This window comes from Pelecanus crispus, chromosome 2 (assembly GCF_030463565.1).
Source record: "Pelecanus crispus isolate bPelCri1 chromosome 2, bPelCri1.pri, whole genome shotgun sequence".
In the NCBI taxonomy this organism is placed as follows: domain Eukaryota; kingdom Metazoa; phylum Chordata; class Aves; order Pelecaniformes; family Pelecanidae; genus Pelecanus; species Pelecanus crispus.
In genome coordinates, this window is record NC_134644.1 from 159243107 (window position 1) to 159387285 (window position 144179).

A 144179-nucleotide genomic window follows, 5' to 3' on the forward strand; every position below is an offset into this window, starting at 1 on the left:
CCCACCTAGAGTTTCTCTCCGAGCACAGACATGCTGGAAAAATCTCTTTGCCATACAGCTTGGAAATAATTATAATAACTATGTAATAGTAGAAACCACTTCTGTTTAATTCACTGATATTATTTACATCGGCCCAGAGAGTTTACAGCGCTGGAAAGCAACTGTACGAGAAAGACACCTTCCTGGGTAGCAAATCTTCTCCCTGCCTGCATCTACAGCAGCTATTCTCCTGCTTGCTTTGAAAGCACGGCTATGTTTGTCGCTGCAGTTTATTCTTCCTCCCAGGGGTTCACTCCCTGCAAGGGGCCTGGGGCGGCGCACCGGGGACGGGAGCCCACTGCTGCCGGGGTAGGGCAACCAGGTCTGCAATGAGGCACCTCTTCAGCTTGGGTTGGCATACCCAATGCCATCCAGGATTTTTTTTTTCACCCTACTCCAGACCAGGCCTGCTATGGCAAGTTTGTCAGTAAAACGGTTGCAGAGGATTAACAGGTGTCTCTACGCAGCTGATACAATTTTAGCTTCTGGTGATAATGAACGGAAGCAATCTTCTGTGCATTGGGTGCAGTTGTAAGCTTGGCAACAGGGCAGGAGGGAGAGAGCTGTCATTGAAGCCCATGAGCCCAGAGTCACAAACTTCAGTTGCTAAAGTTACTACATTCTTCATCTATTCATATATTTAGCAAAATTAGATTATCTTTTTTAACAGGCTGCAGCATGTATTGGAGTTAGTGCATCATTCTTGCTGAATTAGATATATTGTCTCCAGGGTAACTTACAGATCACCAAAAGCCTGGAGGCAGGAATTATTTCACTTTCGAGAATAAGAAACAATGATATTAAAAGGTGTTGCAGACAAAAAGCTAACATGATTTCATGCAAATCAAGTTGTTTTAAGTGTAAACTAGTATTTGTTAAGATCATTTTCTCATAGATTAGGTTGTGAACTCCAAAAGAAAAACGTGATGGCTTCACCTCTCATGCGAGATGCCTAGCCTTTTAGAGCTATAAAATGTAAAATGAAACAACAGCAATTAGATCTGATGACACTTGCTCTAACTCCAGATATTAATCACCAGGTGTCCATAGGCAAGTAGATAGCAAAAAAAAGTGAGAAAGCACTAGGAAACCAATAAGACCAACTGACTTCCTAAGCAGCACAGAACTTAAACCTAGAAGTTTCTGCCCATAGCTCCTGCATGCCTGGCTTTCAAAATATCTTTCTGTAGCTGCACCTAAGTGAGGGCAAGTCATGCTTACATCTACAGTCATGCTTGTAGAAGAGTTGCTCCCACAGTTAATGGTTAATAGACGTATGTAATGAAGGTGGCCTTCCTTACAGATGTGATCCATGCAATGAAGAGTCTAGATTCTGCTTATGACACTTGCTCCTAAAGTCTGAAGGTATTTCTGAAAATGGGAGTCAGACACAAAGATTTACACTTTTTTTTGGATTTTTGCCTTGGATGGCTATTAACATGTAGCAATGAACTCGGCCACATTCTCGCTGCTGCTGGCTATCCCCAGCGAGCGTTACTGGGTCTCACAGTTTGCACTCATCGCTGCATTCCTCAGCTGTACCGGATGTCAGTCCCTTCCTTTTGGAAGGGCTGAAAGCTCATTCCAAGAGAGAGAAAGTCCACAGCCCTTTTTAACCTCCCCATGTCTGTCTTGGGGATTTTTCCTTCTCTTGTCGTGAAAGGACAGAGCACTGAGGCGCTTAACCCAATACAAAGTAATTCAAGTTATCTGCTTGCCATTAGGTATCACTGCGCAGCACTGAACTATTTATTCCAGCTTCCTAGGCAGGTGTGTGGCAAATTTCCATATAGCTTTAATGGGAATCAGATTGCCAGCTTCAAACCCAAATTATTCATCTGCACCACAGCATGACTGTGAAGTGTTGCTGAGCAAGGGCGGGGTGAACAGCTATGTAGGAACAGACCGCACGGTCACAGCTGGAAGAAGTATGTGGGTCTCACTTAATAAAACTTGATAGAAAATATTTGTAGCTATACAAAAATATCGACAAAGCCGGCAACATGATACACTTCACATAACCAACACAATTCTCTTCTTAGGACGGGCATGTACCGTATTTCGACACTTGATTATCAGTGGGGACTTGATTTTCAGAGCACGGAAGAGTACACAAGCAAAGCACCTGCTGGTAGATGCAGCTGAGGGTGGCACAGCTCAGTGAGGACACTCCTCACATGCGGAATTGCTCTTTTCCCCTTTTCCAGGTGGAAATTCAGAGTAGTACATGCCCAGGATGAGATGGATCTCATCTACACATAAAGGGCACACATGAAAGATATGGGTGAGCCAGGACAAACCAGGTGGGACCCTCAACCCTGACACGATCTTGTTGGAGGTACCGATGTCTATATGCATTTGACAGAAGGTCTGTCTGCACCTGAGCAGGTAACCCTGTGCCTCCTCTGTAGTCAGCAGAGCTCAGGGCACAAACATCGCATTTGAAAGTAGGTGCTGATGTCTGGTCCCCTGACCATCGCTCACTTCACTGAGAGGCGCCCAGACGATCAGGTCCAAAACAGGCAGCAGAAGCCAGCTGAGATGAATCACGCCTTGGGCAAGTGATACATAAGAGCCCTTTGCAGGTGGTAGCCTCTAGATGAAAGCCAGCTTGTGTGGCCTCATCAAAGGGCTTGCCCAGGCCAGCAACCAGCAACCCAGGTGGCATGGCAGCCAGGATCACAGTGGTAGTGGTACTGCTGGATCCGGTCGAGGAGTAGGTGGTGGAGTGCTCCCTGGGTGGTGGCTCCCGGCAACACTTCTCCTGCCAAGTTGATTGCTAAACATTTATCCTATCTGGCCCACAATTAGGAAAGTTTTGTGAGGAACTATGGGATGCACTTTCTGCAGAGCACAGTACACACCTAAAGGCCCAGGAAAAAAAAAAAAAAAAAAAAAAATTTCACAAGGAAACAACAGAATGCTTTTATTTATTCCCTGCCAATGTCAAACATGATTCAAAGCCAGATATTAAAATAAAATGGCCTGATTTTTACTGTCACTACTACTTTGTGCTGATTTGGTCAAAAATAAAAACCCCTTAAAAGCAACAAAAAACTGCATACCTCTAGAACAACAAACCAGATCAGTGTGGAAGAACAAGAAGTTGGTACAAATTGACAGTGTCTGAATTTGTTTCTTTTAATAGATAAATGTCTGTGATTATCACAAAAGGGGTAGAGCCAGCAGTTTCACTGAAGAGTCCTTGACTGAAGGGTCCTCACTGTCTCCCTAGGCTTGCACAAATTGAATGATTGCAAGGCCTTGCCAGTGGGGCACCGAGGGATGGCTGAGAAGTGATGGTCTCGGTTATGGATGGGGAGAGGGAGAGCTGTGCCTGGACACTAGCTGAGTTTGTGATGCTGTAGCTTGAACATGTGCCAATGGCAGGTATACTTTTATCACAGTGGAGCAGACAAAAACATGCAGTACAACTGAAATCTCAGAGCTGTCTCAAATAACCAAGTCTTTAAATGAACTTAAAACACCTCTAAGGTGGCTTCTTTGGGTCCAGTTGCCCAGGGTACCATGCACCCTCAGGTGAATCAGGTACTTGGGGGCAACCTGCATCTTAATTACACGCTTAAATGAATAAGAAAATAAAATGGAAATGGAAAGAACAAGGTAAAGTTCCATGTTGGTTATTATGTAGATGCACAACACGGAATTCAATACCTGCTGCTGCCTAATGTGGATCCATCTCCAAATGAGGTACTTCAAACCATAACTACCCTTGCGAAATAACTCAGTGAGTGGCATATTGAAAATCGAGTGCAAAAGTGAAGCGGAAGCTCTGCAGTGTCATTAAAGCTTATTCAGAAAGAGGCTTGCACACACGAACAGAAACAGGAATCACTGGACAACACAGGATGGTGCCAGGGGATGAGATGAAAACGGGGGCCTTGGTAAATGGGTTGGGCTCTGGTTTTGCAGGCCTAACTGGTAAGGACACACTCTGATTCTCCAGAAGAAAGTGTCATCTGTGAACTAAATAACTACTACCTGGGAAAAAGTTTCCTATTCCACCAATTTCACTTCCATGTAGCATTGCCTCTGCTCAAATCTCTACTTTCTATTCCCAGCTCACCAACATTGTCCAACTGCTTGCAGCGGACTGCTCATCACTGGCTCCAGTCTGTTCACATTTGTGATTTTTCTACCTAGTTTCAGCTTCCTCCATGCATCACTCCTCCCACTCAACAATATGAAAATCCACATTTGCATCTGCCTTTAATGTCTTCCTCACATATGGGCATTTCCTCAAGTCAGCTAATTTGCTAGGGTAAGTAAATAGCTCTGTGCCTTTCTCATTCCTCCCCTTTCCTCTCTCCCAACAAAAGACTGTCCTAAATGATCCACCCTTTGCTTATCCTTTAAATGATCACCTTCCTACCTGTGCTTTTGAAACATAACCTGTTTCCCAGCTGGCCCCTGTACCCCGATCTCCGCTGCCCTCCAGCATACCGGGCTGGCCAAAGCGCAGGCACTCACTTCCCCCCCAGTCGTCCCTGTAACCTCTGTGTCCCCCTCCCAAAAACACAACATTCACGAAAATCCAAATCCAGAAACATGGATCTAAAGCATGCTTTTCAATCCTTCCATGCTAGAAAAGACCAATATTCTCAAATAACCATTAACCTTGCTATATCCCCTTTATAGAGTTCAGACTTCACTTCATCTCTTTAGCAAACCAGACTTTCTAAGACAATCTGTGATGGGCACTGTAGAAAGTCTTGGCTCAGAGGTGGCAAGCTTTTCATGACCAGTGTGGACAAAATCACCCTTGCTGAAAAAAGAAAAAAAAAAAAAGAAAAAAAAGTAGTTCAAAACAAAGGCCATTAGAATAAAACATCCTCTTTTTTTTGTCATCTGCTATTTGTGGTGGATTAGAAAAGGCCCCATTACTCCTGTATATATTGCCCTTCAGAGACAAACAGGATTCAGGGCTGAAAAGACCACAAGACAGCAGAAGACCAAGGTAGCCATCTTCATAAGATGGATAGAAGAGACGAGGACCTACTTGTCAGAGGTTTCTTTTGCCATGGCACCTGAGCAGACATCTCTGCCCAGTGCCCCTCGTAAGCTGCTTGCCATCAGCACACTCCATCCCTTCAAAAACCGCACTCCTTTATAGACTGCCTGACCTGAGCCCACTTTTGACACTTGGGGAAACCCATCGTTTTATCCCATCTGTTGTTGGCATTTGTTCTTCAGCAAAGGGAGCTCTCTTCGGTTCTGCTGGCCCTAGTCCTCTCCCGGCTTTCCCTTCTTCACTCGTGCATATTTAAGAGCCTTTTCCCCACGTGCCACAGCAGCTCATTCCCCGATACGCACGTGCACCTTCTCCAGCACGAGCCCAGCTGCTGCTGCACCCTGCTTTCCACCACACTCGCTGCCCGTAGGGAAGTGCTGAGTACAGCTGAATTTGCAAAAGCAATGGTAAATTGTGCTAAGAAACAGCATAGCCTAGAAGCAGTTTCCAGCACCTATAATGAAAAACAATACAGAAATTGGTGAGGCCTAAAAGATTAAAAAAAAAAAAAAATTCTCTGTATCAGGCTCCCAATAACTCTCAGGAGATGGATCCTGGCATTTTTTGCCATGCTGTGCAATAGAGACGGAGAAAAGTATGAGTGGTCATCTCAGGGCACGGCACAAAAGAGGCAGTTATGATCTTGAGATGAGGAGACTTCATTCAAAGGGACAAATAAATTAATGAATTAAGGTATCCTGATGGCAAAAGGGCTATTACACATGAAATAAACAACGTTAATGAGGTTGTAACCCTAGATTTATAGTCTCATCTCTATGCACAGGACTTCAGGTGCGTAACTCCATTAGCACTAATGGGACGTGCACAATTAAAGCCCCGCACTCCAAGATGAGACTGCTGCTATTAAAATCAGCCACGAACAAGCTTCAGAGACGTTCTCCTGTTTAGCTCAGCAGAGCGCTCGAAAAAAGAGATGCTCATTTGTAGCTGATCTGATCACTTTGCGGGGTGGTCAAGTATGAGCACTGCCTGTGAATTCTTTGGATGATGGATATTGGTGTATGGATAGTCTGTCTTTTTTGGGTTAGATGTTACTCCTGTCCCTGCACATTTCCTGGGACATCAGCTCTCCTCTGCCAGGAAGAGGCTCCTACTCTCCAGGCATGGTCAGTAAAACCCTTCACTTCAGTCACTGCCACCTCCCGTTTTCAAATTGGGGAGGAGGAGGCACAGACTTCCCACCCAGATGTACCAAAACCTCCTGCCTCCCTCTCTACTCCCTGGCACATTGCAGGGAAGGAAGCACAGGCTGAGCAGAGTGGCTCAACTCACAGACACAGCCTATTTTGCCTGCAGGGATCTCAGACTGAACACTGTCTATACTATGCATGGTAGAGCAGCATGAAAATACTCCAGCTAGCTGGAATATCACAGCAGTCCAGGGAGGTGAGGTATCTCATGTAAAGATTCATCCCACTGAACTCTTTGCTCCCAAAGACAGCTCTGGTCTGGCCCATGCCCTTGCACGGCAGGATTTAGCTCTGAAATAAACCTCCAGGAACTCAAAACCAACATGAAATAGCATTGAAGATACTCTAGACTTTCATGGGGACAAAAAAATTGCCTAGCACATACAAAATACAGCACTAAATAGCTCAGTATTTTAAATCTGTAAATGCCTCACCTGTATTTAGGAGTACAGCACATGCTACTACGCCTGAGTGGCAATACGCCCGCTGAGACCCTGGGATGCTGCTTGTTTACCTGCGACTTAATAGTGGCACCAGGCAATGATCACCAGTTGAAAAGGGCAGCAGCTTACATTATCAGGTTTTTTAGCAAGCAATGCAGACAATATTCTTGGAATGGCTTTCTTGCCAGGGAGTGGTAAAAGCTATTAACATCTGAATAATGCCACAGCAACATCTGAGGGTGATGGAGGAAGATGCAGAGGCTGCAAGCAGAACTACAATGATAAAACATTAAATACCAATACGACTTTAGATATTATATTATGCTCTCTCGAGAGCTGCAATTCTTCAGCTATATGAAGCATTCAGAAAAATGGAATTGAACCCTTCATCACACAATTTTTTTCCTACAATATCAAAAATGTAATTTTACCAGAAGCCATGGGGACTCCTATGTTCTTAATATACTTAAAGATTTTTACAAGGTAACATTAAAACTGACTGAAATGCAGTACACATTCTTGTCCACACTTAAGTCTGGTCTGAAAGCTATTCACTTTAGTTTTGCATTGTAATGTCTATATTCTTGTCTTCTTAATACTCACAGATTTCAACACACCAAATTCTGACATCGTTCCTGAAAAGTTCATGTTCACACAGAATCCAACAGTGTTACCATCAGCTTTAGTGGCAGCAAGCTTAAGCCCAGAAGTCTTAAATCTGATAGACATTAAAGATGGAGAAAATTTCCTGGTTAATCTAATTTAGCTAGCACAAGAACATTCTCTACAAGGCCAAGGTTATTAATGGCAGCACAAGTAGCCGCATTTATGCGGAGGCTACTTAACATTTTCCATTGTAATACTCCGCTTCGGGATAACTTTGAACAATTCAGGCTAAACATTCCTGATGTTAGCTGTCTGACTAATGGGATCTTTTTTGGGAAGCTTTTGCTCAAGGGATTCAGCTATTTCCAAGACTGAGGTTACAGAAAAGAAAAAAAGAAAAAAAAGAGAAAAACTACAGTTTCACATGAAAAGCTCTGGTGCTTCCATAAAGTAAAACAAGAGTTTTGATCATCACCCTGCTCAAAATTCAAAGAATGACCAAGGAGGAAGGCTGAAAAAGAGCACAGAATATGGCTGAAAATAAATAATGTGATGAGCTAATTACAGAATTAAGAGACATAAGAAATTAAAAGCAGGCGCTAAGAAGAGGCTAGGCAGAACAACCTTGTCTGGCTGGTAGGGTTACAAGGCTAGGAGTGTTCATCACATCTACGCATTTTGGCCTCAACACTGCTTTGCTGTTTGGCAAGTGGCAAAGAAACTCATTAACACCTCCCTCTGTCAGGTACATCTAGCAGGTAATTGCATTGTGCTGCTGCTTTCCACTCTCTTAGCTCTGAGAGAGAATAACTGTGCTTCCTATACAGCCTCAAACTACAGCCAGCATGGCAGTCTATGCAGATTCAAATGATAAAATCTGCTTTACAAAACTTTGGAAATTTGAGCCCTCAAGAGACAGGAAAAACTTGAATTGTCAGTGCAATCTTCATCCAGTTACTCAGCACACAACCTTTTAATGGCCTAATCATGTACTATTTTCTCCATAAGATGTAATAATCAGGCAATTATACTTAGATACTCCAAATGATATCAAGGGCCTGCTGAGCACGGGCTGGATTGAGCACATGAAGTACTTTAAATGCATATGACAGGCATGGCATCTGTCTTAAGGAGCTTACACTCTGAAAATACAAAAGAGACAGAATGGCTGCTTATTGCATTGGAGGAGTGAAATGCAGGGACTCAAGGACCTGCTCAGGGCATTTATCCAGATCTACTGAATCCAGGTTTAGACGCAGGGTTTCCCTCCAGGCTCATGTCTACATTGCCAGGCTGTTGTGAATGACAAAGCAGCTCATGTTTCCTGTCAAGAAGGAAACATTTACATAAGGAAATTATTCACCTATGTCTACCAACATCACTACTTATACCCTAGTAAACTCTAGTAACAGGAGTGGCAAGTTCACAGCTACTGCCTGGGTGGCAGAGATGGGGACAAGGAGAGCTTGTGGCTAGTGGGACACAAGACAGGGACAAGCTGCTTTGCTCCAGGCGTGGTGATTTCCTCCTTTGGGACTGCTCAGCCTACAGCCCAAGTCCCCTTTTGCCTCCTTCAATAAGGAAAGTCCTCCTATGTTACATAGGAGAAAAGCAAAGCTTCAGTTGTCCCAAGAGAGGAAGCAGCAGCCGCCTACGAAGGGGATGAGAAATTTCAGATAGATGTCTGATTTGTACCACTTTAGTCATTTATTTGAAGATAGCTGAAAAATACTATAAATATACAAAAGAAGTTTCTTCTAATAATGTTGTGACCTAATGAAAATTCTTATGACTTAAGAAATATTCACACCAACAAATGCTATAGGATTTTACTTTTATGCCCGCACATGTAATTTGCAGACAGCCACAATCCAGTCACTTTGTGACCATGTAACTGGTTTAGTGCTCAGCTCAGAAGCCTCTTTTCTTCTCATAGCTCACCTTGTTTCCCTTCTACAGATACATACAATTAAAATGTCCGGGTACCATTCTGAAGTAGAAATTTTCCTTTCAGAGTGGGTATTCATTAAAGATTCATTGAAGTTTTATGAAAATCAATTAGCAAATGGGAGATTTTTTCATTTCCAAGTAGCTTGTTCAACTGCAATCTGTGTTACCCACCTCAGGACGGATGCTGGTGGTCCATGCAAATCCCCAGATCTGCGCAGCTTCCTTTTCACACACACACCATGCTATGCACAGCTGTTGATACCAGCGTAAGTAAAGGGTTATGTTGAGCTTTTCTAAGGAAACAGGGCTTATGCAGTTACACTGTTGCTTAAACTCTACTCTGGTAACTTCTAAACTCATTGGCCAAGTTCAACAGGATGATAGATTGGTGGGCTGGGCGGCTGAGATCCCAGAGCAGACCTGCACAACGCACAGCCCAAGAGGGGCTGGAAGGAGGCAGCGATGGAGAGCCACTCACACGGCCTGCCAGGAGCCAGGCAGCCGAGGTAGAGCACTGGGGCAGTACACGCTCAGAAGAGGGAGAGTAAGAAACTCCTGGAGGGAGCTAAAGATGTAATGTGGCAGTTGTGTGTAGGAGTCATTGTAAACAGCTATTTGTGGTTGAACTAAAAAGACCAAAAAGCCACAAGAAGCTAAGTTCATGACTGCTTGTGCTCACATATATAACTGTAGAAAGTGCCCTTCTATTAACTGAAAGTGTTTGAGTTTTATCCCTGATTAAAAGCCTAATTGTAATAGAAAACTAGATAATGCTAGACCGTGACTTCAGGAGTTACGTTAAAAATGATTAAATTGAATATGACCTTGTAGTCCATGTAAACAAGTTGTTAACGTTGTTGAAGCTTGTAATTGCTAATCCTTTTGGAACTAGTTTTTCCATAGCTAGTAACAACGGATTTGCTTGACTACTGGGTTATGCTAAATGTTACAGCAATTAATGTCACCATGCTTTTTGCTTAAGGTAAGCTAAAAACAAACAAAAAACCCAAAACAAAAAAAATCAGTGTGGAAGTCACATATTTGCTCCAAAGCAGAAACTCAAGTGTTACAATCTGTTGTGAGACTGACCAGCCTTGATCATCATATTGTTTACTTCTTCTCCTAAAATATATAAATTTGTCATTATTAGACTTCACTTTCAGGCATATTTATTACCACAGCTTGAAACAGGCAAGCCTGATGCCACTGTTGCATTCCAGTTATGTTTTCCTGCCTCAGATGCAATCCGCAAGTTAATAATTACATTACTAATGTTAAAGAAACCAAGTGAAAGATTTGGGAACCAATTCCCAATTCTTTGTGACAGACAAAACCTACTTTAAATCCTTCAGTGATTTGTTTTCAAATGTCAGGATATGCAAGCAAGCAAATACTGCACGTGGGATGAGACCCTTGAATCTTTCAATCGGCTTTCAACTTTCTAGCCTGTTGGATATGACTGTCCATCAGTTTTACTGAGATATAAAAGATGAAACCACACACTGAATGATGAAAATAGGACATATTTTTGCATATAAGACTAAATTTGTATTGCTCAAATCCAGAAGAAGAAAAAAAAAAGATCAAAAGTTTGATGTGTCATACAATATTTAAGGAACGCCACCCTCAGTAATACCGACAGATTAATAAATTGATCATTTAAACCAGAATGGAAATCCTCGTTGCACACGTTCTTTTCATCTGATAAAGCTTTTGAAGTCTTTTAGCTGTGTTTCTGCTGGATAAATACACTGCTACCCTTCCTTGTTTATTTTACTGACACCCTAATGCCTTTTAATATCATTGTAAAATGGATCTGGCCATTTTTCCTCACACATAAATGTTTGCTTTAATTGAAATAAGACATTAACTTTTCTCTCACTAAGGAGCCTTTTGCTGAAGCTGTTGTTTCAAAAAACATCCTCTACAGCTCTGTGCAATTTGCTACTGCTCAGCATATGATGAGTTGTGTTAACAGCAATCTGGTCTGTCAATTAAAAGATCAAACAATAAAACGCAGGCCCAACTTTGTGTAAACCTCTTTCCAGTTGCAAAGTTGGTATGAAAAGCTTTTGAATCACTCCCTCTGGACTAGTCCCAAGCAGCAGCAGTACCATCTCCCGAGCGGTGCCCACGCATTCAGTCCCCTGCAGCTGAAGACCAGGGGCATGAGAAAGTTGAACTCAGGGCGATACCTGACACCTGAGCAACCGAAACTTCCACCATGAATTTGATGTTCAGCTCACAAAATTTAAAGCATCTTTCCAGTTGCAGACAAAGTTTTCCAGAGGAATTCATAGAAAAGTAAAGCACATAATGACAGAAGGCATTGGATTTAGAGCAGCATGCTCTTTTTGCTTAACAATCAACAAGCTGTGGGCAAAACCTGAAGAAAATTAAAAGGAAGTATAAAATCCAGGGGAAGAAAATGCACAGGCATGGAAAATCATGAGGGATGCATCTTCCACCCCAGGGCTGGCAAACTGGATGAGAAGCAGTTCTACAGAGAGCAATTCAATTTCTCTTACTGCACACATTGCACATATTTCGGCTGCTGATACTATTTGCATCACCAACTCCTAACGATTTCTTAAAAGAGTACCAGGAGTCCTTTGACTATCAAGTGAGAGCCATTAAATACTGCTTGCTTCTTAAAGATTTCTCAGATTGTCACCAGTGATTTGTCATATCAGAGATTCATCAGAAGGCAAAAAACCCAGGCAATACTGACCGATAAGAAGATTAAAGGAATGACTCTGTGCTCAGAAATTTGCGAAGCATTAAGAGCACAAACACAAAGACATCAGGTGTTCTTTACAAGTGTTACTAGTTGCCACTGCCAATCTCATCTGTCATCTTTGTTAGCACCAAACAGGACATCTGCAACCTCACCCAGACCTTCTCTCCTCTGTACTCTGCACAGCTGTTTACATCTGCACAAACACTACCTATCAATGACATAGACAGTGAGATTGAGTGCACCCTCAACAAGTTTGCAGATGACACCAAGCTGAGTGGTGCAGTTGATGCACCAGAAGGACAAGATGTCATCCAAAGACACCTGGACAAGCTGGAGAGGTGGGCCTGTGTGAACCTCATGAGGTTCAACAAGGCCAAGTGCAAGGTCCTGCACCTGGGACGGGGCAACCCCCGGTATCAATAGAGGCTGGGGGAGGAAGGGATTGAGAGCAGCTCTGCGGAGAAGGACTTGGGGGTACTGGTAGATGAAAAGCTGGACATGAGCCAACAATGTGCACTTGCAGCCCAGAAAGCCAACCGTATCCTGGGCTGCATCAAAAGAAGCTTGGCCAGCAGGTCAAGGGAGGGGATATATTGATATCATCTTTCAACAGGCAAGTGCAGGTCAACCAGGGGATCAGGCCCAGCCAGCATGGGCTCATGAAAGGCAGGTCCTGCTTGACCAACCTGATCTCCTTCTATGACCTGGTGACCCGTCTGGTGGATGATGGAAAGGCTGTGGATGTCATCTACCCAGACTTCAGGAAAGCCTTTGACACCGATTCCCACAGCATTCTCCTTGGGAAGCTGGCAGCTCATGGCTTGGACAGGCGTACTCTTTGCTGGGTAAAAAACTGGTTGGGTGGCTGAGCCCAGAGAGTAGTGGTGACTGGAGTTAAGTCCAGTTGGTGACCAGTCACGAGCGGTGTTCCCCAGGGCTCTGTTTTGGTGCCAGCCTTGTTTAATATCTTTATCAATGATCTGGATGAGGGGATTGAGTGCACCCTCAGTAAGCTTGCAGATGACACCAAGTTGGGTGGGAGTGTTGATCTGCTGGAGGGTAGGATGTCCCTGCAGAGGGACCTGGACAGGCTGGACCGATGGGCCGTGGCCAACTGTATGAGGTTTAACAAGGCCAAGTGTCAGGTCCTACACTTGGTCACACCAACCCCATGCAACGCTACAGGCTTGGGGAGGAGTGGCTGGAAAGCTGCCTGGCCAAAAAGGACCTGGGGGTGTTGGTAGACAGCTGGCTGAACATGAGCCAGCAGTGTGCCCAGGTGGCCAAGAAGGCCAACAGCATCATGGCTTGTATCAGGAATAGTGTGGCCAGCAGGAGCAGGGAGGTGATTGTCCGCCTGTACTCGGCGCTGGTGAGGCTGCACCTGGAATACTGTGTCCAGTTTTGGGCCCCACAGTACAAGAAAGACATTGAGGTGCTAGAGTGTGTCCAGAGAAGGGCAGTGAAGCTGGTGAAGGGTCTGGAGCACAGGCCTTATGAGGAGCGGCTGAGGGAACTGGGACTGTTTAACCTGGAGAAGAGGAGGCTGAGAGGAGGCCTTATTGCTCTCTACAACTACCTGAAAGGAGGTTGTAGTGAGGTGGGTGTTGGTCTCTTCTCCCAAGTAGTTAGCAATAGGACAAGAGGAAATGGGCTCAAGCTGCACCAGGGGAGGTTTAGATTGGATATTAGGAAAACTTTTTTCACGGAAAGTGTGGTCAAGCATTGGAACAGGCTGCCCAGAGAGGTGGTGGAGTCACCATTCCTGGAAGCATTCAAAAAACGGGTAGATGTGGCACTCTGGGACATGGTTTAGTCTTGTCTACCCTTGATTGGTTTAGTATGGACTTGGTAACGTTAGGGTAATGGTTGGACTGGATGATCTTAAAGGTCTTCTCCAACCTAAACGTTTCTATGATTCTATATGATTCTATGATTCTCTACTCTGCTCTGGTGAGACCTCACCTGGAGCACTGCGTCCAGCTCTGGAGCCCTCAGCACAAGAAGAACATAGACCTGTTGGAGCAGGTCCAGAAGATGGCCACAAAAATGATCCGAGGGCTGGAGCACCTCTCCTATGAGGCCAGGCTGAGAGAGTTGGGGTTGTTCAGCCTGGAGAAGAGAAGGCTCCAGGGACACCTTATTGCGGCCTTTCAGTATTTAAAGGGGGCCTGTAGGAAGGAGGGAGACAATCTTTGCAGCAAGGCCTGTTGTGACAGGACAATGGATTTAAACTAAGGAAGAATAGATTTAGACTGGATATAAGAAAGAAATTTTTTACAATGAGGCTGGTGAAGCACTGGCACAGGTTGCCCAGAGAGGTGGTAGAGGCCCCATCCCTGGCAACATTCAAGGTCAGGTTGGACGGGGCTCTGAGCAACCTGATCTGGTTAAAGCTGTCCCTGCTCACTGCAGGGGGGTTGGGCTAGATGACCTCTAAAGGTCCCTTCCAACCCAAACGATTCTAGGATTCTATGATTTGACCTGGCTGTATTGGGTTTGCATGGCAATGTTTTGGGAGCCAGGGGGCTACAGGGGTGGCTTCTGTGAGAAGCTGCTAGAAGCTTCCCCTATGTCCAGTAGAGCCAATGCCAGCCAGCTCCAAGACAGACCCACCGCTGGCCAAGGCCGGGTCAATTAACAATGGTGGTAATACTTCTGCAATAACATATTTAAGGTCAGGGGCGGGGTGGGGGGGGAAGAACCCACGCAAACTGCAGCTGGAGTGAGGAGTGAGAATATGTGAGGAACGACTCTGCAGACACCAAGGTCAGTGAAGAAGGAGGGGCAGGAGGTGCTCCAGGCACCGGAGCAGATTCCCCTGCAGCCCGTGGGGAAGACCATGGTGAGGCAGGCTGTCCCCTGCAGTCCATGGAGGTCCACGGTGGAGCAGATATCCACCTGCAGCCCGGGGAGGACCCCACGCCGGAGCAGGGGGATGTGCCCGAAGGAGGCTGTGACCCTGTGGGAAGCCTGCACTGGAGCAGGCTCCTGGCAGGACCTGTGGACCCATGGAGAGAGAAGCCCATGCTGGAGCAGGTTTGCCGGCAGGAGTTGTGACCCCATGGGGGACCCACGCTGGAGCAGTCTGCTCCTGAAGGACTGCACCCGGTGGAAGGGACCCACGCTGGAGCAGTTCATGAAGAACTGTAGCCCGTGGGAAGGACCCACGTTGGAGAAGTTTGTGGAGAACTGTCTCCCGTAGGTGGGACCCCACACTGGAGCCGGAGATATGTGAGGAGTCCTCCCCCTGAGGAGGAAGGAGCAGCAGAGACAACATGTGATGAACTGACCACAATCCCCATTCCCCGTCCCCCTGCACTGCTCAGGGGGAGGAGGTAGAGAAAATCAGGAGTGAAGTTGAGCCTGGGAAGAAGGGAGGGGTGGGGGGAAGGTGTTTTAAGATTTAGTTTTCTCATTACCCTACTCTGATTTGATTGGTAATAAATTAAACTGATTTCCCCAAGTTGAGTCTGTTTTGCCCGTGACAGTAATTGCTGGGTGATCTCCCTGTCCTTATCGTGACCCATGAGCTTTTTGTTCTAATTTTTTTTTTTCTCTCCCCTGTCCAGCGGAGGAGGGGAGTGATAGAGCGGCTTTGGTGGGCACCTGCTGTCCAGCCAGGGTCAACCCACCACACTGGCAGTACCTTACACTCACACTCTTCAGCTCTGCACAGAAGTCGAAACTTTGACAGGATGCAGAGGAGTAGAAATTCAGCCTCTAAAATGTTTAAGTATTTGGGGGAGCTGAGAAGAAACAGGACATGATAACCTGTGCAGAAGGGGGGAAAGCACTCCGGGTTTCCTCCATGCGGGCAGTCAGTGGCAGAATGCTTACGGTTTAGATGGAGTTTGGTGCAACTTTGAGAACACTGAAGGGAGAACGGAAAGAGCACATCATATCCTGATGTCAAGATAAGGGCACACCAAGTATGTTTGGATTACAGAAAAGCTCTCCCATTTAGCTTCATTTTCCTTAAATATTAATGTTAAGGATTAGTCACTGACAAAAACTGCAGCAGTTAACCATATCTGAGGAATTACACTTACTTTTTTAGTTAAGCAAGTAGATGGTCCAAAGTTTAGCATCCTTTCCTATTGCCTGTCCTGCAGGTAACCTCAGGGCTGTCAGTATAACAACACACATTTCAGACTGTTGGAAAGGCTCAGAGACGAACCTATTCCACTTCGCATTGTGACCGAGTAGGAGCAGCCACCATCCATTACTGTGACTCCTCAGTGAGAGTGTTACGTCGAACTATTGGCGCACTAACTTTCTAACTATTTGTGCAAAACCAAGTTGCATCCACCACACCTTACAGCAGCAAAGCCCTGATGTTTTGCCTACGCATGAAAAGACAGTTGGGACAGAGGACCACACCCTCCGGTGAGCAGGCAGTCATGGCACTATGACCAAGCTAGTGCTACGATTAAGGGAGATGGCACTTCACATCCCACATAGGCTCAAGTTATCAGTACAATTAGAGCATTTCACAAGTAGCAGTGGAACAGAGGCAGTAAATCTCAGCAAAATTGGAGCTATACTGGTGAAGATCCCAAGCATCGACCGACTAGAAGAAAGACTGTTATTCTTCAGCATCAAAACTAAAATAATCGTCGGCTTTTTTCTCCTCTCAAACCTCACTTTTGAAAGACTCGCACAACATCTACCTTAGAAGACTTCCCTGTAAGACTCAATGCCAATTAGAGCTGGATTCCAAAGTAACATTTTCTCTTACAAGGATTATAGTTCTGCACAAATAAAAAACAATTACAAAACAGTTATCTCAACACAGACCTGCATGGTTAGGAGTGTGACAGGAGAGACAACGACTAGACGTGTATAACTGTGTATAACTAATGACTCCAGGGAAGGGTTTCCCTTACGTGCACATTGTCTCCTGCGTGCATAAGTGTTCCCTGTGGGACCCATGATGGAGATGGAACCACGGGGCACAGTCATTGCAGAGGCAACCAAGGCCCATAGGCTCACTGACCAAAAAGAAGTTCTCACTTCTTTACAGGTGATTTTTAAAGACTCTGATGTCACTACATTTTTATGAGTATACAGAAAAGCTTTTCACAGCCAAGGAAGGAGAAAAAATAGGTAGCGCTATGATAATTAGAAATGGAAAGGACATCTTACAGTGAATGAGCTGCCAGCTCGCTCACATTAGGAAGAGAACATGTAGAAGCAAAGTTCCAGGAATATAGAGATAATGGGGAAAGCTCACACCGAACCCAGCATGGAGCCACAGCCCCATCCCTTTTAATTCCTCATCTCCACAGCTCTTGATCCTCATTTACAGATCAACAGCTTCAACTGCCTCCACCTGCCTCGCCCAGGGAGGCCTCCTCTAATTATGTCCACCATGACATAAGACCAAAGTGTGATTCCGAACAGGATAGTCAACTCACCTCCAAAGTCTACTTACACCTCACCTACTTTTGTATCTCATTCCTGTCTGACTCAGATCCATACCTTTAGAAGCCACAAATCTCTACTGAAGTCTTCCATAATTCTTCATGGACTTTAACTGATATTTAGCACGTTGGACCTAGCTATATAAAATTCACTGATCTTGTTAAAGTCCAGCACAGTAATATTACTGCCCTCTTTCTCACATTTACATCCTCAATCTTAAAGAACTAATTCAAAACATGCAGCTTGTTTTTAACCTATTCCAAGTATTTATTTTGCTAACACCTCCTTTTCAGACCTTCTAGTATGTATAGTGTTGCTGTTGCTTCCTTCTACACATAGTCACTACAGAGTCAGTCTTCTATTCCCAATTATCCAGAAGGTCATTTTTTCCTATCTCACGTCTCATCTTAGTCTCATTATCTTCTCCTACTTCTGTTCCCTGGTGGTTATTTTAGTCCTTCAGAAAACTAGAAAATTAACACGGTTTGAATATTATTTGTATAGGAACCTAAACTCAATCATGTGGCACTGTAGCAGGATACTTAACTAATCATTGATTTCACAGTTCACTGTACGAAAGCCAACACAAAGGTGCCCAAAGTTTCCAAGGCAAAAGATCACCCCGGCAATTTGCCAGATATGTGAGGGCTGAACAAAATTTGCATCCACATTTACATAAACACTGCAATCACTATAGTTTAGACTGGAAATGAGTTAAGTTCTTAGTCCAACCCCCAGTTTTCACACACTTATGACTTCCCAAAACATTCACCTCAGAGGCTGAAATATGCCATACTAGGTCCATATTTAGAGGATGTTATTTATTTTAAAATACCAAACCACACTCCTTCAGCCATTTTAGACCCTCAGAACTCATCACACAATGACACACAAGAAAGAACTCAAGAAAAAAGAAACAAATCAATGTGTGAGTTGTCACATATTAAACCTTTAACAGTCTTATTAAAAAGATAAGTAACCCAAGTTCAGGAATAAAGGCACATCCAGATGGCAAAGTTAATGCAGAGTACATGTGGTGTTCATTTTGCACCACACTAGCTGCTCCAGGTTAGCTACTTCTACAGTTTCTGTCATCAAGACTTCAGTAGCATCACTGGATTTCAAACCATTTGGTGGCGGCAACAGAAAATGGGAACACAGCTTAGCATGATATGGTGGGGATCAGCCTTCACGTAACACTAGTTTTGTATGTTCAGAATGTGAAGCCTATGAAATAGTTGTGATATGGAAGGTCCATCACACCAGACTGTCCAAACAGATGAAAATAAAAACGAGCAACTGCTCCAAGTGACTAGCACATTATGGTTCCGAGTTCTCAACCAAAACTGGGAAACCTTAAATTTCTTCTGTGAAGGCAGCTATACTAAACATTTGTAATAATTTGGTTTTATTTCAGATTCCAAGTTAAATAAAACCTGTATTATTTGCTATGACTAAACATGAATAACTGCCAAACATTTAGAAAACCTGAGTGACCACAGAAAATTCCAGTCCAATAGGGCCAACAAATAAGGAAATACTAAAATATCGTTAAAATTTGCCTTTATTTTTCTTACAGGAGAATTCTACACAAACCAAAGTGACTCTGTTTTACAAGACTCTCTTCCCAATATACTAAATTTTCTAGAGGATCATGAACAGTATAAAACTGTAAATAACTTTTCCTGTTGAGGGCTACAGCAAAGTTTCTTCAGTTGTTGTAATCTTGGAGAGCCTGAGCCATGAAAAGCTTGCCCAGGTTCTGCGCATTGAACTCCTTAATATTCTGGCAGTATGTATTAATTTGACCTGTGAAGAGGAAAGAAGAGTAAACCCTTGTCACTTTTGAAATTCAGAAAGACATCCTAGAACATCATTTCTAAAAAGCCAAATGTGCATGAATCATTCAGAATTTATACAGAGAAGCAACTAAGAATTTTACATTTTTAGTATTCCCAAATAGGTTTGGGAAGAAGAAGAAACTAAATTAACAGAATAGGTAAACTGGGATGCTCAAAAACCCCTTAATTTTCCTACAATTCTATTACATAGAATTTCTGAAAAGACATATGACAATAAAAATAATAAACAATTCTTGCTGCTGTATTGGAAGCTTAATCACATTAATTGTTCAATTTAGTTGCTCTAAAAATACTACAAGACTGAATTTCAGTTCTGTTCTTATGCATCTGCTGTCCCTATTAAAATATTTGTCCCTATTAAAATATTAAAGTATTTCAGTAGCAGACTGAAAATTGTGGTACTCCTATTTGACATTTTGCTAGCCTTTTTTCCCCACCTAATATTTCACTTTATTAGCTATTTCAAAAATCATCAGGGTATGAAGACTTGTCAGTGCTTTACAAATCAAACATGCCCATCAAAACATTTTTATACACGTACTGCTACAAGTTATTTCCCTTGTTAGCTAGGAATAGCAAAACACGAAGCCAGTTTAATCAAAATTAAGACTGTTTAGAAGGCCAATAAACTCTCAATTTAATACTCTATTTGAAAAGTTTTGAAATGCCTCAGAGACAAAAGAGCTAAGTTTTATTCTTTATCCACAAACTTTACTTCATCTAAGTTGAAGTGGATGCTTTCAATTCTTCCCCTGACTATGGTAAAAGAACAAACGAAGGGAGTGCTTTGGCTGAAAACTGTTTTTTCCTTTAAGTATAATAGTTTTCAATTCCTCCTCTTATAAGAGATGATTCATCCTAAGCTATCACTTTCATAAAACACACGTGTACACACATACACACTTCTGTTGCATTTTTAAGCTATGCTAAAGCTGAATGTTTAAATGCTGCTAGGATTCATTACCTGGTAAAAACTATCAAAACAATAGTTTTTGAAAGACTCTGAAAGGAATAATAAATCAAGAACGTTATTTCTTCCAAAAGCAGCACCTACTAGCAGTGTGAAGCAGTATTAATATTAAAATAATAATCTCTTGGTCACTCCAAAATTTAAGAGTGGTAGTTCAAATTCACTTTTTTGTTTTAATGTCAAAGCACTCTTTTGGGTACACTAAATTACCAGGACTTTGGTTTATTTTTCTCTCAGTACAAAACAAGGTGATAGCTAACTGATCCAAAAAGCCTCTATAGTTAAACAATTTGCTTTCTCATGACATTTTCCAAATTGCATCTAGGTTTTCTGCTCTCTGTTGCCATTGTGAGGTCCCAGATGCTTTTACCCTTCCAGGAGGCACAGGAGAGGCACTGACTTTTGTACCAAACTGTGACTACGTACTGCAGCACACGAGTAAACTGAAGAAACTAGGAGGGTGGGACCTTTGTTCCTGTTTACATTTTCATTCACTTTGGGGTGCAGGAAGATGGGGATAGTTTCCCTAAAACTCTGGCCGTAGAAATCAAAGAAATTATCGCAATTTTGTGTGAAATTAAAATCTTCTCAGCTGCTGCACCAGCCAGTTCAACACCTAGGGATGCTATCAGTAACTTAGGACTGCAGGCAACTACTCTGCTCTGAATCATTAGTTCCAGCCCATACAGCTTATTCCTGCCTCTTGTCTGTACAGCCCCCTAATTTCTGGAGTTGTGGGAGGAGCTGGGGTATGAGTGCAGGGAGCAGCTTATTGACCGCACTAGTCACTACACCCATTTGTGCAGAAAGCCTTCTCTGTGGGGCCTTCTCCAGCTCTCCTGCAAAATCCTGTTTCACCCCCTCAATGGAGCCAGAAGAGGCTCTGGCTGCTGCTCCTGCCCTTTCGCATCAACCCAGGAGGCACAGATGGTCAAGCAGGAGCTAGGCACCATGGCAAAGTAAGAAATAAAGGGAAAAAGTCTCCACACATCAAGTTCAAAGCTTTATAGTCACCATTCTGGTTAAACACAGTGGCTTGCTCTCAAAAAATTGTGTATGTTTGTATCTGCATGGGTAACATGCGTCTGTTACTTAGATGGTTTAAAATTCTTCTAATGTGTGGAAGCTTACATTCTAACAGAGGCATGGACTGCCTACTAGCAATTAGGTTGTTTTTCTTAGCTACTTTTTTTTTTTTTTCCTTTTTAATACTTCAGACACTAGGGCTATAGACCACAGGTTGAAACCATTGCCTTTGACCACTATTTGGACACTATTTGGAATACTACCAATGCCAAAATATCACACCATAATGGCAAAGGTAATGAAAAATTAAGGTGCGTTCTAAGGTAACAAACAACTGCAATTTCTCCGGAGCTAACATTCATATACGTGAAAAGATGAGTTGAAGAGGCTGCTAGAACATTACCTGCAATAAGGAGTGACTCCATTCTTGGAGGTGGCTGTGGTGGTTTAAAAAGTTTATTGATGTCCTCCTCGGGAAGAGGGGCTTCTCCTCGGCTTTGACGCTGTATATTTTCTTGCTGGCGTCTCTGCTGGTACTGAAAATAAAGCAACAGAAACAGAATGCAACAGGACTTCCAGAGCAACAAAAAGTTTTTCTTTTCAGATGCTCTTTACGTAACCAGCAAGTATGCTTTAAAAATTATACTTATTCAATGCAATTCAGTTTATTTCAAATAACACAAATGCAATTCACAGTTTATTTCAATTCACTGGTAACAAGCATTCCCCCCCCCCAAACCTGACACTTTAAATAAGCGAGGCACTGGAAAACTATGTGGTACTGAGGTGGTGGGGTTAATGTTTAAATTTTTTTCATAGAGATAAATACTGTATCCGATGGAAAGAATACAGCATGGTAGATAAAGGCCTCCCCATGCAAAAAGGGAAAACAAGGTTGGAATATGTAGGTAGGAGAAGCCATTGCCTCAAATAGTTATACAAACCAGAAATATTCAGTATTATAGCAGTTAAAGGTCAAAACAATATTAATGTGAAAGGGGAAGAGAACTTGATTAAACACGGTATTTTAAGCCAAAAATTATTAACTCTAAACTGAGAACAAAGTGGTGGCTGAAACAAAGCATAATTGTTCATTTCTCTTCTCCAGCTATTTAGATATTCTGCCACTTTGATCCCATTTCTTTGTGGGTTACCAGAGGATATACTAGAGTAGCAGTTTGTAGAAATTATTCAGCTATTTAAAAAAAGAGAGATTTGTTTTCAGTGCTTCCCTTTGCCATGTAGATTACTCAAACTTTATAAAAATTAAGGCAGAACATTTCTTCAGCTAATGGATAAACGTTTGTTCTTGCAGAAGTACATACATTCAAAAACACGTATGTGAGATTTCATACTGTATGTCACAGCCAGGAATTAGTTGTAAGATTGTCTATCGAAGCCCTCATATTCAACACACACACAAAAAAAACCTTTAAAATAAAGAGGCCAAAGACTACAGAGTGTTTTCTCTCACTTACTTAAATGTATCTGTGCATAAGAGTCTGAAAACAGTTCATACTTGGTGGCATACTCAAATGAAGTAATTTTTTTTCCAGTAGTAGTGACAAATACATGTTTTTGGACAATGTTAAAAATAAAATCTTAAATGCCCATATTTGTATGTGAATTGCATGTAGTTTCTTCTTTCTTTGCATTACCCCATTCACTTCTCAGCAGTCTGCCTATTATTCTCTATTGAAACGGCTTGCTCTTAATCACAATTGCTCCATTTTAAAAATGAAGTTAAGACCACTAACTATGCTGCAATGAGCCACTACTAAAGCAGCTATAGTTAGTAAAGAAATGAAGTGAGACACCATGGAACCCACTTTGCTTTTCAAAATAAATAGATCCCCTTGTTATTAACAAAAACCTTTGAAGTGGATGCCATCTTTCTATTCAAATTAGGCAGCAAAGGAAAATAAATCTTCTGAAGATAACATGCACAAAGCTTCTATGTCCTCAGGAATTACAAAGTCAGGAGAGACCACTGATCATGTGCTGCTTCCCTAAAGTACTCCCTGTTCAAGCTATGCTTTACTTAAATGAAAAAAGCCAATTTTGATTTTAAAATAGTCAGTGATTAAGCATTTCACTTGAACCACAGGTGCTCTTTTTAATAATTAGCTACTTTGTGTAGCAATACTTGCAGTATTTTATCTTTAAAGTGGCCTGGCCCATTTTCAGTTGGCCAGTATTGAATCTTGTCATATCTCTGTCTGCTAGATTAAAAAGTTCAAATTTATTTTTCATGCAGGTACTTCCTGAGTAAGCAAGTCACTCATTAACTTAATTTATCACATGAAGTGAATTGTGTTCACTAAGACCTGCTTTCCAGACTTTTAAATCATTCTCCTAGTGCTTTTTTTCCAATTTACCAGCATTCTTCTATAACTAGACACAGTATTGTTTTATCAAATGCAGCAACAGCAAATAAAGTAATACCACCTCCAAATCACAGATCGGTTGAGGTTGGAAGGGACCTCTGGAGGTCACTTTGTCCAACCCCTCTGCTCAAGCATGGCCACCTACAGCCCGTCTCCAAACTCAGTATTCTGTAATCAGACTGCTTTGGATTTTGAAGAGGCCCTTTAACATTAGGCATTAAAAGTCAGCATCACCTGATCAGTATCACTGTCTACTGATACAAAACAAAAATAAATGTCATTTCTGATCAGAGAACAGTCCACTGCCTTTTAAATACGTACTATGTTTCTTTATTTCTAGATGCATGACTACATGTGATGATATTAAAACATGGTTTGTTTTGGAACAATTCACTTGTAGTTTCAGCTCTTTCATTTACTAAACCTCTAATCCCTGTGTCCACAGCATATTTATCAATGACTTTGGGTTATCATAAATCACTAACAAACATGTAAAATAGCAAAGAAAGACCAATCCACACTACATGTCAGCAGAAGTGAACCCATTTTATAATTCCCCACTGACTAGCGCATTTTATAAATCTACTTAATGGATATGTTTCAGCAAGAATTTTATCTTGCTTAGATCCAAGTTCATCTGTCTTAGATAACACTACCCAAAGTGTATTTTGTGAAAAATAAAAAAAATCCTCTCATTCATGTTTTCCATGAGGTTTTACCAACCTGGTGTTTCTGCTGCTGCTGTTTGCTTACGTTCCTCAGGTAGGTATTGTATTTAACAATGTCTTGGCTCATCTCATCCACTCTGTCCATCAGCAGCTGCAGACTCTTCCCTAGGTGATTACTGAAATACAAGAAACATTCATGAAAGATTGAATTTATTAAAAAAAAAAATTAAAATTCATTTCAAGTTACTTGACCAGCATTTCTGCACTAATGGCACAGTTTGCAAATTTTTAAGTTCCTGGTTATGTTTGTTCATGTATTTATTTGATGATACTTTACATGGCATCTCCTCCTCTAGCATCTTTGCCACATTGCAAATACCATATTTAAGTGTTTTGGGTTTTGCAGGGAACCTTACAGTTATGAAAAAAACCAATGCCTTGTGTGAATTTACTGATATTACAGATGCAGGTCAAACATTTAAAAGAAAAAGTCTAATGCATTTGTGACATGCAACCCTGAACAATGTTCCAGGAGATGTGTTCAAAGAGTTTGGTTTCAAGTTACTGCTAGCTTTTTCACGAATATTTAACGATCCCTCTGAAGGGATCGTTAAATATTCTTCAGAACTCCATCTCATTTACTACTCTATCAAACCACGCCTGGAAGTTCAGCAGACATCGCTTGATCTTAGCTGTTGAGAGGGAGTGTTGCGTCCAGTCCAGCCAGCTCCACATTCCATACCATAGGCAACATGGAAGCAGCTAGGCTGGGCGCGTCCAGTTCCAGTTATGCGATCTACTGCCTTGGCCAGACAAATGCAGTCTGTTAAACAACTTTTATTGTAACCATTTTTAGCAATGGATTCAGTATTTTGCAGGAGTGTTCAACTTAAGGTATAGCTTCCAAGTTAAAGTTTTGGAAGTTTTTAGGTTGGTGCCCATGGAGACAGTATTCATCCTAAATTGTGTTTACAGGGTAGTACAGTAAAAGAAGGTACTTACTGCTCTCTATTGATCCCTTTGATCAGAAGCTAGTTTGTTGGCTCTAATCTAAGACTTACCCAGTCCTACTTGGCTGAAGACCAATGACTCAAAAAGCTAAACTGCATCCTTCTCCTCCTCAACTGAAATCCACTACTATTCATGAGAGTTTCTTTCAAATAAAAAGTTTGGTGCACTTCTATGTCAGAATCATATCCTTCAGCCACTGCTCCCCCATGCTAACTGAGATTCTTCCTGACTTTTACAATGCATTCCCACCATGCTACAGCCTATGGACTGGGGAAACTAACTGGAAGAGACAGGCATAAAGTGAAAAGAGAACCACCTACGTAATACTACACACATCGCTTTTTAAGTATAAATTATTCCCCAAATCCATAGAACTCGTAGCCGGAGACAGAAGCTAGTAATGAACTGAGGCACTAGAGGATACCTGCTGAGAATGTAGCTAAAGACATCCTTATCTCTGATAGATACTAGGACAGCTATTTCACTAGCTGAGCTGCCTGCTCGCTGAACAAAAGGCTGTATCAGTAACTTCAGACCACAATTTATTTACAAGCCAGAGTTTTAAATCTCAGTTGCGTACAGAGGCAGATGGTTAGGAGGACTTCAGCTACACAGCAGCAAGAAAGGCGCCACTATAATAATTATTTTTAAACTTCTTGGGGTTTTTTTGGTTGAACATTTCAAGCACATGATATTTAGAACTGTGGAATATTGCCATGGCTAGGGGTGTGCATATTTTCAGGTTTTTATAGAGTTTATATTAGAGTTAGTGTTAGAACTGGATATTATCAGAAATGCCTATGTAGGTACACACTAATAGCCTTGTAGGGTATGTGGACATCGGGAATACATAATTATTTTACAGATAGTGTCCAAATGAAATATAGCTGGTTACAAAGAATGATTTTATGTGAATCTCTTTGGGACCAGCTTAGTACCGCAGAATACAGAAACAGAGAGTTATTGTTAGAAGTTGCAGTAATATAGTGTTTGCTCTCATTGCCAGGGAAACAAAAAGCTAAAAACAGATAACTTAAACAGATGTGAACTGAGACATGAAGTGATAAGTATGCTGCAAATACGGGACCAGCTCTTTCCTCAGGTCTCATGTGGTTGATACCCTTTTTTGCTCCATCTCTTAAAAAAAAAATAGAAACACGAATAGGAGGTAATTTGGAAAAATGTATATATACCATGTTTAAGCAAGCTTTATTCAGCTGAAATTTATTCTGGTGAGATTTAGGAAGTTAAATCGCATTGCTCTAGCATAAGACTCATCATATACTTACTTAGCCCAAAGGCTCTTTTAGGCACCCTCCTTACCTTGTGCACTCCCCTACAGCAGCTCTCAAAGATCACACTGCTAGGTACCTAAATGCCCCCTACACATCAATGCGACTAAAAAAAAAATTTTTTTTTTTTTTTTTTTAAAAAAAAGGTGGGGGCGTGCCAGTAAATGCTGCTCACATCCCCATCAAGACTCACTTTCCTACAAGGCTCTGTGATAGTCAAATGTAGACAACATGAAGCTCAGCACTTGCATCTGTTGTTGTTCTGAGGGCATTGGTAATAAAGAAACTGCATTTTTAATAGAGGCATTTCAGTTAGCTGATTCAGCAAGAGAGTCAATTAAATCAAGTTTACATTTAGATTAGTGAGTAGCGTAGACCAACAGGAACAGATCATAGAATCATAGAATGCTTTGGGTTGGAAGGGACCTTGAGAGATCATCGAGCCCAACCCCCCCTGCAGTAAGCAGGGATTGAACCTGTGAACTTGGTGTTATTAGCACCATGCTCTAACCAACTGAGCTAAGATCTAGAAAGCAAAACCAGCTGGTGCAGAGAAACTAATGTCCACGCTACATGTGTTTCGGGGGGGGTTCTTATCACTAGTTCTGATGTGGTCCAGTGATTTGAAAGCCCATTAATGGCTGAAGCACAGTAGGTATCCTCCTAAAGCCTACTTTCAGTTTAGTTTCATCTGAAACAAGTCAGGTCTGAGTGTCCCATCACCCGGTGGTGATAATCTGAGCACACTCTTGAATTAAACTAAAAGAGATAGCTCCACCTTAAGACAGCACCAGGAGACCACCACACCTCAGGTACCAGTGAATCTTCGTGGGAGAGAAACATCAGCTGGAGAATTGCTATCATACTGAGCATCAGAAAGTCCACACATGGGGACTCTCTTGTTCTTTGGGGAGAAATATAGATAATAAAAGGGGAAAAAACAGAATGGAACTTCTCCTGCAGTTAGGAGGGTCAAAAAATATCTGTCATGTGGATTCTTACATGTCTAATGAAGAAATAACCTAATGTGAGAGCACTCCTTCACCAGAATTGTTATTAGGATCACTCACCTGTAGTGAGTGACCTGTAAAACTTCCAGAAATTTAGTATTTGAGACTTACTGTGTAGCTTGGATGACATCACCAAAAATGCCAAAAAAGAACAAACATATACAGTCAAAGGGAAACTGTCAAAGTTTGTTTAGAAAAAAAACAGACTAGAAAGTATAGCCTGCAAAGCAATTTCTCATGCTGTGCATCTTTTCTGTAACAGCCTTACTCTTGATGGCGTATAATCCTTCACCCAAAAGGGCAAATATGAAATCAAGTCCTTGACACATGGATTACTTCCGATTCCTTGTTTAATAATTATCAAATACAAAGGTCAAATAATTCTCAGGGCGAGAAGTAGAAACCTGTGAATAGAGTAGCCTAATCTGCAGATAACAATTATGGTCCTTTCTGTCTTGTTCTTCCCACTGGTGAGCCTTGCATTTGGCGGTGGTATGGTCTAGCATCCACAGAAGGAGAAAGCAACAACTATACATTAACTAAACTCACGAATCACTCACTACACGAGGCCATCCTGTTAGAATACGGATCTGGCTAAGAGACCCACATGCAAGCCTCCCTCTTTCTGAGGGAACGCTCATACCACCAGGGCCTCCCTTGGCAGATATATTTTAAGGAGAGCAAAGGTGCAGTTTGCTGTTGCCAGCAAAGCCAGTTTAAGAGGTTCCAGCACCAGCATCTTCCTGCCTCTCCCTCCCCCTTTGCCCAAGGATTACAGCACTCTCCGCTGTATGGATTCAGCTGTTTGCGTGGGCACATTTCAAACTCTTTCAGTGAAATAGTCTACTGTAAATGCAAAAACACCCTCTGTTGGGGTTTCTTTTTTTTTTTTTTTTGGGAGGCTGAGGGAAAGGCTGGAAGGGAAGAGTGGCAGCCTGACTTTTTCCACCAGACTATTCCACAAAGCTATTTGTACAGCCATATTCTGAAACAGATGAGGGAATAAAAATCTTTGAGGGTGGGAGGGGTGTAGAGATGAAATGGGGGTAGTGGGGAGGAATGATGCAAGCAGCTGGGGCTGGAACCTCAAACTGGCTCCGCTTCTGTAGGATTCATAATGGGGAACTACACATGAAGCCCACATTTACTTCAGCATCTTTAATCAGGACAGGACTCCAGACACACGCTCGCTAAAGGTCTGAAATACCCAAAATGCAGCCTCGAGTTAGACACCAAAGCTTCAAAGAAAGGCAGCAATTCACATCGTTCTCAGCTTCCTGTGTCCTGCTCATTAGTTTTAACTGTCTCTGCATGCAGCTCGTGGGCCTCAGCTTGCACTTTTGGAGAAGCCCACCTACGTACGCTGGCCCAGGAGGGAGCAGAGGCGCCCAGCCTCTGAGACCTGAAGGACTATGCTGTACCCAGGTGTCTAATTTTGGGGGTATAACAATTCTGAAGCTGGAGGTGTCCAAGAAACGTGGTCCCCTAAACTTGCCTACCATCACTGTAAATGGATCCCCTCACTTCATTTCATTTTGCTTGCACCCTGGCTAAGGAAGATGAGAAAAGGGAGCAGCAAAAGCAAGCGTAAGAAAATGCTGTATCGGCTGCCCCATTTTTCCACTTTCCATCAGGTCTACTGAAGCCCCTCTCAGAGTCACTGTTTTTTGGGAAAGATAGCCACCCTGTGCAGTGTTTCTTCTCGTGGTGGGAACAGCTTTGGGTGGATTAGAGAGGTACTGCTGGGCAAAGCACATCTTTTTGATTAAATATTTCTAAGGAACGTTGCCACTGCTTAGCAGAACTTGTTTACATCTCAGCATTTCAGCCTGAGTTCAGCCTGGGATCTTTTTAAGAGGATTTTGTTTGAATGAGATATGTAAGTCAGGAGTCTTGAGCTCCATTCCCTTTTCTACTCTGACTTTGATGTGTGCCTTTGGGCAACACATTTACCCTCTCTGTGTCAGCTTCCCCCATCTGCAAATTAGAGATTTTCATAATTATCTTAATAATCCGTTAAGCACATTGAGATTTTTGAATAAGCAGTACAATGTATAAAGGTTAATATTGTTTTCGAAAGCCAAAGTAACCCTCCTTATGTCACTTTTGCAAAAATACTGCATCTGATGTTTGAAAAATGTATCTGCCAAGTAGATGTTATTGCAGTAAATGTTCAGCACATGTTTGCTTCTACTGACGCACACTATTAGAAAAATTGCTTGAGACAAATTGAGATATTATAGAACAACCCTATTATGAAGCTAGACCACAAAAAAGCTTTTTTTAATTTAAACTAGATCATCAATAGAATAGGGAAGAGATGGATGAGAATGGGAAAGTTGGTTGTAATTATTTCTCTGAAGATCTGGAACATTATCTGACAGGATTTTAATTCTTGAGTCTCTATCAAAAGACTGGCAGTACTCCAAGGTCTTCAAGACATTTTGGTCCTTAAGGGTAGCAGGAGGATAACAGTTTGAGCAAAAGGCCTTTACTTGCTATTACTTGCTAGCCTTGTGCTATTCTGCCTTCAACTGCTTTCCCTAGAATATTCCAGTCAATTCAGATTTCACAAGAGAAACACAGATTTATGCCCAAAAAAGTAAACTACTCTATACAATTATCACAAATGTACTTCAAAAGGAGAAAGATATTAAGGTGCAGACAAAGTACCTCAAATAGGTACAGCTTCAAACTCAGACAAGGTGGGTGGCTGAACATGTAAGAATCTTGATGAAACAAACTCTCCAGAGGAGAAGAACTACAGGTAAATAATTTCATTGCCAAAACCATTGCTTCAGAAGATTAAAAAAAAGGTTCAGGGATGCTCTCAAAGGACAAAAAGAAACCCCCAAAACCACCCTCCACCTCCCAAGCCCCCCAAAAAGTACTTACAGTTATTGCCAACTAATTCTACAATAGCTAAGTTAAGTGAGGAGGACATACACCAAAATTAGAAGTTGATACCCAAGATGTTTTAGCCACAACTATTCAAAGACAAAAATAAGGAAATGCAAAATGAAAATAAAACTCCAGAATAGTGGGGGTTTGAACTCCCCTACTTCAGGCAATATATTCTTTGACAGAGTAATCTTAGTTGTTGAATTCAAGTAAAAACTAGTTACATATTTCAGCAGGCAATATAAGTCACCTTACCTTGAATAAATGAGCATTAAAATGTTTTAATTTGCCAGCTGAGTTATACCAATGTAAGATATCACTGAATGTAACCTGCCTAGTAACTAAAAGCAGCTATCAAATATTAAAAAAACCAAAACACACATACAGAAACCTGCAAATAAACCCACTCGGGTAATTTCCAAAACTTTACTTTGCTTCAAACAAAACTAAGCACCTTAAGTTCCTCAAACAGGCCAGGTGAGCCAGCAGAATGCTGCCAGGAAAGTCAGTTCAGGAGACATAATTCAGAAATACCTCTCAAAACTGTTCAATCTGTTGAATTAATTTCCCATTAGTGGGAAATTCTAGACTTCAATAGGCTCAAAAAATTGCTGCCAGTATATAGGATAGTAACTGTGGCAGTTCAAAGAAACACACTTAATTGAAAAGGCACTTCTAACCAGGTTTATCAAGAATCCAGCTCCACCTGTGTCACTATCAAGAACACTGCTGCACTGCTCCAAGAAAACACCCGTCGAAAAGAAACTTTGATTCACTAAGACAAAAGTGCTGCTTTTTTCCTGTTGTGAACGATTCCTGAACGCAAATGATGGAGTTTCGTTTTTCTTTGGGGCTTATGTTTTTCTTGTTCACTCCTCATTTACTGATGTGAGGACCGACACAAAAGCCTGTCTTGCACCAGGCTATTAACACCATCATTCCAGAAAGGAAACTAATTTGTACAGTTCTTATCTTTTATCTTGAGTCAGTGCAATGGTACAGAACAGTTAATACTTATTTCCATTTCCAGAATTGTATCGTGTGACTAGCAGCAGCCCGTGCTAGGATTCAGGGTGCTGGGTAATCCCAACCCTTTTTACCAGGAGCAAACCCATAGAAATAATCAAGGGCAGTGCTGTCAGGTCACCTGGAAACCTGCTGTATCTGCAGAACAGTCCTCCTTTTCACAGTAAAGTGGTAACGCTTATGAGGAATCACTGTCATCTCCTACATCCAGTGCCCACCCTCTCCTCAGACGGTAAAAGCTTTGTGATCTTTGACCAAGGAAAGAGCCTGACAGAAAGCCTGCAAAGTCAAGCAGATGGAACATCTTGGCAAAAATTCTTCACTTTGTTAATTCCAAGGTGCAAAGTCACAACTTTACTGGACAAAATTATTGACTAAGGGTCTCTTGCGACATTTGTAAATTCCCTGGCAGAGTTCAACCCTGTACCTGTTCTCTCTTGACCAATTTCTCTAAAAGCTATCAGATCCCTCAATACATCCACATAAGCTCAAGTAAAGAAAATAGAGTGGAAAATTTCTGCTAACTCAGGCAACATATGGACCACTAGCAATAAGGATCCATTAACAAGAGCCCTACATGATGGGGGTGGGGAGGGGAGTGCAGGGGAGAGGCCACTAGTATTCAACTAACTTGGTTGTGAGAGCCAGAGGGGATCAGAGTCTTGGCAGACAATGCCTTGACATAAAAAGAAAGTGTTACACCCCAAAAACCTATCAGTGAATACATCCCAATTTCTACATGCAACAAGATACTACATCATTTTGTGCATTTGGTTATTTTGGTCAGCCCAAATAATAATCCAGTTAAATGTACTGTGTTGTGTAAGATTTAAGCACCACCAAATTTCTGATCATACTGCTAGAGGTCATGCCTACTCTGTTATCATAAATGTATTTTCAGGGCAAAGTGCTACAAGAACAAAAAGTTATTCTTAGACAAAGTTATGAGAAGAACATTCTAGAAACTCTTAAACAATTTCTGACATCATGAATGCTGGCTGTCATAACGATCAGTCTGAGCTTTTTTGCCAGCTTCTCAGACAGAGGCTTTATTGTTTTATTTTATTTTCAAACGCATCCTGCTACCAAAGTAGAACAAATGCGATTTATTTTTAATTAAAATAATTTCTAGAATTTCTTAAGGAATATTTAACAAAACCAATTTTTATTTTCAGATCTAGTTGTCTGAATTTTCTGAATGCCAGTATTTTCTTGAAGAAATATACGCTACTGAAAAGATTACACACTTCAAGCAGTACAGGTATATGCGGATTACAGACTGAATTTAGTCCTTGAATCGAATCCTATAGTTTTACCATGCAGTTTTTCCTTCAGCAAAAGAACATGAAGGGTAAAGCCTTAACCCTATTAAAAGTCAAGGCAAAGCTTCCATGGACTGTAATGAGACTGGGATTTCACCCAAGGTGTTAAACTGTGGTTTGGGAAAGCGAATAAAAATACATCCATTATTTTAACAAGTACTTACCTGCTAGCCAGACTGAGCAATTCATGTCTATCGGCTACTGCGGATTTCTTTTCCAGTTCCCACAACATCACATTGATCAGGTATGAATTCTTAATTACAATGGGCACTTCTTCAAACATGTTTTCATAAGCAATATTTGCTTTTTTCAAGCTGTGAAAAAAATTTAAAAAATATTTATTAATGTAACCAGTAACTCTCTTGTTCTTTTTGTTGAATTGTTGCTCCAACAACAACTGGGAATTTCGTAAAAACTCTTGATTTTCATAGTTCCGCAATCAAACAAGAGTCAAGTTTTGGTAAGAGAGCATTTGCATGGCAAAACCTCATGTTTACAAAGACTAGGAAAAGCTGCTGTAGGAAAAACTCTCAGAAGTCAACCAGCCGCTTTGCTTGCTAATACATTACTTACATGAAAAAGCCTCCAGCAAAAGACTGTACTGACAGGATTAACTCTGCCCCTTCCAAAATATTTTACTGATTTCCCTGCCATCAGGGTTTCTTAAATAGAGGTGAACAGTTATTTACCACGACGCTGAAACACCTTTAAAATCATAACTACTACAATGAAAAACAATTTCCCCAATAACTGAATAATTATAATTTTTACTGACCAAAAATGAGATTGACAAAATAGCGTGTGTTTGAGAATAATTAAATTCCATGGTGGATATTAAAATATAAATTTCCAATGTATATTTTTTTTGCAATATACATATAAAAACTATTGTTATTGCTTTATAATAAAGTATACTAATACCTTTCATAAAATCTGGAAATAAAGGCATGATCTCTAAGTTTCTGAGGAAATACATCCTTAACTTCTTTGTATGCATATTGAATTTTGGAATAAAAACTTTTGCTTTTTGCCTTCCCTGCCCCCCCCCGCCTTTTTTTTGACTAAGCACAGGTTTGCTCATCATGGAATTGTTACGTTTAGACACCAAGCAATGAAATGGTTCCATTTTTCCTCAACAAAGAAAGTTTAACAAGTGCTTGTGCTTTTGCTGTTGAACACCAACCTGTTTGAGGAAAAAGATGACAGCTAAGGCCTACATCTATTACAAGTGGCTAATCTTTTGAAACAGAGTAATTATCCCACTTTACTCCAGAAGACTGTGTCCACATGGGGGAGTTAATTTGGAGTAAATACAGAAGAATCGCTATTCCAGAATACCTGTTCAATTTTCCTTCTGGAAAAAAAACAGATTAAAGACAGACTAGCTATTTCCTCTTCTCCATTTCTTTTTTTATATTTTTGACTCTGTTCCCAGATACAGCTATCTTCACCATGGTCCTCACAGCCAGCCCACTGACCATATCCAAAATCAGTCCAAGTTACACCACTTCAGCCCTTTTTTAGGTGCCCAAAGACAGACTTTCATGCCTTCTCAGCCCACTGTATCAGTGCACGTCTATCGCTACCCATATAAATCCAGTTTCCCCAGGACGCACTATTACATACGAATTTAAAATACAGTATTTCATCATCCTCTGTACCCCCTGCCTCCCAAATAATCCAGCAAAACCTATGAGAAAACATTCTTTTAAGTTACTTACGCTTCTGGAGAGAAGTCTTTTTCTTTGCAAACTTCCATCAGTTTGGGAGTCAGCCTATACGCCTTTAGTGACAAAGACCCTTGGGCAGTCTTAATGGGATCTATAAATAAAAATGGAGCAAGCATATTATTACTAACCCCAGATTGCCTTTTTTTAAAAAAATATCTGAATGACATAAACAGGAGGAAAATGAGTAGTCATATTAAAAAAAAAATTTAAGACAACCAACACAGAAGAGACACTATAGCGGAAGTAAACCTATTGTACTGAAATGTAAAATACATCCAGCTATATACGGTGCAGCTAATTAATAAGCTTAACTTGGAAAACATGGAGGGATCTAGACCCATTCTACTCACAACATTATTTCCCCATTAAAGGTCTAAATTCACATTTTCTTTTCCATATGAACTATCCACAGAACTTATGTAAGAGCTACCTCATTTAAATAAAGATTTTTCCCTCCAGTCATTATGCAGTAAATTAAAATATTCATTGAACTACATTTTATACAAAAAAATTTGTAATCTTGGAGTACCAATAAGCTAATTCAGATCAAGTTGCCCTGCTGCTTTGTGCATAACAACGTAACTGGTATATAAAAAGATTAGTTTTGCCTTGACATACTCTACTGAATTTAGGGGGGAATTTTCTAAACACACTGTTACATTCCTAGGACAAAGAAGCTTAACACTTGCAGCATGATAACGGCTGAAGCATGCCAACATGAGAATAAAAGCTGTGTTAACATTCATGTTGTCTGAAACTTAACACAGTAAAACTTTTAGCAATCGGTGATAAAACGAAAACCAAAATAGACTGAAACAAGTGGAAAATTCATCAAGGTCTGATGATGCAATGTTTCCAGCCAATATAAGTATACTTTAACAACTTGTTCTTTACTGTAATCCAATTGTTAACATACTGAAACAATTTTGGGGCAGCTCATAAGATTGATCGTATTCATTAGTATTTTTTCTGACAGATACTCAGGACGTTACATTTACTTCTCAGCTGGAAACTATATGCAAGTCTGCCAGATATGGCAAACTGTGAGTGTTTGGGGAGGGGGAGGCTATAAAGCTGTTAAATTGCCTACGGTTCTGATACAGCACAGAACATCTGGTCTGGAGAGCTTGAGGAAACACCATTAAATAGGCAGAAAAGAAAAAAATCTTTGTGCTAAGAAACAGTCCAGGTTTTGTATGCTTCTGTCAGAGGTATAAAAAAAACTTGGCAATTCGTGCGATGATTGGTCAGTCACGTACAGAGCCAGACACGCTAGCAAGCGGGGTTTGTTAGACATCTGGTCGGGTTCCACCAGCCCCTTCGACGAGGGAGGGGAGATGAAGGAATAAAAATGAAGCAGCTACTCCAGCATTCCAAAACGTACACATCAGGGCTCTGATAGCAAGAAAAATAAACAGAAAGAAGGAAACCCTGTCTAGACTTAGCTGCTGCTGAGGCTGCCGTAGACACAGGGTTGGTATTTACTCGAAAAGGCCTGCCAGGCTACTCTTACAGGCAAAAGACAGAATACAAAAATAGTAGTAATAATATTAAGAGGGGAAAAGAATAATAAAGGAAACCTCATACTAACCGTAAATGAGAACTACAGACTCCTCAATTGCGTGCTGGTAACTGAACTGGGAGTCCAGGAGGGCACGAGTGACAAAAGAGCCATAGTATGTGGACTGGTACCAGCCGACGTGAAGATGATCAATGTTTACGTGGCGAAGGCTTCGCATCATTTCCATCTGGTACTGAACTAGATTAAATAAAAAATATGTTTAAAAAGTAAACTTACACAATCTGTACTATTTTGAGAGAGAGCTTGATATTAAATGAGTAAATTGTGTTTTATTTTATTTTCACTTTTGCAACTGCATAGAAGTTTGTTTATTCACTGCTGGACTGTCTTCATCAAAATCCAGAGCTTCCTCAGAGAATGACAGTAAGACTAGCCTGAGGTAAGCAGACTTTTTCCAGCTGCAGTTAATTGCTAGTGATCAACAAACTGTTACACGTCATTTACAGTGTGTATTACCTTGCTCATTCATAAAAAAAAAATCTGATACTGGGTTTCATTAAGCAGTAACATTTTACCATGTGGTAACAAAGAAATATTGTGATTTAAGTTGTAATACTGTCCAGGATTAGATAACGTTTGCAATCAAAAGGAGAATTACGTAATAAGTATATGAAATAGAAGATAAACTATGTCTTTTTCACAACATAAAACTGCATTTTCACTATTAGAGTTTGGGGGACCAGCAATAGCTGTCAGATAGTTTTGACTGCATTTATCTTCAATTTTTCAACACTGTTTCTTCTTTTTAGATGTATATAAATGCATAAGTATGCTTGTACATATATATTATGCATAATACACACACATATTTATATACAGTAAGTTACCTTAGACAGTAGAGAACATTTTTTTGGTCAGGCTTTTTACACCAACAGCTGTAATATTTCATTGTACCAATGCATAAATTCTGTTTCTACTAAATGCTTCACTCAAACAGATTGCCTTGATGGAACAGAATTCTATTCCGGAATGTTTAACATAACCCCACTGAGCAGATCAACACACCTTATCACTTACCAGATCTTTTAAACAGACAGACATGGTGCCTGCTGGTTAAATTTAAGGAAGCAGATTTCAGTGTGATTATCAGATGAACCAACAGTCACAAGCCAACTGATAGGAAATCAAATGCAACAACACTACACAATCCTTAAGCTTTGTCTGCAGCTGCAAAAATTTACAAAGATAAAAACCAACCCCCTCCTATGCATTCATTTTTGTTAATTTTTTTCAAGTCTTCTCCTTGTGCAGATGAAAATATGATATTCATTATAAAAAAGAGCAACATAAATTAATTAGAGGACAGAATGTGCTACGTTTTCAGACCCCACTTCACACCCTTTCAAGAGAAAAAAAAAATCCAATCATATTCTTTAAAGATACAAGGAGACATGTTTTCAAGATTGGACAAATATTTTTCCAACTTATCACCCTTACAGCACAAACTACATTCTGCAGTCTGCTGGCCCTTTTCATTAAATTGCAATATCTTACTGACTGTATTTTTAAAGTCATCTACGCACACTTATATAAACCCTTGCAGACTTTTTCCATCAGTATATGTTGGTGCTTGCACTCTACTTCATAATACCTTAATAGAAATGACTTGCAATTTGTGTTTGATCCAGGACACCATAATAATACAGTGCTCAAAACTAATACAGTAAAACCATCCAGGCTACAGTCTGAAATCTCATAATACACTGCAAGCAAAGAAAAGGACTGCACCATTTGGCTGTCTCTAAACCAAGGCAAATCTAAAGATGCCACTACACTCTTCAGACAGACAGCCAGCAGAACTAATCAAACAGCTATTTTAAAGTCAGTATGAAAACCCTCCCCCTTGCTAGGTCAAAATAAATTTTAATCCTGCTTTCATAGCACAACTTCCAGAAATAGCAGCCAGTTTCAAGCGTACTCCTTACACAGCAGCCCTGATGCTTTAGCAGGTAGCATCTCAATGTTTCTCACAAAAGCAAAGCTAAGACCTAGCTTGTCAAAGAAGCTCAGTCCTTAAAAGGTTTTGTTGGGGTTTTTTGAGGGGGAAAGATGCTAAGTTTCTAAATTTTACAATTAAAACATAGAGAACACAAGACTTCCCCCAGAACAAACAAAAAGACTCCTGCTGCGACCACGGTTTTGAATTGAAAAAGCATATGATCCATTTATTAAATAGCTAGAATAAACTATTTTGGTGAAAAGAAGCTTTTCAAACACATATCTGTGTGGAAAGCGAGTAAGACTTGCTTTTGACATGACATGCTATAACGTACTAAAACATGAAATTATGGTTAGATCCTTTCTGGCCAAATGAAGTCATGAAAAGGAAAAACTAGAAAGGCATTTTCAAAAGCATCTGAAAGAGATAAAACATTTCTTGAGAATGAGGTTAAATGTGGATTTTTAGATGATAGCTGAGCTAGACTGCCCCTTGCAATAGCAATTGTCTTGTAATTGAGGACACTGTCAAAGTAGAGATGGTCATGTAATGATGGGAAAAAGATACTTATATATAATATGATTCCTATGAAATCACGTGGTTGACCCATTCAGATAATTTCTCCCTTAAGAGGTGTAATGTTAAAGAGAGGGAATACCCTAAGAAAACATCCAGATCTTTTACAGATGTGAATAAACTTGCTCTTAAAAGTGTTCATTTGCCAGGTAACTGGTAACCAAGTTCCAGGACAACTTTTCTTAAACACCATATAACCAGCAATGTGTAACTGAACATAAGCGTAAGCGGTATCATCTAGAAGAAAAAGGACTCGCTGAAAACCATCCAGATTTCAAGTCAGCAATTCCTCCTCTCACGACTGTTAGCAGTTAGATGATAATGAAGGCAATAGCGGAAAAATCTCAAAGAACCAATAAAGCATCAATAGCTAACATCTCTGCCTTGGGAAAACAACTGCAGAAATTAAAACATGATGCAGTCCCCACCAGGGAGAAATGGAAACTCTTTTAACCAAACATATATATTTTATAACATGTATTAGTAGCTAGATAGCTCCAAGAAGCTGCCAACTTCCACAAATGGGTAACAGCCCCCAAGTTGCTTTTGTTGATATCATTAGCACTGTTTCTTTACATCTTTTGCCCAATCTACAGAACATCATCTTTTTACCTAGAAGTTCAGCAGAGACTAGGCAAGAGCTCTCCCCTTCTACCCAGTCCTCAGTCTGCTAGGACTTGGGACAGTCATGCACTTCTGCTAACGAGGAGTTCACTGTTTCAAGTCACAGTCCTTCCCAAGCCACGCCACAAAGGTGCCACTAAAAAGCGCCACTAAGTCTGAGAGTGCCCAGAACTGAGGTGAGCAAGGAAAAGGTCAGGGAAACAGCCAGGCTAGGATGCTTCCTCCCCTCCCCCACACTGAAATAGTATACCTGTATTTTGAAGCAAATTATTGTTCAGGAGCGTCCTTAGGAGGAGGAAAGCCAACAGTCATGCTTGCACTCCTCAGTGTGCTTCTTGCCTCTGTCTCCTGAGCCGTCATGCATCTCCTGAGCACTTCTCTGGGGTGGATACTGGTTTTTTAACAGAAGATTCTCTCTTTTGCTATTATTAAAAAAAAAAATCCTCCTTCCTCTAAAAGGGCAATTTTTTTTGTGAGTTTGCAACCAAATGGGGGTGGGGGAATTAATGCAGCTAGAAAGTGTTAGTATAATTTGTCTAGAGTAGAAAAAGTGCGAAACTATACAGTATAGGTGTTTTGCTTGAATATGACTGGCTTGTGTGAATTTATACTAACAAAATTCCTTGACTGAAAACAGCAAACCCTATTACAGTAGTTTGGCAGGTGTTTTTTTCCCCTGAATTCAACTACGTTTTAACAAACTTGTAAAAAAATTGAAGAAAATACTAGAATAACATAAACACTTTTTCATTTTCTAAAAAGTTCTGGCAACATTACAAACTTTATCTGGGCTTTAACATATAGGAGGCATATATCCTACCTTACCAATAAGAAAATAACATACGCAAAATTATATAATAAATCAGAGACAAGGCCAAGAACTGAACACTAATGTGATGACCCGTTCAATACTGGGACAACTAATCCACATTCTCCAAATACCTTAAAATATCCTCAGTCAATAACTTCACTATTTGAAAACCTAATTTAAGAATAGGTCAAATCAACTGAGGCACTGAAAAAAGGAAAAAAAGGTCCATTTGATGATTTTAAAATGCAAACAAATTGAAGACACCAGAGTTTACAAACAACTGGCAAATTCACATCCTTCTTGAAATAACAGCTTATTTCTAAAACACTTCCAAAACAAGAGTTCTTGTAGCAACCTGATACATGATGCAAGTTTATTTATCATTAAAACTGTATTATTTTTATTTCTTTATAAACAATTTATTACAATCCAGCTCTCAGGAGGTCACACGTCAATGTATGTGTTGCTGAAATGCTATGAACCACTAGCATCTGCCCAGCCTTCAGTCGGGATTTCACAATTAAGTGTTTCTCGACTCCCGTTTCACAAATTTGTCCTTAAACTATGAACTCAAACAGCAGAAGTTACACATGTCTCCATGAGGGCAGGTCACTGATTCAAGAACAAGGCAGACCTTCACCGCTCCCTCACCCACAACAGCCTCCTCAAACAGACTCTCTGGAGTATCTGAGGATGAATACTGTTTCCTCGCAGAATCTTGGGCATCCAGAAGACAGATGAACTAGGGTTGTCACTAACTAAAATTTACTCAAGACTGGACATACTTTCCAAGGGACACAAAAGTCCATCAGAAGAAACAGCATCCAGCCTCTGTGCTAACACTTCTCTGAATTTAACTGGCAACATGAACGTGGCAAATTTCGGTTATTCTGGTCAAACTATATTGAAAAACAGCTAAAATACTCCTTTTATACCATCACTACTAATGTGGGTAGTATTTTTAAGGCAGTAATTTGTCTCTTTTGAAGTGCTACCATGTGGTAACATGCATACTGAACAAGTGCTATACACTACATGGTACTTTTTAGCAGCACAAAAAATTCTGTTTTTTCTATGCATATTAAGCTTTGCCAAACCACATGTATGCTTCAGACAGTATCTTCAATGACTGAAAAAAGTTAGCAGATGCTAGTTCAAGGAACCAGCGTATGCATTTGAAAAGAAGGAAAATTGATTTATTTAATTTAATTAAGCACAGAGAATTATGGAGACAACAGATTAATTCGTTTCCCTCCACACACACAATCTCAATTAATTGTCTAAAAAACTATGAATCACAATGACTGCATCTATTGATAACAATTCCAGTTGTGAAGATACAAATATAATTAGTACCACAACCAACTTATTCTGGTTAAAAAATACTAATAAAAAGGATGGGCAAAGAGAAACAAGAACTCACAGTTAATTCCAGCAAAGGCAATGTTCTATCTGAAAAAGCCTTTAGATACTGCTGAAATATATTTCTTAAGCTTAAGTGTGCAACACATATGCATGCGCATATTTGCAGATTTTTATCTATATCCAACCCCACACACACTTTTCCCAAGACAAATGCACAAGCTCAGTAACTCAACAATTCTCCTATTCAGGGAGAAAAAAATTAAAAGTAAATATTGCCTTCCTCAATAATATTCATTTCCTCCTCTGAAATATCAAGTCAGGGTTACAAAACAGTACTCTATTTTATGCACTTTTGCTATACTGTGCTGAAAGCACCTGATCTCCTCTAAACTTGGAAGCTAAGCAGACCAGGGCCTGTGAGTAGCTGGATGGGAAAAAAATCACCTGAAAATAGGCAAAAGTCCAAGAGTCATAGTCAATCATAAGACCACAAAAACAAAAGCGAGTCAAAAGACTTAATTCAACTCCATTTTAATTGCTAAATACAAGGAAGAAAAAAAAAAAAGGGCAGAACATATTTGTCCAAAGTGGATTAAATTTTTCTTAAGGAATTGTTATATTTTAATAAGTTAGCAACTGCTTGGAAAAACTGCACACCATCTGAAAAGCACGCTTTACAAATCTGCATTTTCTTTATAGACTATGGGACAAATTGAAAGCAAATCTGTAGCAATCACCTCCATCTATGCCACCAATGCTACTGCTCTAATAAGAGCAAGCCCAACCATCTTCCATGATTAGATGTTCATTACAGCAACTGAGGCTTTGCTAGTGTCTTAATGCTTTCTAAAGCAAAAAGTCCTTCATTTTATGAGAAAGAAGGGGAGAAACAGAAGAGGGGAAAACTCTCAAGTAACTATTCATTGTGTATGCTCAGTGAACGCATTCATTTTTAACCTTGACCACAACCGAATGTTAGTTTTACTACAGCACTGTGTGATATTAATTGTGCTCTACAGAAAAAGTATGGGACACCCAGAGGAGGTATCGCAATTGGTAGGTGAACAGTGAAAAGCAACAGAAACATAATAAAAATAAAACAATGTTTGGAGTGCTTCTGTCTGCAGATATTTACCCAAGATGCAAGCATATATCTCCAGACTTATTTATTACCAGTTTAGACAGCAGTTGCCCATGCATAGTCTCCACCAGAGTTGATGACTAGAGGCTTGGCAGTACGGGCAGAGGTAACTGTCCTGGAGTGTGGGACACCACACCAATGCAGGCAGTCACTGCCCATCACTACCTTATTGCTTTACAGAGGTGGCTCAAAACACGGGCCAGCACAAGGACATACCTCCTACCAAAGCAGGGCAAGGCAGGAAAGGGTAGCTCTGTCGCTGGTGGGAATAAAGGAGGATGAGGACAAGTTTTCAGCGAAAAGGAGTAAAACAAGGGAATGGGAAGCATGGGGATGTGCGTGTCGGGACAACGGGAAAGCAGCAAATAGAAGCACACCACTTCCTGCACATGTGCTGGCACTCACCCAGTGTTTTCTGACAGCAATCCTGGGGCTCTGGGCTAAGAACATAACCACTGAATTAGGAGGCAATCCAACCAATCAAGCTATCGTATCATTTTATTAACACACGAGCAAACACTCAGATAAGCCTTTGGACAAACTAAATAAATCTTACTGACCACACAATTCTCATTACACAACTCAAGATAACGAAAACTTGTACTGTTTTTAAACAAACACACCTGAAACTCAAGAATAATGTAAAGAAGATGGGCAGGACTGTCAAGATAACTTGCAAAATTGTCTTCTAAGGTATGCAACATTATTCCAAAGGACAAGACCATTATAGTACTAACTTCCAGAAATATTAAAACACTTGAGTCTTCTAAAAGCATTTTTTAATTCAGAAATCCATTTTAAACTAGCATCTTGAAATTAAAGTTGAAATCAAGCAATATAATTCCACTATTTTGTTGACGATGATCTTTAAGAAGCAACCGCCAGAAGAGAATGCAACATGGTTTTCTGCCATATATTTGGAGTAGTTTTCTTGGCATTTATATAGAAAACTCTATCTTCACAGTATCTTACAAACACCCACCACTTAATCCTCCATCTCCTCCTATATGGCAGATAAACATTATCCATATCTAAGCAGCCATTTGGCTTACTACACTACTATTTTTATGTTGACTGGAGATGGATTTGATACAAGACTAAAATCTTTATCAAGAAAAAAAGTTTTAGTCAGCCTACATTGTCATGGCAGCAGTAAATTATACTACTAAAAATGCCATCTAGGCAACTTAATTCTTGCTTTCCTTGTAAAAGAGCAAAAACATGCTATCTCATTTCCTAATAAACATCAAATGCCTAATGAAAGCATCAAATGTTTTCTATAAGGAATGCATTCCCATGAACTTCAGCACCTTGAAGCCTTTACTCATACAATCTTTGTCCAATGAGTATCATTCTAGCTGCTAAAATGCAAAGTAGTATTAAAGGCATGAAAAGGAATCAGCATGGTCAAAAACCAACTGCATGTTAGAATAACCTCATATCTGTCTAAGCACCTCCTTTAAAAAGAAATAAGTTTTAAAGAGCTTAGTGAGATTTCCTTACATTTCTTTACTGGGCATTGATTTTTGCTTGTTTATTCTAGGGAGGCTACATTAACAGGTAGAAGCTCTTTCTTTACAAAATATTATCAACATATCTACCTTAGTGCTACAAGTTACAGAGCAATTAAGCACACAATAACACAAAAATGTGTGGCGAGAATCTAATTCGTTTCCTACATAAATGTCAGATGGATGTATTTTTATGAAATTTTATATTACATAAATGCTCAGAGAGGTTATTAAATTATCTGGAAAAAATGTGGAAATATTTAAAGATTAATGAATTACATAGTCATTTTTACTTCTTAAGTTTAACAGTTTTTCATATTCAACAATTTGAAAGCAGAATAGGGACAGACACTGAAATGGAAACAACTTAGGAATCACTGCACTTTGAAAATCAGTAATGTCGTACAGTATGCATCACAAGAAAGTCTCATTTTGTTAATAACTTTTCAATAAGTGAAGAAAAACAATAATGACTTCACATAAGTGGGGTTTTGAGGCTTTTAAATCCCCCACCTCTCCTTGAAAAGCAGAAAAAGATCTTTCTTTTTTGTAAAGCTTCAAAGTTTGGATACCTTGTACCACCCCTAGTGTATGCATTGCAAAAATTCAAAGGGCAGGGGGAAGAGGACAGACATCTTCAACAGCTTACTTAAAGCCAAAACACCCATCCTGTCTTACCAGACACAATGAAGCAAGTGGTTTTCTGATGCCTTGGTATTAAATATCCACATGTCTGTTTTGAAGAATCTCTCACACTGTTCTTAAGTTTCAAGCTCACAAAATGTGGTCTGAACACTGAAGCAGACGCAGGCCCCATACAACAATTTTTCTGAATTGTCCTTATAGTAAATGAGGATTCATTAAAAGAAAAATCGTTGCTACAGACTGTTTTCTTCAGTTGAAGTCACACAAGCTATTTGTTTCCTATAACCTCCATCAGCCCATCATGTAGGGATAACACTGTTAAAACATTTGGCAGGGACAAGCAGTCAAGAAAAGTTCTAATTTTTGGCAAAACAGAAGAACAAACATGGTAGCTACCCTCATAAACACATGTCTTCTGAATGAAAATTACACAAATATCTAGCTTTCAAACATGTTAAGTGCACCTGGGGGAAAAAAAAAAAAAAAAAAAAAAAGACAAACATGTCTTCAGCCTCAGGCTTACAGCTTTTTCCATCAGGGGCCTATTTCTGCAGAGCAAGATCTCCCCGTGCGCCAGGAAGGCTTGAAGCAGTTCACAGCTACTGCTCCTTTAAGGAAGAAAGGAGGATCCCACACAACCCCCAAAATCCACATTAGTTTTACAAAGTCTACCACTTTCATCTAGCCCAGGTACTGTTACTGATCGAACAGCAGTAAAATGCTGTATTAACTTACTTCTTTTCAGTAAGAATAGCACTTAACTCTCATCCCTCATTTAAAGCAGTAACTAAGAGCTTTGTATAACACCTAGATGAACACAATGTCACAAGGACATTTCAGTATACCTCCTACAACACTCTTCAAAACACCACCTGACACCTCTCCATAACGCATCCCATTGAGCAGGTAGGCATTTAACTGTCCATGACACAAAGAAAGACTGAGACATCCCATCCAACTAGCCTAGAGAGCAACGATGAAGCCATATGAAAGCTCCAGCCAAGGGTAGCTTCATTTGGATCTCTTCTGTACTACTGTCTATGTGCACTTCTCATCGCTGTCAAGCAAAGTCCTCAAGCCATGAGCAACATAAACTTTGCATGCACACAAGGTATGAGCAAGTCACAATCCAGGAAAAGTCCTACCCAGTAGATAAATGAGAAAACATCTCTCCGCTATGAAATCCAGGGTCAGCCATTCACTTTGCCAAGCACTGACTTCCAGATGAAATAAATCAAGTCCTCTTGCTTGCAAACGCTACCACAAAAAAAATCTTTACCCTTCTTTAGCTTGCAGACAGAAAGATCTGAGAGTGACAGGTTCCCTGCTGGTTTAGTTCTCAAGCTACAGATCCAACCACTACACAGGAGACAGACATATTCAACATCACTTATCATCACTGGGCAGCTCTTTAAAAGGGGGAGTGGAGATCAACTTTTACTCTCCTAGTGCTAACACAAAAAATTCTTAACATGCAGGTTTCTGAAAGGATAACTAAACAACCCCTCCACCTGAACATTTCTGTAGATGAAGTGAAAGTCTTGTGATGCATATGTGTAGGCTGTGGATCCATACTTAGTTGATGCCTAATGAGAGCCAGAACTGAGTATCTGAAATAACAGTCTCTTTTTTAATATATTGAAATATTCATAAGGGATACACATTACACTAGTATTTTATTGTAGCATGTTGGTTACCAAGAGCTGTTCTCAATTCTCTCTTAGGATAGTTTAGAGTTTGTGAAACAATATGAGGGAAACTGATTGTAGGTGGGCTCAAGAGTAGAAGACCCTGATTAACATTTGCTAGGGAGCTTGGAGAAAAATATTCAATTCTGGAGGAAGAGTAGGACTAGTGGTTCAAACCTGGTGGAAGAATTTGCCTGGAAGACTCAGCTTGTTGCAATTAGATGACAAGACATTTTCACATCTCATGAAAACCTATGCCTTTTTATTAAGTCCTCCCTGCCAGTGGCCATGGCACAATCATTTTGGAAGCTGCTGGCTGTACCCAGAAACAGCAGGTTAAATCAAATTCTGATGGAGGCAGTCCCTTCCTGCATGTGAAAACCAGCCTCCTTCGATTCCTGAGGCCAAATAATATTATGTAAATGTCAACATGACAGGCGATAGCATTAGCAGGGTATTGGAGATGCAAAAAGTTATTTAGTGGCCACTGATGCTAGCAGGCAGCAAGAGCTTACAGCTATAAGAGACATGACATTCTGACCACAAAATCGTCATCCAGAACTGATGGCATCCAAATTTTCAACACATCTCATCCCATACAGCTAAGCACCAATCTTAGAAGAAAAACAATGTGTTAAGAATTTTGGAGCTCATCAGTTGAGGAAGTATGTTATACTTCATTAGGTGAAACCTTGTTTTTATGCCAATTCCAACAGAGAGATGTTCAGCATCACTACTACATTGTTGTACCGTTTCCTTACATGACTGCTGCCACAACAGCTATGGATTAAGTAGCATGTGCAACATTTAGTGAAAAAGTATTAAGGTACTTAACATTTTAAAAGTGTGTGGTTTCAGGCATAACAGCACAGACTTCCAAATAACTCCAACGTGATGCTTTAACACAGGGCTAGCGACTTACAACACAGGTGCCATGGAAAGCCAGCAGGTAGAGTTTTGAAAGGCTCACTGGCAGCAACTACACCATTTTGACGCAAGAACCATGAAAGCCGTTTTTTTCCAGTTCCCACTACCTTTCTACCACAATGCTCACTCCTTAATCTGGGGAAGAAAAATACAGTTTAGCATGCCACACTTTGCGGGGGGGGGGTGGGTGGGGGTGGTGGTGTGGGGTGACAGTCCTTGTTTTAACACACAAGAATGTGAATCTACTGAAGTACGTAAACAAGCATTGTTTAGTCTTCAGAGGCTTTCCACACAGATGTGGAGAAAGTAAAACCTGGTACAACTAAATGACATTTCAACTGGTCAAGACAGATCCAGCCCAACTGTGCTGATGCATTACTGTTCTCCAAATCCCAAAACTATTTCTGTATCAGACTTCCAACCTTGTCTTGGACAACCTGAATAGTTAGCTATTACAGGTCCCATTTTCTTCCCAAGGAAATCAGTTTTCTCATCATCACTTACTGCTTCATCGTTTTCACTTATGTGCGTATGTATATATACATATACACACACATATGGGGGGGAGGATGAGGAAGAGACAGAGAATATACACAACCCCCCTATATTTAAATATACATTTAACCAAGAATCAAGGTGGATACCATGATAAATTTTAACACACATGGCCATACTTTTATATACATGGAAAAAGGGTGTTGTAAAGCAGGCTCAACAATAAGTAATGGAAAGACAACTTCTCAGCAACAAACAAGACACAGAAGCCTGACAGCATGTGTTTGTTCGCAGTATTACAAGGTTCATCTCTACCGCCTTCCTCCCCACCCACTCACCCCCCACCCCACCCCCCCCCCCAAAATCCAGCTTATGATTTCACACCACTGCCCAGATAAAAACCTGACAGTTAGGGTATTCAGACCAAGGTAACTCAAAACAGAAATCCGCATTTCACTGTGTGTTAGTGCTGCAGTTAGGAGCCATAACACTGCAAGCTATCTACTGAATGGTATTATCATCGGTGTTACTCAGTAGTTTCTAAAGCCCAGGCTAACACTAGCAATGCCTGTTGTTAGTATAACGTCTTCAATGTGTCCTCAAAGAAATAATGAATTCAGGCCAGCTTCAAAAAGTCTTCTCCATAGCACAGCAAGAGGAACAATAAAAACAGGAGTGGTTAGATATTTGAGGTGAAAGACAGTCATGCCTTCTCACAAGCAGCCTCTGGCATCTAACAACTTGAGATCATGCACTACATTGAAATGCAAAAGATACCAAATAATTTAAACAAAACTAAAACCCTAACAGTTTAAGAATATTAAATTTAGAAAGTAAAGCTCATGGCTTTTAGATCAGGCTACACAAGACAGAGTTAAGGTGAATTGCTCCCCTTTCTAAGGCTTGTAACATCATAGGGCAGGATTCTGCAAGCCAAAGCTAATATATTTCAGCAACATAGCACTTGCAACTTTTATATCTAAGTGTGCCTTGTTCTTTTAAAGTAGCCAAGAACTAAACTCACACCCTGTTTAAACAGGCAGAAAAAGTGCTCTGTGCCAAGGAGGAAGTTATAAACTTAAAGTAGGTTTTGTACACGGGAAACAAGTTGGGAAGCAGGGGGACAGATCCACTGCAATCAATTCTCTAACGAGCAAGAGAAAAAGCACAGTGTAACGTGCAGTACATCGGAGCTGGAGGCAGGAGGCTGTGGTTCTGCTACTCACTCAGCTGAAGGACTCCCTGATGGGGGCTGGACAAGTCAATTCTTTCCATTCCTGCTTCTCCTCTGAAGATTATAAACCCTTGGGACAGCATTCACCATTTACTCTGAACACAGCCCCAAAGCAAAACAGCCCCGTTTGAGGAAAAGATGAATCACTGAATCAGTTGGTGGTACCTATATTCCACTGACTGCCAAAATGCCTTCATAACTGAATTATATTTACAACCCTAAATTATAGCTAGAGGAAAAAAGTTCATCAAGATTAATACTACCCAGACAGACTTCAGATAGGAGACAAAGTGATGATGAGGCGTGCAGGATCAGCAGCACAAAGTCCATCCGGAGGCCAGTCGCTAGTGGCGCGTCCCAGGGGTCAATACCGAGTCCAATACTCTTCTGTCATCTTCACTCATGACCTGGATGATGGGACAGAGTGCACCCTCAAGAAAGTTCACGATACAAAACTGGGAGGAGTGGTTGCTACACCAGAGTTTTGTGCTGACATCCAGAGGGACTTCAACAGGCTGGAGAAACAGGCTGACAGCAATCTCAAAGTTCAGCAAAGGGAAATGCAAAGTTCTGCCCCTGGGGAGGAAAAACGCCAGGCACTAGCATATGCTGGGGCTGACTTGGCTGGAAAAAAACTGCAGAAAAGACGCCGGGGGTTGTGGTGGACACCAGGTTGACCATGAGCCAGCAATGCACCCTTGCAGCAAAGGCGGCCAACAGCCTCCTGGCCTGCATTAGGCAGAGCGTTGCCAGCAGGTCGAGCGGCGCCGATGGGACACACCTGAGGTGCTGTGTACAGTGCTGGGCTCCCCAGTATGACAGAGACATGGACTTACTGGAGAGAGTTCAGGGACAGCCTATGAAGATGACTGGGCACTGATGGCTCTGTCAAATGAGGAGAGGCTGAGAGAGCTGAGGCTCTTCTACCTGGAGAAGAAAAGGCTCAGGGGGATCTTATCCATGTGCATAAATGCTTCAGCAGGGAGGGGCAGGGATATCCAGAAGGAACTAGACTCTTCTCAGTGATGCCCAATGACAGGATTAGAGGTAATAGGCACAGGAAATTCAACTTAAACAAAAGACAAAATAGGGTTTTTTCTTTTTTCTTTTTTTTTAAAGCTGTGAGGATGGAGAAACTCTGGATCAGGCTGTCCAGAGAACCTGCGGAGCCTCCATCCTTGCAGATGATCAAAACCCAAATGTACGTAGCCCTAAGCAACCTGTTCTAGTTGACACTGCTTTGAGCAGGCGGATTGGACCAGAGATGTCTAGACTCCCTTCCAACCTCAGCTATTCAGTGATTCTATGACTGGAAAAGATAGCTTAGTAAGTTAGAACATGGTAAAGAAACAAATAACCAAAACACCACCAAACCTTAATTCAAGTCACACAAAATATTATTGTCCGAGGTTTGTTGTTTTTTTTTTAAAAGAGGCCAAGATCCCAAAAGTTCTGCTACATACTAAAGAAGAATTATGGTGATCTAAGTAATCCAAGTTTGGTTTGAGTAAAATACAGGCTGCTTTTTTTTTTTAGAAACAAGCAACCATAGTGTGAAAAATTTCAAAGGAGACTTTTTGTGTTTCAAAAGCAGTTATTTTCATTCTGCATTCATCTTTTTGTTAGTTATTGAAAACGTTAAAAGCAATTATGCAGAGCACTATATAATTCTCAAAGGATTCAGACTAAATACTTTTTCAAATGCAAACAAGACACTAGTCACAATAGGTACAAAATCTTTGGTTAACAGCCACAGCCTATATTTATTTTAGCCACTCTCACTGAATGTCAAAAGCACAACAGAAATGGTTTCAAAAAATTAACATGGGTAAGCCAGTCCGAAAATATTTTGTTTCACAAACTGTGCTTATATTTGCAACTGCAGTTCAAGATGGTAAGCAAACATGAAAATACAGAACTGTCAAAGGACAGAAAGGAAACAAAGCCAAGGACTGAATAACACTGAACTGCAATGTCAAGAGGACTTGAAAAGAGCAGCCTAGAGAATTCATTTTGTTCAACAGATGGGGAAACATGGCAGAAAGAAATACAAAATAAAAAGCATCTTAGTACACTGACCATGATCTCCTCTGTTTAAAACTGCATTTCAATCAAGAAAATTGAGAAACTGTTGCAGCCATCAACAGCAAAGTCAGTAAATCCTCTTGAATAGTAATATAACAAGAATAAAATCTAGATGAGCTGTTGAAGATCCTTTCTCTGCAAGACATTGCAAAGAATGCTATTTTCTGAAGTATTTCACTGAAAAACAAAAATTTACATGTGCCACATATAAATTCATATCAGAAAACAGTTCATAATAATAAAAGTTTAATGAGCTGAACAGTAGCAACTTCGAGGTATCTGGAAAGGTGATAATTCAGTAAGAGTAAGCTCAATTTCTGTTTACTTAAAATAATTATTTTAAACTTCCCAATTTATTTTATTGTTATGTATCACAGTCATAGTATCAGGTGCCAGTAGGAAATAATGCAAACTTTTGACAGTTTTCTCTACCTCAGAAGAAAGATGTTTATAACCTTTCTCAGTCTCCAAACAACTACTTAAAAACTGCAATTTGTGTTTCCAACACCTCCTCCATATTTTATTGTAAGAATATACTCAAGGGGACTGAAAAAAAAAAATTTAAAAATCCTTCTTTCTGTAGGAAGACCATGAGCCACAGCACTGCTTATTAGAGAGCATTAATGTATCCACACAGACACAGAGCTTGTGGTGTGTGCGCACAGAGTCCTTAGCCATAAAACACCAAGATTATGTTGGTTGGTAGCATAAAAAAATAAGAATTTTTTTTCTGCATAGTAAATCATTTCAGTTACTGTTTAGCTTAAGAGTCTAAGACACTTTTTCTACAAATCATCTTTTTTGAGTTTTTACACTTAGAGTTGAGAGGTCTTGGAAACCATGTCTCACTCCTTCAGCGGGTGGAAGAGAAGATTCCATGTGAAAAATGGCCTCGTCAGAGTCCTGTGAGTTCGAAACACTCGACAAACTGACAATTGCACTACCAAAACCTCAGCGCGGGAGAGCTGAATCCACAATGATTTCACAAATCCAGACTTCCACTAGGGACTCAGCATAACCCAGTCCATAGTAAACTCCACTATTTCTGCAAGGGACAACCCTTCAGTGAGATTTTTAGGCAACTGGCTAAATTAGCTATATGATCACTCCGACACAACTGGAACTCCACCCATTCTGCTGTCATCTTTTAAAGGAGAAATGGAGCCCAGGCTGTTCTCGCTTCTCTACTCCTCTATCCCCACAAGGCCATGTGCCAATGAAAGTCTATCCTCAGGGACTCCTTCTTTAGGCTTTACTCTGGAAGCATGAGGAGGAACAGAAATACTACCCCGGACTTAAAGATATGTCAGTTAGCTTTTAAAATAGACTTCCAAATTCTGTTCTGGCGAGCAATTGCTGATCACATCACGTTGGCTCTGGCAGCCAGCTGTTGTTTTAAAAGATAGCTATAAATATATGAAATACTCTCCCGATATTACTTTTCTATGTAAGCAATTGTAGCTGTTACAAGGAGGCTATGTAATTAAGTCCCAAAGGGAAGAGACGTTTGCACAGCCACAAAGGAGAAATCCACAAACGGAACAGTATGTACACAGAATAGTCTTTGTTAAGACCTGCTCCATGTTACACAAGAGTTCACAAACTCTTGATCCAAAGTGTTTTTAAAATTACTATCTCTTTTACTTCTCCTTTCAAGGACAAGAGCAATAAAGAACTTGTTTTCCAATGCTGCATTTCAAGTGCAAGAATTGTACTTGATCTTTGCTTGATTTTGCAAAGTCTGACACTTTTTCTCCAGAACTCAAGTGTAATATTCAGATCTGCAGAACAGAGTCAGATTTTGAGTGTTTACTTGGTTCCTGCTTGCCTTCTAGTTGACTAACAATTCCCTCTGGTTTTTTGGTAAGTTTGTGAACGAGGTATTTCTTTTTCACGGAACCGATACAGTGATGAAAGAAAAGACAGAAGGCAGAGATGGTGCCTGATAAGCAGCACCATTAAATGTGCTTGATGAACAAAATCACTGAACAGACTATATAGACATTTCACTTGCTGTCCCCTACAGTTTTCACTGGTAAAACTTTCCAAAATGTGACTTGCAGTTCAGGAGTATAACAAAACCACAAGTACTAAAATTTTCATTAACAGATACCAAACACACACAAGCTTTAGGACAATCTTGTAACTCCAGCATGGCAAGGACAGTGCATGGTTTTAAGCACACAAGCAGGTGCAGGAACACAGAAGCTGAATTTCTGACCTCCTATCCGGCACAGAGGTGATGGCCGCTGTGCAAAGACAAAGAAAACGAGCCATAGAAGTATCCCAAAGATCAATTTCCTTCCACAAATACCGACTGAATCACCCTCTCTGAGGGATCTCTTCTTCAGATTCACATATTACTGAAAATGCTGAGGCTTCTTCAACCAAAAGATTATTTTAAGCTGTAAACAAAGTTGTTAAATCGCATGAACTATTAATAAAGAAATATAAAAGTAGACAATGAGCTTACATAAACAAACAAAACCTGCTCAGCTTAGGGTTACATTATCTTCACAAGCAAGTTTGGTGTAAATCAAATTGGATCAATACATGAAATTATAAAGTATCTTGCTGAAATATAGTTTGAAAGAAAAATATATTTGAGACATTACAATGCTTCTTCAGGTTATAAAAGGGTTCCTTTATCTCCAAATACCCATAACATGTTTAAAATATATTCTGAATTTTGATTTCTCACAGTGTTTGATATAAAAAACAAACCAGAAGGTTGCCCTAAAGATAAATGAAACATCTGGTGAAACATGTAATAAGCTTCAGGCTCACATCTGCTACTGAAGTTAGTATTCCCGCACCATAGCTACAAGCACTGTGCAAAGCTCTATAAGAATAACTGAGAACAGGGAGGATTATAGGGAACACATTCCTCAATCTAAATTGATATTTCCTCTTCCATCTGAATCAACATTGTGCTTCCATATGTATGGATTAATGTCCAGTGCTAACCCTCAGTGGAAAATAATTTCTAAAAGTAAAGTTATCTCATTTAAAACCTATCCTACTATTTTATATCACAGGGGGTTTTAAGCAGTTTTATGCACATGCAACCATTTATCTAGGCATATTTATATACACATATATATGTATGTATATTTAGATAAAACTAAATTGTACTAATTGTAAAACATACATATATATAGTTTTCATTAGTCTTAGACCACAAGCAAACTCACAATGAATTCATCCATATGTAATTACATTTCACAAAACTTATTTGTAAAAAACAAGAGTAGACAGTAAAAGGCATAGTAACTGTAATTATATAAAAGTGAAGCCCCAAGTATTTTCAAGCAGTAACTGATAAATCTGAATGTAAGATATTTCCTAAGAAACAAACTATGTGTAACTTGCATTCTTGTTTCTCTAAGAAGGTTGCTCAATATTTATCTTTCTTTTACCCATTCACTCCTAAACTTTCAATTTCTTCCATAAACAACGACAGCAAAATGTTTACATTTAATGCGAACATAAATGGCTTTGTATTTGTGACATTTTCAAAAGACCCTTTTGTGCCATGGAGAGTTTAGAAAAAGGCAGATATCTGCACAGCAGGGAAAAAACCCACTTACATTTTGCAACAGCTGTGAAAGATCAGTGTTCCAGAGTAACTGAAATCAACGGCAAACTGAGAAGTGTTTAGGAAATAAAATGTTTCCATCACCTCATACTATCATTCACTTCCATTAGTACTGATGAAAGAGAGACTGGATTTTACACAGTGTTATAAATGGTAGGAACATTACTGACAGTGGAAACAGAGCTTGGTCACTAAATTCTAACATCAAACCTGGGACAAAAATCAGAAGAATAAATACCCTAGTGGGCATTTGGTTAGTCAAACTTAGAAGATGAAGAAGTGATATCCAGACCCAAACTTATTTTTCCTGGATAAAAATTTCATAGTAGAACTGAAAGCAATTAAAATGTTTAATGCCATCACAGGAACACTGAAACTTTTCCACCAAACAGACCACACGTTACACACACTGTGTTGCAGAGAACTCTCTCAGTACAGGGCCCTTTTCTCCCACTTACCTTTGCATAATAGCTTTTATTATAATAATCAAAAGGTTTACATGTACTTAACGCAAGGTGAGACAAAAACAGGGAACAGATGAATGTAATGTGGTCAGCTAGGGAAAACAGAGATTAAGAACTGGCCATGGAAAACGTGGTTAAGCGAGTAGTGTCATGATATAAATCATGCACAATACCAAGAATCTATCATGCAGAAATAGGATTGTGATACCAAGCATACCAAATTATTAGGTGTTGATATTAGGCTTGCGTCCTGCTCCTTGACACCCTGCAGAAAACTGATGAAAGGTTCCAGGAGAAGAATGGATAAAGAAAGGGACCACCTCTGACACAATGAAAACAGAGAGGCAGAGGGGGCACTTGCGTTTGTTCAGGTTTAAGAAAAAGCAAGCAAGCTTCAACTTCTGTTCTGAATAACTGTTGCAAATAGCCTACCTTGCAATGCAACTTCAAAATACTTTGAAGACAAGTGTGACGCAAAAGCTTTTCATAACTCAAAGGGGGGGGGGCAGAAAAAAAAAAAAAAAAAAGAAAAAACACCAAACACAAACAAAAAACCAACCAAACTAGTATAAATGACCAAAGTATCATTTAAAGATAAATACTCAGCTAACCTTTGTCAGCTAAAATTTAGTTCTTCCCTTAATGAGAAACACAACAGTTGCTCAGCTTTTCTACATGATTTGACAAGTAAGTCTACAGCTGTGATACAGATAATATTTTGCTCAGGCTTATTCAGAATTACTGGAGCTGACATGTTATCTAGATATTGAGCTCAGAGTAAAACAAGTCACCTCAATAATGTTTACAGCTCTTGATCATTTTATGATAAAATAAACTCTTCACTGTGTTAACAGACAACAAAGTAAATAAGATGGGAACAAAAATGATATTGTTTCATGTTACACTCAATCCTTTACCCAGAATTGCTGCTGAAATGGGTGGACCCTACTCATTCCTCCTCCTCCTCTTCTTCCAGCTACATGAGCTGCATCAACTTGTTGGATTCACTCTCCAGCGGATCAACAAACTAATCTGACTCACTTTGTGGTCATGCAATCGCTAGATCCTACGCAAGGGAGGAGGCAGGAACATGCAGCGAAGCGCACAGAGGAACAGTCGGGACTCCTCCCATCCTTTGGCTGACAGATTAGATTACATGTATTTTGAAAGTTCACCTGCAGACAACAAATCACTCCTTCTAGAATGAACAGTATCATAACTAGAAACACACAATCAATTTTTTCTCTGTTTGTCATACATCATTCAAAAAACCTGTCCTACTAAAATAGCAAAGAAGGGGTAAATTACACATTACGGTTAATTTACCACTCTTGAAACCATCCAACTTAATCAATACAGTGCTGCTTCCAGGTCACAATATAAATGCCTCTGCTACCTAAGATTTGCTTTGCCAGGGAGTGAGCTCTGAATGACAGGTGCTTGAATTACAAAATTTAACAGCCAAGAGACTGCTTAAGAACATATTTAAATTAAACACTACCAACAAAGGTCTCCCTGTAACAACGATCATTTGCTTGAGAAATGGCAGTGCAATGAAATGGTCTGCTCCTAGTAATGTACACCCTAACAAGAGCTATAACTAATTAGGAGCACAACAAGAAAGAAACTTAAATAGCATTAAAATGATTTAAAGTCATTCAGAACTTACAGAATTTATCAAATAATACATACATACAGCCTTACTTTTTTTTTCACCTATGAGAAACTGAAAAAAGATTGTAAAACTCAAAGCAAGAGCCCTGTGACATTAACTGGAAGCTTTAATTCACTAAAGTTTAGAATGTGAAGGAGGACAAATCCATACTCAGAGTGCCCTACGTACGGATACAGGATTTATGCAGTGAATTATTAAAAAGGAGTGTCAGAATTCCAAAAGAATAAATCTTTTACTTTAAAAAAAAAAAAAAAAAAGGCTTCTGTGTAAAAAGCTGCATAAAGGTTAGGCATTTGCTTTGTCAACTAAAACAGGTATTTTGGGGGTAGTGTGTATCAATACAGAAAGTACTCTAATGATAAAGGAAAGCTCCAAAACAGTTTGAAATAGAAATAGATGCAATAGAAGACTGCGTTAATACTCAAGGCCTCCTGGCTGCTTGGAGTTAGAATTACTGATTTGGGTATTTTTATATAAACTAAATTATTAGGAAATAGTTCCTCTGAAAAGTTATATAGCCAAGTAGAGTTACAGGGCTTGGAAATGTTGACAGATCTTGCTTTAAGTCATTCTGCATTCTTCTCCCCATCCTGCAGTGCATACAAACCACTCCCCCCATACACATAGCTTTGTGGTGCTGTCGGCAGGTCGAGTAGGATCAAATTATGCAGAGGAAATACTGGTACACATTGTATTTCATTCTATGACCAATTAACATCTACATGAAATAAGTCAAGACAGGAACCAGAGAAAATGTCTTCCCCTCTGCAGAACTCTGCACAGGCAAGATGAATCACAAAGAATATTATTCAAAGTCCAACTGTGAATTGCATTTCTTGTGAGAGAGAATAGAGATTTCTATTCTTGGGAGACTGGTAAAATAGCAGAACAAGTAAAAGGATTGAAGCATATGTTTAATTTTGCAGCAAATGCAGAATTAAGCCCCCAAACTGAGTTTGATCCTTCAGATTAGATCACAACAGCGTGAGTTTTCCCACAGCACCCACCAACACCTCCATACCCTTTCTAAAGAACTGACATCTTTGAGCATCTTCCTATTAAATGAACGCTACTTCACCGGCTCAGGCTTTATACCAAGAGTCTGAATCACCTTCTCCTCATTTCTGAAAACCTCTCAGTTCCTCTCTAAATAGGACAGCTGATAAAAACTAGCCAGTATATTTTCTTCTTCCCAGTTGGCCTTCCTCCTTAGTTTGACATTGCCTATGGCTCATTTTCTTGTCAATCAAAGCAAGCTTTACTTTACATGAAGAATCCCACCTTTGAATACATCTGCTTTTATCAATATGTAAAGCTCACTAAATCTACTGCTTACAGTCAGTACGTGGGGATCCTCTCAAGTTCTATCCTAGACCCATCCTTTAGAGAAGTCAGTCACAACTTAAAACGCTGCTACTCCTACATACAGGAACAACAAATGGACAATTAAATGACCCAGTCTCTTGATTATATTTTCTTGATTATAAATCCAACATTTGCTTTCCTTTGGCTTTGACCAGTATACGAATAATTTCTTCATATCAATTCACAAAGCAGATACAGATGGTTCTCCTATACAACTACTCTAATATGCTCTAATAGAGTATTAAGAAGACTGGGGTGGAAGGGAAGAGGTGCTATAATTACAAAAATATAAGTTGATCTCTCCACTTTTGACCTTTGTGTGCCTTTCCATTTTCTGCATGTAAATTGTCATTCATTACTGACAGAAAGGCTCATTTCCTTTTTGCTATTCCCACACCCCCTATACCCATCCCCATCGCCTTTTTGTGGTATTTCAACTAAAGTTATGCAGAAAAGCACAAACGCTGCCCTTTTTACTTATGAAGAATTGTCCAAAACCAGCTGCAAATCCTTCTCATTATTCTTTGAGAAACCACTCCTCTGTCAGGATGCTTAAGAAAGCTTGATAAAAATCCATTCATTTATCAGGTATATTTTTATATCCATGCTCAAGTTGCTAACACTTCCAAGCAGGGAAACATGGTGGTTGGGGCATCACACAAATGCAATGTGACCACATTCTGGTTTGACAAATATCTTAACACAAATAAACAATCTTATAGCAACCTCTTTGGGCCCACCTTTCTAATACAGATTTTAACTGCTTCACCACTGAATGGATGTTACAACAAGGAGGACACTTTCCTATACACTTAGGAACTGAAGGACCCATTTACAACTTCTCAGTCACTTCAATGTAATTTATGGGAAAAAGACTGAATTCCACGAAAAATAGCGAGCAGTTTATGAATGACCCTGAAAATCCTCTGACACCCCCAGCTTTTAGGCATGTAAGAAACAGCAGAGAAAACATTTGAACGGAGACAGTTCATTATACTGTATGCTAGGAAGGCTGAGGTACCATAAGGACACAAATAGAAGAATATTTTTTAAAAACTGTTTCAGTATATGATTTAGAAAAAAAAAAACAAAGCAAAAAACAACCACAAACCACTCACAGATACAGCCCTCTCCAGCTCACCACAACGTTAAGTGAAATTACAGTTTAAAACATGCTTAAACAAAGAACTCTTAAGGAGTTTTGAAAAAAAATCAAAATGTATCAACTAAAGCACAGGAAAAACTTGATTAAAAGCTAGTACCTTATTTTAAAACAAATGGTGTTACACTGGCAGTTTGTTATACCCTGAAAAATAATTCCTGCCTCTAGTAAAATACAAGATATCTTACCTTATCTGCTGTTCACTTGCATGTTTCTGTGAGGGTGTAACATAGTACTGCCTTATAGACTTGGAATGAAGAATTATTATCTCCTTCAGTAAATACTTTCAACATTTAACAGGTTAGTTATGCACTGCTTTAAATATTTATTTTTACCATTGTTGCTTAATTCCGTTCAGCAATGTGCCTTTTTTATAGCCAGATCACAGATATTCACCTTCTCATTCTGGGGTGAAATGTCAGTTAAGATCTTCCCTGCCACCAAATTAGCTACTCTCTTTGAGCTTCTCCCTCTAAGAACTGAAAAGCAAGCCTAGGGAGATCTGTCTTGATAGAACAGATTTGGCCTCTGAGATATTGTCAAGGGACTTTCACAAGCTACTACTTCATCCTTCCTCCACCTTTGTAAACTGCTCCCTTTGTCTGCAATTGCCCACCACTTCCACAGCAGCTATAGCTACCAAGGCACCCAAAAGACTAGAAGTACCAGAAAAACCTACATGTTACTTTAACGTAATTTTAAAAAGTAAAAAAAAGGAGGCTGAAAAACAGTAGGATTCCTTCTGAGCAGAGCATTAAGTGTTGAATGTGACTACATTAGGGTCAAGTCAATTTGTCGGTGTGCTCTCCCTCAATTATCTCAGACTAGTAAAGTTTTCAGAACTGGGTAGATAGCTGTCTTATTCTAAAGAAATGCTTAAAAATCCTGCTTCAGTCTGTCCACTGCAAGGAACAGTGCAGTTAACAGACTTTGTTCATCATCTTTTGTGGAATTTCATACAAAATAACTGAAAAGCTGTTGGGTTTTTTTTTTTTTCCATTAGTCATAATTGAGTTATACAAATTACATGGGGGGAAAAAAAAAACTTAGAAGTCATTAATTAATTACACTTAGAAAAACAATATGTTAAAATATTTCTAAAGATTTCATTTTCCCCCTCCCCCCCTTCAGTATCACAGTAAGAACCACAAGCTTTATTTATTTTGGAATGACTTACAACCCATTTTCCTCTAGCTGGTTATAATACTGTCCACTGTCTTTTAATAGCTGTGAAGTATCCTTTTTTTCAGTAACAAATTATACAATCTATTAGCAGGTCAGCTGTTTTTCTTTATTTTTCAACTTCCATGAAGGCCATCCAGCTATAGTAATTTACTGCAATTTATTTTCTTCTTATTTGTAAAAAAAATAAAATATTCCTACAAAAAACAGCAGACAGAGCAAACTTCAAATACTGTGACTCTCATGTCTGTTCAGGTCTTATTCTCCAGTTGGTTTTACAACAACATAGTTAAACAACTCGGACAAAATTTTTTAAAAGCGTGTTTCTGTTGGGAGGGAGGGAGAGCACTATTTACATGCCCAGTTTTCAGATAAATTATGTTTAAAACAAAATCTGGCCTGAAACATCAGAAGACTAGTAAGTATGGCGTGCCAAGAACACATACCACCGTCTGATGGCACCTCGAACAGATTAATCTAGTCATTAACTTCATATGTATCCTGAAGTGACAATATTTTGATAAACAGCTCTCTTGCTTAAGAAAATAATCTGGTTTTGTTGAGTACAAGCAAACATCGTTCCTACTGTGTAGACAGATCACCTTCCGTAACATCTATACAGTACACTAAGTTTTTGTAATCTGTACCTTATAGGTGTTTATCATGAAATACAGCCTACCACGATGGAGCACACAATAATAAAGTATTTTTAATAATTTCTGAAAAGCATACAAAGCATGTTCCTCTGAAAAATAAGGGAGGGGGCTGGTATGCTTTGGCTCTTCACATGAAGAACTACTTAATGCTCAAGAAATTAGACATTTCACAGCTATTTCCTTCATTTTTCAAAAAGGAAAGCCATGGTTTAATACGAAGGGAGAGGATTAGTCCATGAAAGCCTAAGGAAAAAAAATTTTAAAAATCTTTTTTAACAGAAGACGCAAACTGAAAATAGAAATCACTGTTAAAAAAGAAATCACCAAATGTTCTACAACAGATGCCCACATTTTGATTTTGTAATGTTTATGTAACTGAAGAATTGAAAATCAGATTAGGTGACACAAGGCAAAAGATTACTATCCTCTTCTCATCCAAAGCATAGATTATTACCAATTTATGGTGAGATACATTCATTGCCGTCAGGTGTTCAGCAATTGTGTTACTGGGAGCCACAGAAAAGCCTACATGAAACATAATATCTGCATTTCTGGCATGACTAAGGGAACACATATTAGGTTTTCATACGAAAGTTCTCTCTTTACTTAGGTTAGCAGCAGGAGTTATTTTAAAGAATTACACATTTCTCTCGGTGTCAAAAACTTGCAGGTCCTCAGGGTCTCTCATGGAGGTAAAATAATCACTTAGCACACAGTTCATCAAATTTCTCAAATGCTGTTTTTATGCACTGAATCAAATCCTTCGATTTTTAAAATGCAATAAACTTACCCATTTTAGCCTTATCTTTATGAAAAGAGAGACTATGCTCAAAAAGCAAGACCAATACTTTGCCTTATAACTTCTACTTCCCGTCACCATTTCACTCCCAGTAACACCAAATAACAATTTACACCACAGTAAATACATCATTTCTTCATGTGTAAATTATCCTTTTCTGTCTCTCCATTTCTTATTGCTGCGATCTCTCTCTTAGCCAATTTAATGCCCATATTTCTTTCCATTGTCCCTGCTGCTTAAGCTTTGCCTGTTTACTTATGCAACTCTCACTGAGTAAATACAAAAGTACTAAATTATCATCTTGTAAACAAAAAAGTAGTACACGATCATCTTCCGCATTTCTCTTAAGCATTACTATTTGGTATGTTTTGCTAATCCTTCTTTGCCTTTCTATTTACTGCTGGGGACCAGCCTATTAAAGACATTCTTTTTCCCCAGTATAAACTGTAGGTAAACATTACCTAGTAGCCCATTTACTACCTAAAATTAATAACCTACTTGGCCTGCTCAAGTCCCAGTATGTAACTGTTTGGCACATCTCTATTCCTCAGCAGAATGGACTTGTAATACTATTTGACTGCTACGATATCAATTAATTACAACATACAGTCTTCATGATATAGAATCGTAACTTCCATTAAGTTACATAAAAATTATCAATAAAAATAAGAACATCTACTTCTAACAGCAATGCTTCTTAAATAATGAAAATTTATTTTTAAAGTATAAATTAATAAAATGTAATCTTCAAATCAATATTGAGCTGCAGTTAGACTACTACTGTCTTACTCTTCTTGGGAGTAAAATCTAATTAATTTGCACTAAAAGTAGCCAGTTTCATTAAAGGAAAAAAATAAAAAAATCTCCTCCAGGGCTGAATCGTTAAATACTAAAAACTTCATTTCCAGCCCACTGTGAAGGGAAACAGCAAATATGTGTTTCAAATAGGTCAGCTGGATTATTTTCTGTAAAGACAATAAAACTACCTGCAAAGAAGTACGTTTTGTTGGGCATTATTACTATGTGAACTCTTTTGTAGAAGAGGCAAAACAAATAAATCCATCCTTCAAATGAGCCATCCAAGCTTTTAAAATAAGTTTCTTCGTATTTCTGGGGTTTTCTGTATCTTTTAAAAATAACTGTGTAAAGCATTTGGGAGTCCCTACCAGTTAGCATGATACCAATTTAAAAGAAGGAAACAACACATTCTTTTGCCAGATTCCAAATCAACTTGATGTCCAGGCCAGGACAAAGAACAACCATGCTCTCAGATAACAATTTAATAAAATTTGTGGCATCTGAAGTAGCAATCTTTACCTCAGCATGATACTCACAGGCATCAAATTTAATAAAATGACCCCAATAAAAGTTAATCAGAAGTGTTTAAATGTATTGGCAATAAAACAAATTTTATGGCTAGCAGAGTCAGTTATCTTCTGTGTGACAAATTAACTGAGCACTGAAAATGGGCGATGCATCAGTACCATTTCAACAATGAAAAACGCATGCGAGTCAGTCGGGAGAGAAACCCCAAGCAGAAGGAGCACATAAATGAGTAAAACCCTCATAACACCATACATTTTGTGCTACACAGAAGAGAAAAAACAACCAAAGGTGTTTGTTTTTCTTCAAGATGACCATAACTTTACTGAGGCTACAGCAACAGGTACTCCAGTAATGCCTGCTCTTTAATTACATCCCAAATGCAGAACAAGTACCATTAAACACTAGAAGAAAACAGCCATGGCCAGGTTTGCAGGTATACTTACAAGACAAGGGATTAATTCTGCTCAGCTATCGTGCAAGTTTGAACACTTACCAGTATGAACCTCTGAAATTTGTAACATACCTAATGTGACCCTAACTACCTTTCTTGGAGTTAGGATGATAAGCTAGAGTGAGCTGGTTAATATTACACACATGCAATACATCACAGGAGTAAAAGCATCATTTTTAAAAACAGCATCAGCAGATGCATCTAGCTCAAAACCACCCAACTTCTTGGTTTTTTACCTTAAAGCTGGTAAGTTTTCTCCCTGGAAACAATCCATTACCTTTCCCATCACAACAGTCATCCTTGTGCCACCTAAAAAGTTTCCAAAACTGTCTCCTGTAACAAAGACAAGCTTTGTACATCTGTTTCAAAAGATCTCTATTTTAGAAACTAGTTAAATTATGTTCAGCTCTAGTTGCTCTTATTTTAAAGAAGTAGTACTGTATAGCTTTGCTAAATGAGATGCAGATCACAGAAGCAGAACAATTAAACAGTAGGTTTGGGGTAAAAAAATGTAAATAACAAAAGTTTTGTCCATCTTGAATACTTGACCTTACGATTTTGCCTTGCAGCATGACATGCATTATTGCCTACTAAGAAGCAGAAGAAAAAATACTTTATCTTGTGAGGTAGCAGCAGCTGAAATGAAGGATTAAAACCAATTATCAGTCTTGTCAAGTCTGCAGAATCTTAAGGGAAAGTCCTGTTTACTTCTTTCTTTTTCTTCTCCAAAGCTGAGGTAAAAAAATGTGTTTTGCTTATTGAGCGCATGGCTAATACCAGCTTTCTTTCACCACCTCTCAATGTCCAGTGTCTTAAAACCAGAAGACAGTCACTACTAACAAGAACTGGTACATGTAGTAAGGAGGTCACATCTCATGAAGTTGCGGGGTGGGGGTGGGGGGGGGTGGGGGTGTAGGCAGTGTCCATTTTTATCCATGTGTACGTCAAACCAGAATATAAATTGTCATAGTTCCAAAAATATTTGAAGTACTTTTCTATCTTAAGAATTACCTACTCTCAGTCACCTTTCTAAAGATAGCTTTTTATATATACTACTACAAAGGATGCAGCCTGTAGCACTGTTGCCCGAAAAGATAAATTTAATTTTCATATTCCAACACCTCTTCAACTGAATACACGATGTATGCTTTCCTGGCACACATTAAATTCTACTTACTCCTGTCTTTATAACCAGTAGAGACAAGCAGGAATTTCATACAGACATGGTTAAAACAATTAAAAAGATAACTCTGATTATTTTATTCCTAACATGAAAGAAGGCCAATTAGGAATAAACTAACTGTGAAAGTTTTCTTTGGGCCAGAGAGAGACGCATTCATACACTAAAGCAGAAATGCAATTTTATTTAATGCTTTTAAGTTCTAACAGAGACAAAGCCATGCCTTAACCTGAGTATTGCTAGTTAGTAATGTCTAGCTCACCTAGCATTGCTAGACCGTCACCAGCAATACACATTTAGCAAACGAGCATGGTAACTTGGACACTACAGGATTACTGGTTTATGATTACTCTAAGTGACAGGAACAATAGGGAACATAGGGAGAAGCTTTAAGACAGCTGTATGTTGAGGTGAATGGGAAGAAAGTCAAGAGACTTCAATTCTTTTCATGGTAAAACTCTGCTCATCAGCATCTAAAACAGACGGAGAAGTTGCAGTGCTTATAACTTACAGTTAAAAGAGCGCTTCGTTTCCCTTTCCAACAGTTCCCTACAGCCACCACCTGTAAGACCACAGTTCAAAGGACCACAGGGAAAAAAAACACAGGAAAGGAACCCACACAACTGAAGAGCTGGAGGAGCAAGAAAGAGCGAGAATCAGTTATTGCCTTTTGTTTAGGGAAATGAAGTGTTGTGATGTTAGACATTCCAAAACTAGCACGAGACAAACTTCACAGGTTTCTCCCACAACTACCCAGGCATCCCAAAGAAGTTACTTAAATTCTTCTATGCATCACTTTCTTTAACTGTAAACTAGTGATAGTTTACCTCACAGAAAGGTTATGAGGCAATTAACTGATCATAAAGTGTGCCAAGATCCTCAAATGAAAGGTGCTATGCAAGTGCAGGGTATTAATCTCACACTCTAGGTACAAATCATTCTCTTATCCCACCTTCTACCTAGTGTTGGCAGCTTTACAACCATTTAAACTCTCTACTACATACGTTGGCTAGGTTCCCCGCAGCAGACATCTTAGACACAGTGCACTTTTGTGGTTCAGCTACCTACACTTTCCTGCATAAAACAGGGCATTTGGTTCAAGACATCTGCAGCTTCAGGTAGACTGCCCAAATACACAGCCTACAAGCTGCATACAGATACCGAGTTTTTGGCCGCAGTACTATGAGATCCATGAAACTTCTGTCATCTGCATGTAACAGATACGTTGCCAGATACCATCTAACTTGCATAAAAGCTGTAGCGTAGGAGGAGCAAAAGGCTCACTGGCCATCTTTATAAGTTTAACTTTTAATTGCATACTTTGCAAAACATGCATTGGGTCTAAAACTAGTTTTAACACTTACACTTCATTCATCATAATGTTATTTAAATAATACATTGGATGAAGATTCCCCTCTAAATTAATGAAACAATCTTAACTTTGGAGCATGCAGTAACATAAACACTGGAAAATTCAAAGTCATGATTCACTGGTGATACGGATCCAGCAGACGTAGCAAAAATGTCGGTGCAGGAAAGAGATCGTGCTTTTATCAGCCTGGTCTGCAGGTCAGAGGATCAAGTAGAGAAAAGGTTTCAAAGCAGGAAGTGCAGGGGAAAAAGAGCAGCAGTGCAAGCAAGGGCAGATCTGCTCTATGTTAACAGGAGAAGCTGGGGGAAGGAAAGAGAAAGATCAAGGAGAGAGGCGAAAATAGTCATAAATCAACTGGTACCCTAATGCCATAATCTGGATGGGAGATGGGAGAGACTTTAGAAAAAGAGGTGACAGTAAAAATTAATTTACCGTAAAGTGATATTCCATACAAAAGTTGGAAGAAAAAGCAAAACACTTCAGAAAGTTAAAGAAAATACAGCATTTGCAAGGTTCCAGATAGGACGGAAGAACAGCAGTTTCGGAGTCTGCACGTGTGGATGACATGATGACAACAAAGCCAATTCAAAGACAGCCTGGTGGGACACTACGAAGGAAATGCAAAACAAACCATAATGATGATCAAAGTTACACAACACTGGCTAAACCCACTTTAGTTCTGCATTCACTATAGCTTCTAGTTATGATTTACTAGTATAAACAAAGCCTTTGTTTTTTTTCTTCCAGCAGCTCAGAACTGCTTTGCAGTTCCCTAGGCCTGAAACCAAGGTCCCTTTCCATTCTTTTCTTCCAAGTCTCTTTTGAGTATTTTTCCCTTTTCACAGAGCCAACAGCAATAGCGTTTTATGGATGTTCAGTGCGCTACACACCTTTCTGCTATACAGAGACAAAAAGAAGCACGCATATACATTTACAGAAGTCTTGACTGAAGAAGAAAAGTATTCTGGGAAGAAAAATACCAACGGCACTTCTAAGTATTTAATACTTTTCAAATTAAAAGACTGCTGAAGTGTTTGAAAACACCTGGTCAATTATGTTGCCCGTGTCACAATACATTAATTCTATTCCTACATAACAAAACAGGGTTTTTTGTTAACTTGTACAAGTCTGAATGGATTTATAGACAAAATACAGTTAGTATTAGTAAATAGTGAAAGCTTTAGTTTTTCAACAACGTCTGGAATTGTCTTAACACTTTTATCCATTTCTTGATGAAACCAGAACTGTGATCTCCTTCTTATGAAGATATGACTGATCTTTCAGGAGAGTGGAAGTTGTATTATGTTATTCACATAACAGTTTCCTGTAATTTTCAAAAAAATGGGGATGGGCCTTTATCTGAGCCAAATATCTGCAAGACCTTACTAGGAAATGAAAACAAAAAAGTCTACCTGAGCTGAAGGCCCAGAATTCAGCAGCACATTTCCTAAAAACAGCTTATACAAGTGTGCTGTCAAAAGTAAGAACCACAATTTTTATCCAAATTTATAATAAACAAATAATTTGATCAACTAGCTTCCATACTTAAAACACACACATTTGGCAGAAAGACTTAGACTATCGTGGAAGTTGTGTCACTATTTTAGCTAACTTAAAAAAAGAGTAAACAGGGACTGGGAATGTACATTAACATTATGCTTTGACACTTGGATACAAAAACTGACCACTACCATTTGCTTTATTTGGTCAATACCTTTTTAACATTTAGTACCACGTTTGAGAACTGATCCAGATAGAAACAGACTCATTGTGTAAGATATTTGGAAGTCTCTTAAATACATTGGCTAGGTCCAGATGACCACAGGCGGTCACAGATCTATCCCCACTTATATGGCACTTCCCAGTTCATGCATGTACAAGCGAGGGCTCGGCTACAGATCTCGCTGGAACAACTGCTCACGCAAACCGTGCGAGCAGGACCCCTGCCTGCTCACGACCACGCGGCAGCACTAACTACAAACCAGCCAGAGCCCTTGCCAATCGCAGAAGCACAACTGGCAGAAGTTACAGGACTTAGATCCGTACAAGTCAGTCCAGCATCTCCTGCAGACACAGGTTTGAAGAAGTTTGCTTAAGCTTTGAGCGAGTTGAAGGACAGTGACGCAATGATGAAAACTTCTGAAGAAAGGAGATGTGAAATAAGAAGAAAGGTGTATATACCCTGCATGCATATGACCTGAAAATACAGACCTGCTGCTGTTTTAACTAAGAGCGTAGCATTTCTTTGAATGCAAAACACATCAACATTAAAAATAAATATTTAGCTTAAAAATTAAACTTTATTTGTTCTGAAAGAGAGAACATGGATTAATGAAACAGTTGCTTGCATATATTTAATGAACTTTAAATTTTACACTCAAATTCCTAAAAAAATATCAAGGAAAAAAAATCAGGTTTTACAGGAAAAAAATATATAAGGCAGCTTTAACTTTTGCATGTAATCTGAAAACAAGAAAAAAAAAAAAAAAAGAATCAAAAGTGGGGAAGATTTGCCCTATTTCCCATCCACTACCCCCTTCCTCCCCAAATGGCATGTTCTCATTTTATCACACACTAGATCTCAAAGACATTTGGACATTACACTGTGTTTACCATGTTCACATCAACTACCTTCCTCTGTGTCAAAAGCAGAAAAACTGCAATGCATACAATTGAGTAAACGCCAAATAATGAAAAGTAAAACATTGTTTCTCCTTTATACTATTCTGAGATACTTTAACTACAATATCTGAGATGTTTTCATACAAAGTCCAGTTCTCCATTTCATAACTCTAAATATTTTCAGCGAAATCAAACCACCTTCACATGAATCCCTTCACAAATGAAAACTTCCACATATGGGGGTGGGGTTGTGTGTGTATGGTAAACATTACCACACAAGTTGATCACATTACAGATGTTGAAATACATAGATTTTGGTAATTTAAAAGTCTCTTTTGAATTCAGGATAAATAGGATATCAAAATCATAGGGACAGAGCTAGAAGTCATTTGATAGCTGTTTCCTCCCATTACATATTGCTTGTAGCAAGCATTTGGTTAATGTATCCTTTGAGACCTCCCCAGGCTTCCCCTCAACCTGCCATGGCATACCACTACCCCTACGGTGTTTCTCCTCGTGACTCACCTAACCCTCCCTTGATAAAAATTAAACCCACTGCTTCTTGCAGCCATCTTGGACACAGGGGAAAAAAAAAAAAAAAAAAGTGTTGTTCTTTTCTAGAAACCTTTTTCTTAAAGAAGACTTAATCAAATGTCCCTTCACACTGTCTACTCTGAAGACTCCAAAACACACAAGAGAAACAAAGAAAATCCCCACTGAAAACTACTGTCATCCTTATTATTAAACATTAGCTGTTATCTTGTTACATACTAAAAAAATAGAACAAGTTATTTGCAGCAGCAGTGCTGAGTACCAGATAAACTCAGCAAGAAAAGTAGTACTTTTAGACGCTGAATAATACACTTAAGTATCCACGACCAAACCAAATACACAGACACTATCAAACAAGCAGTTCTCCTAGCTCTGCCGATCAGCAAAGCCTCAAAAAGTTACGATGTAGGCATTTTGTATAGAGTGATGGTCATAGAATCATTCCGGTTAGAAAGGACCTGTAAGAGCATCGATTCCAACCATAAACCTAGCACAGCCAAGTCCACCACTGAACCGTGTCCCTAAGCACCACATCTACACGTCTTTTAAACACCTCCAGGGATGGGGACTCAGCCACTTCCCTGGGCAGCCTGTTCCAGTGCTTGACAACCTTTTCGGTGAAGAAATTTCTCATAAGATCCAATCTAAACCTCCTCTAGCACAACTTGAGACCATTTCCTCTTGTCCTATTGCTCGTTACTTGGGAAAAGACACCGACAGCCACCTCGCTGCAACCTCCTGTCAGGTAGTTTTAGAGAGCTTTCAATAAGGTCTCCTCCCTGGGCCTCTTTTTCCCCAGGCTAAACAACCCCAGTTCCCTCAGCCAGTCCTCACAGGACTCGTGCTCTAGACCGTTCCCCAGCTTCGTTACCCTTCTTTGGACACATCAAAATTTTATTAAGAGAAAGAATAAAGACAGACACTTCACATATTCAAGTTATTAGGATGGATCAGGTTTTATTAGTTTATTAGCAAGAAAGAGCAGGATCAGAGGACAAATCTAAGTGTTCCTTCTTTCATGTTAAAGTGTCACTTAAATGCGTGAAGGGAAAGCAAAGGAAAATCATAAGGAGCATGTCTGCATGGCACAGAGGGCAGCGCTGGGAGCCCTAAGCTGGACCAGAAGCCGGCTGCTTCGCAGTGCAATGCAGAGCTGCGCACACGGCGCTGCAGCCATGCTTACTCATGACAAGGGCTCCTACGGGGCACGGCCGCAACACGCCAACATACACACGTCCTCACCGATGCCCACCCCAGCCCCTGCAACCCGGGATGGCAGCGCACCGCTCCACGGGAACTCCTCTGCTCCCAGCAAGCGCGAGTTAGTACGATTGCTCTCCATGGCATGATGCAGATGTGTCCCACATCCGCTGAAAATCATCTACTGCTCTACTTTCAGATTGCAGGTCTTGTTTAGCAAGTGCTTTTGTTCCAAGGTCGACAAGTTGCATGAGCATCTCTCCCATACCAATTTCTGATTTGAGTACTGTCTTAGTTTTTGCAATCCCTCTTTGTATTGTGTCAGATTAATATCTAAATCACAGCGATGACAAGGAACACTATAAACAGACAACTCTTTAAATAAAGTTGTGATCAAAGCATCAAGTAGCCTAATAAAACCCAGGTGGCTCTAGCTTATCATATACCATACTCATTATTTCAAGTGGCCCATTTAATAGATTTCCAGGTGACAACAAAAGAAGGTTTGTTTCCAGTTCTTTCATTTCTGGCTCTGCTTATGTATCTGGTGCCTTTTGATAAGAAGGTCTAATTTAAAAAGAAAAAAAAAAGTTAAAAAATACTTATTTTAAGAGTCAGGCTTTTTGCCACAGTTGGCAAAACCACAGAAACCAATGTGGCTTTGTATTATTCACTATCTACATAAAGCTTAGTTAATTACAAAGGAGATACCAAATGACTCATGTTTGCCATATTTTCCGTGGGGCAATGTGTTTGTCCTGGAAAGTCCAAAAAATTTAATGGCAACTTTAAGAGACTTACCCTGCAAGTTTCAATTAAAACCACAGTCAATATTTTTAACTACTTCTGAAAGTCTTTACATTTAAAAGGAGTATAAACTCTGAGAGCAAACAGACAAAAAAAAAAAGATGATTTGACATTCATTCTTCGTTTTAACTTTGTGTTTTATGCATCCAAATACATAAATGAATTTTTCACTTGAAACATCATTATAAGAAAAGTGGCTTAGAAGATTCAATCAAATGTCACAGAATGGAGCACGGCGAATAACAGGAATGTATTTTCAAATGTCATTTTAAAAAGTAAAACCAAGAGCTCAAATTTCTACATTTCTACACAAGACGAAAGGACTTTTTGTTTTTAATTCTACATCATTGCATCAAAGTGGAATTTTACAAGGAACTCTGTCATCCCTCACCCTGCCATTCATTATTTCAAGTAGTCTCTTGCTTCCTCCCCCTCCCCCCAAGCACATTTTTGTTTCTGACCCACTATTTCAATTCCTTTTCAAACAAAAGAGTGGATAAAATTTTTGCATGGAAATCAGGTTTAGAAGTCTAACATTTTTAAAAAGCTATGGCATTTAGCCTTCCAAACCCTCATTTGCCTTTCAGTCATAACTGAAATTTCAGTTTCCAAATTAGCCAGGCAGAGATGCCAATATTCCACTGCAAGCCATTAAGACCTGGACACCTAAACTCCTGTGCCGTTTCTAAAATGTTTGAGCAAGTATGTGTTTGTACAATGTTTAGGACACCCAGAGCCAGCTGACGCCTCCAGGCATGAGCACAGTCAAGCATAAATCACGTTGTGCTTCCTAGTTCGAAAGCTACACAGCTTTTGGGATAGGAGCACTAACCTTGTTCCAATTTACATCTAAACACTTCTCACTCCGTCTCCTCAGCATTCCTCTTATCTTCAGCACTCGGTGCCTACTGGAAACCATCACTATATGCCTCCAATTCTATTTTCTATAAATTGATTAATCCCAAACTGATCCTCAAGCGTCTTTTCACCTAGTCTTCCATCAGTAACATACCACTCAATGATTTCTGACACTGTACTACTGTAGCAAGCACATGACCAAAAGACCAAAAAAACGCCAACCCCCACCCGAAAAAAACCCTTCCAAGGAGACACTTCATTCCTTTTGGTTTGTTTTTTTTGTTTGTTTTGAAATTATTCTTCCTATTCCTGAGGAGAATTGCCATGTTTGGTCTAGTTCCTGAATACTTGGTGCTGTGACCTTGTCCTTCCTGTACATGATGAGAGCTACATAACGAGAGAGCCACACAGCAAGTCTAGAAAGTCATCCTCAGTAGAATTAAAATAATAAAAAATAAATCCTGCCCTTGTAGCTTTAGTTACTCCTTGTAGGACTCGGGAATATGTTTTTCAACTTGAAGAACCACTTGGCTCAGGGGACGAAGACCTTCAGAATTTCCTGAGCAACAAAGACCTCCATTTTTAAGAGTGGTTGTTGTTCCACTGCGTGAGAAAGGCTTTCAAGCCTCAGTGTGTACCAGGAGTGGCACCCAGTGTCCAAACTGCATCCTTACAACAGCGTCTTCAATTCCCTTCTCAAATCTTCCCTCATTCCTTTCTCGCAGGCTGCAGCCACAGAAAATCAGCAGCTCTATGCTTAAACTGTACGTTTCATAAAGTATACTTCAAGTAAAGCAGTTTACATAAAGCTTTTGCCAAACTGTTTTAATCAACAGGGCATAGATGAATCAAATTTTCAACTATTTAATGTGGAGAACAACAATGAAATCTGATAAAATTCTTCAGTTAAGCCATACAGCTACAGATTTAAACTCTGAATGAAATCAACATTTGCACAGACTATGGTCTTTCAACTGTACTCAACAACTGACTTAACAGCCACAAGCTGATTTATAACCAACCATTGGTACTGCTTTAATAGCCCAAACCAATTTTCCTAAACACGCTTTGTTAGAGTGGAACTAAAAATCACTTAAAGAATTAGGAAAAAAAAAACCCTATTTTCATGTTTTGCAGCTACACGGGATTTTAAAAATCATCTGTTGTGCTTGGCTAAGACAACTGAGTAAAAATGAGAGTAACAAATCTAGCAAATAACGTCCTTTTGTTTCCTCCCAAAACTGATCAGAGGGATAAGACTTTCGTTTAAACAAGACTGAACACCTGGAGTAAGCTATAAAGAAAGCTTCCCCCAACCTGCTACAAAAGCTATAATTTCTACTTTTTTTTTTTCTTTCACTGTCACAAACAGTTCAGAGTTGCACAAACTGGATTAAGATAAAACAATTATTAGAACAATTATCCGAAAGCCTTAAACAGCTATTACTCTATCGGTAGGTAAGAATACAGTATGGAGCAATATAAACTGGTTAAAAAAAAAAAAACCAAAAAAACCCACACCCCAAAAAACAAACCACCCAAACAGAAAAACAAAAACAAAACACACACACCCCACACCCCCACCCCGAACATGCTAGGGGGAAAAGAGGAGGGGGGGGGGGGGGGAGGATCAAATCTATTTCCATCTACCTGTGGAAGTCAAATTGCAAATACCCCTTTCAGTAATTTTGCCAGAATTTAGCTGGTCAGTTTTTCTGTTTTACCAATATCAAAACCTAAAACCCACCGTAACGTCTCTCCCCACAAACAATGAAGCCTAGCACTGCCCACCTTGCAATCTGGCTCGCATGTGCTAGCTCGAGGAGCATTACATGCGCCTCTTCAGGAGTCAAACGCCTTACAGCTGAGCGAGAGTCAGAGTTCATGAGAACGTAAAAGATCTCAGTTATACTGCAAATACCTCTGAACCAGCTTTTCTTTCTAAACCAAAGGCACAATACTGGCACTATGTAAGAGTTTATCGAGAACTCTAAAATCCTGACATTCAGTGTCTGTAGTGCCTCCCTAACTCCCTCTAATTTCTCTGCTGCATAAATGCATGCTAGAAAAGCTCCAAGATATATTGCACGGATTAGGTTTTTATATATATAAAAATATATATACACATGTATAAATATAAATATGTATTTTTAATATATATATATTCACACACACATATTCAATAGCACGTTCAAATCTTGTTGAATTATTTCGCCATTAAGATTTATTTTCTTTCAACGAGACTTGCACTTGCAAAAACATGCACACATTGCACAGCAAATATATCTCTGTTAGGTGCCTAATATGGCCAGGGAAACCATTTTGATTATTCTATGCCCGCTTATGCATTGTCCTACAAAACAATAAGATAGAACAGCAAGAAACTAGCAATTAAGAGAGTCTGAATGCACATCGGGAATCACTAAAATCCACACTAGCCAAGTCAGGAACAATATGACTGATGAATAGGCCATATTATATTAGAATTGTTAGCAAGTGTTAAAAAATTATCCTTAGCAGATGTCCCTTATGACCTAAATATATCGCATAAAGAACATGACTGTCTTGTTTTCTAAAAAAGTTTTAAGAAATCTTTCCATTTCTATTATTGACTAAAACTCCACAACGCTGCATGTTGGCTATAAATACGTGCATCATGGATTTATCACACTAAACCTACAAAAAACATACAAGTATTTTACTGAAGAGTAAACTATCTATTTTAATGTGTATTTTTCTACTGCATGAATTTACACTGAACTGAAGCATGTAATCTAATAAAAGAAACCAAACTGTGTATTCAGCAAACAGTGAAACAATAACAAGCTGCATACTACAGCAACTTCTCGACTAACACACAAAACAAAAGATAGTAAATGTCTTGAAGTTAGATGGGTGACAACAACCTTATCTGCAATAAATACATTTTATAGATAGTCAATAAGAAATTATATATATTTAAACACTATTACACGTGCAGCTATGCACACCCAGTTCATTTTCAGTACAGCTTTGAGGAAGTTTTTATTTCCTTAAATTTTGCTGTTATTAAGATACTATACACTGGCTCACCACACTATAGCAAAATGCAAGATGTGCTCAGCTTGAGCTTTTTCAGTTTCTCCATATATTTTTTACTACATCACTGGATTTAACGACATATATTAATTATAAATAAATAATGCTAAAATATAATCTAAACTTAAACTCTGCTAAGGATTTTTCTCTTTTCTATCAAAGACTAGCATTTCACTAGAAAATCTTTTAAGTTTAGTAATCTTTGTGAATCAATTTCTTATCCCTTCAACTCCACTACGGCAGTAGGTTTCCTGTTAGCAAAATGGATTTCAAGTCTGTTCCTGAAGTATTCAATTCAATATTCAGTACTGAGCCTTCGGCCAGTAACGCATCTCTGTCTTTCTAGCAATAAAATAAATATAAATGTTATAAACAAAAAATGTGCAACTTGGGTTTAACGTGTTCTATACCTCTCGTATGTATAATTTTCTCCTCAAAGAGAATAATGCTACGTAAGTTTTCCAGATTATGCAGTTGAGAAACATTATGGAGCGAGAAACAAGAACCAAAAAGATTTTTCTTACTTTACTACTACTACTTATTTCAATCAGTTTCTATTATTTTTCACCGAGATGTACTGATTTGAATTGTTGTTCAATAGAACTATAGGCATTTTCTTCATTTTGGCTCTCAGAATAAAATATTAGCACATGGGATTTGTTCCTTTTGCCATGCTTTTCTTCAGCTCTCTCAAGTTTATTGCCACATTCTTCAGGGAAGGAAATGGCTAAAAACTTGCATTAGCAAAAAAGGAAAGGAGGAGGAATGGAAAGAGGTAATAAGAAGGTGTTAAAAGAACACTCTCTTCCTCTTGATCCAGTCATACTGGGAGAAATGTTACCAAAAGAACAAATGAGCGTAGAGTCAAAATATCTGGCCAAAGCTACAGGGGAACACAGGGACCACAAGCAATCAGTCTCTTGAGAAAGGACATGCTACAGACCAAAACAAAGCATGCAAAAAGCATGGAGAGAGTGATCCAGGCAGTCCAGTGGAAATGTCCCCTCCCGTAGCACGTTGTCTGAGACTGAAGAGTCATAATCAAGGATGAAGAACTAGAAAATTTTTACCAGAATTGACAACACCGTCTTTACACGGTGTGGGTTTCCTTCTGGATGAAGCTTTACTTCTTCCAAACATAGAGGTAGCCTAAAGCTACTATTTTTCTAACTTCTAGGCACCCAAGAAGGCACCTACCTCAGTTGGGTAAAATGAATACAGGATCTACCAGGATGTCTATTATATGTTCTAGCAATTGCCTGAAAAAAATCGGTTTCCTTAAAATACCAATGGTTATATCCAGAGTTTTTTCCTGAATTGCAGTACAGCAAAATTCAAATACTCAGTACATGATAGAGTACATTGGGGAAAAAAGAAAAGCCAGCAAGTTTCACCTTTGCCATGTTCACAGCAATATCATTTCATAAACTAATCTGTAGTAGAACAGCTAAAAGAATCACTTGAGAGTCTCTGCTTTCAATAGGAACTAGCACATTAGATATTGTTTACCATAGTATTTCCTCAAGTTAATGCTAAAATATAAACCACGAGGTTGTTTGCATCTGTGTGATTTAACGTGTGGAGGAATATAAAGTATTTTCATATTTCAGAGTTCTTGCGTATTCCCAAAACTGAACAAATAATACATTAAATGAATTTGTAAAAAACAATCTTTAGATTATTTGTAACTCATCAAAAATTATTTTAAAAACTTCTGAGTACTCAGGGTAAATAACATGTACATTTTCTCTCCCTTAATAAACAGTAAGCATAAGGCTTAATGTTTTCAAATCACTATCACAAACTGTAATACTGGCGTAAAATTCAGAGATTGATACCTGAAATAAAAAACCCAGATATTAAACATCTGAATATACTTTTATTAATTAGTTTTCCCCTTCTATGCACTTTAATGTCTTTAGTCAGAGTTGAGCTGATTATATTTGCAAGAAAAAGCAAATTCTGAATAGCTAATTCATAATATTTTACCTAAATTGCAGAAAATAAAGAAATTTTACTTTCATATTGCTGATTACATAAACATCAGTGTGTTTCTGCAAGTGTTACAAAACCCTATGAAATATCCATATAGCAAACAAAATGATCATATATCATGATAATAAGTAAAGAATACATTTTTGATAAAACACAAACTATGAAGTAAAAATCTCCTGGCTTCAAGTTCAAAACTTCCATACAGTGAAATTGTTGAATGCAAAACTGAGCCTGATACAGTCTTCCAGCTTGTTCTCATGCTGTTAAAAGATAGTTACATACAGCAAACTATCTATCATCTAAAACAGATGCTTCTCTAACTTCATTATTAGGATTACTAAATGATTATTCTTAAGCATAATTTTCAGTAAAGTTCAGCATGAAATTTTATTAGGTATGTTAATATCCATTGCAATTGTGGATTATTAAAAAAATAATAATAATAATCAAACAAACTATGACTGAATTTTTCAGAATTTAGGCAACCAGAAGGTTTTTCTATTTAAAATTACTCAAGGAAAAATGCCGTGAAATATGGTTTATTTTTAAAAAAAAAAAAAAAAGAGAGAGATAAAATGTAGTACAGCATTTCTGTGTTTAAAGGCAAATTACACTGATTTCTTTTGCAGCAAAATCTTAATAGAGCTGGTTTTAAATAAAACTTTAATATGCCTGGTGCTTTAAAGAGCAAACTGATTTCTCTTTTTTGACTCAAAATCAGATGTTGAAGAAAAGGATTTACCCACCACTTTAAAGCATTGACCCTACAGTCAAAATCAACTTGAAAATCCAGAAATGCAATAAACGAAGCATTTCAGGCATTTCATGCAATACTATCAGAAAAAAATAGTTTATATGCAGTTTTTAAGTCTCACAGTATAAACCTACTTAAATAAGCTGTCTAAGAAGATCCATCACAAATGCTATCTCCTCTTTCTTAGTTACATGTGGTAGAATTGGGAAGCGAAGGAGAGAACCTGCAAAACAAGAAAGCTCCTGTTCTACTTTTAGGATACATGCACACACACAAAAGTCTCTGAATCAAAATATACCAAACTATATAGTTCCTTAGAACACGCAGCACATTTAGGCTGATTTAAGAAACGAAAAAACATTACATCAGTAGAGCTGTATTTAATTCAATGCACTTTGTAACATATTTTTGGAATTCATTTGTATAAAAGATTATATGAACCTTATCAGATGAAAATAATTTTTATCCCTCTTCTGTCTGCAAGCCCCAGGTTTCCTGGCTCGGAAAGCAGCCCAGCCAGGAGGCTTGTGTGCTGGGTACGAGTGCCCTCTAACGGGGGCTCCACCGAGACCGCCTGCTGTCACGCTGCTTTCAGTCCATAGCCTGATTTAAAAGAGCTTTAAAGTTGAGATGCGGATACATACACATACTCTTCACACTCCTCTGTTGTATTTAAGGTAATTAAAAGCACTTTTTCTTAGGACTTTATATTACAAAAACATACTCTGGGCTACGTTGTTGTATCTCATATAGACAAGTCCAGGTATCCGCACACACAGGGCACTTCAGACTGTGCCATGAAAAGTAGCCTTTTACCTGAAGTTCTTCTTTGCCCAGTAAAGACAAAAACCTCCAGCAGAGATAAGTCTACACAGTATGAAAATTTAGGTAAAACATTTAACATGCTGCATGCCTGCTACTCCACTGAACCATTGCAATTATACAAACAGTGTCAATATTAGTTTCCTTTTAGGAAACAAATCAAGAACTTGCACCCGTGACAGTGTAAAGTACAGAATAACTCAGGTGTGATTAGCAGCTTTATTAAAGAACCTTGATTATGTGATACATCTTATTACATGACAGTTAAGCACACCTAATAACCAACCTCTCTGTCAATCAGTATATTCCAATATCAGTTCTGGCAACCCACAAAAAAACCCAAACCATGGAAGACTAGACAAGACTGTTTTGCGTGTTTAAGAAGTGACCATCCACCCTCTGTCATAATCATCTGAATTCCTTATTATATAAATTAATCCTTGCCAAGTCTACAGACTATTCCATGAATTCTTTATACCCAAATCATAAAGAAAAAAAAAATCCAACTTACAATTCAATATTCTTTTTATATATAGCGCAAAGTGAAACTTCATAAATGCACACAAAACCTGATGGGCTTTTGCCACCACTTAGTAATTGAAAAGTCAACATTTACATAGTATAGCTTTCTTCCTAAATTACTATAGGAACTTATGAAAAACATGGTTGAGGAATTCAGATAAATGGACTACAACTGGAGCCTGAACCAAGGCTGTGATTTAGGAGCTTTTGGGTCATCTGTTCTTGTCCTTAGTGAAATAAAACTTAAATTTCATATAACTGAATATCTGCATTTCATAAGCATTCCATTTTCTTACAATAAAAGACAATACACATGACCTTTTCTACTTTTGCCAACTGTTATACCTAAAGAGAATAAATCTAAACAGAAAAACAGAAAAAAATTTGTCAGCTAAAATTGCATCTGCCTATTCAGAACACAGTTACGGCATGCTCAAGTTCTGTCCTGTAACCATACAAGAGAAACAAAAAATACACCTACAATGATAAACCTTTAAATTATAATACTAGCAGATTTAAAATGAGAATAACTGGAATTTGTTTTCACAAGAAAAAGTGACAAAATTTAGCCTTGACAAGAAGTCTTCACAGAAAGGAGATGAATCAACACAGCTAGGGGGCTGCGATTTAACGACATCAGGACTTCTACAGCAATACTGGCAAAAGAATCAACCTTCACATAGTCCATTTGGTCGCTATAGGTGTATACATACTGTCTGGGAGATTCTGGTTTGACCATACAGGGGTTTCAAGCACCTTAGGGGTTCATAAGGCACAGGCCTTATGAGGAGCAGCTGAGGGAACTGGGGTTGTTTAGTCTGGAGAAGAGGAGGCTGAGGGGAGACCTTATCGCTCTCTACAACTACCTGAAAGGAGGTTGTAGTGAGGTGGGTGTTGGTCTCTTCTCCCAAGTAGTTAGCGATAGGACGAGAGGAAATGGGCTCAAGCTGCACCAGGGGAGGTTTAGGTTGGAAATTAGGAAAAATTTCTTTACAGAAAGGGTGGTCAAGAATTGGAACAGGCTGCCCAGAGAGGTGGTGGAGTCACCATCCCTGGCAGTGTTCAAAAAACGGGTAGATGTGGCACTTTGGGACATGGTTTAGTCTAGTCTATCCTTGATTGGTTTAGTGTGGACTTGGTAGTGTAGGCTAGTGGTTGGACTGGATGATCTTAAAGGTCTTTTCCAACCTAAACGATTCTATGATTCTATACTACCCCTCCAGTTGTACTGACGAGACTGTTTCTGAAGCTACACTATTAACTTAATAAAGCCAAAACAGTCCACCAAACACCACCATACATATGCACTGAGACACAGTATGCTGGAAAGCGTAAGAACTCATGTGACTTTGGTCTTGAAGTCCCTGTAATGTCAAACTGGTGTAGCAGACCACAGGCTTCACTTCAAGAAATGCAACCTCAAGAAAAAGTCCTCCAATTAAACAGGAAGGGCCTTAACACAGCCAACACTTCATTCTCACAGCAGCAGGCAACAGTTCAAAAGCACACATTCAGTTCATTGCCTTGTCTTAAATTAACTTTTCTAAGCTTGTTCCTTTTAGCTACCTGAAGCCTCTGCTTCTGCAGGTATCACACATCGCAGGTCACTGTACCTGCAATGCTGGAGGTAAGGCTCAGCAGTATGAACTGCTCCTAACCCTGGCCAACTAAAGCCCTGAAAAAGGACTATATAGGAGCTACGACATGTTTCTCCATATACAACTGCATTTGAGGCTAAATAGAAGCCACAAACAAAGAAAATGGTAAGTGTTTTTGTGGAAATGTTGCACTGTGTTATTTCTAGTTGTTACTGACTGATGATACAACTAAATAACAACCTACAGCACAGAAAAATAGAGGTTTCAGAATCTTTAATCGTCTACATACTTCTAACCTGAAAACTGAAAAACAAAACTAACCTTCTCGGGTAAGAAAGTAAAAACCATGTCGGGGCGGGCAGGGGGAGAAGGTGGCATCGCCTTTTCACCTGAAGCCTTTCAGAGGGAATCTAACAAACACATAGTAATAGAAGAAGAAAAAGTTACAACCTACTAGAACTTATTTTGATGTATAATTATGTAACTGTCTCGAAGTTGCTATTGGCATAATTACTACGGCACTTTATTATCTCAGCTGTGTAAGTAAGATACTAAAATATATCAGGTTGAAATAAAATCTGTTTCAAAATACCTTATCAAAATAATGTCTCAAGATCTATAATGAATTACAAGATGTATACTATATTTTTACCTGTTGCTGTCCATGAAAGGAATATAAATTTCCTTTAAACAGAGTGAAGAGCTACTCAGTGAACAGCACTGAAGATAAAAACAATGAAGTGCAAAGCATTGAACTTAACATGTTGGTTAGAGACAGAATTTATAGTCAAGAATAATAGATTTATTTCTTAGGAAGAAAATACACCTCATGTGTTAGACCTTTTTTATAATCTTAACTGAAAGAAAGCAAAACTATGCTCAGACAAAAGCTTGGAGGTGCCCTAAAGTGAAAGTAATTCTCAGAAAACTACCCTCACAAAGACAAGGTGGGGTATTGCATCATTTCACAGAAGTGCCTAACCCAAAAATCCTTACAGCAGAAATCTGATTTTCCCTAAACAAGAGCTGAATCCATCAGGTGGAGGATGGAGGGGGGGCCCCTGCAGGAATAGGGGTTGTATGTGTAGATAACTGAAAGTATCTTCTTTAAGATCTGTTTTGAGAAATAAATTCAATACCTATGAGGGTTTAAGTGCGCCAGTAATAAGGAAACACAGTTATCTGAAAAATAAACGCCTGCCCAAAAGTCCAGAGTGCAGCCCCAAAATATCAAATATTCGTGCTGAAGCATCTTTTGCTGAAGACTCAACAACATATGCCTGTTCTGCAATTTTCCTCTATTAGCTCACACATCATCAGCTAAACTTCACCTACAGATTTATAACACGGAGCTGGGTTGAACCCTCCCACCCCTTCCAAAAATCTTGTGCTGCAGCAGGCCAACCTAGGTGTTTCAGACTTCCCTGACAGGAAAATCTTACAAAAAAATTACAATTTGTAAAAAGAACCATAGGAAGACGACACTGAAGGAGAAACTTTCCAAGATGAAAAACACCTGTGGATTCAGAAACAGTAGACAATCCTCCCAGATTTATCAGAAGAATTACCTGAAGCTAAAAAAAACCTCTCATGTTTTCTGTAGGTTCTAGAAATAGTCCAATTCAAACTGCACTAAAAATGTTCTGGCACTAAAAGAACAAGTTTGGGGTTTGTTTTGCTTTTTTAAAATAAAAAATTTCATTTTTGAAGGAATTCTGTTGCAGCAAATAGTCAAAACTTAGTATTATCTCAGGCATTGGCAGCAAGAGACAACATGGCACCATAACAAAAGCATATCTAAACATATGTGAAGAAATGGTTATTGCTAACAAGTTAGAAATCTTTATAGAATTGATTCTTAAATGTCATACATACCTATTTCAAGTTCAAATTAAGGATATTTTCTTAGCACCCTCAAAAATGTGTTTTATATTAGATTTGCTCGGTTTAAAAAAGGAAAACATTAGCTTAAATATCTCTTGCCAATTATCCAACAGTTTACTCAAATATCACCCTTCTGTACGTAAGCTCAATTCTCTTAAGAACGATCACCTCCAGACCACAAGGCAAATATGTATTTTTCAGGTGACCTGTTCATAGAGCTCCTGCAAATTGATATGGAAGAAATGATTTTTTGGATGTACTCATTCAATTCTCAGCACAGCAGATTAGGAGATTGCCAACAGATAACCGCACCATGGCTGCTCCCTGTTTCCTCCCCTCAGAAGAAGGGCAGCTGGGGTAGTGTGGCCTTTCAGCCAGTGCAACAATCTCTGCATTAACACAAGTATGAGCAAAGTCCTCTAAGAAATGCTTTCTGCAGGCCCAGAAAGTTGGAATCTCAATAGGATATTTCCTACTCCAGAATCTTAGACAAGAGAGGAGAAAAAAAAATTAAAAAAAAAAATATATATATACACACACATATACTAAGCAAGAATAAAAGACAATACAATGTTATTCTGACCAAACAGAACAACATTAAGGATCATTCTGGGTGACAGAGGCCCTGAAGTGCTAAGACCCTTAAGCTGTCCTTCTGTATCTCTGGGCCTGAATTTGTGCAAATATGCAAAGCCAGTTGTGATACTGATGTAACATACAAGTCTTAGGGGGAGGAAGATGCCTTGTTTGATTTCATTTTTAGAATCCTGAATTTTAAGGTTCTGGCATATAATAAGAGACTTCTCTGCTGGAGTATGTGTATCTAGAAGAAAAAAGAATCTTTTGAAAATCTGGCAGGATGCTTGCATAGGGAAACAAAGCTCCAGGGAAAACAAACAAGGAGTATTTATAAAACATTATTGTTTTTCACATTGGAAAGACAGAAGACAACTCTAATAGAACCTAAAAAGGTACCTAACACTCAGCTGGCAACCTCAAGAGCCATTTTGTTTGGGTTTTCATCTTCCCGAGCCTCTACCGCATAGGTCAAAGGGCTGAACAGGCCCTAAGTAAAGGGAATGCAGAATGAACATGAGTGCTGTGCGTTTCCTGAATGGTTCGGTCTATTTAACTGTATTTCACTGAGAAGAATACAGAGAGAACCTCTCTGTGACCCATATGGTAGAGGCTAGGGAAGATGAAAACGAATACAGAATGGCTCTTGAGGTTGGCTTATAGGGTTCAACTACCTGAAAGGAGGTTGCAGCGAGGTAACAAGCGACAGGACAAGAGGAAATGGCCTCAAGTTGTGCCAGGGGAGATTTAGATTGAATCTTAGGAAAAAGTTCTTCACCGAAAGGGTTGTCAAGCACTGGAACAGGCTGCCCAGGGAAGTGGTTGAGTCACCATCCCTGAGGGTGTTTAAAAGATATGTAGATGTGGTGCTTAGGGACACGGTTTAGTAGTGGACTTGGCTGTGCTAGGTTTATGGTTGGACTCGATGGTCTTACAGGTCTTTTCTAACGTAAATGATTCTATGATTCAGCACAGGCAAGCTCCCCTGACCTGGCTGCAAATTCCGTATCACTGCTAGAGGCATGCATCAGTGTCACTGTGATAGGTTTACTCTCCAGCCTGCAGCTTGAGAGTAGAAGGTTGACAAGCAAAGACATCCAGGTAAGGGAAGCTGCACAAACATTGCCTTTTGCACCTTACTTAATGCCAGGATTATTGCCTACTTACTAAAAAGGGAAAAAGACAGACTGGTAATGAGTCACTTTCTTGGAATAAAGTTTCTCCCAAGCAGAAACAGTTGAACCTTGCATACAAGATCACAGGCTTACAGCTTCAGCATGGCAGTCGTCATACGGTGAGATGAATCCATTTTGGAAACTAAGAAATTTATTTCACTCCTTGCTTGCCTATCAGCCATATGGAAACAATTCAGCCATTTTCTACAGGAAAAATGGAAGCATAGACTCCAATTAAAAATTTAGATTACTCCAATCCTTTGAAGAGCTCCAGAAGAGAAGGAATCTTTAGAACATCTTTTAGGCTTTCATGAAATATAGTTCTGACTCAAGCACCATATTAATGTAGGACAATTAAGATTGCCTTGTATTTTGCTTTTTTTTTTTTCATATAGCAAATTGTATAATCCCACAACAGAAGCAATAAACAGCTAAGAAACCTTACCAAGTTGCAAAGAATTCTTAAAATGATCTGTTTTAAAGGCAGAGTCTAAGATTCTTTTATAATAAGATAACATATTAATTTAATAATAACTAATCTCATTATAAGCAAAGAAGTTTTAAGTAATCTCACTCATACTGAATTACCAAAATTAGATAGAATCAAGCTTCCAGTTGCAACTACTTTGACCATATTGCCTCTTTAGTTACTCTTGAAGTTAAACTGTCTCTCTTTAAGCCCTAACAAAAAAGCATTTCTACCAGTATCATTACACATACACATACATATATATTATCAAGATTAGAATTCTAAACCTTTTGAGTTTACTTTATAAATTTTATACCATTCTGTGTCATGCCAATATTACTGGCTTACAGTGGCAATAACAAAACATTTTACTAGCACCAGCAAGGAAACACCAAGACAGATCAATACACACCAAGATGACTCTGATGCTACTTCTAGCTCACTTGGAGAAGCAAAAACATTACCCAGATTTCAAGTTAACCAGTGCCTCTCAAACTTACAAAGCTCTGCTCTCCAGGCTTTCAGTGAGTACTTAACACATACAAATAAATCTACAGAGAGGCAATCTATATGCCTGACTACATATGTTTGTACATGTATGTATACACATACACAATACACACAGCCATTTTCATAAAAAGCTTTAAAGTCTGTATGAATTACAGACTGCAAACTGATGTAAGTTCCTGTGTGGACAGTCTTACTCTAAAATAAGTGTGTCCATATAATACAGTGTTTATCCCTATAACCTTCTTTGCATAGATTTCAGTTGCATATGCAGGATGGCATTGTGAGTAACCCACTGATACCTCAAGTCAAATAAAAAATGCTCTCTGATCACATAACAAGCTTCTGGTCACTATGGGAAAAAAAAAATACAAATCCTTTTTTGCACATACGTAATTTTTTTTTTTTTTTTTTACCTAAAGTTTTGCAAAACTGTAACCATTACCTTCATCGAAGTCTGCATCATCTTCTGTATGCTGAGGGAAAGGGAAGCAATTTGTGATTTCAAGTCTGTCGTCCACCACAAGACCCAGCAGCACTCCCTGGACCACTTCATTCCCCTGTCCTTCTTCTTGATAATGTTTAATGATCTTTAACACAACCTAGAACACAAAGACAAGAAAATTGTATTATGCAATGTCCTGAAACTATATATTTGGAATTTTTAAATTGTTGAAGTGTTGCATAAATTAAGAGCTGCAAACCAAGTGAGCTACTGGCATAAACACCAGCAATTTTAATACAGGTTGAAGAACTGAAGGCCATCTTAATATTACAGGAGAACACAAAAGACCATTAAATAAACAGTCAAAATGTAGTTCTAAACCAATTTTCTGAAACACCCTTCTGAAATGAAATATTGATATTTTTTACTTTACCTTGTTGCTGTAACTGTTAAAAGCTATCTTGTAGGGGCAATAAGCTCCCTCTTGAAGCAAACACTGCACAAGAAACTATTAAAACACCTTGAAAGTAAATACGGTAGGAAATTTTTAAAAGGCACAAAATGCGTCAAATTTCAGTTGCATTAACCTTCAAAATTACATCTCATTTCAGTTTTACTTCAGATGATAATGTAATTCATATTTTGTGAACTGTGTGTCATAGGATATTTAAGAATAATGAATGATAAAAGAAAGAAAAAAGGAGCAGAAGTTACTTGTCATATTTTTAATAATATAATTCTCATTTCCTTCTCTACTTTCAACTCCACTATGAAGAATTCTCATGGGATGATAGTGTAAATTGGAACAGTATGAACAAAAACACTCAAAAATGGTCAATCATTTGCCAGAAACACTTTACACTTAAGTAAAATTGTATGCTTAACAACAAGAACCAGAACAAGATAAGAAACTAACCACAATCACAGACTTGAAAGAACTCATCTTTTGTCCAGCACAAGTGGGTTTTATTTCACTAAATCCTAATCCATCCAAGCAAAATGCACCAGAAAATGTCTAATGACTATGTTGTCGTTAAAGCAATACTACTTTAATGTCTGCTTGCAAACAGACTAGTGTAATGGATTTCAGCTCAACCACCCCAAGAATAGACTTTGTACAAATACTGGTATTTAGTGAACGTTCTACAGGGGAAAAAAACCAAAAAGTTAAGCTCATATTTACGCATCAGGAACATATATTTGTCCCTACCTTTCTCCTTGGCTGTTTAGCAGAACTTTATGTCACAATTTTAAAAAAACCATTAATGAAAAGTGCCACAATATAGGTTAAACAGAAGAAAAGGTAACTAGAAAAGAAATTCATTACAAACACATTTGCTTTTTCAGGTAAAACGGGAAAACAAGAGCTTCATATACAGCCTGCTTATGAGGTGGAAGGAGAACGGAAAATAAATACCTTTTTCCAACTAAGTTTGACATAAGTATCAAACAGGACTAACACCCACTGATTCTTTGTTTATTCACAATACCACTCACTTCTGCTTTCTCTTGCATCCAGATACACTCGCACTAAACTTCTCAATCACAGGTAGATAACACTGTTTCACCCCGATACACATTCACATCTGTCCTTTAAGTCCTTTGAAGCCATACCTTTTTATCCAATTCGTTAAAAAGAGGTCTACAGAGGAGAAAGACAGAGATACTTTGGCTATATAAATCTCATTTCGTGGGAAAACAGTAAGGAAATTAAGATCAGTGGGCAGTGAAGTAGATTTAACAATGCTGAAAGCTGTACAGCAAACACCAGTTTGAGATCACCTAGATGTAGAAGATGGATGCCTTCTACCACAGAGCCAGCATATAAATAATACTCAACTTGCATTTAGTGTGAAGTTAAGGTTTAGCGTATATTTGCCATAAGCTCTGTCTTCTACAGTCAAGGAATCCACAGCTAACTGCACAGATTACAGCACAGCATGCTCTCTGCCTACTGCATAACTATTCTCAACATCTTTACAGTCTTGTAAGCTTCCCTTTTCCAGTATTTTTCTCCTCATTTGCTCTTGAGTTTTCTATGCACACTGACTGTCCCTGTTACTGCGAATCCCATTTGCCTGTTGGTTCCATTCCAGGAGCACTTGTGATACGATGCCAGTTTTATCGCAGCATTTCTAGTGATAAGTGCTCACAGAAAGCAGCAGCAAATGAAAAGAGCACAGGCTGTCATAGAGCATCAGTGATTTTTCAGGAAGATAAAACTAGGAGTTCAAAACTCTTAATGCTAACCAAATACGCCAATACACAATGAAGTTATTACACAAGTCTGCAGTTTTCAATCTCCAAACTGAAGACCACAGCGGGTATGATCCAGGGAGATACAGACCCCAGTTTAGGCCCACCTGCAAGCTTGTTTTCTAATGGAGTCTGAGAAAGGTAGTAGAGAAGGTCATGAACTCACTACTCTAAATTTCACACCCATTAGCAAGCTGCAGAAGTTCATGTTTATGACTGCACTGGAAGATATGTTAGCTACTGAAATCATTTATAAAAAGATAAATGAACAAGTCTGAGAAATGCATCCAATGACACATAATTCTTGGTTTTGTTTTGGTCTTTGTCCTGGACAGTTTTATTTAGCACATAAGACAAGTCTTTAGTATAGCAGGCTCTTAAACTTGGATTGAAAAACCTGCCATCAAAATACTACCATATGACCAAGAGGGAAACATGCACTGGAACTTGTGTTTCAGTACTAAAACCAGACCTTCAAGTGTAAAGTAGAACTATTTCTCTAGTAAGACCAGTTTCAAACATTAAAAATGTCATTTCCTTTTGTTTGCTAGTCTAGATCCAGCAGGAGGTGCTGACCGCTATACAAACAACAATGCCATGACATTTGCTGATTTGACTGTACAAACCAATACTTCATATTGAGTAAACCACACACCCCCCAAAAAATGAACACTAACTTGTATCTAGACCTTTCCCAGAAAAGATGTTATGTTTATGAAGCATCAGAACAGAATCAGAATAGTTTTACTGGTCTAAAAATAAATGTAAGAAGTGTTAATATAAATAATGCAAGTAACACAACACACTGAGAAATACAAATCAATATTTCCAAATGACACAGGAAAAAAAATCCCCAAAAAATCTAAATGAGCACCAGTATAACCCATCTTTCATCCATTGCTGATTCACTTTCCAAACACTATTTACAATTCCCAGCTTCCTATTCATCTGCTAAGAGATACTGCCTCATTGTACAAACTGTAATTGTTTTTAGATCCTTCACTACTATACCATTGCTACATAAAATTTATAGTAACCAAACAATATTTCAACTGTTACTGTTATTCTGTTATTTAAGTAATGCAGCTGGTCAACCAGGAAAGGCTATGTAGTCAAGTAGAAAACGTATCAAGTAACTTGACTGTTTAAGAAAAAAGTAAGTCAGATTTCTAAATTCTGATACCTCTGAACACACGAGTCAATAATCACTAGCAGCTTCATTTAGTAAATACAATTAGTATGTAAGAAATATTCAGGTACATAAAGACTCTTTAGAAAAGGATATACAAATTACTCCTAAATAAAACTCAAGACTCCCCCAGCCTTGTAAACTTAGTGTTCAAAATACCAAAGCAATTTAATCACTTGGAGTAGCCACTTGTCAGATTTTAATGGTCATTAATCCTCAATTAACAAAAAAAAAAAGCTTGCAGTCCAGCAGTGCTTCTAATCTTCAAAGCACTACTCAAACATTAAGAATGAAGTACACTACAAAAAAGAACCATTCTGAAACTATTAAAAACTTCAAAGATACATAATTTAGCTGTAGGAGTATAATGCCAAATTTGAACTTTCACTACATCCTGACATCACCATAGTTAATTTCAAAAGTTTGTATCTCATTACAGAAATACCTATAACATGAACTCTCAGCTAGTATCATAAGTATCATAAGCCTTTGGGGGGTCCTGGGAAGATTCCACTGTAAGGACATGAATATGCCAAGATGCACATTTTTTTTATTTCTCTAAAGAGAAACAACAGTAAATCAAAGCACAAAGATTCATTTATGATTGTGCTCCAGAGAGCTCAAAGTCACCACATTGACAACAGATTTCAATACCTGTGCTGCGTCTTACAGATGTGATATCAAACAAAAGAGAGCTTCTGTTAGCCCACTGGATACGTGATGTAACAAGCTGATTTAGTCTTAAATCAAGTATTTAAATCTTTTTGAATGCTTAACAGTTTTTCCCCACCCAAGAAAGCTTTGTCGGCATAACCACCAGCACCAATTGCCAGCATCTGAGGAGAGAATGGGAAAAGAGTATAAATAACACTGTGTTATGTAGCTGTTTTCAAACCAACCATAACCGACATGGGCATCAAATGTGGAAGGTGCCTCAACGCCCACATCCTCTCAATATTCAACACTGGCAAAACTGTGATCAGTATTTAGCTTGGCAAAAGAGTCTTGAAAGCTATTACTGTTAATAGTGTCTGACATATTTTGAATATATCCATATCACATATGGAGCCTTCTCAAACCATGAACTTTTACATTTAAGCATTACAGTATGAGCAATTTTACTTAAAATCCTAGTACAGACGAAGTTCAAGAGAGAATCGTTAATGTATTTTTGTAAATGGATAGATCTCAACTACCATGACTAACAACAACTCATGTAATTGAGTTTGAATTGTGCTAAAATCAGAGATGCCTAAAATTAAGACATCTACCTGACACACATAAAATGCATATATGGCACCTCTAGAAGAAGAGTTAGTTCACCTGTTTAATAATATCCAAATGAAGACATACCAAATTTTACACTAATTTAGTGGCCTTGCCTGCTTCCCCAGCACACCCTACACCAAAAGCAAATCTACAACCTGCGTTGTACTGAAACTTAACCAATTAGCTACACAGAAATTAAATTTAATTGAACAGTTCTGAAATCCTCAGGTAGAGCATGGAATGGCTTTGTTTTGAAGCAAAGACTTGAAAAAAAAAATAAGAGAAAACTAGAACAAGATACAGTGAAACATGGGCAATGTTAACATTTTTTAATAGTTCCAGATGAGGTTTTTACACACTAAGATAAGTGCTTATCCCACACTCACAAAAGACAAGTTCTGGAAGCTGACCAAGCAAAAACTTGCCTTGAGCTGATTTGTCTCCTGGCTACAGCACCACTTGATAAGATGGTAACAGAGTCTCTCAACTTTCCTGCCAGGAGAAAAGGAACTCAAATTAAAGATACCACTGCAACAGTTAAGAGTAAGAAAACATACGTGTAATACACATAACACTTTCCTCCGGATGATTAAGGAGACAAACATTTACAGACACATGTAAAAAATTTCAATTTACTCAGTACAGTCCACAGAAACATGTTCTAGAAAGCACTGACAGATACAGTGTCAAAAGCTCAAAATCAACAGATTGATACCCTGATCTTTTAGGTGTTGGATATGAAACTTCACAGCACAAGACTGCCACTACATAAAGCCATGCCATGAGATGAACTGAAGATCAGAGGTGCAACTGAATTTTCCACGTCGTACTAATCTCAAGAAATGACAATCTCTACTGAAAAATCAAACCCTGAATGCACTGAAATGCATATTCTAGATCATCTGCAGAGATTTTTTTTAATTTTTCTGGATTCTCTTATTCAACAGTGCTGATTTTTTGACCATTCCTGACATGATCGATGTCTAAACATTTGTTCTTTTCTTCCTCATGCTTAACTTTAGAATAAAAGCTCTTACAACTGTTCTCTCAGGAGAAGTAAAAAAAAAAAATTGTTTTCCATTAAGACCTTCAACATCTTAAAGTAATTGTTTTGACAGGTATCTTCAATCCTAACTATGATTGGTGGCCAAAAAAAAAAGGTATTTTAATCCCCTGACAAGTAATCAGAAAGATATTTAATCTAAACATACTGTACAAAATCGAAGGCCAAAAGGACAAGACTGAGTAGACCTGAAAACCAGGGTAACTTCACAAAAAAAAGTAGTTTCTGAACAGCAAGTTCAGAAATAATGAGTCTTAGCCCTCACTGTTCTGTCTAGCAAGTATAATAGTTATCCTTTGGACAGAAGGCCTCAAACGCCCCACAATGTTTTACCTTTATCTTGACTGGCTAGATCCCTAACACCAGCACTTACAAAGCCTTTGAAAATACAGTTCTTGGAACAGTAAGCTTGCATTTTATGTCACTCAACAGCTAATAAACACCAGATGTTAAAATCTTATTTCTGAACTTGACAGAAATTTGGGGCTTAAGAACAGTAATTATATAGGAGGCATAACAGAATGATGCATGCTATTTCATACCATCTCAATCAGGTGTAAATATCAAAATCTCTTTTTGACATGAGAGTGGAAGTTTCCTGGAGCTGGGCCTGAAGTCAACTATTATGAACACTGCATATTGATCTGAGGTGGTCCTCAAGCAGGGGCTAATACGTATATTTTTTACACAGAAACTATATATCATAGGATTCTGTTGGTTTTGTCTCACGTAGGTCCTCAGTACCACATCACCTTGGAAATCCATGTTAAATTGAATGGAAAATATTCCATCTTGAACCTTAGGGCTTTTTTTTGGGGGGGGGGTGGGGTGGGAGGGGGGCGTCCTGGTTTCGGCTGGAATAATTTTCTTCCTAGTAGCAGACATAGTGCTGTGTTTTGGATTTAGTAGGAGAAGAATGCTGATAACACATTGATGTTATTAGTTGTTGCTGAGTACTGCTTATGCTAGTCAAGGACTTTGCAGCTTCCCATGCTCTGCCAGGTGCACAAGAAGCTGGGAGGGGGCACAGCCAGAATAGTTGATCCAAACTGCCCAAAGGGCTATTCTATACCATATGACATCATGCTCAGTATATAAACTGGGGGGGGGGGGGGGTGGCCGGGGAGCAGCGATCGCTGCTCGGGAGCTGTCTGGGTATCGGTCGGCGGGTGGTGAGCAATTGCATTGTGCATCACTTGCTTTGTATATTATTATCATCATCATCATTATTGTATTATTGTTATTATCATTACTATTTTACTTTATTTCAATTATTAAACTGTTCTTATCTCAACCCAGGAGTGTTTCTCACTCTCACTCCTCCGATTCTGTCCCCCATCCCATCGGGGCAGGGGGAGTGAGCGATCGGCTGCGTGGTGCTGAGTTGCTGGCTGGGGCTGAACCACGGCGGGCGGGGGCAGGAAGCCGGGGGGCAGGGCAGGGCAGGAGGGGGAATGTTACATGCTCCTGTACTGTTTGAATACTTTTGAGCATATGAAAAGCTTTCAAAGCTTTTTGTTCCCCGGGTGACTTATTGCATCAGTTCGTACCATATCACCTGCTTAGTTTGTTCAGATGATTTAACTACAAAAGGGAACATCAGAAACCTTCAAAAAGGAGTGCAGCTCTGCAATACGTATGTTAGGCTGAAGGAAACTACCCAAATCATAACGGATTATTGATTTAACATCAGTATTTTGTCACCTCTACTTGGTTTAGGAACCAGATCACCCTATAATTATAGGAATCTTGATGGTTTTCCATATTACCTCCTGCCTCATAAAGGGCTTATAGCCATCTAACTAAACACTTTCCTGTGGTTTTTTTTTTTTTCCAACAGGACAAAGAAGGTGATAATATACATACATAGCATTAAGCGAGATAGAATATACCTTACGACTTTATCTCAGTAAGCAGCTGGCTCAAAGCACAACTCAAAGTCAGTGACAGGCCAAGAAGCATTTTATCACTCCTTCCTGAACATTAACTAGTTACATGCACTCTGTGGGGCATGGCGGGAAAAGCTGTACCTTGCTTACCCTGAAGCTCACTCTAGAAAAAGCAGATATTCAGTTCATTTTTCACTTTCTGTAACTGTTACACAGATTATGTGTGTCTCGGCAACACGTTCAATGCAAACTGAATGCAAAATTTAAACCACTGCCAGGTAATGCCCTATATAAAATAATTCATAAGTACCTGCTCTTTCAGTTGGTTTGTTGTTTCTCTTTTTAAGAGAAACTACTTTCAAACTGCTGCAGTTCAAGAGCTCTATAGCCTCCCTTCAAGCAAGAGGGAAATTCAGTCTAACAAGAACAGGGCCTTCCTCTACAGCAATAACTGCCTGCCTGCACCTTCCAACAGTCCCAGTCTTCCAGTGAAGGTGGTTGTGCAAGTCCAGGCTCACTGTGGACACTGCCAGGTGATTTACACATACATTGCATTTACTGGAAGCACACCCAGCTGCTGTACACATGGGTTAGTTTCTCATTCATTCCACTACTGGGACACTTCAAAAGCTGTGGGGATTTTTAAAAAAAAAAAAAAAAAAACAAACCACCACCAAACCCATAAAGCCTACTAAAAAAAGCTACTCAAAATTATAAAAATCACTGATTTTTATATAAAACCAGACACAGAACATGAAACAAACCATTAGTTAATACCTAGAACTAAAACTGGCAAATATCTTATGTAAAATACAAAATGAAAAAGATGTTGCTACTGACATAACTGGTAGGTGGAATTCAGCCTGAAAAACAGAAGTCGTACAGACACTAAGCCTGTTTCTGTACAAATACAACGTTAGAAGGGGAGACTGCTGGGTCTTGGTTAGAGGCCTGTTGGCTTTTCGTAGGCTGTGGTTTTCCTCGACTCTGTCAGGAACTTACGTTAATCAGCTGATGTCTTGTAGGCACCATGAAACATCTGTTTAAGTCATTTATTTACTCAGGTCCAAGAGAGCTGCTTGTTCTTGCAAAGGGAAGAAGTTAAACACAAACTCAGTGCTCCAAAGGAAAAAGTCATTAAACAGTGGAGAAAAGTCTATTGAAACATAGAAAAATATCAAATGTTAATCAAGGTATATTTTACCAAACAGACCAATCTCTTCCTGATTTTTGTCGTGCTACATTTTCATTTGTTTTTTTTAAACTGCACAACAGTCCAGGTTAACAATCATCTTCATGGTTGTTAACAAGCCATTAATACACTTTAAATACTGCCTCAACGGAAGTAAAAATGCACCATTGCATTTGTGTATTTAAATTCTCCATTGCCCTGTTCACACACTGGTATAATGTATTCCTCCATAATACAAAGTTTCATAACACATTTCACAGTACATGGATTCATGCTCATTCCCATGGAAACCATCAGGGCCACAGGCACTGCAGAATCACTTCCTTGTAGAAACATTTCTGTAAGGCAGCCCCAGGACTTCAATCGTGCGAGCAGCAGGGCATTAGATGTTATTAGCACACTGTTAGGAGGCAGCGATAGGGCTGCAATAAGATTAACGTCCAAAATTCTGCTAGTTACAAGTGGGACGGAGCATTTCCCCAGGACTACTTAGTGTATTCTTTCTCCTATTTCACGAATCTCACTGAACTCAAATATTTTGAATACATTCAGTACTTTAGGCAATTTTTGTAAATTGCTGAAACAATTTATATTTATTATTTTTAATGAATTCAATACCTAACCATCATTTCAAGAATGAAAGCTGATTAATACACTCCTTTAGAGCACAACATATGGAAATTATATAGAAGCAGTAAAGGCAGGCACAGTTTCAACATTTTCCGCTCAATATACCAGAGCCTTATGCTTATACTTCAACATACAGCCCATACGTATGTTCTGTGTATTAGTGAATCACCATCATTAAAATATTCACAGTACTCATTGAGCTAGTAGTGTATTTGCAAGTAAAAGGTTTTCTCTTCAGCATGAACTTCTAGCAGCGTCCTATAAAAAGATTTAAAGAGCCAAGAGCAGCAGTAGCAAATTTTATTTAACAGCCTATTTTTTAATCAGATTGTGCCAAACTGTTATAATTTTGAAGCTGCAGAAAAACTGCAAGACAGGTACCCTTATCTATTTGACCTTCAAAAATTAGTAAAATAGGGCAGAGCTAGATGGGGAGGAGGGAGTGGGGGCTGATCTGAGACTACTGATCTTTTTCAAAGACCATACCCTGCACAACAAAACTGGAATACATATATTATTTAAGGGTGTGTCTTAAAATCATTACTTCCATATGCATTCAACAGATGCTTCCAAGTAATCAGTAAAATCCCTACTGGACATGACTTCCATGGCATTTTAATAATTTATAACCTTTTGTGCAACAGTTTTTTCCACATTCAAGCACTTACCCTTTCTGGCGAATGCTTGGTTATGTGCTAAGGGGCTGCAACAGAGACAGATCCTCCTAGTAACAGGTAGTACAATCCAGAGAAGAGAGTCTGGACTGAGTCTCAGTTTTCCTGATGACTTGAAGTATAAAATTGAGGGAAAAAACCATGAAAGTCAGTTATTGCTGGTAAGCTTCAGTTTCCCCATCTTTCAAATAGAGATAAAACTTGCCTTTGTATCACCATCTATCTGAACATGGCCATGCAAAAACCACTTCCAGAAGAGCTTAATTTCTAATAATAGCTAAGATAAGGCATTATGGCTTTCAGATTGTTCCCAAAAAGTGATATGATGGCTGCAGTAAATAGCCTATATATCATATAAAGTTTAAAAAGCTTTAAAACAGTTAATTTTTTGCATTGATAATAATGTAATAGTTAATGTAAATAATGTAAAATAACTGAGTCTTAAGTGCTCAAAACTCAGCCCTATGTTAATGAAGAATTTTGTCAATGAGAGTGCTTATTTTCCTCAGGCATATAAAAACCAAATATTGACAAGAAGTGACTTACGGCTCCAACTAAGATCCTAAACACCAAATGGGCACAACACTTGCTCAACACGAATAGGTATGTACATTGCCTTCACACAGATATGGGGCTCCACAGAACGGGAAGGATGCACAGCAAATGGACTGCAAAGCAGGATACAATGTTTCAGCAGAACAAAGGCAGAGACTGACGAGCCTTATATACTCACAGCAACATCCTAACCTTCCTTTTCCAGTAAAGGACCAAATATATATAAAAGAGAATTAGCCTGTTATTGCATGCACACAGCAAAATTCAGGTGCATCTTCAAACTCCAGTAATTAAATAAATAAGCCTCTCTATTAACTTTAAAATTAGATTAAGCCAAAAAAAACCAAAAAAGGGCATAAAATGCTTATCTTAAGTAAGCATCCACATATGAGTCATTCAAGAATATTTCCATGCTTATTCCTAAATAACCTGGTGTATGCATGTTACAAAAGACATTATCAAAGTTAAACCAGTTACATTGTCCTTGTTCTGTACTCTTGATTTTAGACTATTGGATAATCTTACAAAATAATAACAAGAATTCTTATTATACAGGCATGAAATTTTCCAATTTATTATGTTAACAACATATTTACTTTTCCTTAAGATGATACCATTTAATATGCAGCAACATAATGTAACTGCTAAACATTGTTGTTAAAGCAGGTATCACATCTCTGCAATCTTAACAATGCCTGAAAATTTAAAAAAAAAAAAAAATTGAAAGAACAGCATGCTCAGAACTGTACCATCATTGAGAATGTATTTTGAGCAAGTATGTAAATATGGAAAAAAAACCCACAAAGTAATCATACCCAAAAAATGTCTCTGGCAAAGAAAGATTAATAAGAAAAGACTACAGCAACAATAAGTTGAAAATACATTATCTTCTTTCAAAGACTAGAAAAAACAAAAGACTTGTTCCTCCTCTCACAAGGTCTCTCATAAGGTCTGTAAGCTTTATTTGAAAGGTAGAAGAAAAAGTCCTAAGACATAACGTGGCATAAAAGATGTTCATTTTATACATACCACAAAGGGCCTTTCAGTATCTGTACCTGCTGGTTTTCTGCCCGTTAGCCTGCTGCATTTTATATGCTGCCCTCAACTATACCATGCTGCATGTCAGCTGCAAAGGTCTAACTTTGTTACAATAAACTGAAAACCAAAGGAGAACATTTAATAACGCTTCAGTGTGCAAGAGGACATAATGCATTGTCTCAGCAACAAAGCCAGCAATTGTCAGCTCCTCACTCGTAGATACCAGAGTCAAATTTAACACCTAAATAACACACAAAAGTAATGCTTATTACCTCATTTGTTTCTGATGTAATATTTTAATTACTAAAATGTAGTAAATTATTTGAAAGATATTTGGTGGAAATATTCTTTTCCTTGGTATTAACACAGCCAACTAGATATCACAAGAGCACGATTTACTGCTTTCAACAGCTATACAGTTTGATACGCACATAACAGGAACAAAAAATAATGAGAGGTTTAACTGTTAATGACAGTAGTGTAGAGGCCAACACATTATTTCTCCTTGCACACAGCAAAAAAAAAAAGGGTGTCTTGAAATAATATTGTCCCCTTCAAGTCTTGAAGTCTAACACTGCTCAACACATTTCAACCACCTCCACATTTAGATTAACTCCCTTTGTCAGCACACTAGTTTCACGGTATGTAGTGATACCAGATGTTCTAGTTTTAAATGCCTCACTAGAGTATACTTACCAAGACACTTAGTAGATGCTGAGTGCACCAAAGCACTCTTACAAATCATTTAAAGTTTGTGCTCTGTTAGCAAGTATACCTGCTATCCATTGACAAGACACACTGAAATTTTAAACCTCAGACCACCATGATGTGGGTACTTTACCTGTTTCAGGTTAAGAAATCTCAAAGGGGATACTGTCTATATTTAAAAATGAAATCAATAGCAAGAATAAAAAAAAAGTCTCTTCCTTGCTGGAAGAAACCAACTCACAGATCCAGAACTGAAGGAACCCTAGATTAGCAAAACAACAAAAAAAAAAATAAAAACCAACAAAGGGATCTTTTTTATTTTGCTTTAAATAGAAACATGCCGATGTAAAAAGAGACATAAAGAACACAGAGAACAGATAACATTCTTGGTACACTTCATTCAACTCTTTACCACTCTGATTTGTACCACTGCTACTCTCATAGAATCACAGAATCGTTCAGGTTGGAAAGACCTTTAAGATCATCCACAAAAAAAACTCTAGATACTATAGATGACAACACAAACCATTAGGCACACTACATCATCTCCAAACCAGGGATGATATAATGAAGCTTAAAGTAACAATCTTTCATTAAATTAGTCATATCTGACACAAGAGAAATATCTACACTATAGATAGTGTATTTGGTGCAAATACAAATATAGACAAGGCCTACAACTGCTAACCGTCTTCTTGACATATTTATGTTTTAGCCAATGTATGTTTGTATTTAATATAAATAAATTGACAAGGATATCTTAAGGTTTAGCTTAAGTTCTATACAAACTGTAAGAAGTACACCTAAATATATATTCAAAGACTCACAGAATTAAGTAGCTTGAACAAATACTACCTGGCATTAGAAGGTTATTTTGAGTATCAACATGGCCTCTAACCCTCACCTCAAGAGTTTGAAGGCCTGAAGATTCAGGTATGCCTCACCCATTGCTATCCATAAAGGCTTCTGTTGAAAGCTCTAGCAATATTCATTAACTACAGAATGGCATTGTTAGCAGTATTAAGGCTTTCCATCTTAGCAGCTATGAAGATAAGGAAAAGAAACCTATAGTCGTTTTGAGAAACGTATGTAGCTTTTGCTACTTTCTACAATATGTAAAATTTGTGTACAATGGGCATACATGTAAAAAGAATTAATATGCAGTAGTTTAATAAAAAATGAAACATCATTCCCATTAATGAAATAATAAGAGCAATGTGAGTTTTAATGCTTTAGCATGTTGTTTAATCTCCAATTATGTTGTTATGTAAGAGCAATGTATAAGAAAACTTTATTCAGTCAGTCAACACCACATTCTCCCAAAAACATTACTGGATATAAATTTTTTAATGCATACATAAATGCAAGAGGTTAGGATTTTAATAAGAAAAAAAAAGTCGTATATTGGCGCTTAAGGATTTAGTTGGATGAGGAATTATTTTCCCTTACTTTTACTCTCCTTCCTAGAATATCCTCACACAGAGGATTTGCAAAGAATGAAAAAGCTTCCCAGTAACAACATACTTCCTCGAGATTACTCTGAAGGCAAACTTGATTAATAAAAAACTTACTCGGCCTAGCAGCCAGCACACTTGTCTTGCTAAAAGATCCCCATCTCCCAACCCACAGCTATATTATTTTCCCAGAAGAAAGTTTCCATATAGCCATTATCTACATACTAGTGGTCAGACATGACCCACAATCCACCACATGGAGTAACTCTGGTTTTGAGTATTAGTTCAATTTCTATATTACATAAGCTTTCATGCTCATCTAGTAAAAATGTTACTTATCCTACCTGATCTTACGTCTCCGAGTGATACACCAGTTCATCTCTGCTTTTACAGTTTTATATTTTGCCTAATATCACTACTAAAATTGCAAGAACCACAGAAATATGAAGAGGAGGCCCTTGATAAGTGCAATTTTAAACAGCTGAATAGGTTTAGAGGTTTCACTAAAAAAGTGTTCTAGAAAAGTGTCCAAACTCTGATGGAAATTCAGAATCTCTTATTAGGACTACACAGTTTCCTGGTACCTTCAGTAGTAGAAGATTTAAAAACTGGAGAATCTGCATGCTGCTTCCTTATACAAAACCAAACTTTCAGGTAACCCAGGAATAAGCTTACCCAAGAGTACAAGTTTCCAAGGTTAGGCTACATAGCAGTGGGAAACCAGCCTGTAAATGAAAAACAGCCAAAGTCTCACAACACCCTACAGCCATCAACCTGCTACTTCCAGTAAAGCAATGTTATACAGAGCCTAAATAATATCCATACATATTATTACTTTGTTGAAAAGAACAGTAATATTGCAAAAGCAAATGCTGAAGAGTTACCACAAACATGAAACAAGGTTACCCTGCAGACTTCCATTGTAATAATGCAGCAAACGGGAAGATAAGACTTTTTAATGACAACAAACTAACTTGGTTTATTTGCTTCCATGGTCACAGTGCAGTTACTTCAGTACCACAGTTTTGGTACCAGAGTTTTTCTGTCCTCTTTGCCTCATTTACTCACTTTGCTGTGTGAGAGAAAGGAGGCAAATGTACTACAGAGCAAACAGTTGGCACTCATACAGTTAAAGGCTATAATCCAGTGCACGTGTAAAAGAGGTCAAATAAAAATTGCAACAGGAGAACAGTAATTTTGAAGAAAAATAATTTAAGAGATAACAAATAACAGGAAATGCAGTTGATCAGAACCGCTCATTACATTCTCTTCTACAGTTATAATGGTTCTTACTTAAAATTGCAGATGCAAGAAATCCAAGTACCTTTATCATTAATCCAATAAGCACAAAATTAACACAGTATTTCCTTGTCACCCTCTCCCATTTCAAATTTTCCACTGGAAAACAAGTAAATAACAGCATTCCGAAGAAAACAGCAATATTCCACAAGTGGGTTTATACCTGAAACCCTGTACAAGAGAGTAGTGTTTCATGACACAGCCATAACACCAAAAACAGAATTATTTTTTGTTACATTACCTCCATGGTGTAATGCAGATCCCAAAAGAGTATAGGACAAAGAATGAAAAAGAGAAAAGATGTTTGTTAGCTGTAAAGGGGAAAGAAAAAAAACAACCCACGATATACGAAAAACTGAAGCAGTTGTTCATGTGATTCCATGAAAAGGTTATTCTCACTATCTGTATAAATCAACAGTACAGACCCACTAACCACACTCCCAGAAAATATGTGAATTTTAGAGACAGCTACAAAAGTTTTAGGTACGCAATTGCAGTTTGAACTTCAGACTTAAGATCAGTTTTGCAGAAATAAGAAAAATAAATATTTAGAATCATGGAATCATAGAATCATTTAGGGTGGAAAAGACCTTTAAGATCATCCAGTCCAACCACTAACCTGACATTACCAAGTCCACCACTAAACCAATTAAGGGTAGAGTAGCAACCCCACGCCTCCTGGCTTGGTGGCTGGATCATTCATAATGAAAATAAAAACTAGGAATCATTAAGGTTGGAAAGGACCTCTAAGATCATCAGTCCAACCACCAACCCAACACCACCATGCCCATTAAAACATGTCCCAAAGTGCCACGTCTACCCGTTTCCTGAATGCCTCCAAGGATGGTGACTCCACCACCTCTCTGGGCAGCCTGTTCCAATGCTTGACCACCCTTTCTGTGAAGAAATTTTTCTTAATATCCAATCTAAACCTCCCCTGGCGCAGCTTGAGCCCATTTCCTCTCGTCCTATCGCTAGCTGCTTGGGAGAAGAGACCAACACCCACCTCACTACAACCTCCTTTCAGGTAGTTGTAGAGAGCGGTAAGGTCTCCCCTCAGCCTCCTCTTCTCTAGGCTAAACAACCCCAGTTCCCTCAGCCGCTCCTCATAAGGCCTGTGCTCCAGACCCTTCACCAGCTTCGTTTGCCCTTCTCTGAACACGCTCCAGCACCTCAATGTCTTTTTTGTATTGAGGGGCCCAAAACTGGACACAGGATTCCAGGTGTGTCCTCACCAGTGCCGAGTACAGGGGGACAATCACCTCCCTGCTCCTGCTGGCCACACTATTCCTGATACAGGCCAGGATGCTGTTGGCCTTCTTGGCCACCTGGGCACACTGCTGGCTCAGTTTATACACAACTTTACAAATTCAGACCACTCAGACTCGTAAGTGTAGGTACAAGAGTCTTGTAAAAGTTCCAGCAATTTATGGACTTCATTCTGCATTTTGACATCACTAAATGCAATCATTTGGTAACCTAATCTTCTCCCTTGCTTTCTTGCAATAAACAGGAACACACAAGTATCTTTCCTTTTCACAGATTAACACAGAAGGTCACTTGACTACACAGGTAGGCACTCATAAAAGAAAACTGACACATCTATTTAGCTAACCCAAAAATTTCTTTCCATTTAAAGGAATAACTAGTGCTTATGTTCTAAAATCCATCAGCTTACAGTTTGAATTTATTGCACCTTCCTGAAGCAAAGGAATATGTCAGTGAACCAAATCTCATTAATTTCAGAAGCTGAATTAAAAAAAAAATTCAGCCCCCACTAAAGAATTTCTAGAAGTACAACAAACAAGAGTCTATCAACACCTCTTGCAAAAAAAGGAAAACGTAAGCAAGTTATGGCACTGCTTTACATTTATTTCAGACAGCATGTGATAACGATTACCCCTTTGGGGAAGATCCTGAGCGCAACTTTTGAGTTCCTTGCTATGAAGGGTCATATAACTGTGAAACTGAAAATCTAGCAAGCTTTGTGAGCTGTTTCTTCGATGCTTTTAAGTCATGCACAACCTCGTCTAAACTATACCCATGAATTTTGCCAGAAATACATAAGCGTTCAAGCTGTAATATGGTTTTCACACCTGGACCCCACTAGCTACACAAAAAAACAGAAGAGCCTCCAGCAAGTGTAGTAAAAGCTACACATTACAACATTTGTTGTATCTGTTGCTACTTCCCCACTCAGCAGGAAAAAGGGATCGGACAATTTGCCGCACACGAGCAACTGGGAAGAAAGCCTATGTTCTTTCCTTCCATGCATTCCTCACATGCACACACCACAGCTGTGCTACGCTTCCTCGTTCCTATGTGAAGCTTAGAAAAAGCATGTGTTATATATCCTTCCTTTCAATGAAAAAGTGAACAGAGACAAAATTTAATTATCTACAAGAGACTCCTAGATGTCTGGTCACAACCACAACTTTTCCAACCTCTGAATGGCATGCCTGCAATTAAATACAGTTGCAATCAACTGTGAATGCACCTGGTACATCTAGAACTAGCTGCCCTGATCTACCACCAGGCAGGTGAGAGTATGCAGAAGCCCCAGAACTAATAATAAACAAAGTAATTTTTAGTCTTCATATGTCTGAATTCTGTTTAAATTGACATTCTCAAATGGCAAAAGATAATTGTAACCCTGCACTTCTTTTAAAACACAATTACAAAACAGTTTGAGGTGACCACATCAGATACACATGTTCCAACAATATAAGACACTGAGTCAGCAGAATTATTAGTCTAGTTCCTTATAGAAGGAAAACTTGTATGATTTCCATGTTCATGTATGTTCTTCCACCTACACTTCCAAAGTTGCTGGTGATTTTACTAAACTTAAGAAACTAAACTTATTTCTTCAAGAGAGATCTCTTTCTTATGGACTCCATGAAAGTAGATAGCTGAGCAGAGTAAAGAGACTATTTGAAGAATAAGCTCACTCACCTTCTAAAAATGCCTTCAGAAAGCAATAAACACAAGGTAAAAAAGCTTATGGTACTCCAAATGGACAAACAGCTTTAAAAAGGTGTAAGCTCTAATTAGGTCCAAAAGCCTACTGCAAACCAAGCTGCAAAAACTCAGTCATGCTTTTTTTTCCTCCAGTTCTTACCATCATTTGTTTTTCTGTGATTATTGCAGATGGACACTCACTATAAAATTTACAATTACTGTTTCTAAGAATTCCAGAAGGCATTTAAGAGTATTCATAAAGCTCCTTGTAGCTATAATCATCACAAACTTGAATGATCAGGTAAGTGCTAATCTCAAAAAAGCAGAAAACATGAAAAGGCTGCTTACTCACAGCCATACAGAAAGAAAGGAAGAAAAAAAAAAAAAGACAGAAATATCCTATGCATGTGATCACCACTACTATGAACACAATTTTTCTTTGGGCTACTTGAGTGAAAAGAACATGATGGAATCTCTATTCAAATTTGTACAACAGGAAGCAAAGACAACAAAATGTGGTGTATTGCACTCATCTTCTGGTCTTTTTCTCAGGATGGTCAAAAACAAATACAGGAAATCTTACATCTCATCTGAAAGAAAAAGCACATTATAAATGTGAGTTTCTGAAGGGTTATTTTTTACCCTGAGAATTCTAATTTCTTAGAAAGACTACACCACCTACGTTGGAAACTGCTTTCACTATAGGTTTATTCAGTAAGCATAGAATTTTTCTGACACACTGCTACATCAACAAAAGATCGATGTAAAAACTTAAACACATGGGATACTTTGTTTGCTGAACCAGCGCAAGCACTTTACGATGGCATAAACCAGTGACATACCAGGACTTTCCATAATACACAACTAAAACCATGTTATCCCTTACAGTTGTACAAATTCTTATACAGACTACACATCCCTACTCATTAGGGATGAGCTAAACACAGTGATCTGTAGAACAAGCATAGACTGCCACTACTAAACTTTATTACTAAATAAACCCACAGCAGATCACAATGTTGTCTTAAAAGGAGTAACAGAAATCTCATATTTCTGTTCATTGCATAGTCTAAACTACAATACCCATTCAATTCAATAATTCAGAAGAGGACCAGTTCCAAGAGCACCTCAAAGATGCCTTATTTAACAAACCTCCTCAACATCAATGGCTCTGAATCCACACGCAGTCTCTCTTTCTGTATTGTAAAAGCAACTTGACAGAGTCAATTTTCTTTGATATTGCTGTTGTTCCTTGTATTCCTGAGCTGGATGAAGGATACCACCCACTTTTGCTTATCGCACCTTACAAAAGACATTGCTAATTTGAAACTGCCAATATAACTATATACATAGATAATTTATGTCTGCTACAGATCTCTCAAACATGAATCAGAAAACAAAACCGCGTTCAAGCTATCAGAAACAGAATAAAATACTTGGAATCTCATTATCATGCTGATACAGTAGCTAGCCATATGTATCATCTGATGACTGAGACCTCAATTATCTAGCAGAAAAGCTGACAGAAAACGGTACAGACTTGTGTTTTTCCCTTCCTTTCTGTCAAACTGTGAAGATTGGAAATCTACCATTCACATTTAATTTCAGAAGCATTTTATAAAGGAGCATTCGGTACTTCAATCAAGTTATCAAGTGTCATCAACGTCACACAGTTCTCCCTCAATCTCCCTACGTTTTGGTGCTATTATTTTTGCAGAATACTCTGATAGTACTAACATTTTTTAAAGTTACACAGGTTTAGCCCATCTTATTAGTTAGGGTTTCATTGTTAGCTTTTACTCCTGCCATGGCAGTGCTCTTTAATTTACTATTGTGTTACCTGAAACAAAATTGCACTTGATCTAAATCCAAATTACACCATTACATAATAAAATAAGGAACTAATCAGATTAAAATAAGAAAAAAGTTAACTATAGGATGCTCTACTTGTACCAAATTTAAAAAGAGGCCAGAAAGTAGGTATTGCTGCATCATTATGTATTACATTTTAAGGTAACATACTGTCATTTAGAATGACTTCTCTTTATTACTAATATTATTTTCTTTCACTTTACTGTTCCTCTGAAATAACAAGCTTTCTAAAAGTACTTTCAAATTCTCACATATACAGAAGACCGATGCATCTTCTATTTTACATAGGCAGACCCAAAACCAATCTACGTAGCATGTCTTTGCTTTCAAAGCAGTCCCACTTGAAAGGATTACTTATGCCACTGCCAAGAGATGAGGTACCAGTGGAGAAAGAGATTGCTAACTTCCCTGACGCCCACTAAAATTCATCTCCACTTCAGCACATAATCACCCTGGTCATCATCAAGTGACTGATGAAGTCTTGTTACTTTCTGAGAGCACAGATGAGACATTTAAATCGTTAAGATATTAGAAACATTTTAGCAGAATTTCAGTAAGACATTCTGAGGACTTGCAATGGGAGCCGCCACTTTGTTTACAAAGCAAGCAAATTTATGCCAACACTTCTCTTCACCACAGATGTCATGCAGGTTCGTGAACTACACTGTTAGTGTCCTGAGAACGCTTTGTGTAAGAGCCATTGGGAGACATCTTCAGCAGGTGGAAAGATGAAAGCTTTCCACTGTTTTCAGTAAGTTACCTTCCTCTGTACAGACTGCAAGACTGCAAGAGGCACCACTGTGCTGTACCAGAAGAATACACAAGGACAAGGAAAAAAAGAACAAAAAAGCACAAAGCAAAAAGTATTCATAGGTATTTGTTGGACTGCCAGAAGCAGACCATCAGGGCCATTCACAGTCGATTTGAATGAACAGTAGTTCACAAAACAGATTACACAGCTGATAGCGAACAGTTTTGAAACATCTGTTGTATTTCATTAAAGCAGGAACAAAAGAAATCGAATTTAATAGTTGTTAAAGTCCAAAACTGATAAAACAGCTTTTACACACACAGAAATGGAATTAAAGGTGCCAACCTGTGTCCTGCTCTTAACTATTCCCTTTTTCATTGTTCCCTCAAATTTGCTAATAAAAAGCCACACACACCCACCCCAGTGTCCATCTGGCTCTAGGCTGCTTGCAACAGCAGCAGTCTGCTGTCAGCTGCTACGTTTTTAGGACTACATTTCACGACTCATCAGTTTTCACCACCCCTTGAAAATGCTACATGCACCAAAGCCACAGACACACAGACAGTTGAACAGAATACTGCAGAAATACTCTAATTAATTCAAATTTTGTCCTTCATAAGAAGCACTATACAGAAGTAAGTTATTCTTTCTCTTCCCAAACATTTACTACAGTGTGTAACTCCAGGACAATGACTGGGGACTATCACTAATAAATGCCAAGTAGGCTTAAAAGCTTGCCCCAAAATTATGATCTTCTTTCTCATTACCAGTATACTGATTCTCCTTCACACTACAGCTGTACAGTGTTTTGGTGACACTTGGGAAAGATAATGAAGAAGTAACAAAAAAATGCTTCTATCCTTAAGAAGTTTAAGTAATTATTTTTTCCCCACTTTATGTCATTGTGAGTAATATCAATTGTATGAGACATGAACTGACACAAAAATATCCAGCAGCAATCCCAAGAACCAACTTCAGTAGACACTCTTCCGCTTAAGGTCTGCACGGATCGCCTCTATTAGAATAGCTTTATTCTCTGCTAAACTCCTTCAATCCATAGTTTTCTTTTATTTCTTATTAATAAAACGCAGGAGGTGTCAGCAGTCCTAACAGAGAAGGCAAAAAGCACAATGGACGAGGGGAAAACCCACCGTGCTCACCATCACTTACACCTGTGTAGTTTTCAACAGTCTGAGCTATGAAACGTGGAAACAGAAAACCCGGGCACCAGGACAGCGGAGCCGAAGGAAGAAAGGGAATATTTAAAAGCAATTAATTCCTGCCCTGTGCGGGCCTTCACTTCCATAAGGGAGGGAGTCGCTCCCCTCCCCAGGAATGAGCATCCGGGGGGCCTGGCCGCCGGTTAAGAAGCTTGGGAGGAGAATGAAACCGCTCCTGTCCCCCGGGGCGCCACGGCGACCCCGGCCCCGGGACGGACACCGGCCCCAGGCCGCGGCACCACCCACAGACGGGACCAGCCCCGCCGGCGGCCCCACGCGGCCGCGGCCGCCCCACCCGCCCCTCCGCCAGCGGCGGCCCCGGCCCCTCCGCTCACCAGCCCGTCGATCTGCACTTGCTTGACGGCCGAGTCGCCCGTGGCGGCAGCCTTGCCTTTGCCCTTCGAGGCGCCAAAGCCGCTGCCGGCAGCCCCAGAGCCTTCCTTGCGCGACGCCATCTTTCCCCTCGCACCGGCCGGAAAGAGAAAAATGAAACACCGGAAGCGGCGGCGAGGCCGCGGCGGCGCGCAGGGAAACGGCTCCGGGCGGAAACTCGACGGGAGGGAGGCGCATGCGCGGTGCCGCCGCGGCGGCGGTGCGATGGCGGCGGTCCCGCACGGCCCCGGGCGCCCTCCGGGCGCGGCGGACTGGAGCGGAGCGGCCCTCGCTCGGCCTCGCCAGCCGGCACGGCGGTCCCGGGCGTGGGATGCACGCCTGGAGCAGGAGAAACCCTGTGCCTTGTGCAAGGCGCCGGTGGCCATCCCAGCTCACCCGGCCTGGGACGGGAGAGGGCCCGAGGGGCCCTTCCTCTCCGCCTTCCTCCCCACGGTTGGGGCCTGGCACGGTTGGCGCCCGGCAAAGCGTTTGTGACAACCTGGGAACCTCAGGCCGTGCGTTTCCATGGCTTTCTTGGGCGATTCTGATGCTTACGGTCACGTAAAGTTACAGCTGTGCCACCGGGCCAGCCTTGGCGCAGGCAGCGGGCGCGGTGAGGGTTCCCCGGCGGGACCGAGGGAGGCTCTGCTCATGGCGAGCATTTATGCCTAATAAACCAGCTCGATGCTGAGGGACAAGCACTTCTAAAAGACAGCAGATTTGAAAGCTTTGGATTTTAGCTTTAAGAAAACACCCTGCTATGGAGTTAATGTGTCTTGTCTTGAGGATGAATAACGAGTCATCAGTGCACTGAGAGGAGGTCCAAAATCTTAACATTGGATACAAAACCCTGAACTGTCAGCTACTCGTGCTGTTCCCAGGAAAAGGTTTAAGTGTTGTATAAAAAGTTAACTGTTGTTTTTGCTTTGCTGTTCTTTTTTGTGGGTTTGTTTTTTTTTTAAAGTATTTCAAACCCTACATGTTCTTCTGAAAATGAAGTGGGCTATGAAAGGCAGACACACAAAACACTCCAAAGCTCTCCAGACACTATGCCAAGTATATGACTTCATAAAAATTCACCATTAACCTTTTCAACAATGTAGTTGACGCTAATTTCTAACTGGGGGAAGGGAACATATTTACCAACACCAGTACAAAGATGTATCTGTGTTTTCTAGCAGACACAGATGCAGGGTTTGCCTGTTGCTATAAAATGGCCTTAACATCTCAAGAATATTCCCTACCAGCTGCCTGTATCGGGGCCAGAACAAACTGAAGCAAGCAATCTAGTATAATAAGTATCCCCACCAGGCAAACCTAAATGCTACTGATAAAACTGACCAGATGTGCATTGACTAACAAGAGACCTAGATAGCCAGCTTAGCTAAGAACACCTCACAATAGGTGTCTAAAGTTAGGTGTGATGAATCACACTTTAGATTTCCCTTTGGGAAAAATACGTTAAATGGTGATTAAGGGTGAAGTTTAGAATTGTACTATCACTGAGGTCAAATGTGCCTTGTGCCCCAAAGAGACTGAAGCATGCATGTGCGGCAGGATTAGGGTGGTGTTCTAAAAAATAGGTTTGTAGAGAGGCTGATGCAATAACGACTCAGAGTTTCAAGGCAGTATGCTGTGGCCAATGAGCTCAACTATCACGTAGGTGTTGCAAATTTGAGTCCTACCCTTCACAGGTTTCCATGACTGAATGTTGCGCTCCCACTGGCATTGCCTTTTGAAGTTTTTCTAGAGAACAAAGTTGGTTGATTCAATATTAATATTTCATTTTGCTGTTATATACACATGCATATCCAGGTTTAATTTACAAATATGATCAAATAGCTTTCATTAAAGAAAACTAAGATTAGGAAACAGAATTATGGTAATATAGTGGTTTTCAGCTCAAGTCCATGGACTGCTGGAGATCTGTGGGCTGCTTCAAAGATGCTGGTGAAAGGTATTTAAATAGAAAAAACATGCCTCCTGTCAGTAAACGTGCAGTGTTTTACCACTGGCACATTCTTAGGGATCTGAAAAGGAATGAAAACTCCAGGGATAAGACAAATGTGATACATTATCCCTGCCTATCAGTTTTTGAACAGAAACACAATGTAATTTAAAAAGAAAAAAAAACCCAAACCAACAAGTAGCTACAGCACAGAACATCAGCACGTTCAAAGAGGTTGCTGTGGGCACCCAAAATAGCCCTATTTGAGGGACTGGCATAGGGCTCCCATTACTTAATGCACTGCCAGAATAATTCAGTCAATTTGGTTAATTAAGACTAACATGAAAAATGAAACAAATATCAACTTTCTACTTTACAGAACTCAGCAGATCACTGCAGGCAAGAGGTCATAGAAAATTTCACCACTGAAAATACTGATTTCTTGAAAAGGAGGCCATAAAAAGGATGTCAGACTGAAAAAAATTCGTAACATTGCCCAAGCTACTCAGGAAAACCACAAAACAGAAGACTTCCATCACAAAATATTTTAGAAAATTCAAGTAGTGCACAAACTCCATTAATCATTTTTAAATGATACTCTAAATCAGAAGACAGCTGGGACCAAACAAAACCCTTTTATTCCCCAGTCCTGCTTAAGTAAAAACCTTGGTGGAATTCAGATGTGTCATTTATCTCTATGGCACTGCTGCACCGTACCAATGCTATGAGCAGAACTAGTGTTGCTAAATGGAAATTATCTGATTAAGGGTTCAAAGATGTAATCCCTTCCAAATTGTCAGACTGACTTTACCTTAAGGGCTACACCAACTTGAATTAGGTTTGTGTATGCTGCAGGCTAAGACCATGCACATGAGTAGTTACCAGAGATTGGCTAACCTGCAGTGACTTGTTACCACTTGGTAAATTGGTCGTGTCTGAATTCTGTGTTTTTCCTCCCTACCCTCTCAGCAAGTCCAAATATTTCTAAGCACAATGAACACCTTAATTTCATTATCACAAAGTACAGAGGAATAGGGAAGAATCACTTAGGATACACAAATAGCAGTCTGTACTTGTACTGAGATACAACAGCACCCTAAATACAAAGTTGCACTAATAACTACGATTGCCTAAAACAACATTAATTACCTACAAAAAGACATTGTCTCCAGTAAAATAATCTCCAAAACTTTGTGGATTCACCTAACACAGACTTAAAATTACCTTGTAATATCTTGCACCCTTACAGAAGTTTCAAGTTCAGAAAAGCTCGGTTTTCTCGAAGAGATGAGGTATTCAGGCTTAAACTTTCAAATATCGAGAAACATGGGTACTTGGCACATCTCCATATGAATATATTGCTGACCTTTTTCAGTATGCCATTATATGTAACGTACCTACTCTGCCTTAGCAGGCGAGTGCATTGCTTAAAAATGAAGTAAGTATCTAACATCTTTTTTTTGTAAAGTAAAGCTTGTATTTGGGAGAACAGTAATGAATATAAGGCTGTACTTAGTCCTTACGTTCAAGTACAAGGCTTATTCCATGTAATTCTACACATGGCATGGTCTCTTTGCTCCTTTTGAAATGCCTTTTTTATTCACAGCATGCCTTCATTCACAGTAGCCTCTCACTTACGTACCGCTTTCCTATCCCACAGGGAGAGTGAAAATCATTATGACGAGAAGATTCCTCTTTGTCACTGGTATCTGCGGTGGGTTGACCCCGGCCAACAGCCGAACACCCGCCCAGCCCCTCGCTCACTCCCCTCTCCCGCAGGATGGGGAGAAAACAGAAGGAAGGCAAGAAGTCTTGTGAATCGAGTTTCAGAAGCCACAGGACAGATAAGATCCCTTAAATGATCATTCTTTCCTTTCCTTTGTTTCCAAAAAGAAAAAAGGGGTCGGAAGAAGATGTAACGGGGACTCTCAGGTCCCTCCAGTAGACGCAGCTTTGCCCTACAGTTATATTCAGTAGTGCCGCGTGCCATGTGCAGGCAATTCCAAATACCGACTACAGCTTCAGGAAGCAGCATGTATAAATCTTGTGTAATGCAGGGGTTTCAGCCATTTGTGTTCTGCATCTTAAGTCTAAAGGAAATGAAATATCCCCTGGCCTATCAACTTCATGTTAAAAAAGTTCTCCCTGTTAAATAAGGTAGCACTCTACACCCACATTGTTCTGATATCACTAATCACTGATCACTTCACCAGATGCAAGTCACTGAAGTCAGGCCCTTTGTATACTTATGTCTACAGCATCTACAGGATTCTGTTTCACTGGTAAGTAATAATCTTTAGTGTCAGATATTCCAATGCTTACTACTTTATACAGAGGAGCTCAATGTGAAAATTTAAGATCAGGCTACATAACTGCATGTGCATTTTGTGCCAAAGAATTTTTAAGTACTAATATTTGTCATGAGGCTAATTGTGATTTTAGAAGTTATTGGTGCCAATATTGAAGTCCATTCCACATTTTTTTCTGATTTTCTTCAAGAGAATCAAAGTGCAGAAATTGGTTTTATTGGATTTTTTATTTGAAATAGGAAATGGAAAGTAATAAGGTGCAGGAGTGATAGAAAAATGGTAAAGGTGGGAGCTGCAACAGCCCAGAAACCCCCAGGGACAAACATCAAATGCAATAAAGGAACTACAGGACCAGAATGTGAGGTCTGAAAATTCAATTTCTTTTCTGTAAGAATGGAGGTTTCGGAGGCCATGCGTGGTTTCAGCCATGCTCTTAGACAGGCAACTTTTTAGCATTTGCTTGACAAAATGTAAAAGCATTATATTAAGCAAAATGGAGCAGCTATCCTGGACAGTAGCATAATAAGGTATTTCTGCACATGAAGTAAATATTTAAAAGTACAGGCTCTTCTCTTGGGGAAGATTTTTTTTCACTGCTCAACTTTTTCTCTGCTTTTTTCAATAACTGTTTTCCAACAAATGTTTTCAGTTACCTTCTATTCTTACCCACTCTTTTTATGTTCCAGGTGTTTATGGCTATTTTTTATTATTAATGGATCATTTAGTATAGCACCTCAAAACCGTTAGCAGAAAACTAACAGGAAGAAAAATAAAATGACAGAGGAATTAACCTAAATTACCTAATTGAAAATGTAGTTGATGAAAAAGACTGAGACATTTTAAGTGCTAATTTTGGCCTGTAAAACAAAGTTATTTGCACAAAGTTATTATATGTTCCTAAGCAGAGACAGACTCTTGATATAGTATCAAGTTAGAAAATTATGTAAGCATTGAGAGTATATATAATTTATCCCACTTCTCTGTTCCCAGTTAACTGATTTCTCCCTGAAATCAATGAAAGGGTGAAAAGACATGTATAGTATCTCAGGCAACTGAACTGAATTCTCTTGCACAAATCAGAATTTTGGCCATAAAGTTAATTTCTTGTCTGAGATAGCCTTCCCATGTAATTTCTCTTTTGATGTCAATTTGTTCTGCCTTATCTTCATAACCAAATAATGCACCTTCTGATTCTTCATGACATGCAAGCTATCACGTGCCGAAGATAACAACCTTCTCTAAGGACAACAAGAAATAAGGAAACAAATGGAAGTAAGCACACCAAAAATCCGAAATGTTTTATGTCTTCCTGTAATCTCCAAAGTAAAACTGTGTAGTTGTTTAAAAGAACTAACTAAAGTGGATCTGATATATATACTTTCTATCAGAAATACTAAAAGGGCGAGAGGGATGTTCTGCTCAAAATGAAGCAATGGATACTTTCATCGGCACAATAGGAGACAAGATGTAAAGCATCACTCCATTCTTCCCCTCTACCTACCTAGTACATCAGCTATCATGTAAACAGTGTCTGGCAAGATATCTTCCTGTCTTCTGCATTCTTCCTGCTCCCCAAATTGAAGTTACAATTCCAGTCCTGGGTACTCCACAAAGACTTCCTGTTTTTCTAGATTATGGTAGTTGTACATCACTCTTAAGTGCTTCTACAAGCTCTGCAAGTATAGAGGGAGCAGAATGACAACTAACTAGTGCAGATCTCAATAAACAGTGCAGGGAGGAAAGGCTGCTCTGAAAGGATGCCCTTGTGTGTCCTTACAGCAGCATGAAACCAGTTGTTTAACACGTACATCTTGGAGAGCTGCATCAACCAAAAATGCTGCATAAACTAAATGGTATCAGTGATGTGTATCTATTCAGAAAGACAGAAGATTTAGCTAAATTAGATAAGATCTGATTTTGTTCATCATTCATGTAAATTTGGTTCAAGGCCAAAAAAAGAAACAAGATGGTATAACATTTGAGAAGCTGTCAAGAATCCCACTGATTATTTTCAGCTGTATAATTTCTTCCAGGTCTAGTAAGAAAGCTGAAGTTGCCTGCAGAACCTTTGTCCTCCAGAACATTCTCAAAGTATTTGCTACTACAAGCAGTAACTTAAAAGCCTGTATAGATATCTGCTGTATAGAGACTCTTTTTCTTACCCATGGAAGTCACCAGGATGTAGTGAAACTAAGTATCTTAACCTCTACATTAAATGTGTACTTCTTATGATACACAATTTACAAGATAGTTAATGTGGGACATAGTCATGGGCAGTTACAGTGTTTAAGCCAGAAGTAATTTTCTAAGGATTATGGTAACAGTAGAGCCAGAAAGGTGCAGAAAGCTTTACCATGTACAAAATTCTCATCTGATGAGTTCGTACCAATCCATAAAGAAAAAACAGGGCTTGTCACAGCCATGTTTATTATAAATCCAGATGCTGCATTCCCATGAGCTAATAGAAAAACGGGTACTGTAAAAGATTAATGCACATGATGAAGGCTTAAATTCAAAAGCTCAAAAACAGCCCCAAGGCGATGAAAGGAGGACCCAGCCATGAATAATAAACATTCTGACAAATATAATTTAGCATATTGAATGCTGCTGAATCTTACTCTGTGGCCTATACATACCTCAGAAAAATTCAAGAACACACCTAGGAGAATATTTTCAGACACACTCCAACAATGTTTTACTGTCCTGTGTTTGTTTATTTATTATAGTTTTGTTTCCAAATGTTCTAATTGAAAACCCTACCCTTTTCTTTTTGGTAAATCAGTTAATTTTTCGTATTTAAGCATGTGTGGAGCACAACATTGGCCAAAAGCAACACATTCAGATTAAAAACCTTTGACACAGGACAAGTTTGGGAGAATCAGGAGCTAAGATTTTTTTTCTCATCAAGCTACAAACATTTGCCAAGTGCTAGCTATTAAGGGAAATCTTTGTTACTAGGCCTACATCAAAGCTCCTTTGATAAAGAACAGCTTTCACTTCAAGTAATCCACATTACAGCAATTTTATGTTCTTTAATTCTACTACTGCATTACCTAGCATCTCAAAACCAGAGCTGAGCTCATGTATGCCTGGAGATGGTCTTCTCTGCAAAGAGCTAACGCTCTGCTGGAGCAAGTTTTGTGTGCAGTGCAACAGGTGAAGCCGGGTTTCCTATGACGCCTGTCACTGCTCAGATTTGGTAAATTCTGTATGAACTTACTTTGGATATATAGAAGGTCTCCTTCAGTGTTACACCTTATTTTCATAAATACTCTGTATTTACCCACAAGGTATTAATATTACTGATAAAGTCACAGGAACTGTTTTTGTTAGATCAGAACTGTACCCTAGACCAGTATCCTGTCCAGCAGCGATCGGGAACTTGTGTTTCAGAAAAAGAAGTTCCTCATTTCAAATTCTGTTTCCTGTCTTCAGAAAAACAAGTCACGTTAACAAAGGTAGTGCTTCAACACCTTCCACTCTCCTCCTCAGGTTCACTTCCACAACGATACTGCTGGTAGGCAGTTCTTCGATAAAGTGGTCACTTAAAAAAAAAAACCCTCAAAGTCTCTTAGTGGTGCAGCCAGATAACTGATGAAACTTCTCAATTAAAAATGTAATAGCAAGTAATTTCAAAAAGGTATCTTCCTCTGAGCTTTATGACAAGCTTTGCTATGCTACAGACAGTTTCTGTAAGGGTATGTGGAATATGAGAGCATTTGGTTTCTTAAGTCATCTGGTTAAGGACTATTCAGTATAAAAGAAATAAGAAGGAAAGTGATACATTAAACACACAGAGACACAAAAATTGCCGAATGAGCAGGTGATAACAAAGACAACAGTAAAGAGCAGAACTCGTCAGGCCATTAAAGGAGCTACTGTGGAAGCCACCCCGAAGACAATCAGCCTGAGCTTTGTCACTGTAAGATAGGGGAAACATGATTATCACTGAGTTTTACAACATATTTGAGGGGATGTATAGGACCGTGCAAAATTTTTTGTGGGATATCAGCAGGGGCTTCTGGCATTATGCAAAACTTACTATGGGATGTTCACAGAATTGGCCAAAGGCAGAGAAAGGAAGGATCAGGGTGGATCTAGGAGGACATGTAGGAAAATGGGGAGGAGGATGGCTCACATACGAGCAGGCAGCGGTCCACTTCGTCCCTATACTTACATTATATATGTCCTCTGTGTGTGTGTGCACATGCATATGCTTGTCCCACGTCCAAAGAGTGTACATGGATGGACTTCAGCAGCCAGGAGCAGTGCCCTGCTGCTGGGCAGTGCCCAGGTCCTGGAGACCACTGGATTCAGCAGCTCCCGTAAGATCTTTAGGCTTATTGTTAAAAAATATGCTCTACATATTGCTCATGGGAATAGTAAAATAATTGAACTTAAAAGGAAAATGGTGAATATTATATGTAAAATACTGTCAAAGCATCAAAGAAAATGTTGAAAAAATACTTCTCTGCACTGCTACAGTATTCTTAGACATTACTTTTAACATTTAAAAATCATTAAAAAGAAATTTTAAAAGAATTGCATAGTAGTGAAAAACAATTTACAGAATGGTACTGCAAGTAGTTTATCACACAATTAACGCTATCTTCTGCACAATGAAGGAGGAGAAATCTGTGCTGTTGTTTTGCCTGCTAGCCAGCCTTCTGAACATATTTTACCATACCAATCGCATTACAACTTGTCTGTGATGATACTATTTACCAAATGAACAGTGAAGGAGTATCTCATCACAATGGTATTTAACACCATACCCTGGATTATATCTTACTTTGCATTTAGTTCAAAATGATGACTAGTTCAAGCTCTCATTTACTTGTTTCTCCTTTTATCTCCACTCTGTAATAGCAGCTGTTACCATTGCAGATTCCACATTCTAGCTGACAGTTCCACTGTGAGATGTGCTTGCAAAGTGTTCTTAATGAGGAATAACTGCTTGTCTTTGGGCAGTTAATTTTGAAAAAAAAAGAAAAAAAATAATCTAATAAGGTTTTACTTTGGAGTCTTGCTGAGTGTTTTTGTCTAATTTTTTTAAATAATGAAACTGTGACGTTAGATACAAGAACTGACACACCACGCCACTATGGGAATACATCAGCCACAGGACTGAAGTTTAATAAAGACCAATGAATTCAGCTTATTGCTTAGCTCACACAATAATGCAGGTATCCTTGGATGTCCCTGATACTCATGAGCACACGCAGCTGTGCCCTGAAGACTGCTGGAAAGAAGGATTTAATGACACAAAAAACCACTGTCAACAGCACAGTCATATCCCATGGAATATACTCTCTGTCACCTGTTCTTCCCACTTTTCATCCTGTAGCCACTTTAAAATACCTTTCCATGTAAACATTTTAATTTCTAGAATAGTAATTAAATGCATTATTATTCAGTTTCTCTTAACACTAACTAACCTGCTTGGAAGCAGATGTTTCCCATGTCTACTTGGTAGCAAAAAGACCATTATGACAGGTGGGTATTTGCTTAAATGACCTTAGAGCGGTCTGACTGATTACAGTGAGCTAACAGGCAGGTAGCTGCAAATTTGGTTTGCAATACAGTTATCCCTGGCAGAAAGATGTCTGCCATTGTACCTGCACAGTGAGACAGATGTCTCCAATTATCATTTTGATGGTGTTAAGATACCATATCCTTTTCCCTGCCTAAAATACAGGCATTAAGTTCAGTTTCTTAACTGCCAGGTATCTAGTGTGCCTGGGTTTTCTGATGAACAGGGAGGAGTTTGTGCAATCAACCTAGCTTTCTGAATGACAGCTGTTTCCCTACACTAGTGAAATTAAATTTTCTATTTGTCACAAAAAAAAAAGGAGTATTAAAATGTAGAATATATGCTTTTCAGCCATAACGTTGAACTTTGTGCGCACAGAGCTTAAGGTGAGGTACCCAATGCAGGCAACCAATAAAAGCACGCATTGACTAAGCCTTCCTAAGGAAAGTTACGCTGATGGAGGATTAAACTACACTGACAGTGAAGCTTCTGGGACAGTATTTGTAATTTAGTCATTATACTGAGTATCTTGTGCATTTCTGACCTTCGCAAACGGCAGGAGCTACCGTAGCACCACAAAACACAGGGCAATGAACTGGTTTTCAGGCGGCACCGTCACCTCCCGCTGGTCACGCACGGCAGGCCCAGGGGAGCCGGACAGGCGGCCAGGGGCACGGCCGCGACAGCCGACCGGCCTGCCCCCACGGCCTGCCCTACGGCCTCGGCTCCCCTCGGCCTGCCCCACGGCCTGCCCCACGGCCCCGGCTCCCCGCGGCCTCGGCTCCCCTCGGCCTGCACCCACGGCCTGTCCCCACGGCCTCGGCTCCCCTCGGCCTGCCCCACGGCCTGCCCCACGGCCCCGGCTCCCCGCGGCCTCGGCTCCCCTCGGCCTGCACCCACGGCCTGTCCCCACGGCCTCGGCTCCCCTCGGCCTGCCCCACGGCCCCGGCTCCCCGCGGCCTCGGCTCCCCTCGGCCTGCACCCACGGCCTGTCCCCACGGCCTCGGCTCCCCGCGGCCTGCACCCACGGCCTGCCCCCGCAGCCCCGGCTCGACCGCGGCCTGCACCCACGGCCTCGGCTCCCCTCGGCCTGCCCCACGGCCTGCCCCACGGCCTCGGCTCCCCTCGGCCTGCCCCACGGCCTCGGCTCCCCGCGGCCTGCCCCCACGGCCTGTCCCCACGGCCTCGGCTCCCCGCGGCCTGCACCCACGGCCTGCCCCCGCGGCCCCGGCTCGACCGCGGCCTGCACCCACGGCCCCGGCTCGACCGCAGCCTGCACCCGCGGCCTGCCCCCACGGCCCCGGCTCCCCGCGACCTGCCCCGCGGCCTGCCCCCACGGCCCCGGCTCCCCGCGGCCTGCCCCGCGGCCTGCACCCACGGCCCCGGCTCCCCGCGGCCCCGGCTCCCCGCGGCCTGCCCCCACGGCCCCGGCTCCCCGGGGGGCGGGGGGCCGCAGCAGGCCCCGCCCGGCGCAGCTTCCGGGGGAGCCGCCGGCCGTTCCGGGCGGGCGGCGGCGGCGGCGCCATGAAGGTGACGCGGCAGAAGCACGCCAAGAAGAACATGGGCTTCTACAAGCACAACTTCCACTTCCGCGAGCCCTTCCAGGTGCTGCTGGACGGCACCTTCTGCCAGGCCGCGCTCCGCAACAAGATCCAGATCCGGGAGCAGCTGCCCGGCTACCTGGACGGCGCCGCGCAGCTCTGCACCACCCGGTAGGGCCCGCGGGCGCCGCCGCTGCCGCCGGCCGGCCCCAGGGCGCAGGCCCGGGGAGCGGGGGGGGGCCCGGGGGGCGGGGGGGGGGGCGCGGGGGTGGCCCGCAGGGCCCATGTGGGCGGGGGCCGCGGCCCCTCAGCCGCTCCTGGGCCCCCGGCGGCGGTGGGGCGGCAGCCGTGGGGCTGTGGGCTGGCGTGGTGGCGGGGCCGAGGGCGGTAGCCGCGGCGAGGAGGTAGCGCTGGGGGCTGTAGTTCTCTTGCAGAAGGACGGGAGCTTCTGTCAGCACCGGCTCCTTCTGCGAGGGTGGGAGAGAGTGTTGAGGGGCGGCAGGGGTGACCCCGGCGTGTGGGGGAGGCCTGGGTGGGCCTCTTCCCGCGCCCAGCGTCGTCTGGGCGAGGTGAGGACAGCAGAGGCGAGCTCAGATCTCTTGGGCAGGGCGGGAATTACTGCTTGTCTGGCCTTCCAGCCTGCCAGGAGGGGGTTGTTTCCAAAGTAGCTGTTCTCAGGGCAGAGCAAGGATGTGCTGGGCAAAGGCATAGAAGTAAAGCATGTAAATAAGTAAATATTGAAGTAAATATATAAGCTGCCTTGAAGTAACCTTTGTTTTTACTTGACTTTGTGTATTGCATATGATAAAATCTCCCTCACCTGGATTTCTGCAATGACAGAATAGCCAAGTGCCCATCATGGAGGCAAGTACTGAAAATAGCAGGGAGATGTATACCCTAGGCTACAAAAGTTAAACACTGAGCCTTCTTGCAAAGCATACAGAACTGGCCCATACTTCTAAACCATAGAAAGTATCAAGTCATGACCTTAGCTGTGAAAGGTTCGGGAATCACTTTGCTCCAAACTGTATTCCAGTCATGTCTAAATGTCACTTCTTGCTTCATTCTTTGAGTGCTATCTACTGGTCTTTTTGACCTGTTTTAACTTTGGGCAGCCAACTCATTTCGTCTGCTTTCAGAATGCTAAGTTAGTGAGGCAGCACCTCAATGGCATGACCAGAGCTTCCCTGAGGAAATGAGCGGGCTTGCCATGAGAGTCTTTGCAAAAAGAACAGGCTCAGGTCTCCACAAAGATTGTCCTCAAAGGCTAAACTTTCTTCTCTGGAAAGAAAAATAGTTTTATTTAGTATCTTGCAGTTATTTTGGAGAGAAATGTAAACTACATAAAAGTTCCAAAGAGGTTTTTGGCATGCTCACCTCTTCTGCTTAATCACCATGCTACCATATCCTTGAACCTGTATTTCAAGCCCATACATTCCTACCACAGTCCACATTTAATAGTAAGACTCAGTGGCCAGAGTAAGTTAGGTTTCATCTCTTGTTCATTTCTGAGTACACAAGCTAGCATCCTCATAGACTGCTACGCTGTCCTGTGTGAACGTCTGCTCTAATTGCTGCCAAGAGGATGATTTTAGGTTTGCGTTTTATTGTTTAGTTGGAACGTTGTGGAACCAGAAACATCCAGATTTTTAATCATATGGACAATCTTTTTTCTTCTTTTGCTTGAGTCGGTTGGATTCTGATAACAAGTTTGAAGCAAGGTGATAGACACCAATACAGATTTTAACTTGCATGCAGTGATTAATCAGTTTGTGCTAATTCAAGTAATTTCATTTTTTTAAGTAGTAGTTCGTATGCTAGGTGGTATCCGAACATAAATGTAAGGACTTAGCATTGTCATTGGTATGAAATATTTTTAAATCATTTAATATAACTTAATGTTACTGGTTAATCTTGTTTGGAACCGAGGAAATCTTGCTGACTTTTTCAGATGGGCTGCTGCTTTCAGATTACTGGGTGCCATTTACAAATCAGAGAGCCTGAACAACTGGGCATTGCTCGTTCCTAATTAACTCACGTCAACCTTTTGCTGTTGTAGAAAGCGTGTAGTTATTTTCTCATTTAGAAATTACTGTTGGTTTTGGTTTTCAGATGTGTCCTAAAAGAACTGGAATCACTGGGGAAAGCGCTGTACGGAGCAAAATTAATTGCCCAAAGATTTCAAGTTCGAAACTGTTCTCACCACAAGGATCCTGTGAGTGGTTCAGCTTGTTTACTTTCCATGATTGAAGAAGGCAACCCTCATCACTTCTTTATCGCTACACAGGTAAATGCTCATGGGAAATGTAACTCCATTTCATTTGAAGCGATCTTTTGATATCTAAGGGTAAGGAAACCTACAGAAACCTCAATTATTAGATTTTTAAATAGCTTGTGGGAACTGATCTTGTAAAGCTTTACTTGCTCTTAAATGTATTTGCTAATTATGAAAGAGGGAATCTTTTGTCTTAATTGAACAGCTAAGTATTTTTACCCTAGAAGGATATTGCTTAGTTTAGCAGAAAGTGTGGAAAACATACTGACTACCTATTGATGTGTAAGAAGACAACTGATGAATGTTAACTTGCGTATTGCTTGTGTGTGCATCCCCTGCCCTGAACTGTTTTGCACAGTAGTCTGGAAAGTGAAATTAAGTGTTAAATGACCATATAACTTCAATTTTAAGAAATTTTGGAGGTTTTAACTAAAAAGTAAAGGTAGAACTTGTGTACAAATAAGAAAGCCAGGTTTTTTCATAGGTCTGTTATTGGGACTGTATGTGTAAATTATATACACTGTATATAAAATGGTTTACAGTAAAATTTTGTATACTTGTGTAACATACAAGGAGTTTAAAATGACTTGTTACAGAAGAAATTATGTTACTTCTTGTGGTGTACTACATAACAATGAATGGGGACTTTTTCCTCAAAAAATGCATATATGGTTATACATGCATGAAAAAATGAAATGTTAATAAATTTTCCATCAGAAGTACAGCTAATCAGAAGGAGAGAAATTGAAAATGAAATTGCTCTGAAAGGCACTGCCAGGTATATCTGCTAGATTAACTTTCTTACCTCTTTGGTAATGTAATTTATCTTCATAGTTTTGTATTGAAAGTAGGTGCATTTGAATTGCAAATATCATTTAATCTCAAAATATTGACTAAAGCATTTAATTTTACAGGACCAGGATTTAGCAAACAAAGTGAAAAAGAAGGCTGGCGTTCCTCTCCTCTTTATTATTCAGAACACTATGGTGCTAGACAAACCTTCTCCTAAATCTTTGGCATATGTTCAGAAGTTGCAGACAAATCAGCTTGTTCCAGAGCACCAAAAACAAAGTATTGTGCAGCTTAAAGAAAAAGAAGGACTAGCAAAGCAAGAAGGTGAAAAGAGAAGAAAACGTAAAAGGGCAGGTGGCCCCAATCCTCTAAGCTGTCTGAAGAAGAAAAAGAAGACAACACAGGAGGGTCAGGAGCCTTCTGCTGAAAAGAAGAAAAGAAGAAAAAGAAAGCGAAATAGGGTTAAAGCAGAAGTGATGCAGTCAGTGCAAAAGAATGAAGAAGAATAAACTCACCTCTGTAAACAATGCAGGACTTGAACATTGTTTGAACTTTGCAAAAGGAAAGGTTAATATGTAATCATGTGAAATCAAGTTGTTTTAATATTAAAACTTTTTTTTTGTAAGGTGGTACTGCTCATTACTGCATCTCAACATCTGGAGGTTATTGTCCTAATGATTTATTCTCTTGTTTAGTAATGGGGTTTGTGCCAAAATATTTAAGAGTTCATTATTCTCTCCAGCATCTTGATTCCTGCCAGAGAGTTTGGTGCATGATCAGTAGCAGTTTTTTAGAAATGCTTTTTGGGTTTTATATGGATTTTGGTGGGATACTAGACTTCTTTCTAAATCTAGGTTGCTATCGTTACTCAGTACAACAAAGACTTTGAGGTGCTGGAGTGTGTCCAGACAAGGGCAACAAGGCTGGTGAAGGGTCTGGAGCACAGGCCTTATGAGGAGCGGCTGAGGGAACTGGGGTTGTTTAGCCTAGAGAAGAGGAGGCTGAGGGGAGACCTTATCGCTCTCTACAGCTACCTGAAAGGAGGTTGTAGTGAGGTGGGTGTTGGTCTCTTCTCCCACGTAGTTAGTGATAGGATGAGAGGAAATGGGCTCAAGCTGCGCCAGGGGAGGTTTAGATTGGATATTAGGAAAAATTTCTTCACAGAAAGGGTGGTCAAGCATTGGAACAGGCTGCCCAGAGAGGTGGTGGAGTCACCATCCCTGGAGGTGTTCAAAAAACGGGTAGACGTGGCACTCTGGGACATGGTTTAGTGGGCATGGTGGTGTTGGGTTGATGGTTGGACTGATGATCTTAGAGGTCCTTTCCAACCTTAATGATTCTTAGTTTTTACTTTCATTAAAAAATAATCCAGCCACCAAGCCAGGAAACATGAATTATTGCTCTCCCCTTAATTGGTTTAGTGTGGACTTGGTAGTGCTAGATTAATGGTTGGACTGGACGATCTTAAAGGTCTTTTCCAACCTAAACGATTCTATGATTCTAAAACTAGTTTTGACAGTTGTTCTGTTACAGAATGTGGAATTGACCGAAAAGACCATAGTATGTTATTTATCTGTATTGTTTGAATATAAAAGTTAACTCTTTTGCAAAGTGACCAGATGCCCTCAAGAATTCTCTTCCAGCCTGAATTAATCTGTGAACTCCATGTGAACTGATATGCCTGTTGTTTATCATCTTTATTTATTAACAAGATCCCGGAGGGCATGTGATTGTGTTGGTATTCCAGATATTATAATGGCATCTCTAGTGTGTCTAGCTTATCTGCAGTTTATTCTTCCTTTTTAAATAGGAAGAATGCAACTTGAAAATGCTGAATCAAAGCACTGGTTAACACCTAATGCCATCACAGTGTAGCACAGCTGTGGAGTCCTGACATACAGCCAGCTGACAGTGATGGTGCTCAGACCCTGTTGCACTTGTTTCACTGCTCTGTAAGGTTATGAACAGAATAGAACTGGGTTGGAGGAGGGCACTGCCAAAATTGTTTTTCCTAAGTAGCTATTTCCTGTACCTTGCGTGTTTGGTGGAATTAGGAGGCAGAAGTGAGTGACTGAGATGACATAGTGCAGGGTTATGCAGTAGGGTACATGCTGTGGCATAGGTGTGCTGTAACAGTGTTCCCAGTCACCTCTTAACAGATTTTTAACTTTTCTCAGTGCATTTCTACTTAACCGAGAGGCAGTTCTTAAAAGGAAAGCTGTTTCTTCACCTACGTGAGTTTAAACCATGTTTTTTAAACAATTCTTCAACCTATGTATCATACGTTTGCAAAGTAGTTCTCACATGTGCGTTATCTGCAGAGGTTCTTGAATGTCTGGAGTACATGCACAGCTATGATGTATGATGTCGTTCCCTAGAATCTGCGGAGATTTCCTCCGGCCAGCACAGGAGAGGTCCTTCAGTGTGCTCTGTGCTTGCAGCAGGGTACGCTGCTGCTGCAGCCCCAGGTCGGGGCCGTTCACCACAACACAGCCATTAGGAGCAGCCTGTGCCTTTATTGTTCCGTGTGAGAGACCACGTGCACCTTGGGAACTGACCATGAGAGATGGAAGCAGCGAGGAAAGGTGCCGTACTCGAGGTGAAAGCTTTAATTAAAAATTAAAACCAGTCACACTCATCGTGGTATTGTTCCTATGTTGATTGCTAATAGTGAGTCCTGAGGAGAAATTTAATATTAAACTCCTAGAAGTTCCTTAATACAGCATATTTGTTCAATGTGCATCGCCTTTCTTAAGCTGCCCTATTCCCTTCTTCTTCACTTATTGGGCACAGTGCCGTATTAATGTAGTTTTGCTTCCCATTCCCCCTTAAATATTGCTTGTATTTCTTCCCCCTCTCCAAACCCACCCGCAGAAAGCTCTGCTGTAAGTAAAGCTTGGAGCAGACAGCAGAGATGGTTCATCTTCAAAATCTCATTCTGAGTCAAAAGTATTTTAAGACCCAGGAACTTTACTATAAATACTGTTTTTAAAAATTGAGCAGAAAACACACCCTAATTATTTACAATAGTCCCTTCCAGTGCAGTTGAAACACAAAACTTAAATACAACTTTTTGAAGACTATAGACAGACAAAAACATAATTGCTGCAAAAAAACTATTTTGACAGTCCTCTAATGACTCCCACCTTAAGGAATTTAAAACAATATTTATCTGTGTTTCCTTAGTATTTTACTAACACAAACTGAGTCATGGTGTTGCCATTGGGAAGAACTGGAATGAAAAGGGAGTGAGCTCTTAAGAGAAAAGCTGTAAAATTTGTCTGCAGCTCTCCTCCAGCGAGGTAAATAACTTGCCTTTCAGTTTTGGAAGAGAGCTCCTGGCCAGGCAACAAGCAGAGGCAATCGGACCATGTGTTGTTACCATTTTGAAATTTGGGGGGAAAAAAGAAAAACCACCCTAGTTTCCAAGTAAAACAAGTCCGCCAGGCGCAAGCTGAGAGGCTGTATTTATACGGTTCAAGCAGCAGCGCTAAGAGCAGCCTGTAACAGCGAGCCTGGCTGGCGTGGGCTGGCTCCCTCCAGGCTGGGCTCTCGTAGCGCCCACCGGCGTGGCTGTGGGTGAACGGTCCTGTGCGGATGCCTGCCAGGATTTGGTGGAGGCTAGAGATGATGCTGGGGTGCCTCCAAGAATTCAGCAACGCGAGTCGCCGGGAGCATCCCTAGGCGTTGTGTAAAACACCCCTGTGGCAGTACCTGTAGAGCTGACTGCTCTTGTAGGTGCTCAGCTCCGCGTTCTGCCCAAAGCCAGGGTGGCTGGTCCCACTCCCTTCTTCATCGATGAACAGTCTGGAGATCTGGCCACCTCTCTAGTATAGACAGGGTCCCCAATGTGACTTTCCTAATGAAGTTTAGAATGGTTTTGCTGTAGCATGTCAGAGGGACTGGTTTGGGTTTTGAAACTACAGAAAGCCAGAGGTAAATTCAAAGGAGCTTGAGCGAAAACTTCTTTGGGGCTGTGGTTTCCTCTTTTCTCAGACAGGATAAATACATCCCAGAATCCTATGTAGTGCCTCACTAAATCATTTTTTTTAAAAAAGAGGGAAATAACCGGTGTTGTACAGTACAATGTACGCCACAAGTGCGGAGTAATAGAAGAAGAAAACAATAATGCTTCAGCCACAGTCTGCAGGGCGTTAATGCTGAATTTAGGACAGAGTCTCATCTACCAGCAGCAGAAGATAGTTACGCAGACTGCCTGCCAATTCAATTGGCTGGATTTATACGTTGGTGTGATCTGGTATTGTACAATAAATCACTCCCTGAGTGTCTGTTAACAACACTAAATAGGTGCATTAATTAGAAGCTTCTGGAACCTAGGATGTTTATGAATCATTAAATTAAGTATGAATATGGTATAACTCGAAGAATAAATACATTCTGGTGGTGAAAGGAAAATAGGATGTCCAGAACAGTCCTACTCATTTGTTTTCAGCTACACTGATAAGGGGAATGACTTCTCCATCAGCTTTAGAGTGTTCCTGGCGTTTCTTGAACATGTTCTGTCAGACACAAGATGATGAATGTCGGAACAATACCATTATTTATACTCATTGCATCTTTCACGTAGAAGTTTCAGAAGCAGCTACTGTATATTTCATACCTTTGTGTGGGCGTAATATCTCACACAGGGAGCAGCCGGAGATACGGGGAATGAACAAATAAGAGCCCCAGCAGGTGTTATCATTTACAATTTTGTGGAGAAAGATTGCAGTGTACCGAGGCAGAATGACAGAAAGCAAAAGTTCTCGTACCCAGAGAGTCAGGAGTGAGAGAGAGACTGCATCTTGTGATTTAGGAGTGGCCTAACTAATGCCAAGAGAGGAGGTTGTGATGTATTTCTGGTAATTATTATGTCTGTGCATTCTGAGCCCCAAATTTGTCTCGGAGAGCTCAGCTGTCTGCCCACGGAGGCAGTCATTTTGTAAAAGTTGCTTCGGCTTGTTACAGAAGAGACGCGCTGGGCTCCCTTGGGGGGACTTTATTTTCCGATTTCTTCTCCTGCAGCTGAGAGGGAGAGCATGCAGCTGTGCTCTGTGTATATGGGGAAACAACGAAGCTGTTAACAAGGGTCCAATCAAAAACAACTCAGAGCCAAGGGCTGGGAGGAAGAAAAGAGACAGTAGATTAGTCACTGGGATTTAAAAGAAACCAAGGAAGAGAGAAAAATACATATGAGGGTTTCTGGGTGTTAACTTGGAGGAAAGAATTGGTCAGTAGTGGAAGGTGAACCAGGAATGGCTTAACTGCCAAGGAGCGTAAGGAACAGAGTAATAAACCATAAAAAAACCCAAACAAAAAAATCTTTCTAATTCCCTTAAGAAAACGTCATTGCCCTTTCTGATTCGGTTTCTGCCTCTTCAAAACAGGGAGCTGGACTGACTAACCTGCTCACAGATCCTGCGTTGATAGCCCGAGACTTCCCGCAGCATGTAGGTCTCATGATGCCAAACACTCCTTGTCTTTATGGTTTTTCAGTATTACACACTTTGCAGCACTGGCAGGTTTGCAGCCAAATCCTTATTCTGTAGAGCTCGCCTGACATTGCGCGTGGCTCACTGCCCAGCACGCAGATACTACATCCAGGAGCAACCTTATTCATGCCATTGTTGATAGGGTGAATCCATGTAGTTAATTGCTCCTGAGGGTACGCGCAGCAATAGCCTGGGATAGAGTAAGGCTCTTCTGGCTGTGGAAATCATGACCCAAAGCATGGTATGGGGTTTTTTTAAGTCTAATCTCCTTCCAGGAACTCATTAGGGGACTTCAAAGTTTCTTGTTGCAGTCTTGACTTCTAGTTGATCCAGAATGATCTTTTTGCCATCCTTCCTCTGAGGCCAAAGATGCTACTGATTTGACTCTTCAGGGCGGCTACTCTTTCAGACTGTCTTGGAGAAACACTGAGGAAATTTTTCACTTTGTGAATTGGCACCCATTTGGACAGGCAGGTTTTCAGAAAAAATGAAGAGAGCAGTTTTCTAGAATTCCTGGCTCCTTCTTTCCACCCCTGACCTCTCTGTCAGCTCCCAAGAATACAAGCAGGGCTGTCCCAGTATGGTCCAAAAATCTGTCTAGCCCAGCATCATGCCGAAAGCTGTTCCTTAGGAATAGGATGAAAATAGACAAAACATTTTTTTGGTACTTCCCCAGATGACTTTCCAACTTTCTGGCAATTTGTTAGGGAGTTCCTGACCCAGGACAAATATTTTTTTTTTAACAGCACACAGTGAATTTCTGTTTCACTAATTTGTCCAGGCTGTCCTTGAGACCATGTAAACTTTAAGCCTCTAATTTTTTGTGGTAAGGAGTTGCACAATTTGAACACATCTTATGAAAAATACTTTCACATGTCTTTTTTGAGTGTACACCTACCAGCTAGCCCTTGTAATGGATGAAACATTAAGCAGTCATTCCTTAGTCATCCTTCCCATGCCACTCGTGACTGCATAGACCTCTGTGATATTTCCACTCATTTACTTCTTTTCCAGGTTGAAGTGTCTTCTGCAGCACCTAACAGGAAAACAGATTTCAACTTATTCAGGCTCACCTGAGAAGATCAGAATGTCTCTGCTTTCTTCTGGATGTTCTTCAAGGAAGAGCATGGACAAGAACAGTCTTGTGAGAAAAGGCACAGGACAGGAACTCTGTATTCAGCTCTTGGTTTGCCACCCACTCCCTGGGTGCCTAGCTGAATGCCATTGCCCTTGGATGTGTCTTGGCTTCTTGCCTGTGGAATGATGGTGTAAATGTTTCCCTGAGCTCCCAAGCTCTTCAGAGGTTGGGAATACTATCATGCACAAGTCAACTGGCTACTGCACCAATGCTGCTGTAAGAGCCCAGTCTTTGCCCAATACATGATAAATCCTAAATAAAACTCAGCCGTACACTAGACTTACAGTTGTATCCTTGCACCCTAAAATTAATATCTAAATGATAATTTAAATAGAATAGAATCATAGGACAGCCCAAGTTGGAAGTGATCTTGAAGGATCATCTGATCCAATCTTTCATGGGAAAGGGAGCCTAGATGAGATTATTTAGCACCCCGTTCAATCGCATCTTGAAAACCTCCAGTGATGGGGACTCCACCACATCCCTGGGGAGGTTGTTCCACTGAATGATTGTTCTTACTGTAAAAAATTTCATTCTTATGTCAATATGAAACCTCTGCCAGTGCAGCTTGTTCCTGTTGCCCCTTGTCTTCTCCATGTGGATCCTTGTGAAGAGAGAGTCTCTGTCCTCTCTGTAGCCACCCTTTAAATACTGAATACAGTGATGAGGTCCCCCTGAGCCTTCTCTTCTCCAGGGAGAAAAGACCTAACTCCTTCAGTCTTTCCTCACAGGGCAGGTTCTCCAGCCCTTTGATCATCTTTGTGGCCTTCCTTTGGACCCTCCCCAGTCTGTCCACATCTTTCTTGAATTGTGGGGGCCAGAACTAGACACAGTACTCCAGGTGTGGCCTGACAAGTACTGAATAGAGTGGAATGATCACATCTCTACCACTGCTGGTAATGCTTCTGTGGATGCAGTCCAGGTTCTGATTTGCCTTCACTGCTGCAGCAGCTCACTGCTGACTCATGGTCAGCTTGTTGTCCACCAGGACCCCCAGGCCCTTTCAGCAACAATGCTCCTCAGCCACACAGGTCTTAGACTGTATTGGGTTCTTTGGTTATGTCGTCCCAGGTGCAGGACCTTGTACTTGTTTTTGTTGAACTTCATACAGTTCTTGCTAGCCCGCTCTTCCAGCCTGTCAAGGTCTCTTCATAAGATGGCTCTCCCTTCTAATGTGTCCACCTCACCACCCACTTTGGTGTCATCAGTAAACTTGGCAAGGGTGCTTTCAATCCCATCGTCCAGATAATTTATGAAAATGCTGAACAGCGTGGGGCCCACTATGGATCCCTGGGGAACCCCACTTGTGACAGGCTCCCAGCCTGAGTGAAAACCATTGATCACCACCCTCTGAGTGTGGCCTGTTAGCCAATTCCCTACCCATCTCACAGACCACCCACCCAATCTGTATCTTGCCAGTTTGTCCAGGAGAAGGCTGTAAGAAAAGGTGTTGAACGTTTTGGTGAAGTCCGGGTCAACAACATCCACTGCTCTCCTCATGTTGACAGAAAATGGTATTTTGTTTTAGAAGGCGATCAGGCTAGTCTGGCATCATTTGCCATTGGTAACTCTGTGCTGGCTCTTCCCAATCACTTGCTTCATTTGATTAGTGATACTTTCTAGGCGGACTCGTTCCATTATTTTCCCAGGGACTGAAGTCAGACTAATGGGCCTGTAGTTTCCTGGGTCCTCTTTTGGGCCTTTCTTGTAGATGGGTATGATAGTTGCCCTTCTTCCAGTCATCAGGGACATCCCCTGATCTCCACGACTTTTCAAATATATAGACAGTGGCCTTGCACTGAGAAGTAAGTAGTTTCCCTGCCCTGTTTAGCAATGGTCCTATGTCTTCCCTGTGCTTCTGCTTACTGCTCACGTATCTGCAGAACCATTTCTTGTTGTTCTTGACATCTTTGGCCAATTTCAGTTCTAGCCAAGCCTTAGCCTTCCTGACTGCCTCTCTGCATGCCCTCGCAAGGTTCTTGTAGCCCTCAGTGGCTATATGGCCACATTTCCATAGCCAGAATCTTCCCCCAAGTCCTGTGACTGTATTTCTATCCCACTTTTAGACCTCGCCTCTCAGTATCCACAATGAGTTTTCAGAATAAGAATTGCTTGTTTGTATTAGGGTTTTTATTAATTAACCTGGATATTAAAAAATTATATGAGGTTTCTGTATCATCATTTGAATGCTTATGGAATTGCAGTATTTCCTTTTGCATTGTGTAGAAAAGAAGTCAGATTTATTGTTGCCCTAAGCAGGAACAATACCGTTGGTGTCAAGCTTGAGTCAGAGAGAAATTTGCACAAAAAATCCAAGATTGGTGCTATCAGAACCCAGGCAGGCCTGCCAGGCTTCTGAGCTGAAAATAGTAAAATTAAAATGGGGATATGCCATTCGTACAAATCACTGCTCTGTGCCAATCAGTGGACTTTTTTTCCATTGGTCTGGCTTTTTGTGATGTCTGGGGGACTTGATTTCAAGTCTGTATTTATTTCTTAATACTAGTGAGAACTAGAACATTGTTATTACATATGCTTGACCATATCAAAATGGCAGACAACTAGCTTCAGTTATGTAGAATATCTGAGGGATGTTTAATTTATTGGATTTTTAATTGGTCTCTGTGTGTAATGGACTAGGAAAAGGTAAGAAGTAAGGCTGTATAATTCATCTGAAAAAAAATCTTGTTTCCTCCCCTCATTCCTTCCTTTTCAACTATTGAGATTTTGTTGTTGTTGTTGTTGTTATTTATAACTTATTTAATTATCTGCTTTGGAATAATTTTTGGTGGATACTTGCCAGTTTACTAATATTCACTGCCCACTACCTGATGGTGTCACAAACACACCATCTGTTCACTTGTGCCTTCCAAAAGTCTCTGAAGTAGCTAGCTGACTCAAGCTGCAGGTGGTAGGATTGCTCAAAATACATAATCACCAAACTTCAAGATAACAAAACAAAACTTTTCTTTCATGTATGGGTTTTTTTAAAACTACATTTGATTAAGGCTTTCTCAGCTACCTTCCTGTTATACACAAGCTCACCTCCACCACAAACAAATCTGGTATCATTATGTTGAAGAAGACTAATGCCCTGCTTTCACTTTTTTTTTTTTTTTTTGTCCTGAAGGATTTCTCAGCACTTTTTTCCATGACTGGGCCAAAGCTGTGTGTCCCAGTCCCTGGACACATTTCTTTTGATATCCTACTAACCTACCTAGTGGTAAGCACCACTTGTTTGGTATATCTGAGAGTGATGTGAACACTACTTATCTTTGTCTGTATCCCTGCGCCAGCATCTCTGCATCAAAGCCAGATCCCACCAGCCTTTGCATCTCCTTTCTCCTCTTCTCATCGCACTCCTCCATCTCTTTCCAAGTTCTCTCTTCTCTGAAAGCCACAGAAAAGCCTGTGGCATTTAGGTGCATCAGTCTTCTGCATGGGCATAGGAGGTGTATGGACAGTGAACTGAACAGAGGTGCCACTTACCAGGTGGAGAACAAGAGTTTGGGGAAGACACTGGATGCATTTACATGTATAGGTACATTGGGCGCAGAAAAGAAAATCTAAGCTAAGAAAGGAATTGATAACACTAATAGTTACTCAGTTTAAGTAAGTTGAAGTATATCTGAATTACTGAGTTTACTTTAAGTAAAAGCTTAAGACTGGAAATTCTGTTTTTCAGTTGAGAACAGAAGGAACAGCTGAAAAATGTGTAGAGTAGTCCTGAAAACATTTACTCTTCACTAATGCCCTTGGCTTTGTGACTGTCTTTACCTGACTGTCTTGCTGGTACACTTCTGCAGGAATGGTTTTATGATCAGCATCAACTTGTAGAATCACATGAGAGTTTCCCAGTTGCCCCTGGGAAACGACCCGTTATGTTATCTAGAACAAGCTCCTCAACGGTGTTAGGCAACTAACTCACATCTGAATATTTTGGCACATTAAATGACTTTGTAAAACTCAGTCTTGGGTCTTCTACCGGATCATGGCTGGGAGAGTGGATCTGAAAGCTGGGAACACTGGCTCAGCCCCCTGCTTGTGCAGGACAGTGCTTGTGGCTCGGCTGTTTTGGCTGCTGTGCCCTTTTCTTCAGTTACTAATTAATTAATCCCTGTTAAAACATTTTCAAATAAGAAATCTCAGTAGGTTACAAGAATAATGATATAATTCTTTTAAAAGGGAAATTAAAGCAATATTTTTGGTGGGATAGTGGATATCTCTACAGGCTTTTACTTAAACTTCATGAAACAGCCAGTGTTATTTCTGCGAATGAAGATTAATTTCTGTGCCATTATCAAATGTAACCCTTGAGGAATTAATTGCATTTGTATCTCATATCAAAGTCCTATTTATATAACCAAGCAATCTGGAACAGATAAGCCCCTTCTTGGGAAACCTCTGCTGCTCAACAATATTTGACTTTGCCTCAGACAGGTTATGGCCCACTGGGAACCGAGGAGCTCACTAAAACACCATTTGTAATGCAATGTGACAAATCCCGGAGCCAGGGCGATAATCTCTGCAAACTCTGTACAAACAGTCCCTCTGTCCCAGCAGAAGTGATTAATGGGCTCTGCAGAATCAGCATACGGCCCCCTGTATTAATTACTTCAGAGGGCCACTAAATGGAAACCCCAAGCCTGCAGAGGCTCCAGGGCAAGGCTGGGGGATTTGCAAGGCCAGGCTGGACGCGGGGCCCCACGCACTGGCCGCGGAGTGGAAGGGGTGCGAGGCAGCCTGAGCTCCCCCGGGCGCCCCGGCGACGGCTGCAAGGCTGCCTGGGGTCCCCGAGGCGCCGCTCTGCGGGGAGCCTTAGCTTTGCCCGTGCTCAGCGCTGCCGGTGGGATCACGCCGGCTTGGCCGGGGCAGGCACACGGGCACTGAGCTGCTTCTGGCTGCAGCTCTGCTCCTTCAGGCACTTCTTGTCCCCAGGACAGAACCAGGGTGCCGGTGGGTGAGAAAACCTCCGCTGAGCTGGGCTGTAAAGTGGCGTCGGGGAGGGCAGTCAGGTGGGGAGCAGGAGCTGGAGGGGATGTGGTCATTCAGAAGGGACCGTGCTTTGCAATATTCCCTCTGTCTCTGCCGTAACTGACATGATTTAAAAGGCACAGGCCCTTCGTAAATTATTGCAGCTCTACTGCAACGAGTGAAACCGTGCCAATTTATCTCCAGGGAAGATCTAAGCCTAAATGTTTTACAGAGAAAGAAAGAAGACGAGGAGAGAAGTGTGCATTTATCTTTCTAGTACGTTCTCTGGGCCTCATCCAAGGGGAAAACTTCTACATCTTGTCTCAGGACCTTTAAATCCCAGCTGTGGGACTCTGGTTAGAGACCCCCATGGAAAAGTCGTAATGAATTTACCATGGATTTTTTCTAGTTCATTAAAAGTATGTCAAATCCAGTAAAGCACGCTAGCCTGCCTGTGTATTTTTCACTTGTCCCATAGAAGTCTATGGCAGGGATATCATTGCCTGCCCAGCCCTCTAGAGTTACCTGGTGATGGCACAACCCCAACAGCTCTGCCAGATGTGATGCATTTATGCCCAGCAGGCTGAACTCCCAGTCGTTACACCATACAAGTGATTTCAGCTGGAAGAAACCATTTGGTTATTCTGACTGTTCGGTGTGATCCAGTGACCACACAGGACTTCACTGCACTTGGACGGGAATTATATTGATTATTAATGGTACTACATCAGGTGTGGAGCCACCCTGACTAAGAAGATTTGACCCTCTCCCTCGTGTGATAGCCTGTGCCTGTGACGATGGACCTCAGTAAAGGAGGGCCACAGCTCCCTACCCTGTGTTATACGCAAGGAAACAAAGGCACAAATAACTTTTCCAGTTTATATGTGAGGGGTAAAAATTACAGCCTTTTGGCTTCCTTGTCTTGTGCTTATCATAATATCCTTAAAGAGTCTGTTCATCTCATGGTCACCATTTTAACTGAAGCAATACACCCAAATGGAAAAACATAGGAAAAGATATGTACCGCGACACTTTGCACAGTAGAGTGCTTAATACCAGGGAGGGGAGGTTAAGCCTAGGGAAATGAATAGGAGAATTTTTTCACTTGCTCAAAGCACTGACTTTGGGTGCTCAAAGCACCCAATCAGGCATTACACCTGATTTCTGGAGGCACTGATCTAAGTGAGAGTTAGAAACTCAAAAGCTTACAAATCAGCTGAAAAGACAGTGCTAAAAATCCTACAAGTTGTCTGTCAGGATCTTCAAGCATCTTTAAAAATGTAGCTCTCAAAGCTTCACCAGTGAAGCCTGAACTAAATCTCCAGAGATAAAAGCTCACTGTTTTCCTTGCACTACCCTGTCTTGAGAATAAAATGCATGAAATGTTTGGAAAATAGCATAGCATTTAGCTTTACAGAGTATGTTCCCCTGAAATTGCCTGGATAAAGGCAAGGCAGCAAGAAAGCCACAGCCATAACAAGGAGGCTGAGGTCTCTCTTCTGAGAAATAAGACAGCTTGAATTTTCAAGGGACTTCAGATAAAACAAGCAATAAAATAAAATAATTATTCCAAACTGTTCTGAAGTCTTGCCACTTATTTGGCTGATTAGTGGGCAGGGAGAGCAGGGAGGGCAGCCCGTGTAGGGGCACTGAGCCCAGAAGGTCTGGAGGGAGGATGCAGTGTGACATCCACACGAAGGGCTTTCTGTGTGCCACAAACAATGTGGCGGACATTTTATACTGGAATAACAAATTCAGAGTTGTGGATATTCTTTTTAATAAAGAAAAGTGTCTTGTGGAATAGTGGAATAGCCTCTCCTTGAGTCAGAGAGGTCGGAAGAGCACCTCCTGGCAGTTTGCTGATGGGAACAAGTGCTTGGGGAGGGGAAAGAGCAGTTGGTCTGCGGGCAGCGGGCTCCTCTTTGTATCACTTCTTTTGCACCCCATGGAAGGAATCTTTATTCTTCTCTGGGAAGTTTCTAGCTTTTGTGGTATTTGGAGAGAACAGTTAACCCGTAACCGCTGGCAGCAGCCGAGCACAAAGAGGCTGTGTTAAAGAGGAACCGCTGAGAACTCTCTAAATTGCATTTCCTCAAAATGAAACAGGATGGGATTACAACGTCTCCTTGGCATGGGCCTGAAACCAAAATGATTCTTCATTGGCTAAATAATTTCATGCGCTGGTTAGACTACAGCCTGCAGCCTGAGATGGAAAGCAAGCTGGCTTTTCCTTCATTTCTGTCCCTTGCTCTCACGAGAGATTGAAACAGGGCTAACACAAAGTAATTCCTTCCATTGCCAACCTCAGACTCCAGTTTGATTACTCGCTGCATTAATTTAGTGATTCCGTGATTTGAACCTATTGGTTTATTGATTTAGTCTTAATAGGAACCCTGATGCAATGACAGGATTACTTCATTTTTAATTAACTTAGAGAAATTGTAGCAGATTAACCCGTGCTGCATGGGGAGTAAACTCTCTTGCTTACTCTTTTCAATAAAACCCATTTCAATAAAATCCACCACACCAGTTTATTCTGTCAGACTGCTCTGTGGGTCAGAAGCCCAAGTGCACATGTGATTTATAGTAAGGTATTTCCAGGCCACTTGATTCTTCCTTCAGATTAGTATGAATCCCTCGTATAATACATAGGGAGTGAGAGCTGCACAGAAGGGAGCAAGGAAAACAAAACTGAACAGGGGAAAAAGACCTGTTTTCTCATACTACTTATTTTTCCAGAAACATGCTATTGCATCACGTAATTATTTCTAACTTAACTACTGACAGGTAGAAAAAGTTCAAAAATATGATTTAGGCATGGACAAAATAACTGTTCTTCCTGGTAGATGGATTTCCAGGTGTCAGGCTGTTCACTAGGGTAGCTTTAAATAATGGTCATAGTTCATATTTGTACGGTACCTTACAGTCAGCTCTGCCTTCTGTCATGTTTGATAGGGAAATAGTCCACCTACTGTATTGAAATTTCAACTGCAAGCCTCTACAGAGAGTAATCATACATTTTTAGGGCATTTTCCATTCCAGCTATCTGGTGCTATTATTGAACTTTTCAACTCATTGCCCATGCTTTTTGCAGCATGATCATACCTTTCATTTCTTTCTCAGCACTTTCTCTTAGCTGTTGCTCACAGAAATCTCCAACACTAGGTGCCCAGGTACAAAGTAAGGCTGCACAGACCAGCCCTGTGCACTTTTCCTACTGTCCCCACATCTTAAACAGGGAGCTCCTGCACTTACTGCGTGCATCCTTCTGGCACTCTCAGAAAGATGCTGATTTTCTCCTTCAGTTTCCCTGGCCCTATGAGTATCATCTTTACATCTGGTACTCTTGTTTGTATGAACCAGAGCCAGAACAACTCACCATAGCTTGAATACATGCGTTTGTAGACGAAAATCTGTATGAGTTGTTTCTCAGATTTGATTTTCTGAATCAAACAATGCATAGAAAGGAGGGGGATAATGGCTGTATTGTTTGCCTAGAAAAAGTAGGATGTCTAGAAATGAAAAGATGAGCAAGAAACAACCAGAAATTACCAGAATGTTGATGCAGCTCAATTGCAATCTCCAAAACTGCAAGCAAGAAAGTGAACTGCATCTCAATGACTTGTAAAAGAAACTGGGGCATTGACTACAATGAGCTTGAAGCTGCTCTAATGAAATAATTTCATCAGATGTGTGCAAACAGCTGGAAGAGGAAAACAGCTGGTGTAAAGACCCTGGGATAAATTGCTCACCAAAGTAACAGAAACTGCAGAAATATGTCAAATTCGTTCAAGTTTCAAGCAGAAAAGACAGCTGCTGACCACACTGGTGCAAAGGAAAAGGTGGCTGCCAAAAAAAATCAAAGGTTATGAGCCATGAAACGTCCACAGCGTCAACAGAACAGATCCTCTTTTCTCAGCAGCTCTCGCTGGGACTTTTGCGGCTTCTGGGAGCTCGCAGAATGGAGGAAAATCAGTGGCTGGAGGTTTCACCGAGCTGGTCCTGCACCTTCACGCAGAAGGGAGCCTCCACTGATGACAAGGCTGCTCCAAGCAAGCCCCTGCTGGTCCTGTTGTTTTGGCTGGGATGCACTGGGGACGCCTGGGACCTGCCCTGGGACTCTGCTGGGATAGCGGATGATGAGGAGGGAAGGTGTCTTTGATCAGCCTATGGCACGGTTTGCCAGAAGCAGGCACGGCAGCCCCAAGGCTTTTGTTTTCCCCTATTTGATGCGTTACTGTAATGCTGTCAATATTTGAGCTAATTTTTGATGCAGAACGAGTCCATCTGCTCCCTGCTAATGGAAATATTTCATTTATCGTCACGCTTTTTCCAGTTTTCAAACTTATGCTGCTGAGAGAGCTCAAAGGTAATCCCGTGCATCTTGTGAGTGGGATAGAGCAAACAGAAAGGCCGCAGCACTGCTAGCTCACCCACTCATCCTTTCACAAATCCATGCGTTCCTGATAAAGTGCTTTACAAACTAATATTATACACCAAAAAGATTAAGCGCTTGAAATGAAAGAGGCAGCTGGGTCACAGCTTGGTGTGCAGTGGGTGAACAGTAACTGGAAAAAAGCCTGCTTAATATCAAATACAATGGGAACTTTACAGCACATTGTAGGAGACACTTGGTTATTTTAAATCTTGTACAATGGACCACCCTCACTCTGTTCACACACACACACATACACAAGTAAATTAGATGATACTTCATTTTCTGTATCTCCCATGGAAGAGTAAGAGGCTGGGTCAACTCAGCCGGAAGAAACATGATTCCCGAGGGTCCCCACAGTTTCAGTTCAAAGCTCAGAGGAATAAGGTATTCCTGTGCCTTAGAATAAAGACTTGTAAATATGTACTTGCCACCTGATTGTCTTTGTAATATAACCAGGGGGTATGTCTCAACAAGTGATAATTGGAAAACAACCACATGTGAGAAATCACCTTCCTTCAGAAAGGAGACAGCCAGAAATAGAACTGAACAGATCAGAGCCCAGGGCGCTCCAGGATCTTTCCACATGAATGAGAGTGAGTGGAAATGAAATGGCAAAATCAGAGCTGATGACAGCCTGCCTGCCTGCTAGATGTGACCTGCAAATGGATTTTAAAACATTTCCAACTACTATCACGATTCAGGCTGCATATCCTTGTTACCTGCACACAGAGGGACATTTTAGGGAGAACCAGGTGGCTTTTTTTCTGGCTGTACCTCTTAGTAGGTATGAGGTATCCCCAAACTCCTTGGCTTGGTCTGCGTTATCTGCTATGCATCTTTCTGTGCCAAGCATTCCTATTTCAAGTTCAGCAAATCATTTTAGGAATAATGAAACTGCCATTCCCACCAGACGTGAATGCTGTGCCAGCCCCGGCTTGGTGCTAGGAAGCAGGATCTGTTGCGCAGCTTGGAGCTTGGCAGGAGGAGGTGGGCAGGATGGGTTTCAAGGAGGTTGTGGGTCTTTAAGAGCAGGAGATGAAACCCAGGGTCTATTCAGTCTCATACCCTGCTTTCAACAGCCAGGGCTGTTGAAACATCAAGACCATTTTCTTTTTGCTTCTGACAAAGTGGGGGGAGAATGAGATACACTCAGAGGGCATCAGGGAGCCCCACCGTACCTATATTGCTGCCATATCTGGTTGGAAGAGTTGTCCAAGGGAGATGCCATTTTGTCTAAGGTTATTTTAAGGAGGGATAGAATCATAGAGTAGAATCATAGAATCGTTTAGGTTGGAAAAGACCTTTAAGATCATCCAGTCCAACCATTAACCTACACTACCAAGTCTACTCTAAACCAATCAAGGGTAGACTAGACTAAACCATGTCCCGAAGTGCCACGTCTACCCATTTTTGAACATCCCATCTGAATTCTTGCTCTTTTACAGCAGCCACATCCATTTCCTACAAGAGTTTTTTCAAGGTACCCTGCTCAGCAGGGCAGCCTGATTAGAAGAAATCTGAATTGCAGGATTCAAGGACAGGCTTCTGTTACGACACGTGCCCTCCTCGCCTGCCTTCACCACCCCAAACACCCTGAGAGGAGAGTGACCATGAAGGTTTTAACTGGGCACAGAAACAACTAGCAGACAAGAGCTACAACAGGACAACAGAACAGAAAAAGATAATAACAGACTAGCAATCATTATTGAACTGTGATATTCACCCAGTGGCTGATCCTCTGCCTAAGTCCCTTCAGCCAGCAAGCAGCTTGGGCAGAGACAGGCAGTTTGCCTATGTCTCTCTTGAACCCCAAAAGACACCATTGCTTCCATCTGTCTTGTTCAACCTGCAAAAATGTAAGGGGTTCTCTTCCTTCTCCAGACTGAGGTTTTAATTAAACCAGTCATTTATAAGTTTGGTAGGTTTATATTTCAGGGTGTCCTGCTTTCAGCTGGGATAGAGTTAATTTTCTTCCTAGTAGCAGGCATAGTGCTGTGTTTTGGATTTAGTAGGAGAAGAATGCTGATAACACACTGATGTTTTTAGTTGTTGCTGAGTACTGCTTATGCTAGTCAAGGACTTTTCAGCTTCCCATGCTCTGCCAGGTGCACAAGAAGCTGGGAGGGGGCACAGCCAGAAGAGTTGACCCAAACTGCCCAAAGGGCTATTCCATACCATATGGCATCATGCTCAGTATATAAACTGGGGGGGGTTGGCCGGGGAGCAGCGATTGCTGCTCGGGAACTGTCTGGGTATCGGTCGGCGGGTGGTGAGCAATTGCATTGTGCATCACTTGCTTTGTATATTATTATTACTATTATTATTATATTGTTATTATTATTATTTTACTTTATTTTATTTCAATTATTAAACTGTTCTTATCTCAACCCAGGAGTGTTTCTCACTCTTACTCCTCCGATTCTCTCCCCCATCCCATCGGGGCAGGGGGAGTGAGCGAGCGGCTGCGTGGTGCTGAGTTGCTGGCTGGGGCTGAACCAGGACACAGGGGAAGGAGGTACTTCTCTGTGCTCCTGAGTCCAGGAGTGGTCACAGTGTGGGTGGTGGGTCAGATGAGGAGGTGTCTGCTTCTCCCCTGCCAGCTAAAGCAAAAGGTCAGCACGTAAGTTAACTGACCAAACTGGTCAGTGACCTCCTAATGATAATGTTTGAATGTTATTTGTGTTCTCTCAGTATAAGGAATAAGGAGAGAGTAAAGGAGTGGCCGACGCCAGCCCAGCACAGTCCTCTGGGGTGGCTACAGCACTTGGTTGCAGAGGGACACATTTTCCCATGAGGTGATGAAGACCACCTTTCCACAACACCATTTCTGTTTGTTACAGCACTGGTGGTGAGGGAGACTGAGCAGTGACACAGCACAAGCTCCCATAGGACACCATTGCCAGCGTTTCTGGCAAAGACCGTGGGGTGTTCCCCCAGACAGCCCAGCTCCATTGTCCCAAACTCCAGGACCGAAGCTCCAACTTCACTGAAATCCATCGGGAAATTTTTACTCCTTCATCAGCACTGGCATTTCAGCCAATTTTTGCTTCATGTGACAAGATGCTACACTTGCCCGGAGTGATTTTTTTTTTTTTGTCCATGTAGCAAAGTTTCCACTAGTATTCGATAGTCTTTCACCTGCCTTTGGCCTAGAGCAGGTGAGATCTCCATACCTGGATGATGAAGAGAATGAAACATTTGTCCTGTAGTTTGAATTTAATAAAGGAAAAAAAAAGGGGGGGAAAGAAAAAGAAATACAGGAAGACAAAGCCGCAGCTGAGGAGGCTAGGACACCTGAAATGAGAAAGTCCTGAGGAGGTGGAGTATTAGAAAGACAACAAGTCAAAGCTGCACAATGAATTTATCACCAGGCTCTTTTATTTTTTACATAGTTGTGTCACCCATCACAGGGATGTTTTCTCTACATGAGTGAAGTATATGGCAAGCTGCCCTTATAGTTACGTGCACATACAGGAGTAAAATACCTTGTCATAATTTTTGCCAGAAATTTCTGAGAGTGCTAAGAACACAAGGAGATTTTTTTTCTTATTCCATTTACTGTAGGAACATTCTTTTTCCCCTGTTTTATAATAACCCTGCTCTGAAGGTGGGACATCAGTTGGATTCATTGTACTTCATTTATCAAGTTTGCAAAGATACACAGAAGACACCCCTCAAGGGATGGGAAGTTCTGATACTTAGAGAAATGAAATTTAATATCTACTTTGCTGGTGTAATGGAAAATTTTATTACTTTCAGAAATATATTTCAAGCTGGGAGACAAAGGTTTTAGGCAGATCTTTCAGAGAAAATTGTGTTTTATTGAAAATGGATATAAAAGTAGATTAAGTCTCTTCCCATACATTAATGCAACATACTTTAGACTGCTTCAAGACGTCTGGCCAGCTTGTGAAAAATGTGAGCTTGTATAACTGATAGTCAAGTTTATCAGGGGACATCCTACAGGTAAGCCCAGTGTTTACATGAAAGCATCCTGAGCACTGGGAATTGTCTGTAAAAGCAGACAAAAGAAAACAAAACCAGACAATTAGAAAATCCATAGTAACTGAAAAAAATGCATATGACAAACACCTGGGCAAAAATCTCAAAAGCTGTAAAAGAATGTAGCAGCAGTAACTTCAGCAGGCAAACTGGAACTGGGGTCTTGGAGGCATAAGCAGAGTTTTGTCTTCTGCTCTTCTGGCAATGCCTAGATAATCAGGCATTATAATTAATACTATTGCCTGAAAGTTAGTTAATGTGTCAGAGTAAAATGCCATCCACTAGTGTTAACACTCTTCTTACTTGCCAGCAGACTTGAAAAGCAGAGAGGGCAGGACACCACCAGTGAAATTCGGCTGTGATAAGCCTCTTGCTTAGATGGGACTGTCATCACCACGAGGGGCTGAGCTATCCATCTCAGTGCCACGAAGGGATGCAAAGGTAGGTCCAGCACAACCCTGTGGTGGGCTGTAATTGGCACCACTGTTTTCGGAGGTTGGCTGTCCCGGATGGTGCTCTGGGACAGTGACAAAGTGTGTCAGACCTGCCTGAGCCTCCAGTAACAAACAGGTTGAGAAATGACAGCCACCAGAAAAAGAAAATAGTCTCTTTCTGAAGGATATCAGGAAATGATACTGTTGTTAATCTGGTGTCATTTAAAAAAAGTCTAAGAAGCAACTTGACTATAGGAAAACTGTTGTTGCTCCCCAAAATTCTTCTGAACAAATCTATTCTGCCATGTGTTCCCAATGCTCACCAATACAAACTCCTCTGCCCATTTCCCCCCCAGCCTCAGTGTGCGTCAACACCACCGTCCTTGTCTCCATCCTTCAGGACAGTCAACATCTTCCCATACTTCACACACGGACAGTGCATGAATAGCTCCCTGCCCAGGAGGTTTCCTCACGCAGCTGTATTGGAGTGAGCCATCTTGCTTCCTGCTGCTTCTCTTAGGACCAAAAGCACCAGGTTCTT

General features: G+C 40.1%; 2 protein-coding genes across 4 annotated transcripts; one reads left to right on the forward strand and one right to left on the reverse strand.

Moving 5' to 3' along the window:
* Positions 1–18994: 18994 nt before the first annotated feature.
* On the reverse strand, positions 18995–108851 carry EIF3H (eukaryotic translation initiation factor 3 subunit H). The gene is made up of 8 exons (XM_075705542.1): positions 108726–108851; positions 86371–86527; positions 36245–36412; positions 34645–34744; positions 33088–33237; positions 24417–24537; positions 21710–21842; positions 18995–19257 (listed from the first exon to the last, which is right to left on the reverse strand). The coding sequence occupies exons 1-8, from the start codon at positions 108843–108845 to the stop codon at positions 19160–19162; spliced, it is 1047 nt and encodes a 348-aa protein (XP_075561657.1). The 5' UTR covers positions 108846–108851; the 3' UTR covers positions 18995–19159.
* Positions 108852–120076: 11225 nt separating this feature from the next.
* Positions 120077–129877, forward strand: UTP23 (UTP23 small subunit processome component). Of its 3 annotated transcripts, XR_012830838.1 has the most exons (6): positions 120077–120264; positions 122206–122380; positions 123283–123727; positions 125338–125394; positions 125484–125759; positions 129667–129877. XR_012830838.1 is itself a non-coding variant. In XM_075705337.1 (3 exons), the coding sequence occupies exons 1-3, from the start codon at positions 120077–120079 to the stop codon at positions 123667–123669; spliced, it is 750 nt and encodes a 249-aa protein (XP_075561452.1). In that variant the 3' UTR covers positions 123670–123749. The 3 variants fall into 3 exon arrangements, 1 of the variants encoding a protein (XP_075561452.1); XR_012830839.1 differs by lacking the exons at positions 125338–125394; positions 129667–129877 and having other exon boundaries at positions 125484–125495; XM_075705337.1 differs by lacking the exons at positions 125338–125394; positions 125484–125759; positions 129667–129877 and having other exon boundaries at positions 123283–123749.
* The last annotated feature ends 14302 nt before the right edge of the window (positions 129878–144179 follow it).

Coding starts and splice junctions, on each gene's coding strand:
- EIF3H (XM_075705542.1), bottom strand. CDS start 108,845: ATGGCGTCGCGCAAGGAAGGCTCTGGGGCTGCCGGCAGCGGCTTTGGC. Junction 33,238..34,644: donor AAAGACTTCTCTCCAGAAGC/GTAAGTAACTTA, acceptor TTTTTTTCACAG/CTTGAAAAAAGCAAATATTG. Junction 19,258..21,709: donor GGAGTCACTCCTTATTGCAG/GTAATGTTCTAG, acceptor TCCTCTTCACAG/GTCAAATTAATACATACTGC.
- UTP23 (XM_075705337.1), top strand. CDS start 120,077: ATGAAGGTGACGCGGCAGAAGCACGCCAAGAAGAACATGGGCTTCTAC. Junction 120,265..122,205: donor GCGCAGCTCTGCACCACCCG/GTAGGGCCCGCG, acceptor TTTGGTTTTCAG/ATGTGTCCTAAAAGAACTGG. Junction 122,381..123,282: donor ACTTCTTTATCGCTACACAG/GTAAATGCTCAT, acceptor TTAATTTTACAG/GACCAGGATTTAGCAAACAA.